The 144179-nt window shown below is 44.7% G+C and overlaps 1 protein-coding gene and 1 long non-coding RNA gene across 7 annotated transcripts; one reads left to right on the top strand and one right to left on the bottom strand.

Moving 5' to 3' along the window:
* Positions 1-57798: 57798 nt before the first annotated feature.
* On the bottom strand, positions 57799-66988 carry LOC140649738 (uncharacterized). Of its 5 annotated transcripts, none has more exons than XR_012041737.1 (6): positions 66570-66744; positions 65519-65606; positions 65192-65301; positions 64778-64984; positions 63714-63784; positions 57799-58992 (listed from the first exon to the last, which is right to left on the bottom strand). It is a non-coding gene; the product is annotated as an uncharacterized lncRNA (long non-coding RNA). The 5 variants fall into 5 exon arrangements; XR_012041738.1 differs by lacking the exon at positions 57799-58992 and adding an exon at positions 63262-63504; XR_012041735.1 differs by lacking the exons at positions 57799-58992; positions 63714-63784; positions 66570-66744 and adding an exon at positions 66792-66988 and having other exon boundaries at positions 63801-64984.
* SPRED2 (sprouty related EVH1 domain containing 2) lies at positions 66031-134380 on the top strand. 2 transcript variants are annotated; one of them, XM_072857371.1, is made up of 6 exons: positions 66031-66577; positions 104073-104250; positions 105587-105755; positions 108633-108697; positions 131283-131432; positions 131846-134380. In XM_072857371.1, exons 1-6 carry the CDS (start codon positions 66531-66533, stop codon positions 132494-132496), a joined length of 1260 nt encoding a protein of 419 aa, XP_072713472.1. In that variant the 5' UTR covers positions 66031-66530; the 3' UTR covers positions 132497-134380. The 2 variants fall into 2 exon arrangements, with proteins under 2 accessions (XP_072713472.1, XP_072713473.1); XM_072857372.1 differs by lacking the exon at positions 66031-66577 and adding an exon at positions 94140-94407.
* Positions 134381-144179: the final 9799 nt, after the last annotated feature.

Raw genomic sequence — 144179 nt, 5'->3', positions numbered from 1 at the left:
CCTCTGGAAGCCTTTCATTCTTTGACTGTTCTACTTATCAAAGGACCAACATTAATCGATTAAATTCACCCTGCCATGGACAGGAAATCCCAATAAAAGGCAGCTGCCCAAGAAGGATGAGGGCTAGTTAGAGGTTGGAATTGAAGTTCTGGAGATCAGCATTTATTTCCTCATACTGCACAGATTTCCTGTGCAGTCTTGGGCCAGTCACTTGATCTCTCTGTGACCTGGGTCTTTGTCTGTTACAGTCAGGTCCCCATTGCTACATTCTTCCACTTGAGATTGCTGGGGGTGGGGAGGGCAGGGATCAGCAGGTTTTTCATGACAGCACAACCCAGCAGAAACTCTACCAGTTTGCAGCAAGCACCCTCCTCCAGAGCTGGCTGTGCCATCTGGGGACACTCTCATCACCCAGTGTCTGTTACTCACTTGTTGGAAGTGAGTCCCACCTCTATACATCCACTGGCAAAAAGGCTCATCTCCCCAAATCTGTGTCCAGCAAGGTCAAATTGCTCAGCTCAAATCATCTTACTGTTTAAGCTAGCGTTTTTCATTTTGGCTTCCAGTAACTACCAGTGACCGTGCTTGAGCCTTGCCTTCCTGTTCCATTGTGAGCTTGAAACAACTATACCCATCTCTATTCTCCTTCTCTCTTTCCCTAATATAATACGCAATTTCTCATATCTGCTGCCAAACGCACCTTGCCTCCAAACCCTGCCCCCAGTATTAGCACACAAACACATACACATTCAGCCTCCCCTACTCACCAGCTATCTCAATTCAGCAGCACTCCAAGCCTGAAAACACCTTGGCGAGGCAAGCTTCAAAAATTCACCTCGCTAGCCCTTTGCCATCCAAGGAGTTCCTGGGCAGAAACAGCCATTAAACTCTCCTGGGCACAAAAGGAGGAAAGACATTAACTGCAAACTGCCTCCTTCCCCAGGGTATTTTCTGTGTGTCCTCAAGGGGTGACATCACCTTGCCTGAAAGTGGCTCACTCACACACTTTCAGAGAAGTTTGATTTATTTTCAACCGTCATTTGCAAACCCAATAATCAATAAACTCGTCATTGGTTAACAACCCTGGTTTAAACCAACTCATCTGGCTTTACCTTTAATGGATTAGGGACAATGCATACGATCCCTTTCGCAGGCAGAGTTGTAACACTGGGAAAAAACATCTGGATTGTTTTCAGCTCTCACAGCTGCTTGCAAAGCCTTGGACATGACAGCAGCAGTATTAAGTGAGCAACACTCACACTACAAGGGCTAGAGTTGGGCCTTTTGCAATAAGCAATCATTTTTACCTATGAATGGGTTTCCAGGCCTTAACATCTGAATCAGATGTTCCTCTCTTACCTAAGAACTGAAAAGAAGCAAAGCCACACCAGAGCAGACCTGTTCGGAGGAACACCTACAGAAGTACCTGAAAGCAATAAGGCTTTAGGACAGTTTTTACATCTTTTTCTTTATACTTCCTACTTATCATAAGAGCCTACAAAAAGGAATATGCCCTTATGAATAAGTCTAACTGAAGACATTTTTTGCCCGGCTTTTTAAACATCCAACACAAGGATAATCGTAACTTTTTTCCAAAGCCTTTTTTTTGCCCTCAGTGGAATCTTCTCTCTCTACCTCCTCACACTTCTACATGTCTAAGACAAATACCAGCTGCATTGCCAGCTATGCTGCCAGGATTGTGTGCAAGAACAAAAGTCTGGGGATTTCTAGCACATGCATTTGGTGTGTCAGACACTTCATGGAGTGCTGCAAACCTCCAGTGAAGGCTTTGGATTTGTGTATATTTGCTATAAGCAAACACATTTCTTCTGGATTCCTCCGTGCTCTCAGGGGCCTTGTGCCGCTCACTTCTCCATGTGAGCTGACCAAACTGGCTTTCATGCACATGCTACACCAAGTTATATCTCTGCTGAAAGTCACCCCAAGGTAAAATAAATGAGTAGATATCACAGTTCTTTCTCTCCTTTTTTCCTAAGACCAGATACATTTGGGACACAGAATAAGCAGAAAAAAAGACCTAAAAAACACCCAGTATGTTAATTTGCACTGAGAGTTGTTGGCAGAATTGCTGCAAATGATTGTCCTGGGATTCAGAGAGGAAAAAAGCCCACTGCCACAACTAACAGGTAAGGATTTCTATTTCTGCACCTTCAGTAGAGCAATTTGTAGCTGACAGGATCTGACAAGCATCCCACTAGAAAAAAATTACTTCCACAGATGAGCTTCAAACCCATGGGATCATCAAGGCAGAGGATGAGGAGAAGTATGTGGGGGTAGGGGGGCAGCAGGAAGTTCTCTGCTCATTGAAGTGCAGTCAGATGCAATAAATATCATCAGCAACTGTGCACTGACCAACCATCCTGCCAAGGTCAGCAGCTAAGACAAAACAAGGGTTAAAGTATGTTCTTAATTCAGCATATTCTTAATTTCTGCAAGAGCATTGTGGACTGTCCTGTTCCATTGCTGATGTACCCTGCGCATACAGCAGTGCTACCAGATCCTTCCATTGGTGCAAACTGAGATCTGGTGTAAAACTGAGATCCTGATCTCCCTCTAACAGGAAGAAAAAAGCCTTTCTCAAATCAAAAAGATCCTGACTTAGTTCTGGACAGGTAACTTTCCAGTATTTCCCCAAGATCTTTTTCTTCTGTGTCTGCTCCTGTGTGGGAACCAAAGCTTAGGAAGGTGAGGTCCTCATAGCCAAGGGCTAGGAAAATGGTCATTCAATAGGAAGGAAGGCAAAACACAAAGGACAATTGGGAAACTATGGTGGATACACACTAATGAAAGGTCCCCAAGAACCCTGTGGCTGAGATGATTTATTGCTGGCTCATACAAGGATCACAAAACTATCCATAGCACTACAAAACTACCCATAATGCGGAGGGAACTGCTTGTACCATCTTGGACTACAGCAGAGATGCATCTCCCTGAGCACTCCTGTGGATCCAGGCAAATTCACATTGGCTTTCCCCACTCCAGCCTCTGTAGTAAATTGAAGCTACCAAAAAATCTAAAGTGCATGGCATATAACTAACATCTCTGAGATGCCCAGTCTTCAGACAAACTTTCTTGCCAAGACCTAAGTGAAAGACAAACAAGGCTGAAGTCTCAGTTTAAGAGATGGAACTCAGTACCTAAGCAAATTGTTCAGTAAACTAACTTCATTGCAAATTAAAAGGGCCAGTAGCCCAGATTCAGCTATAAAATGGACCCAATGGGTTGTGCCACTGTCTGAAAAGGAAGATGCTATATCTGCCTGTAAAGTGATAGCTTCTTTGTTGGGTTTATGGGTCTGCAAGGCAGAAGGGAGGCAGGACCCTGTTCCTCTATTGCATGGCAGGAAACAGCCTTCCATATTCAGTTCAGGAGCAATTTTTTAGCTGTAGAGTATTTGTGGGATGAGCTTTCCCTGAGGAGACACAGAGATAAGAAGCCAAGCACCAAGCACAGGAGAAACAGAATCGGATCTTCACAGAAAATCCTGTTATGCATTGCTGTCAGAAAAGGCTTCAGACAAAGAGCTGACCTTTTGGGTAGCCTATGTCAGTACTCGGGCTTGATGAACCATTTAGTCACTACTACTATTCACTCAGTCACTATTAAATTTCACTACATCCAATTCAACAACGAAGCGCTAAAACATTACATAGCACATCCAAAGTCAAATACCCTCAAGCTACCTCGGAGAGAGACAACAGCAAAGAAAAAAGATGTTTATGAATTCCATTTTCCAAAGCTGTAGGGCGAACCCATCTTTCTCCTGTGCCCACCCTTTCTGGCTGTATATCACACATGAACTCTGTCTTTTGGAACAGAGGCCACAGAAAAGGACTCCTGGTATTGTCTCCTTCAGAGGCTTGGTGGGAAATGTAATCCAGAGTATCACAGCAGAGAATGAAGGAGACAAATGGGCACAAGCAAAATAGCGCTTAAGGAGTGAGGAGAAAAATGCAAGGAAAAATCTTTCTGTCCTTCAGTTACAAGTAAGAAGCAGCGCAACTTAAATGCTCCTCTATGGCTACATTTACATAGATACTTTCAAGGCAGATACGGAAATATCAACAAAAAGGTGCCTCAGAGGTGCACTACCTCTTTTTAAATGGTTCCTTAATAGACAGTGGATGTGTAAGAGAGGAGTTGGCTCAGCTGCCTACAGTAGAAATGTTAATGGTTTTGCAACACAGTAAAACACACATGGAGCTGAAAGTAAGTTGGAAGACAGAAACCTAATTTTGGGTCAGAAAATAAAAGGGCCTCTGTACCTGGCAGGAAGAAGGAAGCATTAAGATCAGCCAGGAGCTTGGAAACACCACGAGAGAGCCCACGCTAGAAACAGGCTGTTTTGCTGGTGAAATTCTGTCAGTTGTGAGTCTACCTGCCGACTCTGCAAATGCATTAATAAAAGCAGACCAAGACAATTTAATAAGCTCACTCCTGCTGCCAATTCCTTTTCCTCCTTTAAAAGAAATAACCCATTCCTCTGGTTCCAGTCTGCTAACCATCTGGCATAAAGCCCAAGTGGGGCTCGGCTCTCCAGCCCTGAAAGGCAAGAGGTGAAATCCAGTCCTCGCTTAATACCAACAGTGTAAAGCCAATTTAAAAGTCTTTAAAAATCTATCTTTGATCGAAAGGAAGATGTTGTTTAATTGAAAAGTCTCCTTTTCTGGAACAGCTGGATTTTCCTCAAGCTGCAGCCACTTCAAAAGGATTCCCAGTAATGTCAGAGCTTCTTAGGTTTAAACTGTCAGCATCGGAAGGGCTGCTACAGGCTTTTGTCTCCTGCAGGTTCCTAAAGACCTCTAGTGTATAAAGATCCATTTTAAATAATATAAATGCTTTAAAAATACAGAAGGGAGGGAAAAGGCTAAGAAAAAAATTCCCTCCAAATATAAAATTATCATAGTTTCTGCTGAGGACTGATTTCTGCACCAGTTGGGTATTTTTTCAATAGTAATACTTTCGCTTCTTGTTCCTTAATTTGCATAACATGTAAACAGTAATGAGGTACCCATTGCTGTATATACACAAAAACATGTTTTGGAATTGCTGCTTTACTTCAAATGCATTGCATTTAAATGCAGAAGGAAAATGCACTTAGGCAGGCATTATTATTCAATAAAGTGTGCCCTGTCAGGTCTCATCATGCTTGACTAAAACTTTGTAACTCTGGCATAGCTGGCATAAAAACAGGGATGTGCCAGTATCTGGATGGAGACATAACATTCTCCTCCAGGGAGAGCAGACAGCAGCTTAACAAAATTGATGTCATACCCAAACTCCACTGAGCCCTCAAAATAAGATAGACTGGCTTTTTTAAAATTTCAGAACTGTCCTCTGCACCTTAACTTTCATGACCCATGTGACGATTTACCATTTTTGTATATATAGTTTTAAATTCCTGGCACACACTGTCTTTATAGATCAGCAAAAACCATAGGCAACTGGCTTTAAAAACAATTCCTCCACACAGACAATGCTGAGGTCTGTTCAAAATTAAAGTACCTGAACAGAGACTCACCTGTATTCTCAAATCCATGGGCTGTTCAGGTTTAAGGACAAAAGATTTGAGACCATTTCACTGTTGGACTGGGGAAAGCTGTGCTCTAGAGTCTGCAAAGCATCAGGCAGGATCAGTCCCCCTGTTCCCTCAGCTCTTTGCCCGGATTCACACAGACCATATTCAGCTGACCTGGATTCTACTATATCTCCATGCCTTGCTTTTCCTGCACATGGGCGCTAAGAGACTTTCCATCCAGCAGCTCATGTAAGTTTTGGGACTTTCCCTCCCTGGACTTACATCTTTAGGGTGAGGTCCTCTGTGAATCTCATCCTCCTGTTTCTTCGTGCTTAAATTCCTCACTTGCACAATAAGAACCACAGGACTTCAAAGGGTATTTGTGAGGGCAAACAGGGCTGCTCAGAGGCTGTAGGAATGGAAGTCATAAAGTGGGACACTGCAAAACATGTGATGGGAAAGTCTTCTAAAACATATGCACATATTTAATAACAACTGATTTTTGGGTTTCCCATGCATGAGGACCTGTAAGGAATCTTCTGTCATGTCACATTGTATTAGCCATAGTCATACCATTGTATTCCCTTTACAGCAACTGGGGTGGCAGGTTTTCTGAATAGTCGTGTTTGCTATCAGTGTGGGAGTGAGGGACAAGGAGTTAGATTAGGTCAATTAAAAGCTTATTCCGCTACCAATTACTTACATTGCTATGCTACCCCATGCTATCCCTGGTGTAATTCTATTAAGTTTTTGGAGTTGCAACAGGGACAAATTTGGATCAATGTGCTTAAATATTTTTTTGTATTCGATACTAGTGGCTGTATTTATATCCAAAGCAATATGTCTCTTATTACAAACATAAGTCTTTGTAATGGCATAAGCCCTGAACGCATAGGACATTTAGCCCATAAAAATAACCAAGGTTTGATCCAGTCTCCATTGAAATAATCTACAAAACTCCCATAATTTCTAATGGGAACAGAATCAGGCCCCAGCTTTTCTGCCCTGAGAGGGGAGAGTTGCATTTAGAGTTAGTGGTAATATCCCCATATTGATGAGTCACTCACTTTGCAGTACATAACATTTTATGAAGTAGAGAATCACTTTCCCTAAGCAATTACAATTTTGAGACAGGATCTCAGACATTGGCAAGTTCCTTTGTTTCACAGCCCGCTCTTGTGTGGTGCTACAGCCATTCTTAACATGCCTGCCTGGTTATTTGCTAGGGTAAATAATTTGTAAAATGTGGTTTCTGTGATAAGAAGAGATGCCAGCTGGATATGAAAGTGTGGGTTAAGATTTCAATGAGTGAGCGTTTCCCTTAAACTTCTCACCCCATTTCTTCAGCTTCTTGATTAGGGGCCTGTCAGTAAGAACAAGAATGTCCACCTCTGAAGCATATTAGCCCTACTGAAAGGAGTCCCCTTTAACCCTTGTCCAGTATTGAGTGTGAACAACAGAAGTTTATCACATGTGTAATAACATGAGCAAGCACAACTACTACAGAAATCTTTAAAAACCTATGCATGTTACCTCAGCACTGACAGAAATGTAGACATGTCTTCTACCACGTTTTGGGCAATATTGCAGACCACTAGCAAAATCCTCATATCTCTCCAGCAAGACCTCTAAGATCTAATGTGAGCTCTGCCCAAAGGAACAATGGGCTGTACTAAGAGCATTGCAACAACTGAAATTTACTGCTCCATCAGAGGGAAAGTATGTATTGGTATCAATTGCTCAGCTTTGATCGGTGAAATAGGAAGATTTAATTATTTGGGATGAAGCCTCCAAGCCACACCTCTGTATTAAGAAAGAGAAAAGATGTAAAAATGGACAGGGCATCAAACGGCTTTTGATAGACTGGGCCGGGGGGGTGGCTGTATTCTTTTCAACTCAGAAACATCTTACGTACTTAAGCAAAGCATTACGTTGGGCACTTGCTCTCTCTAGTGGCCAGTGTGGAGAATAACCTAAGCTTTCAACAGCATGTACAAGGTTTCAAATGTTTCTAAAGGAGACGCACTTTTAGAAAAGAAAAGACAAACTACAAGCTTTAAACGGAGATCATTAAACACTTGGTCTGCCACTCAGAGCTTTGCCACCTCACCATCACGCTGGGGAGAATGTAGGAAACAGGACTGAAGTATCTGATTTTCCTCTAACAAACCTCCTTGAGCTGCTAACTGAACTCCCTGCTTCAGTTTTCGACGTGGTCAAAGTGTCCTTGAGGCACACTGCTAATGCACAGAATGACTTCAGATGGGGGAGAGGTATGATTCTAACAGTGAAGATCCCAGTTCCGGTTAGCTTTTACATGGTATGTTATAACATGGAATTGAATCTGCTCAAAGTCCAAGAGCAGCAAACATGATTCTCCTAGAAATTATTTTGCTATGGACTCTCCAAAAATATCAAATTCTTTTTTGAAAGATAAATGCAATTACTATAACCCAACACAATTTTATCAGCCAGGCTTTCTGAACCAAAGTATCTGCTTCCTCTTCCGCAGCACTGTAAATCCACTTCTAACATTTCCCAAGGAAGGGTTGTGGACCTTTGAATTATGTTCTACTAGAACTGGAGAAGAAGACTTTTAAAACATAAAGAAGAAATAGAAGTTATAGATGAGAGTCTAAAACAAGTGGAAAATAGATGTAAATTAAACAAGGACTTACTGCATAATGGCAATGGAAAAGACAGTGCCAAGGCTTTGGTTTTAAATAGAATACTTTAATTCCAGGTAGTTTTTTTAATCCAGAGATTGAAGTTACAAGGCACTACCTCAGTCTATTGTTTAATGACATTTATAACTCTATAATAGTATTTTGCAAAAATTACTGCTCAGGCTTAACATTTCTGATTATGGAATAGACAATACAGTGATGTCATGAATGCAAAGTTAGTAAATTATAATCTGTCATTTGGCTTTAAATAAGTGTATTTCTTCAGACAATAGGCATGATGAATATAAGCGCAAATGAACCATGAATCTCTTCAATTATTCTTATTTAGATTCATTTTCCTATGAATTTTCATTTAATTCCAACCACAATCTCTTTACCATAAATCAAAGGCAGCCCTGTCTTGCGGCAACATGTCTACTTAATATAATGAAGAACCACCTACAGCCATTAAAAATAGCATTTCCGTGATCCAAGGTTCTTTTAGAGCAGTACAGTCTTGTGTTTGAGGCTATATTCTGGAGTTTGCAATATTGTCCCTTCTTCTCCAGCATCAGATTGTTACTATCAACCACAGCAATTACATGGAAACTACATTAAAGCCTTTTACCTTTAACCCTAAACCCAGGTAACCTGTGGTGAATAAGGATATGATTCTCCTAGTGCTAGAACCTCAGCTCATCTACCCATCACCATTCACCTCTTGCCCTGACAGCATGGAAATGAACTGGTATTATCAAAATAGCCCATGTTGCCTCACTTGGACTCAAGCCCAAGGCCTGAGAGATTCCAGATCCAGCTTTTCAGTTCAGGCAGATCCTCAGGGGGACAACGTGGGCCTTAATTGCATCAGTACTAATAAAGATGCTTAGCTTTAGCTGTCCCACTAAAGTCCACAGCCCCTTTGAACATGGCAAGCAGCTGGTCCAAAGCTTCCCAGCCAGAATCCTTGTGCTCCATCTGGCTCATGCTGCCTTTTGAGTTGCAAACCACACATCTGCAATGGGATTCCCATGCTGCTCGTGACACCCTGAAACGCTCCTGGGTGTCATGGTCTCAGCCGAGGTCATGACCCCTTGTCAGAGTAAGCAAATGCATCCTAACTCTCCAAGAGGCTCCAAAAGACTCCTGCCATGCCCTCTGTTGGGAACCACTGATTTAAAGCCCCACACAAAGCCCCAGGGTCATAGGGTATAAAAGCTGCGCCACAATTCCTTTATGTTGCTTCTCCCTCACCTGTTTGCCTCCTAGTACCATATCAGGTTTTAATCTTCTGTTTTCCTAACCTCTGTGGCATATAGTTGATCAACTTCAGCCCACTTCCCAAGGTGATCTTGTTCACCCGTGGAGCCTCCTGCTCCTCTCTCCTGACACTCTCCTATTGTAAGCTAGCAGAATAGGCAGAAGGCAAGGAGATAATCAGGCAGCCGATGTGGTCTGAATACAAGTCTCGTTATCTCTTTATGCATTCTCTCCTCAAATTGTATGACCTGCATTTCAGGCACCCTTGGGCTTGGGATTTACATTTTTAATATTGGGGGCTTGTGACGCCGTCCTCTTGTTGGTTAATTGGTATCAGAGAGCAAGTGTTTTCCCTTCCACTGAAATAAATCTCCCCTAAAGCTGCAATTGCTCATTCTTTTGTTCCATCCTCATTTGAGATGGGTTCTGCAAAGCCTCCACACCATGCTAAATAATCTTCAACTCTCACTTTTTAAAATCTGTTGGTTTATGCCTTAATGGCTTTGATGGGCTTTGCTATTCAGTCTTGTTACTTAAACCACTTTCCTCATATTCCTAAACTCTGTGTTTTCATTCATCCTTACCACAGTGGACTCTTTGAAGCTGAAAGGATTTATTTATTATCCAGAATACTTTTCCCCCCTGATTTTGGAAACATACCTTTTTAAAAGACAGTGTGACACAGTTCAGAGTATTTTCTTGGTCTAGAATATTGAGCCTAAACCAAACGCATTTTGTGTTCCGATTTGCTGAAAAAACCATCTGTACCTCGCAGGGAATCATTTTTCCAGTGGATCTGTGTCAGCTCCAAACAATAGAAATGTTGCACTCATCATCAGTTTAATGTGATCTGAAATAACATTCAGTTTGAATTCAGTTGTTAGTAGTGTTAATAAAAGCTAATCAGTACCAATGGTGAATTTCTGGAAGATTACTGCATATGAGCTGTAATTCTCTGTCTTCAATATGCATTGCAATTTTAAATTAAATTAATTTGGACACACATAGGAAATGCCAGTCTGGGTAACGCTGTGTAAACAGACTGAAGTATCACAGAGGAGGATCAGGAACAAATAAAATTGTCTGTGTGACTTTATTCTTAAATCAATGTTGACACTTTTGCTGCTCCTACAACGATAATGTAACTTTCAGCTCTTTCTTCATGTGCTGTCCTTATTGTGCAACCATGGAAATACTGAAAAGTGTAATCATCATTTTGTCAGTCATTTATTTTAATATTGTTCTCCAAATATTTGAAAATATCTAAAAACAAGGGCAGAATTTCCAAAGCTCATCTATCAGTTGGAGGCAGTCAGCCCTCTTTCCAACCTGCACACAGCTTCTTCGAAAACTGGAAAGATGTCCACGTATTTGAAACATCGCCAGTTGCTTCCAGGCCAGGCAGCTGATATGCCCAGACTCCTCCATTCTCCGGGGGGGGGGGAAATGCCACCAGAATCAGGAACCTAAGTTGTTTTGTTTTCTCTTATATTTTTACACTGATTCCACAAAGAGATGGTGTCACCAAAACACTTCAGTCAAAGAGAGTTTTTCTAATGACTGAAGCTGTGATTCAGCCCCAAAAGACATGGACCTTGAGCCAACCTGAAGCCAGAGATTTCACTTCATCTGACTTCTACGGGAAAAGAACTGAATCCGCACCAAGCCCAAATTTCTGGGCTGATATGGAATAGCATTTGCCTAATTAGAGTCCAGCTGGAGGCTTACTCTATAGCAGGATACAGTGGGCTTTCACTTCTTCAAAGCAGTTAGTCATGCACACAGGCTTGGCTAGAGACCTTTGCTTTCTGTGACCTAACCAGGACACGATGGTATTTAATGGGACTGTGACTCTTTGTATTCCAAAATGGCCCCTGCAGAGCTTTGACTTTCCCTGCAGTCATGGTCTCTCACCTGCAGTACTTATATACTCCAAGCTGCAGGCTGAAATACCAGGTTTAAGGGTGTGGTCAAATACAGAGGCAGGAGCCAAGGTGTGTATCTGCATTGGGTGGCCTGGGGTTAACCCACTTAACTACATTAAGGTCATCTTCTTAGTTTTAAGTTGAGAAAAATACCACCTGTTTTAGTATCTCACAACAGGAGGGGCACTACCAGGATGCTTGCAAAGTGCTCTTGAGGTTGTAAAGAATTTTAACTGCTATTTTGTAAAGTTGTGTGCAGAACATGACAACACAGGCCACTTCTTACCAGGTCTGTTGGTCAAGACAGATTTCTCCAGCATCAGATTTCCAAGTGATACAGTTCCCTTCTCGTATTGTGGCTTAGGTTTCACCAGAGAAGAATATGGAGGGATCCTGCTCTTGGGAAAATGGGAAAACTGAAATCCCATGACAGAAAATCTTCCAGCAGCCCTTCCAGATTAGAAACAGGTTTCTGCATTACTGGATAGGCTGGGGGAGGGTAGTCACCAGGACTCTTGTCTCCTTGCACAGTGAAGTGTTCAACAAGGACGAGAAGAAATATACCCTTGCTCTGCAAAATGCACCATGGACTAGATGTCACCCATGGCCACAGTTCCCCATGCTTGCAGGACAGCAAATGGAACTTCAAAGGGATGTAGCGTGCTATCTCCATACTCCAGTGATACCAACCAGTATCCATTAGGACTGAGGCCTGCTACTAAGGACAGCAAAAAGACAGCTTGCCTGCCACAGATTTTTCCCAATGTTTGTATGATGAGAGAGTCTCAGGCATCAGACACGCTTTCAAGACATTGAGCATCAGCTGAGCTGTGGTAATTGCCCATGCACGGACACAGAGTCTAAGGGAGGATTTTGACTCATCTGAATTAGCTTAACTTTCAACAACAGAAATTAGCTATGTTCAAAGTGCGTTACCAGCTCAGGGACTAAGTGCTTGTGCATGCATATTTATCACAGGTCAGACAACATGATTAAATATATTATTCCCAAAACTGGGTGACACTCTGTCCTGATTTAATTATTTTAGATGTGGTATTTATTTCATAAACTAACAAAAGTGAATCCATACACACCCTTAATGCTGACACTTTTATAGAAGAGCAATGGTATAACTTCTACTACTTTCATATATTCTTTTCTGATCACAGAGGACCTACCTCCATCACTGCCCACCTTTCCACCTCTGCTAGAAGACAGTAAGAGTGGGCAGGTCATGCAACAGTTAAGTTCTGGCCTAAACAAGTCAGGCTAAAGAAACCAGCAGCAAGTCCTAGTAAAAATGACCCAAGTTAAAAGGGCAAGGCTTGTTAACAATCGCTTAACTGAACAGTGAAGACTAGTTAACTTAAGTGGGCTTGTTCGGACTTACACCAGTTCAGGCAGTGACCACACATACAGTTCCAACAGCAGATGGAAAGGGAAGGAATGGAATTAGACCCCTATCATTCAGCCCACATGTATTAAATTGATGGGAAGCTAAGAGGGGAGACTGCTTCAGCCAGCATAACTACCTACCTTGGAAAGGGACATCTGGGATAGCACCCTTCTTAACTGAGAGTAGCAGTGGCTCTACCTGGAATCTTCACAGGTCACGCACTCCTTGCCCCACAACTCCTGCAGCCACCTCCCTGCAGTGTTTAGAGGCCAAGTATGGGTAACTGGCTCCTGCCCTGTGCTACTTCAGCTGCTGTCTCTGGTTTTGCTTGCATGCCTCTTCTGTCCTGGCAGTATCAGCCCAGAATTTGATTCAGGAAGTCTGAACCCAGAAACAAAACAAGCCTGTACCACCTAAGAGAGACAACATCTCTCTCCCTTTGCTCACTGATTAGTACTTTTTAGCTGCTTCTACTCCCCCTTAAAACTTACAGTTCAGGAAGTGGAGAAAAATAACTCTTCTCATTAGCAATAACAGTCATGTGAAAAAAATACTTGTCTCACTAATTACGGGCATTGTGTTCGCAGTCCATTTGCTCTTGATCACCACTTCTTTTCAGTTACTCCTTGTACTGCTGCTTGATCTTGCTCAGTGAGTAGGACAGCAGCACAAGGGGATCCAGTACCTCTTACTGCTCAGCTACTTTTTTTGCATAACCTTAGTGAGGCCTTTTCACCTCCCTCCCAGAGGATAATTAGGTATAGCGAGGGATAATACTACAAATCCAGTGATGGCAAGTCCTGTGTAACACTACTCTCTACAGACGTAGCATATCCTAAAACAGGTGAGCCTGCAGTATTTTTCTGTGGAGCTTTCTCTGGCCCAAGGAAAAAAGAAAGAAACCAATAAGCTAAATCTAGTGAGCCACTTAAACTGATACTATTTCCCTGGTCATCCAAAGGAGTGAGTGAGGACAAGATACTTCTGTGCTTAAGAAATTAAGTTAGAATAAGAGATGAGCTCAGCATCCCAAACTGGAAAGAAAAAAAAAATTGACAATTCCAAACTGCTTTCTGTTCATCTCGTTTGCAACCAGACAAACCTCATTAGAGCTGAATTTCTGCAGAGCATCATAGTGACATTCAATGGACCACTTGCAAAGTATGCATTTCCTTCAAGTGTCCAGAACAAACTATCTGGACCTGGAGCTGGGGCCAGCTGTTTGTTAGAAAGCCAAGCTTTGGGCAAAACAACCTTCCAAGCTTCCACATTTGCTCCAATTTGCCAATTAAACATACAAGGCAAATAATGGGGAAGGAGAAGAAGGAGAGGGGGGATCACAGTGTTGCTTTGCCAGAAAATGTCAAAATAAGCCAGAGATAGGAGCCAGTAGAGCTACTTACACCACATTATAATATGCAGAGCATTGCCTGCCTCCTGATCCTGATAGTAATTTGTCATTATACTGAAGGCTCATTGCGTTTGTTTCCTGTAAGGGAGCCAGAAGTCTCATACGCCACCCCCCATCTTTGAGTGAATGTGGTCAGGCTGCCTATCAAGACATTTCAAGGGAAGGCCAAGATCTGTGCCTTGGAAACCCAACAGTTTCTCTGTCTGTGCGGAAACCTAATGGACACAACATAGTGTGGAACAGTCTGTCCCAGCAAAGGGCTGAACTACTAATCTCTGGTACTGGCTAAAAGCAGCAAATGCTCCTCCTCTGGAAGCAGAGTGAGGTATAGCTCTCCTCAGCCAACTCACGCAAGCAGTCAGTGCTGCAAAGGAGGCCTTGGGATACCTCTTCAAGTTTCATTACCTGCCTTCTACTTGCACCCAGAGGCAGGTAGCCACACACCAGGCAGACTAAAGACAGGCTTGTGTAAGACCTTCTATATTAGACTCATCTTGACCTCCAATTTTGTTTGTGCAACAAGAACACAGCAACTGGACACCAATTAAAAAAGAACAACGCTGAAATCCTCTCATTTTATCCATCTCTCTGGCACTCTGAGGGATGTTTCTGGCTGGGAACTGTGAATTAGACAGGTTGGGTGTCAAAGGATACTCGCTATGATAGCTCAGGTCACTGTGCCAGCTAATCTAAGGTGAAGGAGAAGCCAGCTCGGTATTTCAGCCAGAGGTGGCCTGAAACAAGGTTGCCCTCCCACACTCTCACTCCCCCCTCCTGCTTCTAAACCATAACCTACCTATCTTGAGCCAAGACCCAGCAATGTGTGGGTTGTCTCTCTACCATATGACTTCAATTCCCCATGCCTTTACATGCAGAACTCCACTCTATTTGCAACCCTGTCCTTCCTTTTCTAAGTTCTCTCCCTTCTCAAGTATCTAAGCCTGAGGGTAGATTTCCACAGTAGCTCAAGCTCAAGCCTGTTTTGATCCCATCTTCATCTCTGTAACGCAAGTCACATAATCCAGCCTCCTTCGTTGCACTGTTATTGGTGGTAATACATGTGGACCAGTTTAAGGAGCCAGCACAGCTGAAAATAACCCACACCAAACAAGAGAAAAAAGAAGGGATTAAGTTTCAGACAGATCAGTCTCTTGAACAGAGTCACTGCCCATGAATAGAAAAGGAGGGAAACATTTTTCCATGGGAAAGATGTAACAAAGCAGTACGGACCTAGTACAAGTAGAACTGTCCCCACAGGCAGTGGCTAGGGGAGAAGTGAACCTGATACTTGCTAAACCCAGGAAGTATGCCTGCGTCAGCTGATGGGTTGTAACTTAACAAGATGAGGGCAGATGGACAGAAGGAAAGGAGGAGAGTCCTAGGGTGGCTCGAGCAAGCTGTGTGTACCTAAGGCCAGCTCTGAGCTCTGCACTACACTGTAGCTCTGCAGTACAGACATACATATTCATTGATCTCAGAGATGGCAAGCAAAACCATCAGCAGTGACTCTGATTCATCTGTAATTTCCCTTTCTACCTCCAAATGTGCCCTGTGAAACTGTTCAAGAGTCTTTCTTTGTATGAATTAGGAAATGCACATACTTTGCTTCATTCATATATTTATTTAATTACCAGGTGCCCATCTTGTAGTTAAGAAAGCTTCTGATTGCCCTTGAGATATAGTTCATATCCACCCTTTACTATAAGAAAAGCAGCAATCCTTACAAAGGACAGATTATTCCAACCCACCAACCTGTTTTAGACTATAGCAATGAAAAAATGTCATTGGTAATCTGGACTATTGTTGAATATGCCAATAGGTTTGTTTTGTATTCTAAAAGGGAAATCAGATAATTGCTTTGGCAAGACTGCACATTGCTTATTGTACATGGCTATTGCAAAACCTTCAGCAAAGATATATTTAACAAAGAAAAAGTTGTCAGAGACTCTTAAGCCTATTCTCTTGCCCCCAGCATCCTCTTTTTTCCCACCCCAAAATCTCACAGCTTTACTTTATCCCTAACTGCAAAATCAGCATAAAAAGTGAAACCTAACAGGAATTGGGAGAGCAGTTTTTAAGTAAAGGCGAAACAAATCTTAAAAGGATTTTGGTCATTTTTAAATATTTAAAGATTGCGACCACAAAATCAAAGTTTTGTGTTTCGGATACTTTTATGTACTAGTCTAACCGAAAACAGCTTTGTATAAAAATACAGTTTTGCAAGTCAGCCCACTTCCATAAAGAGAACTATCCCCTTAAGCTACTGCTAAAAGGTCATTTGGCCTGCAGGGACTTGCCCTCTTCTCTCATACACTCCCGTTAGCAGAATGGGAATGACCCAGCATCCCATAAACCTCTAAGCCCTTGAAATACCAGAGGCACCCAATTCAAAGAGTAAGAAAAGCCATTAATTTGGTGTTCATTTCCCTTTTTAGATGCTTGGCGTGAGCCATTTCTGGACCTGGATCCTGCAAAGGCTCAAACACAAGTTTAGCTTTACACACTGCACGGGGTTCCATTTACTTCAACAATTGCAAACACTGGGAGGCCCAGGGACTTACAGACAAACTGGAAATCAGGCTCCGCTATCTCTTTAAAAAGGATCCCATCTATCTGGAAAGCCCATTTGCATCTGGGGGGGTTGGGGTCGTTAACCTATTACAGTTACATTACACCATGATTAATCCAACTGAAAGAAAACAGCAGGAAGAAAAAAAAAAAAAGCTCCTACTTCCTCTCCACTCCCAAGTTAGTTTATTATGTGTATTTGATGGCCCTTCACGAAGAGGCAGTAAGACCCTGAACCTGCAATGACCCCTGTTTCCACACAGAACATATGGACTTCAGTGCAGGGGTTTGCCTGGACAGGGCTCATTGTCAACTGAGACTCAAACATCCCTGAGCAAGCAGAAAAACAAAAACATATTTTACTATTCCCCTTAAAAAAAAAAAGAAGTCTAGCAGATTTTGAATATTCTGTTTCTATGAGACACTTCCTATCCTGTTGTTTTACAACTGGACACATCCCTGTAGGTGCTGGATGCTCTGCGGGGTCTGCACTATTTATGTGTAAGGCACCATTCTGCAGCATCTTGAGCTGTGTTACTCAGTGCCTTCAACTCTTTCTGAACCCTGCTAGAGTTGAGGACACTCAGCCCCTCTCCGGATGGGACACAAACCTAGTTTACTTTGATCTTGAATGCTGGAATTGTTTGTGATTAAAGCCAATTTCATCAAATCCTCAAATTTAACCATTCCCTTAACATTTGCAACTTCACTGAAAACAATACATGTAGAAATCACTAGCATCACACATCCTACTGAAGATGAAGTTAATTTACAGAATCTAGCCTTTAAAATACAAGGATTTCACAACAAATCTGTTGCTATAGCAACAGAGTAAGCTTACGTGAACTTCAGGCATTCATATTCATAGAAACTCCTGAAGCAAGACTGACTGTTGGCCATAACATCCCTACTCTTGCCAAGTTTCAAATAGTGCATGAATTATGCCAAAAATAAATGGGTGTGACTAATACAAGCACACAGAACACCGAAGGAAAAAGAAACACCCAAGCTTTTGCCTCTAAGGCAACATTTGTTGATAGAAAAGATGGGCATTTGGAGAGCATGCCTTTTCCTTCCCTCTATCTTTTTGCTTTACTTGCACTTCATAAAAGCCCCACATGCACATTTGCCTCCCATAAATTGTACGACTGCTAGTAATCGCACATCTTTGCAGTCTATAGAACAAATCTTTTTTTAAAGACTTGCTCCCTTTGTACTCCCCTGGTATTTAAGGAGCACGTGTGTGCTGGAGGAGGAAAGTCAATCTGTTTTAACTCATACCCTTCTCTCTCACAGAGCTGCGAGCAATTCTTTCTGCAGCCTCTGAAAAAAGCATGCCCAGCCTTAGCCTGTGACAAGCTCTGCAACATCAAATCCATCTCTCTCACATCCTCTCCTGCCCATCTCATCTCTGCACCCCAGCCCAGCCTGCCCACTCTCATTTACTAAGGTCAGACTTTTCTAAGGGCCAGCCTGCATTTAACGTGCTGTATCCAGATCCAGAAACTTCCTGCTAATTACTGTGGTCACACTTCCTAATCCAACAAGCATCAAACTGCACAGTAGTCTCTCAAGTGGAATAGGTCACCTAGCTATCTGCTGCAGGTCATTCAGCTGGCAGATTTTTCTTGATGAAAGATAGTTCTGCAAGGTAGCTGTTCCAACATGAACAGCAATCTAGACTAATTACATGTGATACACCCACTCTGACTCATGAGATGGCACAGAAGGAAAGGGAGGGAGGAAGGGGAAGAAGATGAAGAGAAACAGGAAGAGTAAGCACAGTACGTCCTTAACTCATCTAAGGAACAGAGGAAAGTTTCACAGTTTCCACTTTTCCCTATGGAATAGAAAGGTTCTGAAAAATTTGGATTGCAATAATTTAGTCGAATCAAGATGTCACCCCTCTTCCTCTACCTGCCCCAGCTCCTTTTCCTAGCTGGTACAGCAGCTCCATTTCCCATTACAATTCAACCAAAACCAACATTTCCTTCTCAGAACTCAGTAACTGCTTTTGGGTCTGATGAACTCTATAAAGGCTGAACAACACATTATTCAAAACAAACATGAAGGCAGTGGAAGCATCTCTCTGGCTGTCATTTCACAAATCATCACTCACAGATGATTTTACAGTCTTTCACTCTGCCCAAATCCTGATTTTTGCTTAATGATGGAATTAGCCCAAACACATGTTGAGAGAAGAATGTGAAGACATGGGAGGGCTCAGGAGACCAAGGTAGACCACCATAGAGCACAGGTTTTGCAGTAGGAAAACGTAAGGCCCATAGGATTAACTTTACAACTGATCTTGAAATTCAGTGTGGGGATATGGAAGAAGGATTTCTTCTTTGCGTGCATTGCCTCAACATTCAGTCCACCTTCTCAGATCAAGCGTTAGGCCCTGAACCTGTGATCTTTCACTGTGTGTTTTGGACAGAATGGTGGCCTCCGACATGACTTCTGTCAGGCATTATGTCAACGTGCCTTCCCTCCTTTCAAGAGCGATAACATCCACAAAACTTCAGCTCAGCAACTAAGTGTGGACAAAATTTTATCCAGGCCTTGAGATGACCACCTCACATCCCCCATGAGTTTATTAGCATAGTTATTTTTCATTTATCTTGACAGTAAATTGATTTCAAGTGACTTGAATAGTGTTCATTCCAGAGTCTGAAGAGAAACTGTTCGATAAAAGTCAGCCAGGTCAACAACTGAATGCAAAAACATGCCATCTCCTCAGAACAAAAGAGTTGGCCCAATGGGATAGATTAAGAAAGGCACAACTTGTTGCAAGATGGTCGCTTCAGGAATGATGCCACTTGGCTGAATTTCCTTGCATGTGTTCTGTTCTTGGTGGAGGTTGTATTGATCTAGACACTAGGTTGCATTTACTGTTTGCTGCTGCACCGAAAAAAAGGAAGCCACCTATGTGTTGCTTGCTAAGTATAGTATCTTCTGTTAGGATGGCTACAAACGTTCAAGAATGAACAGCTGTGAAATACAGTAGGTCCTTATGATTAAGGAGGATGAGAACACAACTTGCTGATCCATTTTGACAGTCCATTGACAAGTCCACTTGTGGATGATAGAGAAGGCTGTTTCCAGTTTCCAGGAGCTAGGCCTGGAAGGTGGGAGATCTTGTGTGAAGTATGAAAACAACAGAAAAATAAGGGGGAGGGGAAGAAGGTGAGAAATCTCAAAAGCTAGTCATGGTCCATGGATTATTTAGGAACACTTGTGTTACCTGAACACTTGACCTTGTTTTGCCCTGGATAATTCATAATGCTGGCATCAAGTCACCACTTGCCAGGAAAATTGTATTGGGTTACTCACCATCACATGAGACGGGCCTGCCTCCAAACAGTGCAGATTCAACCGGTGCTGAAAATTGCGCATATTCATAAGCCTTTGCCAATTTACTACCTATTTCCCAGCCATAAGGGTTTTGGTAGTTTGCCCTCCAGCCTTGCTGCTAACAGCACTCGACTGAACATAACAACATCTCTTCTGAGCATGCTGGGGCACTAGCAGACACTACAAAGCCAGGTATGCCCCTGAGGGTTTGCTCAGAGCTCTTAGAAAGGCTTACCTTAGCTAACATAGGCCTTGGGTCAAACTCCACTCCCTCAAATCATGCTACAACAGCCAGCAGTGGGGCGAGGAACCAAGATGTGGACTCACCCACTAGATTTTATATCGATCACACTGATCACAGTTGGTTTACCCTTAATTTATGTCTGAGGTCACTACAATCTAACTGAGCCCTGTCATCTCATTCTGAAATGTTGGCTATGAATTTTGTCTTGTTTCACAATCACATTTTAGTCTCGATTCATGGGTTCTTGAACTCTCATGGAGCGCTTTCACTCCCGTCTGGTCACAGCGTAGCACTGTACCACATGAATAAATTCTCCTCTCAGAGTTTTAGTAAAGGGCTTCTGCAGGATGCAGACCTGCACTGCCTCAGGCTTTAAACCATCCATTCTTTCAGCACTATAATGCCAGCACCCTGGGGGCAACATGGACAGTCCCTGGAAAGGACTAGCAAGAGGATCTGGAACTTGCTTTCATTTCTACCTGTTACACATTTTTGGTGCCCTCTACCCTCTGGCAGAAATACTAGAACTACTGGAAAGCAGAAGCAAATTCCTATAGCTTCATTCTAATAGTAGCCAAGGCTGTGTTGGCAGGCCAAGTAGTAGAGCCCATTGCCTTTAAATGGATGAATTCTGCTGTTTGGAGAAGCATACAGGTGAGTCTTGGCAGAACAGGAGTTAAGATTTCAGAGTGGTTGTCCTCTAATAGTAGTTTAGCTTAAAGAATTACAGGTGTTCCAGATGTGGGCCACCATGTTCAAACTGGTATTCTTAATACCAGTTCCCAGAACTACTCAGGACTTGTAGCTCTGCCTTTCATCAAGAGTTGTGATTAGTTGACTTAACTGGAAACCTAAGCTTTTGTCCCAGTCAAGCTCCCTTTTCCATTTCTTCCCTCTAGAACAGATAAATTTATTTCTACCTATTTTAACCTATTTTACTTCTTACTCTTTTCTCACAGAAAAATGTTGGCTGTTTCTAGCCTGCAGTTTTTTGCAGGAAGAGAAACATTAGTTTCAGGCCAAAAAAAGCATGTAAGTCAGTTTGTAGCTGTTATAGCCAGGAAGCCATTGTTCTTCTGTGAACAATGACAGGGCAGTCTCTGCAAAAGTGCAGGATGTTCTGGACACTGACACCAAACTGCCCATCATCTACACAGCTGTATCAGAGGCAGCCTATCTAAGCAAGCGCAGTAGTCTTGGCCAGGTGCACCAGCAGACCTAACTACCCTAGAGGAGATAGGTTTGGTCTTGACTGCCTCAAGGCTGCTCTTTGCTTGCAATACAGGCAATATCCAAAGGTTCTTGGATACTTTGCTCCCAAGTAAGTGCCCAAGTACTTCTGGCAATTGAGGAGTCCTCTGCAAATTTGCAATGTCAGAAGTACGCGTGACGAAGGACGTGCTATTGCTCAGGGCTTCCCATTTTCTGGCTCACAGGATCCAAAAGGCCATGTACTTTCAGTAGAGACCACACTGACCTCACCATGAACTACTTGGGGCCAATGGAAAAGACTCCCACAAATATTCACGGATGTGAAACAGAGCCGCTATAAGTGTTTGTAGATGAGTCCTATTACTCGCACTAAAGGAGCTTAGCTGCTTCTAAAAGAGAGGAAAGAAACTACATTCCTAAGTGTTATTTTAAAAAACTCCAGTGCTTTAAATAAGTGCACTAAATATCTATTGAAGTGTCAGATTCAGAATGACTCTGCTCTTGGTACATGAAGGCTTCAGTTTTCCTGGTAGCAAGATGGAGATCTGGTGCATAGAGATGAAAAACATTTCTCTCATTAATTTCAATGGGTCTGCCTGGAGACCCAAATCTTAAGCACATGCTTATGTACTTGATTGAACACAGAAAGGACTTAAGCACATGTTTAAGTGTTTTGATGAGTGTTGCCATATGAATTTCAACATGGATTTACAGATCTATGGCTTGACTGACAGACTCAACCCTTTCAAACATATATTATCTAATTAGTGCCTGAAGGGAAAGGCCTAGATATAGAACATTTGTCTTTTAGCACACAACTCACACAGCATTTCATGATGTCTTGGCACTTGTTAATTGCATTCAGTTTGAATATAAACACTGTCACATGATCCTTAATCGAGAATTGGCTGAAATACCATAAACAAAGGATTACAAGCAGAGAGTGGGGAGGATGTGTCTCAGGGGATGCCACGGGGAATTTTGGTTGTGTCCAGTCTTGTCCTCATACAATAAGGAAAACAGAATTAAAAACAGGCCAGAGTTTGTAGATGGTAGAAAACAGACATGAGAGGAGCTAGAAAAACAGAGTACCTAGAAATCTTTGAAACTTGGTGGACAGAAAGAAAGGAAGAGTTACAATGGAAAGGAAGAAAGACATTTCTATCTTCTTCCTCTCAGCTGGAACAGAGACAATATTCTCGACACCTTCTGTCCAAAGAGTTAAAAAAACCCGCAGATGATCCAAAATATGCACAGAGCAATAGCAGAGACAATATCACAGTATCATACAGAGCAGTATGAGCGGGATACTGTCTCCAGGAAGAAAGGCAGAGGTAGAAGGTTTCTGTAAAACTACCACATCTTCTAAAAAAACCCTAGCAGCAGGAATGGCACCAGTATAAATCCCCTTCCTGCCTCCCCTCTATCTGCCAACCTTCTTCCCTGAGGCTGTTCCAGCTTTGCCATCTCCAGGTCTACGGACTATGGACTTCAGTCATCCCAACTCCTGTTACAGGCTGGGACTTGTGACAGAGGCAAGATAAACTACTTTTCCTAGCTTTGTCATGACATCTGGGAAACTCCTTCCTTGCTCAAGCAATCAGACCCTGGGACCAGCATGTGACTGCCACCAACAGGCAATGGAAGAAGTGGATGACACAGAATCACTCCTGGGTTTTAGAGTCTCCTACAGGCATGTATGACTTTGCATGTGTTCACAAGAGCATGGAAGCTCCTATGGGATTGCAGGACAAGAGCCTAAACTTGCATTGCAAACTAAGAGGAGGACTGCAAACTCTGGTACCCTCTTTCTGGATGGAATACGCTCTACCCTTCAGCTAAGAGCAAGCAAAATGCTGGAGCCTGCATTCTGTATTTGTAGAGCTGCAAGAAGTTAGCCCAAAGACATTTTTTCACATTAGTTTGGCATTTGCTAAAAGCCACTACAGTTGCATTTATAGCATATCATTTTTCAGATGACCGGAAGACTTATTTTCATCTGCCTGTCAATTAATTCATTTATCATTCGGACCTTTCCTTTAAGTAAATGTGTTCTCTCATAACTTTCATACCATTGTAAATTTTTACCATGTGGGGGAATCAAGTAAAATTCATCAGAGCTTTCAATCAATGTGAGATATATATAGACATAGAGAGAGATATATGAAGAAAGTACAGCAACGGTATTAAATTTCAGAGCAAAATCATTTATTCTGCCTAACAATGAAGCTGCTATCTAGAAACAAGGCTGATTATTCATAATACTACCCACTGCTATTACCAGAACTCTTTACAGCCCCCAACAAGCTTTTATCCAACATGTTTAACATGTCAATTTGCCTTCCCATGTATATTTCATAAGGTTACTTAAGTATACAACCAGACACCCAAGTATTAAAAAGAGTATACATTTGTTTGTATTTATTCAATATTGCCCTAGCTCTTGACAACTTTAAAGAACACACATCTTAGAAATAACTGAGGTTTCTTTAGGAGAAGATCTGCCATGAAAAGTTATGTTTTTTCTAAGCAGCTTAATGGTAGAGGGTTACTATTTTAAAGTAGGAAGAAAGATTTTATAGTTACATATTGCAATATACAGTATAATTTACATAGCTAGAGTAACAAAGGATGAGGATATCTCCCCTAACAAACACCCAGCAACGGCAAACTACAGCTAACATGAGAAATAAGGGGTACACCAAGGAGCACACAGCAGACAAACTGACCACACAGATTCAGCTGAGATCCATAAGGCCTCCTGTCCCCTATAATGACACCAGTCCCAAGCCAGCTACTGGAATCATTGACAATGCACTGTGCAGGTGGGGCTGGAACAGCTCAAGCAAAGCGACAGTACATAGACATAGATCAGGTCCAGTACAGTCAATGCTGAATCAGACTTTTCAGCCCCACTGACACGGGGGCAGGCTGTCTCTGCCTGTGCTCCCACTTCTAGAGGCACCCAGATCTATCAGCTAACTGCTCAAGGGCTGTTTAACAGCAATGCCACCACTTCTGGCGTCACACTACTCCTGAAAGACATACAACTATTCTCACTTACTCCTGCATCTGAGCCAACACGCCCTATGTCTGCATAGAGCAAGCTCAGGTCGCCCCACATCCATAGCTGAGGTATAACCCACAGCCCAGACAGCCATTCACAGAACACTGACAACATCCCGCACATACTTTCATCTGCCCAAGCAGCACCACAGCTTCACCTAGAGCACCTGCGGGGATAACACCCACTGCTTCCTCCTCACAGCCCCCCTGCCCACCACCAAGCCCATCCTCATCAGCTCCCAGTATAGCCAGTGGAGTTAACAACAGATCATTCACCCTTCAGAGAGCAGCTTCTGCTGCCTGGTAACCTCAGGATCCTGCTGCACCTCCAACACAGGGCCCCATCTCCAGAACCCTCCCTCCCACAAGGGCATAGCTCTCCCACTCCACTCCAACTGAGTATCTTTTTATAGCCCAGCCTCCTCATGCTGCATAGGACGCCTAGGCTGACTGAGGGCCTTTTAATGCTCCTCAGCCTGGTGAGGGTGGGAATGTGCCTCCCCACACTGCTTTACAAATACTGAACAACTTCACATAGCCTCTGCAGGACAGAGAAATTGTCGTGTCCCCAATGGGGAAACTGAGGCAAGCAGCTTGAGCATCATCCCTGCTGACTGCCAGCAGCAAACCTGTGCCTTTCTTACATTAGCACAGTAAGTCAGGAGTAGCTGTGTAGGCCATAAGCAGATCAGCTCCTCACACACGAAAAGCCTGTCTGAAGTGCCTAGCACCGATGAGCTCTGAAGCTGATTTCCACACAGTACCAGCAGGGCTCCCTTTTGGATGAAACACCTTCACAGCCAAAAATGAAAGCCTGAGGAAAGATTATTATCCACAAAATGCAGACTTACCAAAAAAATACAAAAACCCTCGGCATTTTGAATTTAGCCTACCTTGGAGCATCCCTGCTAGTTTAATGGAAAGACACATAAGCATGCAAACACTGAAGTACAGGTTAAGAACAGCTAGCTGAAAACTAGGGCAGTTTTCTTCCTGTTCACATTTCTGAAATAAGCCCATTTGGGGCCAGGATGTTCCTCTGCTTTCGTATCACCAAAATCATGAGCAAAATCTGAGCTATTCCTGGTGAAATACTTCTGGAACATTCAGCTTTAAAATACATGTATTCCTTCTTCACACTGTACACTGCATGTACCTGATGGCACAAGGGAATGACAAAATGCAGTGTTTTGCTGTGTTCACTTGTGTTCTTCTGAATAAATACAGAAAAGTAGTGAAGATTTTCCCCTAAGTTACTTTGGAAAAGCTCCTGCAGTCATTCTTGCAGTCTACTGAGCAATTCCTCTAATAAATGCAACACCCAGAAAGATTTAGTTCATGTCACAGAGACATCCTTACAGCTGAGAATCATTTTCAGGCTTTGAATCCAGCTAAAAAGAGATGCATTAGCAAATGCGGACGATGCATTACTACTTCCTTTTGAAGGAGGTCTGACCCATACACATGATGAATTCTTAGACCCCTACAGGATATAAATAAATAGCCATGATTTTTTATTGTTATTATTATTATTATTTGGAGCATCAGGCAAGCTTTTTCAGTCTGAGATTTAAACGAGACCACACTTTTTCCCATTTATAGCGCATACCTTGGACAGCGCTGACAACAATTAAAATGGGGTAGAAAGGCTTCCCAAATACCTTGGCATTGCCTGGATGACCACTGAATTTTAATAACACTTTCAATTAATTAAGACAGGAAAATACCAGAATCATAACAACAGTGCTATTTTATTGGCAGGCTACTGGGAAGAAAAAGAGGATTCATCTGTTGGCCAGCAATAAAAATCAAAATAACTGCAAGTGGCCTCAGGGCTAGATTCTGCTCTTATTTACACCATCCAGGTAATTCCACTTATTGCAGTGGGATTACTCCAGGCAGATATTGTGGTCATGCAGCTGTTGAACACCTCGTGCAGAATAGAGAATAGAGAATTTGGCTCTGTGCATTTACGCTTTCTATCAGGCACATACCCCTAAGGGGCTATAATGAAATGTTAAATAAATAAAGTAAAAATAGGGACTTCTAGCTCAGGTTTTAACTCTGCCCTCCTGCACAAGGTTCCAACTGATTTACCAAGTTAGTATTGTGCCTGGGAGGCACAGGAAAGTTATGAGGGGTAAAGAGCTCATTTCTCCATTACTAATTCCTATTATTGTTAGCTGGAGTCAAGAATAAGGTGATTCAGAGTGAAGATGTCAGAAAAAAAGATCAAATAACTTGAACAGGCAATAACAGCACATTGACTAGCTATAGCAGCTGGATTACAGGTGGTAGTCCTTCCTCCCAAAGAATGGCTGGCATAGGAAACAATTTTCAGGGACACTGCTCAGGAGAATAAGAGAAGATACAGTCTTTGAATGAATTCTCCATTGCAGCAACCCTAACTTAAGATATCCTCCTAGGAGGAGGAAGATAGACTTTATATTTTCACATGCCTTTATGTTTCCTTATGCTCCCTTATGTTTCTCAGTCACAGTGGAAGAAGTGTCAGCTGAGGATGAAGGTATTGCTGGAAGGTGAGTGACTGATATGGCTGGGGATCTATCCCCTCCAAAGGGTCTTTCTTCAGGCTACACATGAAGATGATGGCTTTGGTTGAGGCCAGTGCACCAGCAAATGTTTGTGCACACCAGTAGTTCAAAACGGTGTGACCAAGAATAACTATAGAAATTCACTCACTGCCACTAGCTGGGGCAGCAGAGTCTTCATCTAGGTGGCTGTTTTTTCCTAATGTTTGTCAGTTGTGGCTCACTGGTGGAGCATTGTGGGATAATAGCTGGAGGTGACTTAGAAATTAAACTTATATTCACACTTTTAGGTAAGGTACAGCATTGAAGAAGATTCCCGGGTGGAATGCAGCTGACATGCAAGGCCATTCCATGGAAGTTCCCTAGGTCTGTAACCTTAGACATCGGTGGCGCCAGGGGAGCTTGGTGTACTGACTCTAAGAAGGTACTGTTCGGAGGGTGGAGCGGTGTGGAGACGCCGTGGCCAGGCTCTGCAATTAAATGGGAACTCAAAGGTATTGTGTGTGACCACTAAGCTGCACATTTGCTACCCTGGGCCAACAGTCTGTCATGTTTCTGACAAAATGCTGTCCTTTGATGAACTTTTCTCATTATAACATCATTATAATACCAAAACACACCTCCATCCCAAAAGCTACCTGCCTCCAAGGTGCGACCACTCCTCACTGAGCTTGCGCTTTGAATTTTTCCTAGCCTATACCTTTAAAAGCGAAGCGAGAAAACTTTACACCAATCCTAAACAAAGATGTATGACTAGAGTCACTCAAGCTCCACCCGAAAGGTGAAAGATAGTATAAAATGGCTTAAGAGAAAGCGAATGTTAGGGAAGACACCATCGCGTACCACTCCGACCTCTGGGATCAGTCGACGGGCTGAGCCTCTCTTCCCCCCCATCGGGACACCTTTGGGTAAGAGTCGAACACTTGGTTATTCCAAGTGCCTCCCCGGGAAACTTAGAAATCTCTCTAGAGTTGCTTTATCATCTTTAACGCATTTAAAGCTGGCAGTGTCACTCATACTCTTGGTATTTGTATGTGCTTTGCAGACAGTAAATTTATCACCGGTAATCCAAAGAATCTGTGTATCTGTTGCTCTAATAAACTGCACTCTTTATTAATGTGGCCGTGATAGTTCATGCAACACGACTAGACCGGGGGGGTGCAGCGCGTTTAAATTAACGCTGTCGCCTTTATTCTGATGAATGGCTGCATATACAGTCCTTAGAAAATAACCGTTGACCAAGTCTGAGACTAGGACTGGACTTAGCCGCCCCTAGACTCCTCTCTGAGAAGGAGTTTAGAAAGGAAGGGGGTCCTGTCTGAACCTCGTGACTCAACAGGAGGGTTCCCCCCGCCAGCCACTCCTCAGACTCCTACATGACAGTAACTCTAACGCAACAAGCATATTAAAACAGATGTACTGCCTCCATCAGATCCCTTCAGCTCCTAAGTAGGTTCTTGTGACCTTGTCACAGTAACTATGAAACAAATGATCTGCAATATAAAATTACTTCCAACCAAACCAATTCAATTTCACAGGTCTTTAAGGACCAAATGCTTAAGGACATGGTTTCAAGAGAATGTATGCAGATGCTTTTAATTAGATGCAGAAAGGACTGCTTTGCTGAATCAGAAGCTAATGTACAGCTGTGAAAGAGAAAGGTTGGCTTGTTAAGTGTAAGATTTCTCACATACCTGGAATAATACACCTGCTTAAGTTTGAGAGCAATAGCTGTTTTGTACCTACACTTCCCACTGAAGGCCAGGCAACCAACTATGTCTTTTGTCTGCACTGAATTTGCAGAAAAGTCTCAGGCAAACAACTTAGCAGAGAGAAAACAGTGTGTTCCATTGCACAATATGGATGACATTTTTCTTTACAAAGCACTGCAGGTTGATGGCAGGGTATCGGCACAGAGAAGTTATCTATACTTGGTGACTAATTTACCTTTGGAAGATATTGTTCCTACAGCTGATAACAGACTCAGACAGGACTCCTGCCCCTGAAATTGTTTCACATCAATCTCAATCACTCTGAAAGGCTCAGCCACCAAAGGTTCCCAAGTCAGCTGGCACACAAATGTCCAGACCCTGCCAATATTTTGTGATGCACTTACTGTAAACACATACCTAATGAATGTTCATTCCCTTGATGATTCTTTTGGAAAGTGAAGACATGTCTAAGAGTGTTTAGGAGGTACGTAGCACTCCAAAAAATTGATAAATATTCTGATACATCTTAAAACAGAGGCACCAATGCCTTCAGCCAAATAAATAATGCTAATCTTGTATAAAGACATGAGTTATCTCAGGAGCCTCAATGTATTAATTTCATCATCACTGAACATTGCAGTTGTTAAATATTCTGACCCCATAGCTTGGGGAAGGACAGGAACAAGACTAATGCAGATGAAAATTGTTACTTGTTATGGAAACCTTTGCATAATTGTGATGGTGGTTTTGTGTCAGTCTGAGGATTTCATATTTCCACCATCATTGCTAACCCATAATGTCCACCTAGGAGGATCTGATACTGTGCAGCTCTTCCAGCAAAAAGGATGCCCCAACTCCAGGAGAAATGCTGACCTGCAAGTGAAAATGAGATGTGTCAGGGTTGCTTTCCACCTTCCCACTGAGCTAAGCTAGAACTCAGCAATGCGGTATCAATAGCCTACAGGAAGCCTTGAATCCTATTTGTCTTGATGCCCAGAGGGACTGCTCTTCTAAATAGCTGGGCACAAGATAAATTGTTGTATAAATGCACTTGTGCACACAGACATGCATACACTTAAACAGAAAGTTGAAAATTATGTTTTAACAATATTGTGCTGAGAACTGCCATGAAAAAAAAATTAATTTGACTTGAGTTTCTTTTCACTACAAATCCCTAAAGGCAGATGATGGGACCCTTTGAACACAGTAAGAATTTGGCAATATGAAGTAACTTGCAGATGGTGTGTCTGACACAGCACATCTCCTATAAGGCTGTATTCACTGACTGCCATCTTAGAAAGCTTCGAGGCATCAAGGAAGTTGAATGCAATCTGCCGGTCCTCTCAGTCCTTCCACAGAGAGTGTGTCTTCCAAGAAAGGGAAGAGGAAACCTGCCTCTGTGTGTGATCATGTTGCCATCTAGTGACCGCAACCTAGAGAATACTGAAGCCCTAAGACTCCTACACAAGCACAGACAATGCTGTGCGTGAAGCAAGAGGGTCTTGTATAACTGAGACCTCAGGGGAAGTCTAAGCTGTTGCCAAGATATACAGGATTGTTTCTCCTCAAGTTACAAGTCTCAAGCAGAAACAGCAAGTTCCTTGAGTAAGGTGATAAGGAACTGAAAGCTCATAAAGGTTGTAGATCTTGCAGTATAATTTTTGTGCTACCCTTCAGCTCTAGGGCCAACACAGCAGTTCTCTTTCCTGAATTCACATGGAGAGTTGGCAAGACCAACCACGACAGGAAGTCGTGGCCAGCTGGTGCCTGCCATTCCTGTGAGATTTGCTCAACTTTTCCTGTTAAGCACAAAGAAGAACAAAACATCCCAGCATAGGTACTGAACAGTGCAAGGCCTCCTCTACTGCTTGTTGCACCTGGATTCAATGGCAGATTTTCTGGGACAGGGGGAAAATGCAGTTATTTTCTACAGCCCCAAGGATGTAGGTACCTAGCACTCTTTTTTAAATGACCAAGATATGTTCGCAAAAAAAATATGGGGATTCCACACACAGGCTCTTCTGAAATCCAGCTCTCACTGCTCTTTAGGCATCTTTTATCAATCCTAGTCCAAGACACTCAATCTCCATCAAACTTGTTTGAGCGTTTTTTAAACTTATAATTATGGTGGCACACTTTTTTGGCAATTTGAAAAGGCAAACTTTCTTTCATAAACATGTATGTGCTCAGTCTATTTGTATGTAGGTAACTGTACATATGTGTGTGTGTGTGTGCACGTGCGTGTGTGTGTGTATAAATACATATATATATATATACAAACAGAGCATCCTCTCCAGGGTCCAATTTTCTTTTTCCTTTATATACATTGCTACAAAGTCAGTTGTAAACAACTGGCCAAAGATACAGAGATGCACTTATATGTGCCTTTCTGCAGTATCTCTTGAGAGTTTTTCACCCTGCCTAAGCACCAGACATTACCATCCCAAAGTCTCTGTATCCTGAAAATGACTTCTCCCCACAGTATCAGGTTTTGTGGAATTTGTCTTTGTTTTTCCCCTTGTTGTAGGAAGGCCTTCTGTTTCTGCCTTAACAGAGTCACGTCAATCTAGATCAGTATCATCTTGTTGGTTCTGTCTACAAACATACACAGACACACACAGAGTAACAAAAACAGCTCATGTGTTTTCTTCCTATTATTCTCTGTATTATCTCTTTCTTTTGTTTTGGGATCTGAAAAGCCACTGATTTGGTTTTACTAAAATATAAGTAAATTTTAGGCCATATATTCCCTGATCAAATACAGACAATGAAAGGTTAATTTCAGCATACTTTTCTCCTTAAACTGTTATAGAAGTCTCAGTGTGGTTTCCTGAGAGATACGATACACACAAGAATTGCTAGCAGATATAATTTACTGGCTCCAACTTATTAGAGATCAAACAATGGGGAAAATAGGCCTCAACTTTCTTGTTCTTTTTGGCAGTGGAACTTTTAGATCACTTAGAAAACCAAAAGGCAAGAGAAAAAGAAACAACAAGAGAATATACAATTGTACTGGGGAGAAAATCATGATCACACTGAAATACCTAAGGGACCTAAGGATGGCTTCCAAAAGCCTTCATAATAATTAAATGCGTAAACCAAGTCAGATGCAGATTACCAAGCACCATGGCCCTTATCCTCAACAGCCATAAATCAATCTTGGTGTAGCTACACTAGTGTGAAATAGCTGAAGCTCTTCCTCCACTGTGGTGATGCTCTAGGGTTTGAGATGGGATAGTTCAAGTGGAATATGGAGGAGAGCATGCAGCTACATACATCCCTGCCTGGGAAATAAGGGAATCACATTTCTTAAAACCTTTTCCGTCAAAATGCACTAGCTGATGAAGCTAACCTCTGCCACTCCTGCAAGATTTGCTCAACTTTTCCTGTTAAGCACAAAGAAGAAAAAAACATGAAGCAGAATGAAGGATGGCCATGTGCAAGATTGCTATTTTTTGCTCTATTATGCTATATATGATTATTCATGTAGTCAATTAATTTTCCCCAAAATAATTCACTAGCTGAGACTAGAGACTGAAGTTTTGTTCTGTTCTCTCCTATGGGAACTTATATTCCTCAGGCAATTCCTTAAAATCAGGTTTTCTTTTAGTCTTTAGCAAAGTGCTTCCTTTCCAGAGAGACCACCCAGAAGAAAATAGAAAGTTCCCTAGTTTCATATTCTTTGAGGAGTAGAATGCTGAGTTCAAGCCCCATACTTACCCAGCCACCAAGGAGTTAATGTGATGAGCAGCAACTACATGTTCTGCAGCTATGTATGTACTGATTAGCAGTGGTTAGAATAAAAGACTACAGCCCAAGGAAGGCGGAGCATTCTCAGAAACAGCAGTCTGGCAAGAAACTGTCAAGGGAATGGATCCAGAACCCCCAAGAAGAATGAGATGGACTGACTGGGAACAATTAGGGAAAATCATTCCATTCTCTATAAAGGGGAGAACAAGAGCATCTTTCTGAAGTTGTGGGGTCCCTGGAAATCCCCATTAACATAGGATACAGAAGGGACTAAAAGATCAACAGGCTGGACCATTCATAATCTCTTGGAGGATAACAGCAAAACCCCTCACAAGGGGAGTGGAAAGTCTTCCCCAGCATTATCTCCTGATCAAATGTGCTAATGACGGCAACAGTGCTTCTAGAGCAGATTTCACCCCAATGCAAACTCCTTGTTTTGGGGTCATTCACAGTAGTTGTCTATTACTGCCTAGTTATGCAAAATTTCAAAGAGCAAAGCAAAATGCTCCAATGCTCTAATGCCAGTCTCTCCACTCAACCCTTATCTGATCAGAAGCTGCACTATGCTGCTAGAGAAAGCTATCCAAAAGGCAAAAGGTAAGAGTCCATCCCCAAGCCCATCAATTCTTTGATTACTCTATTGACAGTGCTAATGATTAACAATTACTGTTGAGAGATGTATGATTGAACTGGCTGATTGACTGATGTTTCCAGCTCCTTTTATGCAGACACCTGAACAATCCCCAGTCCCACCTAGGAACTTTCTTACTGAATCTTACCCAATTCTGGCTCAGAAAGCAGACAGCAGTAGTAATTTCGGAGAAAGATACAGGATGCTAGAGATCAACAATAATCTGTTCGCCATCCTTATATACTTCACCTTGATTCCATCAGGCTTTGTATCTTTTTCAAAACACATTTTAGCATAAACTATTATGAAACTGGTTATCTTAATTAGGCAGACAAAGAGGATTTCTTCTCTGTCTCTTGCTGAGTTTTGGTCCCAATGTAATCTAGCAGCAATGAGTTCCGCAGACTAATTCCACATGATGTGAAGGTGCATTCCCACAGGGCAGCTGTGATCCTTTCTAGGAATCATCAGCTTTGAAGTTTTTCTGTTACAGTGAGCATGCCTCTGTGGCCATCTCTACTTCTTTCTTTCTTCTGTGGGACCTCAGAGGACAAGGGCTTGTTCCTGGCTGGACCTGTGTCACAGGATGACAATCACAATACAAAAATAGCCCCCCTGCAAATCAGTTTACTAAAACTATTAAATTATCAGCAAGGAGCAGGTCTCCTTAAAGACCAGAGACCCAAGTGGACCCACATCTCAAGCTGGAGTGAGGGCAGGTTACAGATCAGGCTAATCAGCACTCTCTCTCACAAAACAGGAGTGAATGGGGGACTGAGTCACGAAAGTGTGAGACAGAGATATATGAAAGGAGGGCGCAATGTGCAGGGACTCAAAGATAGGAGTCCCATTGCTATTGCAGAGGATGTGCCAGCAAGTTATATTCCACAGATGATGGAACAAGGAGAAAATTCCTGACATCATTCCTACACTATTCCTTATTTGGGGAACTTTATCACATCCATCTCCTTGATCCTTCTAAGGCTTCTAAATTAATTTAGAACAGATTCTAAATGAATCTGTTCTATGGCAGTGACTTCCTTCTGGTACATGGGGATTAGACAAGTGGAATGCACTGCATGACCTCAGCACTTGTGTCAAGTACTTTTGTGCCTATATGCCTCTTTTGGGGACAAAGACAGGAGCAAAGCTTGTGACTTGCATCCTGTCAGTCAACAGGGATTCTCAAATTCCCCTGAGCGTAACATGCCTGGGTAGAGCAAAAAGATAATCCTGTTTTCCCAGACTAATATTCTCAGCCCTGGTGTGGAAAAGCCAAGCAAATCCACGGCCTGACTTTCAGAGGTGACACAGAATCACGTAATGGTTGAGGTTGGAAGAGATCTATGGAGGTCACCTTGTCCAAAACCCATTCTCAAGTAAGGTCACCTAGAGCAGGCTGCCCAGGACCATCAGCCTTGCTTCTATTGTTTTCAGTGGGAAGTACTGGTGCTTACAGCACCTGTGCAGGACAGATCTCTCTCCTTAGGCATGCATTTTATTATATACCAATATATAGATCAGGAAAGCAAGTGATAATATTTCACAGGAAGTGGTGCTACTTGGAATGGAGATGGACCCTGATATAAAAGACCGTTTCCAAAGCAGCTATTTCCACATACACAAAAAAAAGCAGAAATACTTAAAATATTTATGTGCAGGATTAATTCATAGCCTGTAAAACTCTGACTGCAATCTTGTATCAGAATGAGCCATCTGCTTATTTATCCATCTTAGTAAACCAAAAATATATAGAATAGCAAAACCGCACAAACCGCCCCCTCCCCTGAAAGAAAATACATGTTGCTATCTCAACACTGAAACAAAAAGAAAAGCCATCATCTTTGAAAATTAATTAATTTATTGAAATTGTTAAAGAACCAATCAGAAACGGTTGTTAAAAAAATACGGCTTCTTAGGCTGTGAAACAATTCAGTAATGAGAAATTCTATTATTCTATTTGAAAGGTCTTGAAGTGCTTTGTAAGGGACAGCTATTAACTTTACAGATGGGAAACCAAGGCCTTACAAGGTGATATGATTTATCCAAGGTTCTTTCACCACTCAGTAATGGAAAGAGGAATATAAACAAGGTTTCCTAATCCCCTGTCCACCGCCAGCTTCCCTTAGCCTTACCTCTATCACAAGTAGGACTAGAACGGCAGTTGATAACTAATGTTTACTCATGGGCCCTCACATTGTGGTTTCATCAGAATCCATGTGGAAACCTGGTGGGATGTAACAACACTGGAGGACACTCTGCCACAAATCATTCTTTCTTACACAACTAAAGACACTAAGATGCAAAAGGGACCCACTTCTGCATGAAGAAAAGCTAGTGCAATTTCATACTAGACTTGAGTGAAATGACTGTGTGTAGGAAATGCTGGGGAAAGGCTTTGAACATCTTGCCCCCAGTCGAGTAAGTTCAGAGCACTGCTTCTCCCTCCCTAACAGGAACCTCACTGCAGTCACTCATTAATTTGCCACCTCTTTGTCTCCCACTGCATCACAAGTTGAAAGAGAACATGTCAGCGCTCCCACTCTTGAGGGTGTAGTTCTGCATACCCATGCTGCTGTGCCAACCCCTGCCAGATTCCCACTCCTATTCCCTTTACAGGTACCTCTGTCTTCAGAAACATTAAACCGTGTGGCAGGCCCAGCACAAGCCACAGCAACACATGCCAGCTGCCTGGGCCTCTCCAGCAGGCCGGAGCAGAAGGCCTCAGCTGAAGCACAGCCACCCTCCAGGTAAGGATGACCCGGCTGAGGAAATCATTTCCACCAGCAGCTCAGAATTACCTCTTCCAGCCGAGCAGAGCGGGCAGCCACCGCAGAAAACCCTTCAAGAAGAGGCAGCGGCGTTGGCATGATGGACAACGACGGGAGTTAGGGTGACAGACCCCTTCAGCCGTCAACGCTTGCCGTGAGGAGCCCCATTGAAACGCTGCCCCGACGGCCGCGCCACACGCCTCCGCGCGCCTCGCCACAAGATGTCGCCCTCCCCTCAGGCAGGGCCGGGGCCGGCGGGGCGGCCGGGGGACCTCAGGGGCCCGGCCCCTCAGGGGACCCCCGCAGGGCCGGCCCCTCCGCCGCTCCAGCGGGAAGGTGGGGGTCGGCGGCGGGGTGGTGGATCACCGGAGCCGCCGGAGACCTGCGGCCTCCACCTGGCATGGGCAGCGCCTGGCTGGCGCGGAAATGCGCCGCTGGGCGAGCGGCCGCCATGTCGCGGAGCCGCTCGACGGCCGCCCCGCCGGCCCCCCGCGTCCTGGCAAGGCCGAGGGGGAGACGGCTTTCGGGTCCCGTTGGCGGCCCGCCCTCTGCCCGCAGATTTGCTGCCTCTTTCCTGGCGTACCCCGCGCAGATCCAAGACCTCAGTCCCACTCGCTGAAAAAGGGAGAGTTTAGGCACTTGGTTTGGGGACTAAAAGGGCCTCCTGGGGCGCAGGCTGCCTCCCCTCCGCAGTGGTGTGTCCTCCTGCAAAGCCGCTGAGCACTGGCTTCAAACCAGTTGCCCTCTTTGCACACAGAGCATGGGAGGCTCCAGCTCTGGGAGGCTGTTCAGAGACCTCACTCCTCTACAAAACTCTTCCTTTCCATGGCCAGTTCGTTCTGCTCTGCTCCTGTAACACCACTGTCCTTTAGCCCAACTTATTTTTCACTGTGTCTTCTGAGCAGTGAAAAACCCCCAAATCCAGCAGTCTAAGAGGATGCCTGCTATTTCCTGTTGCTAGGAGCATGCAGCAGCATCTTATGGTGACTTGGTGTTAAGGTAAAGCTACTGCCTTTACTAAATCCCCCCATCTGGACCAAGCATCCCTCTAAAACGACTAAATGCAACAACTTGATCCTAAAATGGGTCTCTTGCAAGGCTCAGCAGCCTCCGCTCCTGTTCAATTGACTCCTGGAAGGCAGTTACAAGTTAGAACTAAAACACCTGGCTGGGATGCAAACAGCTGCTCTGCTGAAGATGTATCCACCTCCCGCTTACTTGTCAGCTCCTGCCTGCTAGAGGGTTACCACCTTCCTGACTCTGTAGGTGGGATCACCTTATCTAAGTGCTGCCTAATCCAATTCAGGCACAATCAGACAGGCTGGCTCAAACAGCCTGAATTGGTGGGCTGAGCTCAGCCAGCAGATTTTCCTTGAAGCCCGTAGTGGATGCTAGATGAACAACTCCATCAAAGTGACAGCAGTATTATCTTTCCGTAGGTCCAAGCGGATGGAGAAGATAATGAGTGTCCTTCTGGGCTGTCACTCTCCAATGGCTTCCCAAGCTGAATGACCCTTTTCAAGTGTACCACTAACTGAAGATGTTTTGGTGATCCTGGAGGAGGCCTCCTACCCTTGCCATACATAACATCTAGATCCAGCCCAGACCACATGCGTTAGTACTCCAGTTCTGAGTCCGAGAGGCTCACACATGTGACTATAAGTGTGGGGGAGATGGGAAGAAAGAGGTCACCCACAGCAGCCTCTGAGCAATCCTGTAACGATGGCGTGTACGTAAATGACGTAGGAGTGTTCGGAACAGGAATCTGCTCTCAGAAAATATTTGCCCTCTGTGACACGAGGAGCCCTGCTGATGTCAATGAAACAGGAGTGGCAAGCCCTGGTCCTCAGTAAGGAGTCAGATTTCCCTTTTTTTTGTATTCACAGAATTATTATGAACATCTGGTAAACAAATTCTTTCTTAATGATTGACAAGATTTTGACCATTTCCTTTCAGACAGCTGGCTTAGAGTAGTAAGACACAGACTCCAGGGTTTAGATTCACTCTTTTTTTCATACACAGCTTCTTCCACACAAGAACCAAGCAAAGTTTCTGCTTACGCATAATTGTATTCACCAGCAAACCGTAACTGCTGGGGGGAAAGTTTTCCCTAAGACTGTGTTTAAATCCAAGCATCCCCCTTCCTTTTCAAGACCGTGGTCATTATTACAAGACAGACACAATGGTACTAGCTTTGTATGTTTGGTACCTCTGGAAAAGAAGATTTAACAATCCTAAACTCTGTGCAGGAAGTTCAAGAGAAGAGTTACATAGCAATTCAATGGACAACAAGGAGATAATTAAACCTGGCACACAGGAGAATCCTATCTAATTGACTCCCGGGATCAGATTTTGCTGGCAACCATTGGAAGTGAAGATTAAAAGAGTTTAACAGCTTCCATTTTCAAAAAGTGATTTTTTAAGAGGAAAATATACTTCATTAAGAATTTCAGTGGAGCTTCCATGAATTATGTTCTAAACAAGACATCCTATCTTTGCTTACATTGTTTCTGTAGATTCAAGTGCATTCTAGGGGAGGTTATTTTTTGTTACCATGGTAAAAATTATTTTAACTGTATATGATCAGCATTGCCCCCTCTGTTTGCTCATAATCTCTTCTACTCCTCCACTTTCCCCTTCCAAATATATAAGCATCAAGATTTTTTCCTTCTTCCTTTCACTCACATAGGTAACAGAAAAACAATCTCTCAAACATATCCAGCGATGACACCTGTTTATTAACTGGTCTGGATAAAAAACAGATCTCTTTGTATAGCTAAGTATTCAAGACAATCAAAAAATTTTAATAGCTAGAAGTTAAACCCTCTTTTTTTAGCCTGGCTTCCTAATGATATGAGGCTTATGTGATCCTGCTGTCTGTTTTTCTCTCCTTTCCCACCCTCCTCCCCCATTCAAATGCTTTTAAACCTGTTGGCCAATTCCAGATAAATTTGGCAGAGAGGTAGGAAAATAATATCTTTGCAACCTCACCGAGCTTAATGAAAATCAGCACTGGGCTGAGAAGAGATACCAAAATGAATGCCCTTGTTTTAGGAAAGACCATGTAGCTCCACAGTCATCCATTCGGCTCGTGGGGTGACCCAGCAGCATGCACACACCAGCCAGCCTATACACTGGTCACTTCAGCTTTCCCACCGCAAGCGTCTGCTGCTTGGCTAGCTGTCGCTGTGGTATAGAAAAGCAGGTGGGACTTACATGATGGGGGAAACTGGAAGTGGTGCAGGGCTGTGCAAGTCATTGGATGATGCTGTAGTTATAGGGTTGTGTATACAGAGGCATGGGATAAAGACTCATGGGAAGCAGCTTTCACTGCATCAGCTGCTCCCAGAACAACTACTCACAGTGACTGATACTACCCACTTGGTAATAGCCACCTTCAAATAGCACAGTAACCCAAACCGGCACGATTCTTTCCCCATGATACATTTTGCTGTTCTACATAAGCAATTTGGGTAGGACACGTACAAGAAGATTTCCTCTACAAAATACTGAACAGGAATATTCCTTATCTTCCATAGCCACTGCTTCCAGACAACCTATATTATGCCGTTTGCATCCTGGGTGGGAGCCAGGACTGCTAGAGTGATGAATCAATAACATCCATAAGGAAAATGAAATGGAGGAGGCTCTTATTCAGTACATTTCTCTTTTGTTAATTGTTGCTATATTTCATTCCAGCCCCCCATCCTTCCAAACGGCTGGGACTGTGACTCAGCTTCAGCAGCTTACATGCTCAGAAGAGAGAGGAGTCACCCTCCTGGGGCTGATTTCACTATCACTTCATAAGCTCCATTGCTTGGCAGGCTTGTCCATCACCACGGATCCTTTTGCAGGTCTCACCCATCCCACATCTCAGATCCCTGTCTTGTCCCAGGCAGCCGACCACAATGGACAAGGACAAGGACAGCTACAGCATCAGGGGCCAGCAAGATAATCCTGCTAGCAGGACAGCTGCATAGGGAAATGCTGGCTTTGCTCACTGGGTATCATTGTCCTATCCTCATCAGACGCATAATCTAAACGACAGAGCATGAACTGGGCCTAAAGACAGAGAGAAACAAGACCCACTCTCCAACCCTGCTGCAGAAATGCCAGCACCTGATGGACAGGCAATACAGACTAAGAAGGGCAATTATTTCTTTGGCTGTAGCACTTTTAAATCCAGTAGATTTGGTTTGTCAGTCATGAGTCAGCTCTGAAGCAAGCTTGTGCCTTCAAGGTATGGTATAGATGCTTCACAGCTGACACCTAATAAGTCACTCTATATGTATGGAAAGCTTAACATTGCTGTTCCTAGGTAGCAATTACGCTAGATGGCAGGTTGGAAGGAGGGGTTCGCGTAACTGGTAACCAGAAAGAAGGAACCAAAATAAAGTTAATGAGATTTCTTTTTAAGATAACTGCTGTGTCCTCCTCAAAATAGATCAAGGCCCCTTAGGTGAAAACTGAGGGAAAAGTGTAGTGAAAGCAAAACAAAAAAGCAATGAATAGCAACAGGAAAATAAACTGGAAACATATGTAAAACAAAGACAGAGGCAAAACAGACAGGCCTTTCCAAGCCTCACCCTTTAAGCCCCAGCTCCTGGAGCCAGGAGATTGCATACAGTCCCCAGTGTCATTAAAGAAAGTTATTTTCTCCTTCTTGCTATCCTCTGCAAAGAAGACTTCGAAAACATAACATAGATGTGCTTTAAAGAAAAGCCAAAAAAGGCACCCAGATTTGGCTAGCAAACACTGGGTCTTTAAAACCAGAGCAACCTGGTAATTCTTTGAGATTTGCCCCAGAACTTTTGAACAGTGAGAAAGTGTTCAAAATGCAATAATACTGCACGGGTTGGATGAATTAATAGTTTGGGCCCTGGAAACACTATACAGCTATGCTGCTTTCTGGACATAATGAGACTATTTTCATAAAAAAGGTGTTTATGTGCAAATATGTAGCTTTCAGGTCAAAGAGAAACCTGGTATCAGAAAGTAAACAATGAAGGCAGAGATGGCTAGAGACATGCTGAAGCCTGTGAGCTGTGTATTACAAGGCTAATGTTTCCAACTGCATCCGGAGACGGTACATTTATATTGCTGAAAGACCCAGCTCACACCACAATGACAAAGGGACACTATAATGATATTGGTGGGACACTATAATGATATTGGCAGCTGACTGCAAGTCTTCTACTGCTAATGTTTTAGAATAGGTCAGACACCACAACCCGTATTTAGAGCATGCTTTTCAGAGACACTGGCCACCCGCAATTCCTACAGGGCTGGGCACAGACATCAAGCCAACAGCTGTAAAGCTCTTATTTCCAATGTTGTGTTTCCAGCCAACACACAAAGCTTAGGTAGGGAACATATTGTCAGGAATGTCTTCTGGGTTTGTCTTTTTCTTTTTTTCAGCCTGTTTCCCAGCTAGTCTTACTGAGGAACAAGAAAATCAAATGACTTGCATGGAGGTCACAGAGTGAGTCATCAGCTCAGCCCAGTGACGGTCAAATAATGCTTATTTGTAAAACTATAATTTTATAGTGCTCTACTGCATAGCTTTAAAAATGAATGTATGGGAAAAATACACCCACATATGACAAACGTACTTATACTCTCTCTGCTTTGGGTGGACGTTCTGTTAGTCACAGGGAAGCATCTGTGTAAAGCTTTTTTTGTTGCTGCTTTTTGCTTCTCTAGACATTTCATCAAATGGTCCCTGAGTCAGAAGAAGTGGGTTTTGCTATTAAAGTCTGTGTGGAGGCTGCATTCCAAAGCTGTTGGAGGATTCAAAGATAAATATTCCTACTTTGGGGAAAAAGAAAAAAACCCCAAACATCTTTGATTTAAAAAACAACAACAATAACAATCCAAACTGAATGTAATGTTTACAAAGACAGCAAATAACTAATGATCCTGCCTGGTAGTTGCTTTGGAACTGAAACCCAAGAGGAGTTTCATTAAAGCACAAGTTCCTTTAAAATTGCTTTCAATTGTATAGCGTATGCGCCTACCACGCTAAAAAAAAATGGTATTGATTCATATTGAAACTAATTCCAACAGCAACAAAATATTAGCCAGCAACCTCATACAGCCACTGTGTGATGAACAAAGCTCTTTGGAGCAGGAGCCATCTCTGTTCTGTGATTTGTATTTTGTGTGGTAAGGGTGGAATGCAAGCCTGTAATAATCTGTCTCAAGAAAATATTTGGGGGTGAGCGTTATAGGCTACGGCTCCTTTGGCTTGCTACTTTGGAAGCCTCATGTATCCTCTCAGATACATGGCTTGCACCAACAAAATGAGGGAGAGCTGTGCAGTGGAAGATGGTAGAATCACCCCATCCGGTGAAAGCATTTCTCATATACGTATAAAACCAGCAGCTGCAGAATACACTGGAGGTGTAATACAAGGAGGTCGGACTTCAACTTAAATCTAGGTACGTTGCTCAAAGTAGCATCCCTGCCTTAGTTCAGGACAGCCACTGAGCAGCATCTTCAAACCCACAGTTCTCCCTGCTGTGGTCTGCCACAGATAGCAGACATGACAAAGAAAGTCTATGCTCTCCCTACGTAGTATCTGTCATCATCTTTTCCATGGGGGTACCTAAGCCTTGATGGGCTTGGAAGGATTTTGCTCTCCCGCATGAGGCAGAAAGAGTGTTTTTTCCCTTTTGCCCTGGGTGTGCTGACATGCAGGATGGAGGGACTGACTTGTTCAAGGACAGGGAAGCCCACAGCAAAGCTGGGCCCAAAGGTTGAGTGCAAAGTTGATTTCTTACCCCATCCCACTTTGCCCATGTCCAGCAATATCCCATGGCTGGGATGATCTACTTCATACTAAAAGAGTGCCCTGGATGAGGGGAGAGAGTTTAAGAAATTCATCTGGCCTCCCTCACTCCTGTAGCTTTGACTCTTCTTGCCTGGCTTAGCAGTGAACAGCTGAAGAGCTCTGCCTCACCAGCCATTCAAGGCGGAGCTGGACACAAGGGGAGGCGATGAGCCTCTAAAAGTGGAGCTTTGCGGAAGGAAAGCTGTTGAGCCAGACTGAACAGGAAAAGGGGACAATTTTGTTTGAGCTGGCCTGGTCCCAGCCTCACATTGCCATTGTGATCACAACCTAGGGAAAAACAGTCCTCAAGCAACATTGATGAGCCTGGTGCACCTCATCTCTGATAGCCAGATCACCAAGGCAATTATAGCTCATGTCCAAGAAAAGCTAAGAAGATGAATTAATAAAAATGTTGAAATATTAGATCATCAGTAGAACAATGAAAACCCCAAACAGATACAAACAATGTTATTGCCTTTTTTCTCTCTTTTTTTTTTTAACTTCAAGCTGAAAACCTGTTTGGGCCAGAATTCTTTGGAATCATGCTACTGAATGTGCCTATAGTTAGGAGATAAAAAAAGAGGTGTTAAAGCTGCTAGGAGATGTGATCATCACAATGAGGGACTGGTTGCAGCCTGCAGGAACCTGAAAAGAAACTGGTGAGTGCAGGAGTTAGAAGGCATTGCTATGACAACAAAGCAAACCACCCCTGAAGAGAATAGAAAATATGTACAGCCATGCCAAGATCATAAGCAAAGAAATGTATATTCTAAGAGGAGGCAAATGAAACATTGACTTGGAAAACAAAATTACGCCTTTAGCATGATTTCTTCTTTATACATGGCACCTCTTCAGGAAAAGCATGCATTTAGCAGAGGGAAAGAAACTTTCATCAAAGCACCTCTTTGCCCAGTCCTTACGCTTTGAGAAGGTAGCAGAAAGATCTGTGCTCTATGTTTGCACTCTCAGATTTCGGTTAGCCGTGGTTGTTTAAGCTGTCCATAAGGTGGTCTCTATGCTTTTTTCCAACCAACACTTACTGTACTTGTGAACAAATCTAATGCTAACTTTCTTACATTTTCCCTCCTAATAAAATTAATCTCATTTACCAGAAGATGCCTTTTTATTCACATTCAAAGCCTCAGATACTCCATGGAGGGTTAAACCTAGAAACTCCTCTAGCATTCTGGCAGAGAAGGTTTCCATGTTCTTCTACAGCTGCACGTAAGTCATTAACAAGATCAGTCCAAGCAGTTGTCTGGACCATACCTAGCAGAAAGCTCCCTGGTGACACTGATGCTTGATGACAGTCAACTCTTGAAATCAGAGCCAGCATGGATGTTGACATAACGGTCCACACTTCGTGTGCTCAGCCAGGAGGGGGAAAATCCTCTGGTTCCCAAAGTGAGGGAGCAAATGAGCAGGCTGGAGTAATACACTATAACAAGAGCGTGCTGAAGAGGTGGTGAGCAGCATCTAGGGTTTGTTGCAGGGAGCAGAGCTGGGCAGCCTTGTGCCACAGGATTGTTCTGTGTAGGGGATGTCTTTCTTCCACAGGGAGAATTGCGTGGATACTGCTGGAGACAGAGCAGTATCAGTCCCTACCTGGACAGTCTTATGGTAGCTTTTGAGATTTATCTTCTAATTTATCTCTGGAATGGTAGGAGAGAGGGTGTCATATACACAGACTCGAGTGGGTCATCCTCTGTCTCTACAAGGTCCTCATGATGCAGCAGACCTGCCTCCCTCCAGCAGACCTGAGCAGTTCTGCATCACTTTCTGGTATAAATACTTTCCTGCTTCAGCCTCAGAGATTTTGTTCCCCTGCAGCACTCCTTAGCCAGAGACTGAAACACAGAGCTCAACTGTTACCAAACATACGCTGTACCTCGTAATACATCTGGAACATCAGCAAACTAACATCAGCAAACTAATGCATGAAAAACATTGTTCCAGGCTAGGAGATATCTTGCAGTAACAACAACAAAAAAAGTGTAATTGTCCTTGCCTGTCCTGTGAAAGCTACTGCTGTGGAGCGGCATGGGTTGAACCCCCTAGCAGAGACACGGCCTGTGCCACCAAAGGGAATTTCAGCCTACGGCAATGCCACCTACGTACCCAGACACGCTAAACTGTCAGAAACACTCATCTGTCAGCATAGTTCTGTCTACACCAGCGCCTTGCCAGCAGTGGGGGAGTTGATTTCTTTCCACACCCTAGAATTACACTGGCAAACTCTGTAGGTTACACTAAGCCACAGAGTGCAGGCCACGTGTGCATACACTTTATTGGCCTTCATTTGATCCTGTGCATTAAAGGCAGCTGGGCTTCCTCTCTTTCCAACTAAATAATAATTACACCTATTGTTCCCAGTGGGCAAAGAGACCCTGTTCACACATATCCAGAAAGACAAGGCATATAATTAACACCTTGCTGGGATAGAGAGCTTTTGTTCAGGTTAGTTATTACATGTCTTGCAGCCTGAAAACAGTGCTTCTTACATTCGTTTCAGCTCATTTCCTCCCTGCCTCAGAGCTTAACTCCCTGCTTCTTCCCAGGTCTTTGTGCACAAATGTGTCCAGCAGCAGTGCTCGGTAAACTGAGGCCAACAGCTTAATCCGGATGTCTGGAGCAGGGGGTCCCGAACCGTTGTGTGCATCCTGTGTTCCTGCACACTGTGGCTGTCGTTGCTGCTGCCAGACCCATTTGCAAACAAATGGCAAAGGTCTCTACCAAAGATGCAAGGCAGAGGACAGGTCTCTCACCTTGAGACTTGGGCTACAGGAAGAAGGTGAAGTTCCACCAAGTGGCTGGGCTTAAATAACAGCTCATTGCTCTCCTCTTCCTCCTTCCTTTCTCTTTTCTTCCTTATCCCATTTCCATCCTCACTGCAGCTCTCATTTTCACTCTGTGTTCTGTCCCTTCCCTTCCCCTGTGCTGGACTCCACCCTCTGCTGACCAGTGTGGTCAAAAAATCTCATTTTTGTGTGTGTGTGGATGTAGGTTTTTACTTTTTCACTTTAGGTTTCATTTTTCAAGCCTCTGGTTCAGTGTATTCAACTGAAGGATCCCAAACAGGCTGAAGACAGGCACAAAGGGGGAAGCAGAATAGCCACGGTTAAGGGCGGAAAGGGGGTGGACAGGGAAAGGGGGGATATGCTCCCCTCTTCTAGCACCAATCTGCCATTAGATCAGCTCAAGCTCTCTTCTATAACTTCGCCATTTGTTTTACCAACACGACGATTTGGATTACAGTGCTATGAGGAGGTAGGGAAGGTTGAACTACATCATTTTGTCAGTAATAATGTTGCTTAGGTACAATTATAGCAGCAAAGTATCACTTCATTTCAGGGCCAAAATCCCATAGGCAAAAGCAATGTATTGCCAGAGTAAGGTCTGTCTTTATGACATGAGCTTCCCAGGAAGACAATCTTAAAAACCCTTTTGGACATGGTGCTCCCCAGCACACTGAAAGACCCCGGGACCCATCCAGGCAGAGCAGGGAAATCCTCCCCACTCCTATGGCCCCGTATTGCAGCCTCTGTACATGAACTGCTGACAAGACTGCCGCTTGCACCGATAGGCACCAGCACTCGGGAATACAAGGCAGAGAGCAGGAGCTGAAGAGCAGAAGCTACACGCAAGACATGAGGAACTGGAGCAAGAGCAGAAACCAAATGGTCTGGCACAATCAATACAGGTTTTGGCCATCGACGGACAAAGGAGCAGCTGCGGCTACTGCCTTACAGCAATAGGTCCTGGCAAGCAGTGGGGTTACCAATGCCCAGCCAACAGGCATTTACATAGCCAACATTTCATCACTTCGCTCCAAGCTCGGTCCAGCTGGTACTACCTGATTTGGCAAGGTCTCTGCAACCCCAGGGCAGTGGTTTGCCCACTGACAGCTTTATCTATAAATATCCAAAGCATCACACCAATATAACCTGAGTGAGAAGGAGCACTTACATCAGCTTAAAGACACCTAAGTACCAAGTTCCTTTGATGGGACCACTCTCCGCTGCCTGTCATCAACGTGAAGCTAGAGGTCAGCTCTGTATCAGAGCACTCCCGAATCAGCTGGATTAACTTAAAACCCCTTTGTCAGCTCCATAAACTAACATGCTGCACAGCTGGGTTGGTAGCATATAACATTTTCACTGCCTCAATACAGATAAAGCAGCACCAATGCTTTGAGGAGAAAGGGTCTAAAAAAGACTATTTCACATCGGTACTAACTTAATAAAAACAATAATAGCTGTGGTTTGTAAATGGAAAGTGCAGCCATGTTGATGCAATCCTGGCAGACTAAAAACTCCTGTAGCGCACAGTTCTGTCTTCTTTTGCAGCCTCTGAATGCAATGGCATCTGGTGCCTTGGGGTTTCAGCCCTTCCAATTAACTAACAAGCTTTATCTCCCACTGGTGCAACTGAAAGGTGATTCTGTGATCTCAGGAAACACTAATTGCTCTTTTTTTTCCCCTGTTCTAATTTAAATAACATCCAGTCCCACCCTACCAAATAGCCACTGTAAGGAGCTTTAAAAAGGTATGTACTTAGCACAACGAGATTGCAGCAGACAGGTAAGCAATTAGGCAAAATAAGCAGCAAGTTCTCCTAATGCAACAGCTGTGCAAAGGTACTGTTCTTTTCCTGTGACAAGTACTGTATCTAAATAATGTAGGATGTTTAAATAGATTTGACACATAACATTTTGCTGATCTCTGGTTTCAGACCTCAGTGTTATGAAGTAGTGTGAAGGTCCCTTATGTACGCAGCCCACCAAAATTGGTAGGACCTAGACAAGCATCTAAAACCACCATGATAACAATGTCCCTAAAACACATATTGGACTATGATTTGAAATGTTATTGTTAGAATTAGCAGCTTAAAGCCTGATGTAGCAAAAAACCCAACCCAAAAGAAACCAAACCAAAACAAAAAAACTCAGCCCCAGCTTCAGTTCTCCTTGTTTTCCAATTCTATGCTCAACAATATTTTAGCAGTTGCCTCTGGAGAGGCTAAAATATCCCTGCAAGAGTCAGGCACTGCCAGGAGAAGGACACAGACTGCTGGAGATGGCCACTACTTCCCCCGTCCCATGAAGATAACCCAGGGCAGCAGCCAAAGGACTGTTATTTCAGACCCTTTTGTAACAGCAAGTCAGGAGAGTTCAGCAGTGCCCAACAGGCCAGGCAAAGGGATTTGCCCCAACTGCCCAGGACACTCCTTTTCTACTTTCTGTAGGAGGTCTCTAATCTGCTTTTGCTGCTGGTGGCTGGAGATAATAGTAGCTGTACTGCCTTAGGCATTTTTCTCCAGGATCTCATCCGGTCATCTGAATGGGGACAGTAGATGTACTTCCCTAGGTTCCAGTCCATTCCCTGGATGAAAAGTTATATACCATCCCAGTTATCTCAAAAGGGTGGCTCTGGGAAGCGTGGCTTAGCCCTGAAAAAGGCCCTGTTGTGCGGAGGCAGGGGAAGTAAGATTAAAGAGAAAAGCAGCAGCAAAGCTGGACCACAGCATCTGATTGAAATCTCAGGTTTTACTCACAGTTTACTGAAACTCCCCCCCACTTCCAAATTTTCTCATGACAGAATGAATTGCTCCATCAACAAGCGTAAAAGGAAATGATTAATTTACCCCTCCCATCCAAACTGATTACCAAGACTTCCATATCTTCAGGACCTGAGTAATGAATGAGCTTCCTGTGATTATAGCCAGGCGCACCAAGAGGGCTCTGGTGTTAGCATTCACGCCTCTGGGTCAACAGCTGTAAGGACCACACAGCGTATCTGTGCTCATCAGAGACAGCAGCAACGTTTTAGCGTGGCAAACAGTAACTCCTGTAGTCTTTGACCTTGTGCACAGTAGTAATCTTGTTTAAAAAAAAAATCTCCGTTTCATGCTGCATGACATGGCACATAGAGCACTAGGCTAATGGGAAAATGCTGGAGTCCTGGTTTCCCTACCATGCAGACCAGAGCAAGAGTAGCATGCCAGCTTGGACTTTCTTTCTGAAATGTGAGGCTCAGCTTGCTGGGAGAAACACAAGAGGAATCGGAAGCTCCTATCTCACAGGAAGATAAAATGCTGCCAACAATTAATGGATGCTATCGTGCTTCCTTACATGACAAGCCTCACTCCTGGTGAGACGGGAATTCAGCGTGAGCTGGAAGCTGCAATTTCTTACAGCTCCTTCTCTTGTGGTGGCAAGGTTCCCAGTTGCTGATCTTACCATGTGCCAGGCAAAAATCTGTCCTCCTGCTATCTTTGGCCTCCATGCTATCAAAAGCTGACCCTGATTCAGAGCTGCGCTGGTCTGAGTTAAATGGCATAGCAGCGAGACAGCAGGGCTTCTCTGCACTAATGCACTCCCCGTTGCTAACAGCAATGGGAAAACCAGACTGGAGATCCAAGTGGGGACATGATGGTCACCCTCCTCCACTCTGTCCTTCAGATCAGATGTTCAGCCAAAGCCTCTTCTCCAGCTGCTTTCAAGGTAGAAATTACAAACTGTCACCATCATTCTCAAAAAGAATAAAAAAATGAACCTCAGCCTTAGCGCACAGGCCAGCATCCTCCCTTCCCCCCGGAGGAAAATGGTTTCTGTGTTAAACTTTCACAACTAAACCTGAAACCCAGTGATGTTTGTTTTAGGTTTTGTTACAAACCTAGAACACAGGCCAAGTTTGCAAAAAAAAAAAAAAAAAAAAAAAACCCCGGGCAAAGTTTCAAGTAAATCAAGACCGATTTATGGTTTTGAGTGGAAACCATACTCAATTCACTGCTTTCACAGGGGCTTGATCTGAAACCAGGCACAATCTGGCAGTCTCAAGCTGACTTTTGCTTCAGGTTAAATTGAAAGCCAAACCCAGCACATCTCCCATGTATCCAGGTCTATGAGGTCCTTGCAGGAAGGAAGGATTCACAATCACAGATGCTCTAGAGATCCCATAATTGCACAGCAGTACCGACACACCAGTGTAAGTCACTCCAGTCTCACATGGGCAACAGATCTGCCTTCAGGACAGTACTGTAATATAACGCTTAGAGCTTTCAGTATAAAATACATCATATAATTCAAATTCTAACCTGTAATTTTTCATTTGTTGGGGGTTTTTTTCCCCATTTCCTTTAACTGTTTGTTTTGCTTTTAATCTCTTTGCTGCTTTGGTACAGTTGGCTTTTTATCAGATTGCAGACAAAAATTCTGGTGGTCTTGTATCAAAGGCCGTAAGTTGTTGCAGTAATTGAGAATGCTGTTGCAGCACTGATAGTAATTCACCAATTTTACTGAGAGATAAGGCGCATGCCTTACTATGTGCATATACTGCATTATCTCCGAGCTTTCTCTCTGCCTAACACTGATACTTGTGTACGTTTTAGGCCTGCTTTCGAAATATTAAACAAAAGCGTCCATTTGAAAAAAGTGATGGCAACTGTGCCATTGCTAGACAGACAGCACAGGAGTCAGCATTTCACAGAGGCTGAAGGAAGGCTGAAGTAAATAATGGACAACCAAAGCCATTAGTTAATGATCCTGTGCCTGGCTTCTACCATTATTTCACATCGTTAAATGTAACGCCTTGCCTTTCCCTGCCAGCCCTCCATCTCCCAAGTCCTACTTAATACCTTGTAGATCCAGACAGTGAGGGTTTATGCATCCCTGAGTCTGATGAGACACTCCAGACACGCAAACATTCACAACGCAACAGCCCTAAATCAGCACATCAGTATTAGGGCCATGCAGTCCGTGCCTTATACAGATGTACGTGTCTGCTTGACTATATGCTGGGAGTAGACTTTCATGGGATTAGCCACCGGGAACATTAAGTGCATGCTTAAGTTTTTGTGGGACTGGCAGGCCTATCTATTAACAAAAGAAACAGATACATAAATACTACTTTGCACGTATCCAGTCCCCCATCCTAATTCTTTCTATTTTAATCAGATTAAACTTTGCAGAAACATATTATTTCATGACAAAAATGCACCAAGGAATGATCCTTTGTATAGGATATCAAAGAACTGTCTTGCGACATGGCTCCAGTCGAGTTGGCACGGAAGAGGTAAAGCATCCCCAGCCACAAATCCTCCCCAAGCCGGCAGGAAGCCACAGGGAAGTTTGCTTGCTGGAGCCAGGCTCCTGGAAATGTGCTGCTCTCTGTAGTGGTTTCAACAACAACAACAACAACAAAAAATCCGATAGGAAGTATGATGGGCTTAACATATGAGCCATTCCCCATGCAGCCCGCTTGATGCGCTTCAATGGGTGCAGGGGAATCGTTTGTCACCACCTATTTCCTCAGGTCCCTGCTGAGATGGGCTTTGCCTCCCAGGCGGTCCTTTCCCAGCGGAAGGATGCACATGGAGATGCACGTCCTCCTCCGGCTGCAGCTGTGCTGGCTGAGTCAATCCCACCGCCACTGTCCCCGCAGGTCCCTCCAAGCCACTCCCTCTTCAAGCCACTTATCAGGCTCCTTTTCACCTGGCTGTGACAAGCAACTGGAGACAGGCTGTGAGCAGCAACCATCCGCCTGCACCTTCACAGGCACATCTCCCGCAGGCCAGTGGAGACCTGCTGGATGCTTTGGCTTCCTTCTCCACGATGCCTTGAGCCCCAGCAAGCCATGACAGCCACCTCCGGGCACTCCTCCCAGCCAGGGACCAGCCAGCGGGTTTTGCCCGCAGTTCTTCACCTCTACGTGGACTTTGCAGGTTTTAAACCAAAGTAGTGAATAGCTCAGCACTGCCAAGAAACCTGAGTAACCCTAGTCCTTGCCAGACAGAAGCCAGTTTGGGTTGGTATTGCTTTACTTATCCTTCCCAAATTTACCAGGCTACGTGATCTTTTCAAGTGTAAATCACCTGAGGTGACTAAGGTTAGGAATGAATTTCTAGATATTAATAACAACTGCCAATGATGCCACCGTTCAGCTTGTGCACAGAGCTGCCAAGTAGCAGACCAAATTCCTCCCTAATGTAATCCCAATGAAAGGAAGGTTATTCCAGCAAGGGTAATTCTTCCTTCTTCATGCTAGACACACGCCACTTCTTAAATCCAGTGTTCTATTTACATTTTAAGTATCCTCCTTGGAAGATAAGTGAATTAGGCAGCCGTGCTGTCTACTAAGGCTGACTGAAAAAATGAAAAGAGAAAACTAGTACAGCTGAAGCACAGCTGGACAACTTTTCTTGTTCTTATTATTTGATGCCCTTCAGGATATAAAGAAAGTCCGTGCTCCATTGTTCCAGTGACAGAATAAGGCCTGCTGAGACCCTACCACTTCATTACAAAACATCGCATGCTAGAGCAACCACAGAAGGCCACAGCTGGCCAGCTCTGGGAAAATCAGAATAAGAGTTTGCTAACTTAAAATGGCTTGAATTCAGAATTTCTGTCCCCTGCTAGTCAGAGCACACAGCATTATTTGTTGGTCTGGAAGGAAATGCCCATCACCTAAGCTGCCAGTTACCATATGTCTGGTGTTAAAGGGCTACGGCCTTCACATTAGATGTTACGGCTGGAAGGAGAAGCTCTAGGACTTGACTGTCCGCTGGACATCGTTGTGCAGCCATGGTCCCCCCGGACCAGCTCCCGCCTGCCCATGCCCGAGAGTGCCAACAAGTCGGGCAAACACTCGAGCTGCAAACCACATTTCTGCTTCAGTCAGTTGCTTGGGATGTTTCTCTCACGCCTATCAGCATCACCTCTCTTATCTGGAGTGAGCACAAGGCATTTTGCTCCTCCATACGTCCCTAGCCTGCCTGCTGGTGAGCAAGCAAGACCCCAGCTCGAGCAGGGAGGTAGCTCCGAGTGCACCTCTGCACCTCTCCGAGTGCACCCCTAACCCTAACAGGGCAAACCCACTGAAGGAGAGAGCCCTGCAAAGCCCCACAGGGGATGGGGTGCATACTAATAAAACTAGCCCCCAACACCTTTCGCATGACCCTACACATCTACCTCTATACGACCTGCCAGCAAACTGAGAAAACCTGGAGTTTACTCGGATGAAAGGCTGGTGCCGGTGGTCTGGTTGTTAGAAAACCAACCATCCAACAGCACAGCCACTTAAAACCAAGCACCATAAAGCTGCACGCATCCATCCCCTGTTGCCTCAACTCTTTCCTCAGTGCTGCTTCTTCAATATCTCTGCCAGGAAATAAGAGGGCACTGGTAATGCTCTTGCCTTCAGCCATCGCCTGGGCTCTACCCCAGGTGCTGTTGTGAGCTTCATCCTGTGCCCTGAAGACACAACCAGGAGTTGCAAGCACTCCCAGGGCCTTTTGCTAATATGAGCTGTGACCCTCCATTCCCCAGGTTACATGCCTCCCTTTTCTTGTTTCTGCAGAAGCAATTGCTCAGCAGGAATTGAATGAGGCCAAAAAAAACCCCAAAAATGTCTAGGGAAAAAAAGACAAACCCCAAACATGCAATTTTGGAGCTTCCAAAATGAATGAAACATGGCAAACATTTTAACTGTACCCAAAATATAGGGGGAAAGGACATACATATCTACGTTTCTTGAAAGAAACAGTTTGTTTTGAAAATGCCACAGCATTTTATTTCAATGCCTTTTAAACACAACCCTTTGATTTGCTATTTTGAAGTGGCATTTTCCACTCAAAAGAGACCTGAAATAAAAGAAAGTGTGAGAAGCAAGGGGGGTAACTAACCTCAAAACAAAACATTACATTCAAAATGTGATTCGGGTTGACCCAAAATAACACGTTGGGTTTTTTCTAATTTCCCCCGAACACAAAAAAAAAGGAAAAATGGCCATTTCTTTCACTTCAACCCAATCCAGTTCTTTTTCTCTCCATTTTCCAGCTCAGCCCCTGAACTGAGGCAGCTATCATTTTCCCAGGTCTTTCCAGAGGGCATATTCTCTGCTTTGTGCCTCCCTGCCATGCAGTCCGTGGGCACACACAGAGCGAGCAACAAAGCTCTGCTCCTTTGGGGCAAACCAAACCCTCAGGTGCCTTGTTTTTACTCAATCTTAACTTCTACATAAGAAGTGAGTCGGTGTTATCCAGGCTGTCTGCCTCATGAATTTCAGCAGCATCTAAAACACTCAATGCAGATACAGTCTTTGCATAAGTGCGTGAAGCAGGCAAGGTAAGGGAATCTGTTCATATTTAATCTTCTTTCTAACTCTGTCACACTTACTGCGCAGCTTTGGCAAGTCGATTTGCTCCCATGGCTCAGTTTCCCCGACTCCAGAGCAGAAACAAGGTTTATCAGCACAGCAAGCTGCTGTGCCTGCTCATGGGTCCACTCTCTTGAAAACAGCACGTTAACCATGGCACTCTTGAGCAGCAAAGTTTCTTTCCCTCTATTTCAGCATCTCCAGAATACGGAAAGGTTGTAATGGTCTAAACCTGCCTAATGCGTGCGTCTCTTTTGGGATATTACTCTGCTTGCAAGGGCAGCCAAGCTTTAAGAAAAACAGCTTCTTCCCTCCGCGGGTTTCCGGCGGTTCCTTACAGCCCCACAACAGACAGCTGTGCTCACTGTACCTGCGTGTGCGTCTGACTTTTCCTCCCCAGGAGATTTGTCTAGAAGATAAGCACAAGCTTGCGGAAATCCTGTGACACTGACCTTAGGGCAGCTCTTTGTAGCAGGGATCCCGGTGACATTTTGTCCTTCTGGAGGTCCCGCTGACGGACACATCCATGCATTTTGCACGCCCTGAAAATCTGAAGTAAAGCTTTGGGCGCCTTACACCATCTCCCCAAACACATGAGGCTCCACCGCTGCTCTGTGGTTTTGCTGTGGCCAAGCTTACTTTCATTTTCACGTGGTGGGGGGAATGTGGTGTCTGGGTTTCAGCCAGGGAATCCTGCATCGAGGTCCTGCGTGCTGCACCCTAAAGACACTGCACACACAAGAAGGATCCCTCTGTGTGGGATCGACAGGGAATTTATCCCTCGAGATCTGGGAGAGCAGGGGTATAAACGCACCGAAGTTATGAGGTGCTTAGTTGCATGACAACTCTGAAGGGAGAAAGGAGCAGTGAAGGGAGGAAGAGTTGGGGAGGGTGGTGAGATGGGTCGGGCATGTGTCTCCTGCACGGCAGAATCCTATCTTCTTGGCATGGAATAAGGACAGTTCATTGCGTATTAAGAAGGGCTTGCGGGGAGAAAAAACATACCCAGAAAAGAAAATCGGGACAAAACAGTATCCCAAAGATGCTTGTTAGGATGCCGGGACAGACCCAAGCCTTGGGCATCTGGTTGCCCTGAGTCAGAAGGACACAGGGTGCAGAGCCCCCGCGGTTTGCCTGAGGTTATAGAGGAGTTCAGGGGCACCCGAGGGCAGGCAGCCAGATTTCAGCCTTTCCAAAGGAGCCACCTTAGTGCCTGAGACAGCCGCCTTCTCCTCAACATCACGACAAAACTTCCCAAGGCAGACCCTACAATATTTGTCACAAAGACCCGCAAATACACATAAAAAGACAAAGCCAGGCTCTCCTTTCCCTGAAGCTGGCACTGTGTACGACACAGCAGACTTTTCCAGTTCCACTCCAACCAAAGGGGTATATGCGTGCATTTTTTTTCCTAGTTTAGAAAAGCAAAAAATATTTCTTGGGCTTTTGTTTCAAAAATCACTACGCTGTGACATTTTTCAGCAAAATATTTCAATTAGGGTTTTATTGTTCTTTTTTTTTTTCAGTAAGACAGATTTAGTATCTGGCTCCACGGACTCAACAAGAGAGTAAATCAGAATTGATAGGAAACTGGGAAGCCCCAGGTGGGCCTACCCGGGTACAGAGCAAAGATTTAAGATTTATTTGAGGACATGGAAGTCAAAAGAACAACAACATTTCCTTTGGGAGGAGCAGCTCTTGTGTTCATGGCTTCCAGTTTAAACAGAAATGTCTTCCCTCAGCGATTTCGCATCGCAGGGAACTTGGGAGATGTAGCGCAACTGGAAGAGGACAGGGAGGGGAATCCCTAGGACTTGATGACAACGTTAAGTAATTCCAGAGACTCTCCTACAGGAAACAAAAGTCAAAAGAGGAAAAGGAAAAAGGTCAACAACACCTTCCAGTTCAAAACTCTCTGCAAGCCATTGTTTTGCAGATGAAAATGTCAAGGGAGGCAATGTCTTCTGGTGGTGAATATTCCCATATTTCCGCTTCCTTTTGAGCTTGGCTAGCACATTTGTGTCGAGCCCGGTAACCCCACAGGCAGCTGAATAACATTTACTGCAATGTCTAGACAGGGGAGAGCACTGCGGCTCCTAAATTAGCCCAGGATACTCTCCAACCGCGACGCTCTAGGAGAGGGATTGCCAATGTCTGATACTCGAAAGGAATTGCAGAATCTTTCCCCCCGACAGTGAGTTACGAGTAAAGACTGCTGTCGAATAGAGGCAGAAGAGGAAGTCTCACTCCGGCTGGAGTTTGGGGGGTCCCTCTGTAGAGGGATGACGGAGCCGATGGCTCTCTGAAGCTACCCATTTGGCTCCCGGGAGGCATGGAGGTGGAGAACGAATTTGGCATCAATCCCATACGAAGCCAGAAAGGAGGACTCTGGTTCTACAGGGATGCACAGCCTGTTGCAAGGTTTCCATAGCTGCACACCTTCAGGGAGCTATGTTAAAGGCCAGCTGCTGGTCTCACCGTGGTGTATATATCCAAAATAAAGGCACCAGTGGTATTACTCCTGATCTATACCACCACACTGGAGAGGAAAAATTTTCTCCAATAGTCTTAATTACGAGAAAGACACCTAGAGATAAACAAATAATTCTTTACACTGGGCATGACCAGCCCTCCTCAGTCTGCAAACCACTAAGCAAAATCTTCACACCACGGGGAGCCACCAGACCCTGACCCCTGAGCCTGAAAACCATGTGGAGGAGGAGCTGGGAGGCAGAAAGGGAGAGCTACCCCATCCCTGAGCTCTGCAGTTCCCTGGGTCGTGCCGGGTGCCCGGCCACAAGGGTTCCTGCACAGGCTCACATCCTCCAGGCAGTTGGCCACCCCCGATTCAGCGCTGGGCTCAATTTTCGCAGTCGCATACGTCTCCAAACCAGTGGGAATTAGAAGCTTTATGATCTGACTTCCATGATTCAGAAGCCTGCAATTTTGCGGGATGTGGGTGCTTCCCTCGCGTGGGACATCTGAAAGGCCAAGCCTTGCTCATCTTCGAAATTACATATAGTGTTTGGAGATCTTTCATGTCGCAGTGCAATTTCCAGGATGAATGCATATGCTGCACCCCTTTATGGTAAGTGTGTTTTAATTTAGGCCTCTGTGATGTAAGACCCTGAAAAGTGCATTTAAAATTGAAAAGGCAGCTGGTCCTCAACACTAAAGGCACAAATATGATACCGCAAAACATTTTCTGAAGGGCGTGCCTTCTTCAAACACACCTTCATTAGAAAGATTAAAATTCAGAAGAGAGACGGCATATGTCTTAACAGTCATTATTAAAAAAAAAGTCGGGGGAAGCATTATAACTAAGAATCTAAGTTTTAGTCTTTATCCAAGTTACATGTTGGCACAAGTGCAAAGGAAAGGTCTCTTGTTTAGGCAGCAAAAAGTATTTGTAGGTGAAAACACTTCTTTGGAGGGTGAAAAATGTGTTTCATCTGTAGAGAGTTATTTTCAAACTTGGAAATCGGGGCGTAAAGAATTTTCCTAGGGTGGAAATGCACACTGGAGCACTTTTACTCAGGCCACACCGGGCAAATGATTACAACCATGTTCAGTTCGATGGGGCAGCTTCACAGCAGCATTTCATTTTAATCCATGCTGATATAAACTATGAGAAGGGAGTAAGCAGTGTGGTGTTTAGGCTTGAAGCATTTAACTTTACTCCAAAATTCTTGTAAGTTTGGAGTAATTCTGGTACGTCTCACAAACATGTTAGAATTTATTTCTGTCCTTTCTGATAGTAAATTACAGGGGAACAGAGGGGCTTAGGTGATTTAAATACCACTTGCAGCCAAGCAATTAGACACACGTAAATAAGCACGGGGAATTAAGCTCAAGTGGATGTTGTTTTCCTGTCCTGGATGACTCACAAGTGCTCCTGAGTCTGAGTTCTCCTCAAGACACCAAGACCTCGTGACTGAGGTCTCCTCCTGACACTTCAGGCTGTGATTTCTTCTGCTGTAAGGGAAGACCAACGCTATTCTCCGCCCTTACAAACGACTGTGAAAGATACTAATGAAAATGAGTATATAAGACCAGACATGATTACACAGATGCACTAACTATATCAAAAGTCACAATATATCATTTATTACCTGGGTGATTATCTTTTTTTCAAGATCTCATGTTCTTCAGTGATTATCTCCCCCCAGCTGGATTCATTGGAAAATTAATATGAGAAAATTCTGTATAATGAAATGCCATTGTTAAAAGGTCAAAGCCCCTTTTGGGGTAATTGTGAGCAGCAAAGTTATTGCAAAGCTTCCGCTGCTTTCTGGTACAGCAGATTTTATGGTCAAGTAAAGCTCTGGCTGTGATTCTGGTGCCAGTAGTGGCACAAAGTCCTTTCCACTTTTAGTATTCTTCAGAAAGCAGAAGGCAGCAGGCTCTGGTGCCCTTTCTCAAAGGGTGCCTTGCTCATCCTGTTACTAGCGGAGGTCAAGTCTATCTGCAGAGGGGATGGAGTTGACCTTGACTTGCTACAGCAAGGTGAAAATCACCTCTGCTTTGCACCCTCCCAGGATTTTAAAGCAAGACAGCTATCCATCTTTCTTTCAAGAAGACAAAGACTTATCATGGTTTACCTGTGACCCCGAGAGGGAAGAAGGCCCAAAATTCAGACCGCCAACTCCCAGGCCTTTGATCAAGTCTTGTAGGAGTGCTTTCACGTTTGTTACTTCCTTAGACTCAGAAACGTCAAAGACCCAAATCTCTTTAGAGCTGAGCAGGAACTGATTTATAAGCAGCTTTTCAATGTCACAGTTATCCAGAGAATTTTATGCGGTAATAAATGAAATACTGGTAGAGTGGCAATGGCTTTGGTACGAGGAGCAGCAGTTATATGCAAGGTAATGCATACGGGCCATGCGGTTAGGGTAATCCTGTCATCCCTTGATGAATTTTGGACTACATTGTATGGGAGGAACAGATCTGGTGGGAGACAAGAAGCAGAAAGTGAAAAATAAAGGAAGAGCCTAGACTCTGTGATAGGTCTGATGAAGACAAAACTGATGGCATTAAAAAAAAATATCATCAGTCACCAAAATGTCTTCTTCATAAGGTCTCTAGCTCCCTGTTTAAAAAATAAAAAGCAGTGATAAAACGCTTAAAATCCCAGACAGTGCTACCGAGTTGGGGATGTGTAAGAAGCTAGGTGTCTGGATACTGTTGAGGATCTTGTTCCTTATTCCCCCAGAAATTCAGGGCAATTGAAAACCCTTCTGAAGCAAGGCCCATAATTTTGCGGAGATTCACACCCACAGTGAGCATGTGTGACACTGAAGCCGCGCATGGTCCTAGCATACAGGTGTGTTCCCCATGTCGTCAATGGGACCTCTCCGATGTGTGAAATCAGAAGGCAGGAATTTGCCATAAGCCACTGAAGGTACATTATGGCTATTTAAAATATAAAGTCTCTTCTGATCCTGCTGCCACTGCCTTCAGTGGGGCCAAATCAGGCAGTTATCATCAGTGCCACGTAACTCCCTGTACAAACCACCCCTCCAGCCATACTTTGTAAAGCTGCAGTTAAACAATTATCCATGTTAAAAGTACATGCAGGAAGGGATGAAATTCTCTTCCTAAACACAGCTCTCAGCACATCCATTTAAGTGTAAGTGCTGGGGTTTATAGACTCAAAGAGAAAAACAGAATCAAAGGCAAATGTTTCCCTGCCATGGATCTAGGAGGTTTTCTTCACAGTCCCTGCAACATAAGTCAAGTTCTTCTGACTATGGAAACTAAGTTTATTTTCCAGAATGTCTTCCATTTGCTGTTTTCCAGCACTTTCTAAATAATTATTCTTCGTGACAATAAACCTTAAATTAACCCCTACTCCTCCCTCCTTGCAATTTTAGCACGATGGTATTAACTGTAGAACGAACAAAAAAAGCCCTTCACCTGCCACTTCAGTGCGCCCCATATCTTGGATTGCTTTTACTTTCAGCTTCTAAGGTCAGAACATGCAACCAGCAATAACCAGCCCTTTTTTTTTTCACTAAGAGACTGGAGAGGCTCCTATCTAAAACCAGGGAGTTTTGTCAGCAGGCTGCGAGCTCTGGGGAGGCAAGCCCATGCTTTTAGCTTTGCAGGCGTGAAGCTCTCATTACCTGGACTTGCATTTCTGGGCTTCATTAACCCTGGCAGCAAATGCTGGACTTGCATTTCTGAGCTTTGTTAACCCTGGCAGCAAACACTGCTGGAGATGTGGCTGGCAGTAAGCACGTGAAAGGCCCTGCACCCAGCTTCTGCAAATGGCAGCGTCTGTTAATAACCATGCACAGAGCAGAGCTGTGCATCTTCATTCCCTTGTAGACAGAGCTGGAATACATACCAGAGTATATGTACAGTCCCAAAAGATTTGTGTGGGGTGACTAATTACTCTTCTCCTTAGAAGTGGGCAGGGAAGCATAATATGTTTGTGATTACAAGGACATAAAAGGAGCATATGATTATTTTCCATGGGAATCCTCAGGAACAGCGATGCAAGCATCTTGGAGGATGGCTGTCTAAGGTGGTGCTCTCTGCAGAACCATTAAACTCTCCCAGCTTCTTCATCGTGTGCTGCAACTTATCCCTGGCAAAGCCATCCAATGGTGCATGGGGTTAACCATGAACTTTCTTTAGCTCCAACTCTCCACCTCTGAGTCCTTCCAGGACACTCATAAGCCACGTGCTGTATTTGCCTAGCTGGAGTTGTTATGAGGACGTTGACACACGGGAAAATATCTGCCTGGAGAAGGGGGTGGACTGCTACCCTTTGAAAATAAATATTGTTGAGCATCTGTAAAGGACTGTGTGGGTCAGTGTCACTGAGCAGCCCTGAAGCCGAGGGCTCAGTTAAGGAGGATATAGGCAGAGTACACACAATGCTCGTTCCACTCATTTCCCCTGCGTACCATACGCCACTAAATGTGTGACCCAGCCATGTCCTCATTTCCATATTTCAAAAGCTTGCTTTAACTCCAGAAGCCTTTCCTGGTCAATACCTGTGTGGAGGTTTCTGCCACAGCTGGGCCTGGACCGGGTAAACCCACAATTATAACTGCTCAGATACTGAACTAGGACCCTCTGCTCACAGCAAGATGCTAGGTGAGAAAAGCAGGTCAAGCCACGAAAACTGGTTTTGCCAAAGTAAGTAGTCAACAGTTCATCCTGTCACCTGCTGAGGCCAACCAAAGAACTTTGCAATAAAGGAGATAAGGGTGTTCAGAAGGGAGGGTCGCCCATTAGCTGAGCGAGAAAGGGAGGAACACTGGTTATCAAGTGAAGTTTGGGTATTGGAAGGCAACTTTCTTAAAATACACTTAAGGGTTCAAGCCTAATTCAAATAATCCCCAAGAAGGCGAGGAAAAGGTGTGCACAGCTCTAGTGTTTTTCCCAGATCCATCCACTTTGTGCTCCCTGAAGTAAAAACAGATTATTTGGCATCTGTTTGCTCAGCTCCCATAAGGCCCTGGAAACAGCTGTATCAAAAATGCAGAAACCTCTCAAGGGTGGAAAGGCATCTTGAGAGGAGAGCAGCCCTTCCCTCATGCCAAAAGTAGCCCAGCTTTAGGACTAATCCTGAGGTTTTCAGTGCGTCCTTGACACTGGCAGAGTTCATGCACGCTTATTTTTCATTCCAATGGGCCAGGGCACGCTCTGAGCTGGGAATGCACAGAAGCAAAGCACTGCTGGGGAACCGATGGTGATATGTGAAGGTTTTGTAGCAGTTTTGCCTTCCAAGCATTCAGCAAAAAAAGGTATGCAAGAAGTTCAAGAAGCAGCTGTGCACCCATCTCTCGTTGAGTCCATGCCGGGGACTCAGCTCTAGTGGGACTCCCAAAAAACGTTATTCTGCATCAGTACGTCTGAAGGAATCGCCCCCACCAATGTTGCTGTCTCACTGAACCTGCTAATGCCACCCTGTCACCAGGGTGAAATTTGGGGGGTGGGGGAGAAGCTGAAGTGCTGAACTCAGGATCAGAGCATTTTCCCGCTATCTGCACCACAAAGACAATGTGTCATGTGCTTGTGAGATTACAATTTGGGTTTGTTATCATCCCTTTAAATCAAAAGGAAGTTATGCACACAAAGGAAACACCAAACCATCATGTCAGGAGGGCTATAAATCACTTACTGCTGAATATTAAGAGGACATCAGAGCACCCAGTAGGACAGCAAGGGTTTTGAAAAGCCCTCTTTTCCTCACAATCCCTTCATGTCAATAAACCTTGCTTTTATTTTGGGAGAGGGTGAAGGAGAGCGCCTGGTTTCGTGGATACAGCTACGAATGAAACCAGGTTCGTCCCATACAGCTGACTCATGGCTGACTGCAAGCGCTGGTCAATGCCTTCCCGGCTGTCGGGATGTTGCTGTTGCCCAGGTGGATCCTGTGGTGTCCAGAAAGGGCTGACCTCCTGCTCTACCTCCACTTTCAGCTGAAAGCACTGAGCTGCTCCTCTAACCAGCCATTTATTTTATTTGAACTGGCAAGCACTGGGTTATTTTGGAGATCTCTACTCTCCTTTCCTATTCCTCCCTTCCCCTTCTTCCCTCCGGCCACCAGCACCAGCATCTCCAAGTAGTAGAGGCGCACGCATGCAGTAGTGAAGAGATCGCATAGGCTCTGTTGCCATTTTCCGTCTTAGTAAAACACATGGTTAGAAAAATCAAGATATGGAGAGAACAGTGAGATAGTTAGATCTTGGGCAAAGCAACCCATCTGGCAGCGAGGGTCCCTTTCTGCTTTCCTGCTCTAGTCTTCCCAAAGGACATCCTGGGAAGACTGCGAGGAGCCCTCCACCTCCTCTTCCCCTAGCAGGTGCTGGAAATCCTCCTGACAATTCTCCAAACAGCATGCTGAAATCCCACTCCTGCTGAAAAAAAGCTTTGTATTTCCAAACTCTGTGACCTCCCAAACTGTGTCAACTCTGAAAGCTTTCAAGCTGACTGCAAATGTTGCAGATCATTTCTGTAGCTCTTAAATTCTGAGTGATTATAATGGGGGAAAACACGGATGTAATCATTGCTTTTAAAATATGATTGCTGCTCAAAAGAATTATCGGGGAGGGGGGTAATTGTCTGGACGATGGTGTGATTCAGGACTGCTGCCTTCTACTCCTCACTCATTCAAAGTCACCATGTGAGTCAGTGGAAAAGTCATTGAAACTAGCACAGTCAACAAGGTACCAACATTCATATTTAGGTTCCTAAATCAACAATGTGGAAGATTTCAGCTCAAAGGTATGGGTTTTAAAAGCAAGAGTGGGTGAAGGGAGCAGGCTACGTTGCAAGCCTGCAGTAAATGCCACCCTAAACTCTGCCACTTCAAATTCCAGCACTTCTCACCCCAAAAAAGTGCCAGCTAAAGGTGTAACAGCACTTGGGGTAAGTCCATTTTCAGTCCGAGCAGAAACAAGGTCCATATACCAGGTTGTCTGCAACAACTAAAATATTACGCTGCAAAATAAACATTCCTTTTGAATATAAAACGCAGAATAGTCATAGCATGCAAATTGTTAGTATGCAGAAGCTGCTGTCTTGAAGCTCTGCCACCAATGGCTAATTAATTCTAGGTACCGTAACGATCGCATCACAGGGAAGCGCTATTCTGTGTGTAAGCAGAAGCTCTGTATACAAACAGTACAATGCACAAACAGAAATCGCACCTCTGAGAGCCTTTTCATTCAGAAAAGTCAGTCATCTTGAAAGTGCTACTCGCAAGAACTGGCACGGTAACCTGAATATTAGAAAAATAAAATTCAGTATTTATCAGTATGAAAGGCATATACACAATAGTAAGAGGGTTGTGCAGTGAGAGAAATCGTTTGGATAATAAATAGCTTAGCAGCCTCCAAATTAGCAGGACAGTGAAAGCAGAGATCAAATGTGAGATCTTGCAAATCCAGAGGAAATGACTCAAGAAACTAGATCGAGTAAAACTTCAGCTTCCAAGCCTCAGACACATTTGCTTCTCGCCATTGGGGCAAATATACGCATACACGATACGAGTACACAAAAATACATCCAGATCATACAGTCCAGCTCTGAAGCATAAACCAGACAGTGATTAATACTCAGTCCTCCTCAGTGGTATATGCGTTATAATGGCCTTTTAATTACATGATAGCACCCTGGCTTTTTCATGTGGCCATAACTCTCCCCTTATTTTGATTCCGTAGTAGCCAACTGCGAAATGCCATGCTCCCCACTTCATGGGCATCGATGCTCCTGCTGACCCACGGAGATTTTTGGCATGAAAGATTTTAAGGATGTTAGACGTCTGTGCAATCTCAGCATCGTTTAGGGGGAAAAAAAAGTCATAGGATGGGTGGAAGTGTGTCAAATCATTACATCTGGTCTTTTATGGTACAGCAGCTGAAGACGTTCCTGCCATTTCCTTGCCCCCAACCGCTTACTCCTGCCCTGACACTTCCTTTCGCTGCCAGCTCAGCCTTGCCAAGATATTTATCATGCCATTCTGCAAGCTGGATCCTTGAATAACTTTCCAAATTAAAGAGATATTGGGGGGTATTATTAGCTGGGACCATTTAACAGATCCAGCAGTGTAACTCCCCAACGGGGGGATTCATTAGCACAGCCAAGGGGGTGTCAAACTGTGCTTTGCAGAGGAATGAATGGGCGGGAAGGGGATGGGGAGAGAGGCAGCGTTGCCACCCGAATTAGCGCACCACAGGCTGCCAAGGGGAGGGCAGCGGGCTTGCACTCTCACACGTTATCTGGTGTTACGGCCACCAAAAGCTGTGGGTTCATCAATGCCACCAAAGCTGTGGGTTCTGGTCCCATCTCCAAAAGACAGGCTGCTTCTCCTCCCTGGAGGTAACCTCCCAGAAAGAAGACCTCAAAGCTTTCATCAGCTCTTGCCTCCATCGCATTACTAGCAGTCCACAGATTTTTCTCCAAGTTTCCACTTCTGTTCCTGAAAAGAAAATTTACAGCACTTAGAAACTGAAACCCAACAGAGCAGAAACACAGTTTCCACCCCAAAATCTGAAGGCCTCTTCAAGACTAAATCCCACAGACTAGACTTGAAAGATAAATCGGTAAGTGGCTTCCTTAGGAATCGCAGTCGTACAGGGTCTGAATATCCCTGCGCAGTGAGAGCAGAGATGGGACATGTTCCTACCCACAATTGGAAAGGGATGCTGCAGCCGAGTGGAGGCCAGAAGGGCAAGGTGATGTACTTGGGTGGGACAGACAGATTTCTTCTCCCAGGATTGCCCGGTGACAGACGACCTGATGGAGAAAGCAAAACCAAACCTCACTGCTAGTTATTCAACTTCACAGGCCAAACTTTCTTTTCAAAAGTTTTCTGTCACCCCCTCCTCTGTGGACCAAGCAAGTTTCCAGGGCAGGAGAAGACATCACGGTGTAGCTGTGGACATGCCACGAGTTGGGAAAACGTTTATGGTTACGGCACTGTTCATTGTAGCCAAAAAAAATTTAAACTGACCTACAAAAAAAGCTGTGCGATGCTACGGGCATGCCTGCGCTCACCCCATAGCGTTGCTGGGCACGGCTCCGAGGGTTGATTTGAGCTCCTGTAGAGGGCAAGATCGGGTGGGAAGAACGCAAGGGTGGTGAGAAACCGAGCTGAGATGGGCTAGATGGGGCTAAGCCGGGCCTTCCTAGGTCAGGCTGAACAGGACTGAGCGGGGCTGCCTGAGACTGAACCCAGCCGGCACAGGCTGAGGTGAGCCGAGAGCCGAGAGCCGAGCCGAGCCGGACCGAGCCGAGCCGGACCGAGCCGAGCCGAGCCGAGCCGGACCGAGCCGAGCCGGGCGGGGCGCGGGGGCTGCGGCGCGGGGGGCGGCGCCGGCGGGCGGAGGCGAGCGCGGCGGCGGCCGCACCCCGGGCGCTGCGCCGCGGGGGCTCAGTGGGCCGGGCCGGGGCGGGCCGCGCCGCCGCGGGGGAGGCGCCACTGCCAGGCGCGTCTCCTCCTTCCTCGCCGCCGCGGCGGCTCCCTCCCTCCCTCCCTCCCTCCCTCCCGGGTCCGGCGCTGCCCTGCCCGCTCCCGGCGGCCGCGGCCGCTCGGCAGCGCCGCTGCTTCCTGCCGGGGCTCCCCCCTCCCTCCCCGCTCCGCCGCCGCCACCCGCGGCGCCCCGCCATGGCGTGAGCGCGGCCATGGGGCTGGCCCGGCGCCGCCGCCTGCCCCCGGGCGCTGCGCCGCTCCCCCGGGCCCGGACCCCGCGCCGCCGCCGCCGCCGCCGCGCCCCGCCGCGCCCCCGCGGCGCGCTGACCGCCGCCTCTCCGCCGCCTCCTCCGCCCCCGGCCGCCGCTGCCCGGCGACGAGCGCGGCCGTAGTCCCCCGCCCCTCTCCACCCCTTCCCCCCCCGCCGCCGCCCGCGCTCCCGCGCCGTCGGGCCCGGCGCGGCCGCCAGCCCCGGCCCGCCGCGGCGCGGCCTCCCCCGCCATGTGAAGCGCAGGAAGATGCGGAGGCGCAGCCCGGCCGCCCGCGGCGAGGGATGAGCCTAGACGGGGAGAAGATGACCGAGGAAGCCTACCCTGACGAGTGAGCGGGGCCGGGGCCGGGCGGGGGCGGCGGGCGGGCGGGGGCCACCCTTTGTTGCCCCGGCGGGAGCCGGTGCGGGTCCCTCACCCCCCCACACACATACGCACAGACCGCGGGCGGACAGAGGGACACGGACACGCGCGTACGTGTGCGCGCTGCCCGCCCGCGCATCCGCCATTTCGCGCTCCCCCCCGGGCCGCGCTCATTTGCATACCGCCTTTTCATTCATAAAAACCCCCGGGAGGCGCGGGGACGCCGGGGTGCGGGGCGGGGGGGCCGCACCCCCGGACACCCTTCGCCGCCACCTCTCCCCGCCCCGCCCGGGGGGTCGGGGCGCCCGGCGGGGGCGGCCTGCGGCGGAAGCGGTGGGGAGGGGGGGTGGCGCGGCGGTGCGCTCCCCTTCCCCCGCCCCGCACCCCCGGGGTTGGGGGGGGGGGGGGCATCGGGAAGCGGGCGGGGGGGACGTCGCGGATCCCCGCCCCGGCCGCTGCCGCCGCCGTTTTGTGAATAGGAGGGCGGCCGCCGCCGCCGTCACATGACGCCGCATTCATAAACCCGGTCACCGGCGGCCTCCCCATTCACCGCCCCCCCCGCACCCACTCGGCCCCGGGGGCTGCGGGTGCTGGCTGCACCCACCCCCGCAAAGGTACCCCCGCTCGGGATCGCTCCCGCAACCTCCCCACAAATACACACACACCCCCCGAGGCCGCACCAAGGCTTTCAAAATGCCTGATGGTGCTCTTGACCCTTTTTAAAAATTTTTCTTCCCCAAAATAAAACTTGAAGATATTACAGCCACATTACAGGAAAGGCTTTTACGAGCCGTGCTGGCCCAAACGTTGTTCCTGGCTATCTCTTTCTGGCTTTTGACAGTCAAGAAAAATGACTCACTTGCGTGCAGGACTGGTTTCGTGCCAAGCACCATAGGATGTACCGTGCTTTAAAACGACTTCTCTCAGGGCTTATAAAGCAGCGTCAAAATTGTGCAACTTTTCGGCTCTTGGTTTTGGAGTCCGAAAAAATCATAATTGGCGGCATGTGCTGCACTTATACCTTCGTAACGTCAAACTTATTTGAAGGCGATTTACTGGAGAAACGTGAGCAGCGAAGGAAATGGCTTCTGCCTGCAACGCGTGTGTTAAGAGGAATTGTTATTTTGGCACTTCTTAATGAAGGGACTATAAATACGTGTTTATGTGTAGCTTCTGAAATTGTGGTTATTTTGAAGTTGGTATGGTTCTTCCAAAAAAAAAAAAAAGTTGAGTTTCTCTCTCGCGGATTGCCATGACCTAGCGGGCTGGAAAAATGTGGCCAACTCATTTCTAATAAAAACCCTGCCGGTTCTTGGTTTGGTTTTTTTGGTTTCATTTCTCAAATTGGACAAGAGGAGGAGAGGTGGGTCCCTATCCCTGGGCTCGAGAGTGCGGGGACAGTCCTAACCTGATTCAGTGGATGAAAGCTGGTGCTTGCCAACCTTCATCTTGCGGGAAGAAGTTGCTCCAAATGCGTTTTCCTGCAGGGCTCAGTGTGGAGGTGAGTGTTGGTGTAAAACAACGAGCGCTCGGCTCTGATGTTTTGGGTTGTTTTTTTTTTCCTTAATTGTAGGCTGCAGTTTGTGTTGGAGTAAATGCTTCCTGCATGTGCCGGTGTGCTGCCATGCCAAGGGAGGCTTTGGCTAATGGGTTTCGTGTGCGTCCTACCTGGGCTGGGGAGGGAGGCTCTTGGGTCACGCCACCTCTCCTGGGCTCACTGGTCAACCCACCAAAGTTGTGCTTGCTCCCTGGAAGATGGGGAGTGCTGGTGCCCTTGGGGAGCTGGTACCCAACCTGCTTCCTAGGCCAGCATTGGCTGTTTTCTTGGCGGCTGGACGTGTTGGCTTTGAGGGTAAACGATGCACCGTGGTCCTTACCCTGGTGCACATCCCGAGCAGTTGTTTTGGAGGCTGCAGTTGGGCTCGTCGCGGTATGATCCAGGCCTTCGCCTTGCAGGGCACAGTGAGGTGTTTTAGGTAAGCCATGGTTTCCTTCATAAGCTCTTCACTTCCAGCCTTGCATTGATTGATAGCATCGCTGAAGCTGGTGACTCATGAGTTGTTTTTCATTTTGGTGGTGGGTGAAGTGATTTTTTTTTTTTTTTTCAATATATATGGTGTTAAAAGAAATAAGGACAGGCTCTCCTGATAAGTTTTCTCAAGCTGTCAGAACAATGGTAGTATAGCATGCTATTTGCCCTAGATATCTGGCTTTAATTTGCATAGCTATTCTCATTTCAGTGAGTGCACTGTGAGCAAATGTTAACAGCCAGATTACAAAAAAAAGGACCGCTATCAGGATGCATTTTAAAATAACCCTCTTCAAGTAAACTGTGAGGGTTTTCCCCCCTGTTTTTGGCCTTTTTTTTAATTCCTTGAGAACAGCTCGATAAGATTTTGAGTTTTGAAACAATTTATAAAACCGAGGAGGGAAAAAATAGGGCTTAGGATGCTGGAGACTCATTGGTCCCTTCATGACTGCACCATTTCAGATCGATACTTAGAGGTCAGTTTGTCATTGCAAAGCGAGCACCTCTTTCTGCATCTCAGCCTTTAGTTCTGCTTCCCTCCTTCCCCCCCCATCACTGCCTCGCTTCTCCTTTTCATGTTGCGAGGGGGGGAGAACGAGGACACCCAGTAATAAATCGGAGGCACGAAGCTGTGGCGCTGAGCGTAAGTGGTGAGAGTGTTTTGGGCAGCGCTGCCTGCACCCAGGAGAGGGGCAGCTGCCCGCTGCGAGCAGTGACCCTCTCCGCAGCCGGCAGCTCCCGGGTGGGCTCCTGGCGTCTTTCCGCTTGTAAGTAGGAGGATGGAGCTGAACCCTTAAAGTGATTTGGTTACACCCGGAGGCTGCCGCCTGCTCGTTCCGATGCACAGTTCCAAGAAAGTCACAGGAAGTAATTAAATGGAAAAGGTCAGAGAACGAGGAAGTGTTGGTCCGCAGCCTTTCGCTGCTTGGGATGGAGCCGCGACGCCCTGCCCGAGCCAGGCGGCCGCTGCGTCCCCGGGGTGTCCCCGCCGCTCAGCAAACTCACGCTTGATTTATTCCAGCGAGCTTGGAGCGTGCGTGCCAAGTGTTTGCAAATGGGACTGGTCCCCCAGAGGTTTTTAACGAGCTGGGTTAAGTGGGACACGTCTCGGGCAGCGCAGGGGGTTGCTGCAGTGTCATATGGGACAGCAAAATGTGGCAAGAGATCGCACCGATGCTTTGGGGTGATGCATTTTTCCCATTCCAAGGAAAGAAAATTAAACTTGACTCAAGCTCGTTTGTCCTTTCACTGGTCCCAAAATCCCACTTCCCTCCATCGCTGAGCAGGGACCAGCGACGCTTGCTCTGAATACCGAGTCCATCAATATTGCAGTTTGCCCTTTACACTGAAAAAATAATTTATTTCTTTTTTTTTCTTAATTTTCACCATTTTGCCCAATACTGGTGATTTTTCTGTAGCTGTCATAGCGGCTCATTCAGCTAATTTTTTTTTTTTTTCCTGCAAGCTTAAGCTGGGGAGGAAGGCATGGGACACGCTGTGTGTCATGACATTATTGCTTGCAAGTAGGACAGGAAATGAAGGATTGCCAAAATACAACTGTTTATTTCTTGGCCTGAAAACATGCCTGTTTAAAATATGACATGTAAGTGGCTGCTTTGTTCGGTTACTGGGAGAAGTTGCTGTTTACAAGGGAATAATAGCTCTGTCGGCTGAAGGATGGAAAAAAGGAATTTACCCTTTCTACTTCTGTCTTGGAAATGACTTGGAAGGGAGCTGTAGGTGGAAGATGTGTGGACGGGGTGTTTGGTCAGACAACTGGAAGGGAGATCTGTGGGAAGAGCGTTGCCACTAGTGGGAGGGAGCCAGATTTGACTTTCTCAGCATGTTAGTCTACACTTTGGCCACAGGCAGCCCTTGGATAACCCCGATCCTGTATTGAAGAGGCAAAACATAAACAAACCCGCCTTTGGGCCAGAAAGCAAGGTTTTTCGGCGAGGCTCCCCTCGGCAAGAAGCGTGGTGGGACGGTGTTCGAGCGTGGTGCAGATGCTGCACCAGCAATGGGATCATCTTCAACCTGTTTTTGCAGCCTGTTTTTTATCTCGCTGGGGCGCACCCTCGAGCGTGGGTTAAAAGGTAGGCTTTATCTGCCTGTTTAATTAAATCCCGAGGCTGCAAACAAAAGTAGGTTGTGCGGCGAGGCTTGCTCTTAATGTGGACTCAGTTCGCTGGTAGCTGGATTTAAACCACCAAATTGTTTCCTGTTGGCCACCGAACCACAGGGAGATGATGGTAATTGTCCTTCTTCTTCTGGACCAGGCTGGAAAATAGGAGCTGAGGACTGAGAGACAACTTAACTGTTGGTTTCAATCCTTCCTTTTGCTTTCTTACACATTCTGGTATGCTTGAGGAATGGGTAAATTAAATTTCCTTCCCTCCAGCAGAATAAGAATAAATGATCCTCCAGAGGTATTAAACCTGGGAGGGATGTACTTCGAAAGTTTGGGTACCGAAAGGGTGCAGGCAGTCGGCCGCATCCCGACACGGGCAGGGTTGCACGTTGATCCAGCCCGTTGAGTGGCAGCGCCCCATTTCTGCAGAAGTTGAGATCTTGCAGCTCATCAGCAAAGGTGTACCTGTTGCTTTCTCTGCTGTTAGAACCAGCTTTGGCCATAGGAACTGCTCCCTTCAACAAATCCATTGAAAAATGTGTTTTGTTTTATTTTTCCTTTTTCCCCTCCCTTTTTTTAACAGTAGAAGGTAACCCTTCTTGCAAGAGACATGCAGGAGTGGAGAGGGCACAGAGATCAGTGAAACTAAAAGCACGCCTCTGGAGGCTGCGTTTTTGATATATGCCCTGTTTGCTAAGCGGAGCATTTGATTTTTGGAGGACTTAAACTTCTGAAGCAATGCAGAAATTTAAAAAGAAAGAAAATAAAAATTTCAATAGTCAATTTCAGTTGATTAAAAAAGGCACAAATAGACTGCGGAATTGATTGACAGCAGATGCGAGCCGCAGCGGTCCCCCATTTCTGTGGACCACAGAAAGCAAGTGAGAAGCTGTTGTCACATAAATCCCGGCACTGGTAAAAGAGGTCTTCTGCAAGCCTGCCAGCAAGCAGAGCGGTGCAGCATCTCCCAGCACCTCGCTTGCGCTGACCCTTTCTTCCCACCTTGGCCATGGGTCAGTTTAGCTGATGGTTTCTAATGTTCCTTTTTTTGTTTCTTTTCCACCCTATTGGTTTTCTTGCCAAGATGTTGTGAGTCTTCTTTTCCCTCCTTCCCTTTTCCCTACCCACGTCCACCCCCGTTCCTTGTCAGATTTCCTTTAATCATTTATTTTTCTGGTGCTTGCTCAGTAACTGAAAACCTGACCCTCTGAAGCTGTGGAGACTTGCAGCTGGGCTGCGCCAGCCACCTTCTTGATGCCTTCCCTTTGCGCCTAGCCCTCAACGTTGGTTTTGCATCAGCTTTTTGGAGCAAAGGTTGGGTTTGCCCGCGTAGTTTCTCACGCTTCGTTTCCTCACACAGCGAGGCCGGCTGTCTGCTGGTCCCCTCTGCTCGGTGTCTCGAGGGTGGCAGGTTGCAGAAGCACAGCTGGGGCATGGGGGTGAGCCCTACTAATGCAGCGAGAATAACAAAGCAATGCCTGAATACTGCACTTCTGCCTGCTGGTGCAGCTGTTTTTAAGGCTTTTATCATAACAGCAGGACCATTGGTGTTGGTACCCGCAAATATCATAGCGGTGCTCCTCACCTCTTTTCCTAGTCCACCTCGATGTCAACCAAATGTTGTGTGGGCAGAGGGAGAGCATTGTCTTTAAGTCCAGGAAGATATCTTCACTCCGTCTTATTGCTGTCCCTCCTCTAGCAAAGTCGCCGGTGGTTCCTCCCTCCCCTGCCCTGCACCCATCGCACCCAGGGAAGCGGGCTTGCCCCGGTGCCCGCTGGCTGGCTCTCTGGTGCGGGAGATGCGGCTTTGCCTCCATCTGAGGCTGGACCAGCTCTCTGCGTGGAGCTGGAGACGAGGGGCTGTTCCCTCCTTCCGCTGGATTTCTGTGCTTTCCTGCCCGCTTTCTCCGTTTCGCTTCTTGTTTTGTGCTCTTTCGTTTCCTTTCCCCTGCGCTCTTGGGGGTTTTTTTTTTGTCTCTTGCTTGTTTTATTTCTATTCCTTCACGTGTCACTCTTGTCTGGAAGCAGGACTTCTGCCATCGCTGCAACGCCTGGTGCAAACCAAACCCTGCTGTCTCCACTGGCCGTATTTTCTCCCTAGCATCAGAGGAAGGTGGTCTCCTGTAACATACACCTGATGTAGCCATTGGAGCAAAACGTTGTCTGCTTCATGCAGTAGAAGTAGATGCTTCACCTTAAAAGTAAGCTGTGTTTTACCAAAAGCAGTATTACAAAGTGTGGTTTCAAGGCTGTTAAAAACCTTTCTGCCAACAGCAGGCAGGTTCTACCTGTTGCAATAGGTCTAACTGAGATTTAATCCAAATTACTGTTTTTGTCTCCAGTCTGCTTGTTCTTAGACTCTTTGAATAACTTTCTTCTTTGACTTTCTTCACTTGCAACTCACACTTCAAGGACAATGTTTTTGTTTTTGTTGTCGTATCCTCCCCCCCCCCCCCGCCTTTTTCTCAACTCCTATGTGTGCTGTAATCGGAGGAGAGATCTTGAGTCTATCAGCTGAGCCTGATAGCTGATGGCTATTCCAGCTAGGAAGGAAACTTCTTACTGGCAGGTGTGGGGAGGAGGGGTTATAGGGCTTTCTAACAAAATTACTTGATTTCCCCATCTATAGTGTTTTTAAAAGTGAGATTGTGGAGTTGCCCATCTCCACAAAGTGCTTGGACTTCGACAGTGGTGCCTAGCAAGGAGAAATGCATTTCATGGCCTGAAGACTACTGTGGTGGTGGAGCTCGTTCCTTGCTAGCTAGTGCTTTTTGTCTGAGGTGCTACAGAAACTAGGCAAAATGCAAGCCAAAAATAGTGTCTTTAGTGAACTACCTAAACAATTAAATGGATTTTTTTGTTTGCGCATGCATTAAATGGCCTTTCAAAAGTAACATTAGGACTTGTTACCTGTGTACATCTCTCTCTCTAGGAACAAAAGTGTTTGTCTCTTGTTGAGAGCAACCACTTCCCCCCCTTTTTTTAATAGGAAAGTTGAGTTGGTCGCTGTTACACCTCTGCTGTTGCTCTTTGTGAGACTTGCATTGATGGCGCTGGGAGACGTGTTGTAAAACTTGATAGTGTCTTTTGATCTAGCGTATGGGAAACATGTCTCTCTGCTTGTAAGGACCTGCGCCGCTGTGCAAGGACTGCACATGCACTCAAGTCGCAAGGAGATCTGGAAATGCTTAGATTTTTTTTTTTTTAATTGCATTATACATACGTCCTGTTTGGATAGTCCCATTACTTTTTTTTTGCTAGTTAAAAGTGGGTCTGAAGACTAGGCAGCTTCCCTCCCTCCGCTGTACATTAAAATGTTTAGCATTGCTTGCCTGTTCGGTGAGTGGTTGGGAGCAGGATTAGTTTCCTTTGCAATAGCTGAAATACGTGGAAGGTGTTTGCACAGCAGTCAGTTTCAAAACGCTGTGGGAAGTCATGAAGCTTCTTCCCTAAACACCGGAGCTTGTTGCAGCACCACGGTCTCGCCTACCAGCTCCTTCCTCGTCCTCCCCTCGCCTGCGGAAAGACAACATTTCTTAAATGATGTGGTTTTATAGGAATTAAGTCCATGCTTAGGATTAGGTGATGCCACTAGCAGCAATTAGCATCTGAGCTAAAGCGCATCTGTGTAATTTTTTTTTCTTTTTGAGTCTCTAGACCATTTATGCTTTTTATTTATTTATTAATTCACATACTGGTGGTGGAAAGCATTTGTCGGGGGCGGGGGGGAGGGGGAAACATGATGCAAAAGAAGGCTCTCCCATAGCCTTGTGTGTATCTGTTTCTAGGTGGGGGGTTCCTCCCTTTAATATGGGCAACACCCATTTTTCTGCAGCCGAAATGACTCCTCACCTGTAGCACCTTGAGCAGGACCCCACGGTGAGGGGGATGCTGCCCAAAAAGATACCTGTTGTGCTCACCCCTGTCCGTCGTGCGCTTGTGCTCGCTGAAAGCCGAGAGCTCAGCTCACCTCCGCTTGCTGCGTTTCTTCTGCTGACATGTCCAAACACTCCCGCCTGGGTTTTTAAGCGCTTGGAAGGCAAGCTGGCTGTTTACGTGGTTTTATGAGTGGAAAGGTATGCCCCCAAGCTGATATAGGGTTACTAATGCTTCAAGTTGCAGCATATAGGGAAGCGTGCGCTTTGCCTCGAGTTGGGACAAAATGAGGCAAGGCGGGGTGAATAGCTGGGTTCGTGCCCATGTAGCGAGTGATAGTTTGGGCGGCTTGTCACACGCATCCTTCCTCCCCTGCAGCCCATCACTCTGCCTCTGGGCTGGGGTGCCAGGAGGATACCACCGGGACAGTTGTCCATGGGGTCTTTACAAGATCTCTAAGGGATGAGAAAAGAAAAAATATCCAGGTGCTAATACTGGAGAGCTACGTTTTTGTTTTCCAGAAATCAAAGGGATGCCATAACGAGTTGCTGGAAAGCATCAGCGGAGCTGGCGAGTAAACTCGGCCGCTGCTGCAGGCTTCTGGGTCTGGGGTTGCAGGTTATTTACAAACAGTCTGGTTCTTCAAAATTACATAGAGATCAGAAGGTATCACCCAGGCTAATTCAAAGCATGCTCGGAGCTTTTTCAGCTGTTTAACTTAGTTTTTGTTCAATAGCATGATTCCTTTAACACTTGGACCTTTGCATCTCTCCATCCTTTGTCCGTACTGCATGGGTTGGGGTGCAAGTCAAGCAGCACAATGGGGAGCCAAGCACCTAATTTTACCTTAGATGCCCAGTGCAGTGGGTCCTCGTGATGCCAGCAAGCTGAGAAATTCACCCTCCTGCTGCCAGCTTGGCCGTTGAAGAGCTGCATGGGAGAGCACGTTGCTGAAAGTGGGGGCTAGGCCTGCCTTCTGCCATCTTCTCCGCGGTTTTGGCAATGCAGCTGCCTTATTTGATCATGTTTCCTAAAACCCAAGGTGCCTGATTCCTTAACACTGATTTTTTTTTTTTTTTTTTGGTAGTTCTTATTTTTTAACTTTTATTAAAACCCCCACTGCCTTGGTGGGGATGGAGAGCCAGGGTACGGCCACCCCTGTTAGACCGCAGCGTAAATCCCTGTATTTCAGAGCTTGTTACTCTCCGTGTATTTAAAGTGTGTGTATAAATTACAGAAAAGCCACTGATACTTCAGTGGAGCACGCTTGTGCTTTTTTTTAAATACTGGTGAAATTACAGCAAAAACTTTATCGCTGGAGATTTATAGTGCTGCCAACATAATTCATCCTTGACTGAAACTTGGCATGGGAGGTGTTAAGCTGGTTGCAGCCCGTCATTGCTTTACATGTTGTTACTGGATATATGCAGTTTGGTGGCTGTAAAAATAGAAAGGTTAGGAAATGGTAGAGAGTTTTGTAAAATAGTAATTCCAATACTTGCGTTGCTTGAATGACCTTGTGTTTTTAAAAAGGCATCTGATGTTTTGTCGAGCTAGAGGAAAAACTTAGTGCAGAGCTTGTTTTCTGTGTTTAAAAACAAGAATAAAAAGCTGCAGTACAATTAAAGCACTAGAGCTGCTTAAGAGAAAAATTTCCTGTTTTTTTTTCTCTGCAAGTATTTAGCATTTTGGTATTGTAATACTGCGTGAGAGCCCAAATGTTGAATGGCTGGAAAGTTATTAAGCAATGCTGGAGATGAGCTGCTGCTTGTTGTCCAAAGGAAGTGAAGTGTAGAGAGTTAGCTAGCTTGGTTAAAAACAATAAATAAAATAAAAAATTAAAGGGGGATTGATAGGAGAGGGGGAGAAAGGGGACTAAATGCATTTTAAAGATGCAGTTAAAAACCCAAACAGCATTATGTGTTACATAGACACGGATAACTTGCAGATTTTTCTAGGAAAAAAACAAATCAAGAACAACTGTAATTTTCCTGTATCTTGTCCACCTTAGTGACTTGGAGCTCGGTCCTGCTGAACCATGGGACTTCTCGTGAAGCATCTACAGCCTCTGCACTTCTAAGGCACTGGATATAAATATTGCGGACAGGCAGGCTGGTGTGGAGAGGAGCTGGAGGCGTATGGAGAGCATGCCTCACAAATGCAGTCAGGAAGTTCTAGAAATACCCTTTATAAACACTGCATCCTACAGGAAGAACCTTAAAGCCCAAATAAACCATTTCCCCCTATGCCTATGTATACATAAACTCTACTGGTCTGGAAGTTCTTATCAGGTCAGTGATGTGACTTTTTACAGTAGTTCCTAAAACAAGTTATATGGTAAACATCAACTTTTTTTTTTGAGCTGTTCATCAGGTCTGTCTGTGCTTTTATTAGTTATTAAAAAGTCTGTGTCTCCTTCACCCTTACCCAGAAGTCATAAACCTTCCCAGGCCAGTTCATCTGGATAAGTGACCATTTTTTGTTAAAATCCTTCCAAGCGCAGAGTTGCACGGCTTGGTGCAGATGGGCAGAGGCAGAAGGAGGGTGGGTGATTTTATATGTTCAACTTGATGTGTACGGGGGGGGGGGGGGGTTGGGTCTTCCCTCACCTAAAAGTTGTGCTTATATGTATGTGGTATGTGTAGAAATGATTAACAGATGGCAGATAAAGGGGAGGCAGAAACAGGCTTATTCTGATGCATTGGACTGAACTCCAAAAGAGTTTGTTGGTCCTAGGATTGCTGTGGGCACCTTGCATGATGCTGAGCTGGACGACGTTAAAATATGTGTGCTTGCAGTATGGTCATGTTTTTACCCAACTTCTCTCCTGTGTTTACACATTAAAAATCTTCTTGCTTCTCTCCCAGTTTTATTATTAGGTCCCAGAAATGCTTGTGTACCCAGAAGCCAAGATCTAGCTGGGGTCTCCCAGTTTTTGGGTGTGGAGCTAGCAGTTGGTGCGCCTATTGACCTCAGCCGTGCTGATCCTCCCCCAATGAGCGGTAAAGAAGCCCTTCGAAATCACAGTCTATGAATGAAAAAAATTACGGCTTAACAAAGTCTGCCGCCAACCACTCATTTGGTTTGGTTTTGCATGCACACCTTTAAACAAGGTCCCTGAAATAAATTTCCAGGGCGTGCAGAAAAGCTCCCCCTCCACCCCAAACCCCCGTAAGCAACAAAAAAGTCTGTTCCCTAAAGTTAGCAGCTGCATGGATTATTTTAGAAATAGTGATCGTGAAGATCTATAAATTGAAACACAAAAAGCCCCGTCTGAGGCATTTTTATCTTGGGTGTGAGAGTTTGGCTATGGAGCACTGAAATTCTGCTGTGGTTAGTGCCTCTGCACCCGTGTACCTCTGTATTTTCCTGTTCAGGAAAGTTCTAGGTGAATTGTAAACTGGGTTAATTTGATGATATAATTTGCCTTTTTGTACAAAAGTAATTAAAAAATATTTCTAGCAGCTTTGTTGCTGGTGGGGGTGTTTAGGTGGGTTTTTTTTTCCTCCTTCCCTTTACTATATCTCTAAGGAAGTGTGGGCTACCTTTATCAGAGTATTGGTGGAATAGCTTCCCCAACCTTTCATAAGGTTGAATAAAAAAACAAACACTCCTCCTTATGGGAAGGAAGGGATGGGGAAAGAAGGGTGTTTGTGTGCACTTTTCCATTCATGTTGTAAAAAGAAAATATATAAACTTCTGGAGTCGGTGCTGCGTAACTCATGCGATTATAGGAGTTGAGAGTCGGAAGCTTAATTTGCTTTCTCAGCGCTGACTTAAAGAAACAAAACCAAAGGGGAATAGCAGTGAGCAGGAGACCACTTGCTGCTTTGGTTTTGCCTCTGCTGGACAAAATGCACTCCCAAGTTCTGCAGTGATTTAAGCGATAAAATCACTAGGTGCTTTTGCAAATCAGTTCTCTTTGGATTACGAATGTATCTAAGGTTTGTGTGTTCATTTGGGATAAGGTGATACAGAGGAAAATGTGTCCCTTGTTCCAGCACTTAAATTTTGAGATTTCAGTAAAATGCATACCTTTTGTGCAAACTTTGTATCAAGAAAAAACAGTTAAATATTACTAGACTATTTCCCTCTTCTACTTCCTCTCTGCTGCAGGAATAGGAGGAATAGTTTTTCACAAGACCATTTACCAGGCTGTGGTTCTACACAAGTTTGGTACCCTTCTGAAAATACTTGACTGCAAGTAGTACTTCCCTATACGTGTTTTAAGATGGAAAAAGTTGCTCTGATTGCAAAAGTTGCTTGGGGTACGAATGGTAGAGGTGGGAATAGAAATGAGCATCTCCAGTTGGACCTCCAGGTGATCATCCCCCTTGGATCACTGGTGGTGAGCCCTGGCTATGGTATAGAAGTTTAAGGCAGCCAGGTGCCACGTTTGTCCAACCGTAAAGCAACCCCTGCCCTGTAAGCAAGCGTGGAAAAACCCAGCTGCTTTGCGAGGGGCTTCTGGATCTGTTGTCTCTGACCCGTTGTCTGTGGAACAGTTGGAGACAATATATAGCATACGCTGTTTGTTGCAATTAATGCTATAAAGGACTTATTCAATGGACTTCCAGGGATCTAGCTGAAAACTGCTGCTGGTGGTTGCAGGGAACATAGCTGTGCCTGGGAGAGGTTGTCTCTTCAGATGGTTGATGTTGGCTGGCCTTCAGCTATGAACCAAGTATCAAAGAGAGGTCCTTCACGTCCTCTCTCATCTTTTTATGAAAGTGACAGTCCAAATATTAGGATGCATTAAAAAATACTTGGTGATAGCTACCAACGTTGCTTTTGAGTATGGTCAGTACTGGATTTTTTTGCAGTGTATATGGAAGTAAACATCCCTGCATGTAATGGGAGCAGTGGGGAGAGAAGGGAAGGATGGGATGGCAGAGAAATTTGTTGACTTAATTGGTGACGGGTCAGCAGAAAAAGTACTAATGTTTTTTGTGCTGATTCATTCCAGTTTGTGGTTTTATAAACTTTCCACAAAGTGAACCTGGGCCAGCTGGGTCACCCCTTGCTACAAGGGGCACGGGAAGGTGGTTACTGTATTTTTCTTAGACCAGCAGAAGTGAACCTTCTCCGTGTCTGCAGACAGTATCTTCCAGCATCAGATGGTGTGCATCTTCCTTGGGTTATCATTCAGAGGCTTGTTTCTTATCAGGTACAGAGCACCTGGCTTTTTTCTTACCCATTAAGTGTAGTATCATGTCTTATTTTCTGGCTCCTGGCAGAGTGCAGATGCCCAGCAGCGTGGCAGGATAGTGGGGGACGTGCTGTTGGCTTCAACCCCAGCTGCTAGTTCAGGCTCATCCTCATCGCCTTGCACACTCGATGTCACCCAGATGTGCGATGCCAGTGCAGCTTCAGGCGACTCTGGTGGTACAATGACAGCAGTTTTATGCATCTGCTTGGCAGTGATTGCTAAAAAATTGCTGTAATGTTAGCAGTGGGGAGCACAAGGTCACGCTGAGCACCTATTTGCAAAATAGCCCAAGTGAGAGGCATGCTTTGGGTTTATCTAGTTCTTTAATTGAAAGAGGCTCCCAGTAACTAATAACCCAACCACTCTTTTAAGCTGTCATTTCCTTAGGTGGAAGGAATAAATACTCAGCCCCTTTCCTCTACTTCTGCATGTGACTTTTGTCGGCAATAAACTTCTGCTGCTCCCTGAACTTCTGAGCAAAATGAGCTCCTCAGGACAGAAGAGGGAAACTCCTTGAGAGCACTTTCCAGCACTGAAATGCACCGTATAAAAGCACGTTTGTACATTTTGTTACGCAAAGGAATTCCTGGCCATACCCAGCCTTAAGTAAATAGCCAGGGAGAGGCGATTGAAGCATGACGGATAGCTGTGGTTGGTGAGGAAAGGCGCGTGGCGTGGAAGTCCACGGTGCAAAGCAAACGATAAAGGGAACCGTGCCGTGTTTTACAGAAGCGGTGTTGTGTTAGGAGAAAACTGTCCAGTGCCTACAGCTATGCTCAAGGTCTCCTGCAACAAGTACAGAAAATGCAGAAAGGTTTTCTTCAATCCATAGGTGAATTTTCCTGTTACATCATGCATTTCAAGACACGTGAAAATGATAACTCTTCATCAATGAAAGGAAGTAATCCATTGGGTTGTTTTGCTGATTTGATGTTTAGCTTCAAATTCTGGACAGAAAAAAAACTCCGGAATTTTAAAATCCTTTTCTCCAGGATTTTAAGCTCCAGGAAAGTCCTACCTATAGATTGCCTGAGATGCCCTAGGTTGGTGAGATGGCAGAAAACCAAGCGGGGTTTTCCTTGGATGGCTCCAACAGGAATGTGCCTGGCTGAGCACCTGGCGCAGGCATGTCTTGCTGTATAATTCATAAAAGGGATTTAGAAACTCCCTTGACAGCAAAGGTAAATTTTTAAAACCCAGAGAAAACTCAAGACTGGAGAGAGGGGAAAATGTGGCTTCTTGGAAGGTACTGTGTTGCAGGGAACGTGAACGCTGCTGTGCAAGAGTTTATTTGCTTAATTGAATAAAAGAAGTTGAAAGGTTGTGCATGTTCACAGCTTGTACACATTCTTGCTATTTTATATTTAACTTCAGAAAGTCACAGACCTTAATATGGGGAAGGAAATACTTAAAGGCTAAAATCCAGTCTCTGTATATTCATTTTATTTTGGAACATCTTGGATACAGGAACTTTTTTTCCAGGAATATGCCTCTGTCATTCATGATCTAATTAAAATGGTAAATATACTAACCTCTTTTGTGCTGAAGGAAGATACTTGCTTCTGTATGTGGTAACTTCCCTCTGCAGGATAGCCTTAATTTTGTCAAGAGTGGCTTGTTGTAAAGGTCAGAAGGTGGTTACCGTCTTCCCTCCCATCAAATGTGTGCAGACATAGAAAAAGTCTCTCTGAGATTGGTCTTTGTGGTTTTTCATACAGAAACACACAACAACCTGGCACAGGGATATATAAGCTTGCAAGAAACGTTCTTATATAAGAAGGTATTTCCCATGTGTTTGGTGACCAGGAGGTGGCTTGCAGATACGGTCTCCTGCCCAAGCGCGGGTGGCAGCCTCTGTGAGGCCATGCCTTTGGTTGCGCCCCATGGTTGCGACAGTTTGAGAATAAGGTTTGTGACGGGCTCCCTCAGCCTGTTGGTGCAGACATGCATGGGAGCTGCACGGTTTTGGGAGCTGCAAGCATTGCGCAGGCTTTTTCTCCGCATTGTGTAGCACAGTGGTCTTGGCTTACGTTGTCTATGGCTGTAGCTCTGGTTTTGTGAATGCTTTTTGCCATTTAGCGCTCCTCTGTGTTATGGATCAGGCGTAACACAGTTAGTCTGCCCATGTCGTGGAGCAGGATTGTGGCAGAGTGGCTTTTTATTTTATTTTTATTTCTTTAGCTAGTCAATGTGCTGAATGTGTTCTTCCTTTTGGCTAAAATGAAACCTTCTCCCCGCCCCAAGCTGCTCTCTCACCCTTGGACTTCCACCATGTGAGGCCTGAGACATGCAGAGCACACCATAGGTTGGTGCAATGTTTCAATTAACCATTAAATTCTTTAGCCTGGGATATGACCTAATTAAGCTTGAAGAGCATGCTTGCCCCAGGCAAATAGAAAGCCTGCCTGAACAAGCACTGGGACACCAAGCAAAAATTACTCCATATCAAAAGAAAAGCTTAATTTTAGCCTTACAAATCTAACTGGGATGTACACCTTCAGCAGCCCGTGGATGTGGGTTATTGCATTGCCAGATGTTAGCAGATTAAAGTCAATAAAATCTGCTGTTGGGAAATGGCATGGGCGCCGCTGGGCTCGTAAGAGCCATCCGTGCCCATTTCACAGCAGGGTTTCAGGAAAGCAAGCGAGGAGCCACTTTGAGCTCGCAATGCAGCTTGCTTGGCAGAGGGTCACAAGGAAGTCCTGAGCACTGTCCAGGAGCGGGATTTTTTAAATAGTCCCCGTACCATCCTCCATACTGGCAACAGCTGGTCATCACAGGCATGATGGGCGTCTGGGGTCCCTGGCACCAGAGCCCAGCCTTCTCCGTTGCTACCTTGGCTGGCATGAGAGTCCACAGTCTGTAAGTGCCATGGAAATTTTTAAAGCTGCTTGGGTTTTTTATTATTATTTTTTATTTTATTTCTGATGTCATTGGCATGCATCTCTGACTTGCTGAAGTACCCATGGACCTCAGACGCTGGTTGATTTAATGGATAAGGCAAAAACGCCTCATGCAGCCAGAGCTGTGCAAAGCCAAGAAGCCATGAGGTGCCCCAGAAGAAGAGATGTTCGATGCTTTCAGCATCAGCTGGCTTACAGCTGTCCTTGTGCACTGCATGCTCCGTAACCAGGGCTGCCAAAGCTTGGAAGGCTGCTTCAGACAAGGCACCCATCATTTATTGTGCTTTTTTGTTATTTCATACTGTTTTTATATGCCTTGAAGAGCCAATCTATGACTCCTGCAAGTGTCTGTTGGGTATTGGCAGAGGATGGAGAAAAATAGACTGTTGTATTTTGCTGATTTGCTCACACTTGATGGCAGGAGTCAAAGTTTGGTGTTTTTGTGGAAGCGTGGTCCAGGCTTTTTTGGTAGCTCGTACCTTCATCTAGAGCAAAGAAGGGGTGAAGCCAGAATATCTGGGTGTCTTCTCAGGGTTGAAATTACATTTCTGGGTGACATTTCAGGGTGTGAAGCATGGGGAGCCTTGGCGAGCACAGTATACAGCAGCTTCTCACCACCACCTAAAATACTTAATTAGCCAGAGAGCGTGAACTTTAACAGCGCTCTTGATAGTGATTTCCTAGAAGCCGGTGCTCCAGGGCTCTGTCTGTGTCTGTTGTTGTTATTCCAATTTCTGTTTGTAATTGATGCGGGTTGTTTAATTACCAATACCATCAGTTAACGCAAGGAGCTACGAGGTGGTGTAAAACATTTCATTGCTCAAAACCCTGGTACGCTGACACATGTGGGAGACAAAAACAAAAATTAGAAAAGATTAACAGCTGGTCTACTTGGATGTGCAGCAATTCGGCAGGATTTTAACGTAAGTAATCGCTTGAAAAGGGAATGTGAATTGGCATCAGGCAGGTACCCACTAGCTAGCCTGGCTGGCTCAGGTGGGCTTTTGAGCATAGACCTCTGCTTATGCCTCGTCATTGGGGAGCATGTCAATGTTTTCTGTGCCACTGTAGCAACATTGGCATTTCTCTAGACAGGAATAATTTGTGTGAACTGAAATTTTAAATTGTTTCAGAGTCAGATCTTTGCTTCTCTGTTTTTACTGCAATTTAATTGACCATTCTTGTTGTTATAGTTGGTCGCTCTCCTAGTTGATACATACAAAACCAGAAAATACATGGCTTGGTTATTCTGCATCAGACAAATAGCAAATGCTTAATATTTGATATGTGTTTATACAAATGTTCCATGTAATAAGCATACAAATAGCATCTAGGTCTTCATTGCAGTTGTGGTAGAGGTCATATCCAAGTGGAAAGCTGGGTTGATAGTATTGCACTTGCTTTTTTTAATATGGATCATTTCCCCCCCATAGTTAACTAACATCTGCTAACTGACGTGGAAATTTAATTATATTTCCTAAGCGATGAATGCTCTCGTTCAAAGGGATCACTTCCAGTGGAAAAAAATAATTCAAGTATATATGGTACTAAAGAGCGAAGTGATGAGAACATATTAGAAGCATAAATATTTAAACCTTTTTTTCAGGTTAAGTTAAACCTAATTTCTGTACTGATGGCTTTCCACACTCTGGGAATTTTGCAGACAGATGTGAGCTTAATTCAGCTCTTAGGGTGGCATTTAGTACATGTGCGTAGCATTGGTTGCAATGGGAATGATCTAAATTTCTTGCAGGCTTTTGCAAGAAAGAGGTAGAGAAGTTGCTTCAAAGTTTCTGAATGAGGATAAATTGATGTGGTGTCCCCATCCCTACTTTCCCCACCTCTAATAGCAGAAGACCCCTGGTGGGCAGCACTGTGCCTCAGCCTGACTCACTTAAGTAAGGTAACTTATATATATGACATGACACGAGTCCAAGGGCTCCTTGTGATGCCACTGTGAGTTTGCATGAGACGTTTCTGAGATGGAAGAAAAGGTTAGTGCCTCTGGACAAAGCGGTGGTGTCTGTTCAGCTTCGGTGACTTGCAATGGTCTGAAAATAGTTGTGCCACCAAGTTGCTGCAGAAGCAGTGGTTGGCCTTGGCACATCCCCACTGCAGCCTTGGAGGGACTGTAATTCACGGCGGTGGTAGTTTTATTTTCATTTGAACAAAAACCAGGACAGGAGAGTCCAGAACAGCTTTTCTTGATAGTTTCTGTTTGTGGCAAACCCCTTCGTTTCCAGCAAGTACTACCTTAATATTGAGTATTACAGTAAATATACCAAAATATGAATCTAGAAGGAGCACCTTTGTTCTGTGGCTGTGGGGGAAATTGCAACAGCAAAATAAGTCGGTTTATTGGTATCACCTACGGAACATTGTCCACACAGTGACAGCCCTTTCAGTGGCTTGTAATGGCTTTAAATGAGGTGAAAACTGAATAACAGTGTTGGCTAGGGAGGCAGCTAATCCGTAATGTGCAGGATGGCCTCCTCAGACTGACAGCTTTGGGGACCTGGGTGAGGAAACTCTCTGCAGCTGCTTTTGTATAGAGAATAGTGTGACCTGCAGATGGAGGCTTTTGCTGGTATCTTAAGCTTCAAAAAAACAAATATCCCCTCAAAATAACATAAAAAAAACCAACCTTCCACTTCTTCCTGTTTTTATAGTTTGCTTATTTCCTCAGTGTCATGGTTTTGTCTCCAGTACTGTAGATTATTAATCTTCAGAGGATCAGGACCTTCATAGAAGTATTTCCTGTACATGTTTATCTGTCTCTCTAACAAATTAGTATCTACTTGTTCTCTTCTGAATTTTCCTGCAAATAATAGGAAACTCTCCCTCAGTAATAAGGCTTTTTGCTAGAAAAAATATCTAGATGAATCACTGCCAGGGGTTAAAGTACCTTTTGTATGACTTAGTCGATGGCATCCTTTAGGACATCTTCAAGTAGCCCCAAATTCCAGAGGTCACTGTCTTTGTGTTGGTTTTGGCGAAGCATTGTTTCAGCTAAACTTCATTTATTTGGTTGTAAGTGCATCTGGAAGTCTCCTGTGCAAGTGTTACCTAGACTCCTCGAAGAGGGATGCTGCTACGTCTAGAGCTTGTTTTGAGACTGCCACAGTTTTCCACCTAACTTATTAGCAGGAAGATGTATGCAAGGCGAGCGTTGGCTGTTAGTCAACAGAAGAGTGCCCGTTTTGCATGTCCAACCCTTGCATTGCCTTGTTATAAAGGGATGGAGGCAATATTTTCAGCCGCTACACTACTAACTTTTGTTACTTTTAGCTAATCTCAGCTCAGTTTTTAAATACATGCATTAAATATGTGCATTTAAAAATATTCCTCCTAAAACGTGCATGCATGCACGTGGTGGATGGGGACTCAACTCCCAGGTTCTCCATGGACTCGTTACAGCCCAGTCGCATCTGGACAGGCTGAAGCAAGGATGCGGTTTCTCCCTTCTACCTCAAAACTGATGCTGTGCATCATCCATGCATCTCCAAGGGAGAGCACTGGATTGGGACGAGTAGCTGGCTTTCCATCTCGGCTTTCTATTTCAGATGGAGCTGTCATCATCTGACTCCATCACTGAATCTGCTGAAGCTGGGTCTGTTAACACTGCCCATAACTCAATGCTACTGCTGGCACCACCTCGTTTCCATGGCACACGCTGGATTGCATTGATATCCGCAGCATCTTCACAGCATTGGCGTGGTGGCTCCTCCAGGGCTGTCCCCACGGTGGAGGAAACATGGGTTGAGCACCTGCCTCATCATGGGGTTTAACATTAACAAAAAGGCATCCCTGGACAAAGCAGCAGTTTGCAGGTCCTTCAAGGCATAACCTTTTGAATTGCCCCTTGCCCCACCTTGCAAATTAATATTGGAAGTAGCACTTGATCAGACTCAGAAAGGCTTGGGGGGGATATGTTGGTCTTTTTGAGATTTTGGGGGGGGTTTTGTTGCAGACGACAACTTGTGATTTTCCATCACGGTGCAAATTGTTTAGCAAAGCTCGCATTCAACTTGCTTTTGGGCAGTATGTGCGTATTTCTCTCCCTTAGCATGCTGAAACACCGTTGCTGTTTTCTCTGAATATTAATTTCTAGTGGACAACAAGGCCTTGCAGGGCAGTCTTGGCACGTTGTGCTTCCACCACCATCTTGTCTGGGAGCCGAGCTGGAGTGCTGGGTGTAGAGCTGACCTTCCTTTGCACGAATGCAGCGGAGACCCATCTTCAGACCAAGGCTGCTCTTTTCTAAAATTTCTCCTGCTCCAAGGTACTAGTGGACATAGCGGCAGAGGCAGGTAAATCCTAAGCAAGGAAGCCAGAGACTCATAATATAACTGGATGAAACTGCCTTAAGGGAAAAGAAAACCAAGTTAGTAGAAGTGCACGCTTATCCTTCGACGTCCCATCCTGTCAATTTTGCATCCTTGATAAACAGGAATTAAAACCCTAGTTAAATCTGAGTTTAAGGGGAGGAAAAAAAAGAAGCTGTTTTGGATTGAGATAAATGCTTGTGGTTCCATTATCATCTGCTGAACGTGCGTAGAGTGGTTGTAACACAGCTTGAGACAGTGAAGAACAAGCGGGAAGTTGGAAAAAAAATCAGGGTATATCTTCTTCCTCCCTTCTAGACATTACCTTAATTTATTGGGGGTGGGCAAGTTATAGATGGGGCTTTGCCCAAAGATAAAGGGTAAATATTTTCTTCTTGCAGATCTTCAGCAAGAAGATAATGTTGCCTTTCTTCAGTATTCGGTTTTTGATGTTTTTAAACAGAGTGCTTAAACAGGGTGTTGTGGCCTGTTAAATGAATAGACTTGCATAAGCTATTACTAGATATTTTCTAAGCTTAGCAGTTTTTTTGGTCTTGTGTGGGGCATTGATGTTCTGGTATTCCGTGATTAAATCCAGAAGATTTGAGATTGCAGCTCCCAGCTGATACTGACTGCCCCAAAAACCCTGACGGGAACAGAATGAGAAGCTCCTTCACCATCTACGCTGCTCAAAGGAAAGACCATGGGAGGCTTCAGTCACCTTCAGATATGCCAGAGGACACCAACATGCCTAAACTTACGTAAAACTTAACCTAGACCAGACATACCTAAAGCAGACATACCTAAAACTTAACCTTTTTGAAAGGAATTGGCATGAAAACACGAATGTGCAGCACCTCGAACAACTCATCCTTACCCGTCAGAATGAGAATATGGGATGACCCTGAGTGATCTCCACTGATTGACTTCTCTGCCGTATGTGAACAAAATTGCTCTTGCCAGTGATATATTCAGTGGGCACTTCACACCACCGTATCTTCTAGCATTTAAAAGATCTTCCTATTAAAACAGAGCACAGGAAATATAAGCCGTTAAATGCAAGTGACACTTGTGACCGGGCAAAGGATGGTGGTAGGAAGAGAGGCACACAACTGCCTGCAGCTTGAGGAAACGCTTGTTTGTTTGTGCTTTTTCCAAAGCCCTTCTGCTTTGCAAGGGAAGCGGCGGCAGAGATGTAAACAGGAAAGCTGGCTGCAGCGAGAACAAAGGAGAGGTTGGGAGATGCGCACAGTTGGCTGCAGGAAACCAAAGGTATTGGTGAGAAATCTCTGGTCACTATAGGATTTAAATAGTAACATCAGAAAGCTGTGCGATAGTTAATGGCAGGCATCCAGATACAGGGCAGGCATACTCTATGCAGGAGGAGAAACCTGCCCTGTAGCATTTCTGTGCTCCAAAAGAGGCAGACTGCAAGGATCGGTACCCTAAATTAACAATAAAATAATTCCCACACTACTAAAAATCAAGGCAGAGTCATAAGCGTTAAACATCTTCCTTTAAGGCTATAAAATAGCAGCTTGTTCCCAAGAGCAGTGGGAAGAGCTGGACAAGGTACGTTTTAAGGGCAAGATAATGTTTTACTAACACTTAGAGGAGACGCAGAGCAATCTTGAAAATTTAAGCTGGTCAGATTAAGTAAGTCAGTCCCCAGCAAAACAGGGAGATGCAGTCAACATCAGCTCGAATGTATGAGCTTGGAGCTGGTCCACACTGTTTTATGAAAGTTTTCAGTGGATTTAGAAACGTAGGTGGATAAAGGTTATCGTATCATGGCACTTGCCTTGTGGTCTGCTGTATCTTGCTGCCTTTGCAGGTGCTTTTAGCATGAAGTATTGAGTCCTGGCATGAGGGCTTTGTGAAAGATAGCGCCAACCCTCAGAAAGAGCAGCAAGAGTGATTTGAAATCTAGAAAGGAGAAATTGGAGAAGACCAGAAACTGGATATACATGGTCTGGGGTACACATAATTAGTCTGGGAGTACTTGCACAGGAAAAATTTTTCTCCTACAGAAAGCAAAAGCAAAGATGCAATGGTTAGAAGTTAAAAGATTCACACTTTAAAAAAAAAAAAGTTGTTTTCTTTTTTTAGGAATGTTGTGGATTTTTCATCAGTTGAGATGTGTTGCAGATAAACTGGAGTGAAGCATCTGTTAGATTAGACAGTCTAGATTAAAGCTGAGATGAAACAAAAGCTTGATTTAGGAACAATCGGCCAAGTCAAGATCTTCAACCTGTGTTAGGAGCGATCAGTTTTCTCAAGGGGTCAGAGGTATGAATCCATCCACAGCAGTGATTGATCTTGCTTGCAGAGGCAAGGAGCTCTTTGGGTGGTTGAGCTCTGCCATCTGGCCGATCTAGGAGATACCAATAGTGGTTCAAGAAAAATGCAAATTCAGCTGCAAACTGTGGACAGGCAGGACATCAAAAGCACCTCTCCTTTCAACTAAGTATTAAAGCACAAAAAAACAGAAAGGAGGAAGGTCTTGGGGTTTTACTAGCTTTTTTTTTATACCAGCTTTTTTTTTTATACCAGTTTTTTTAATCAAGAAAATCAAAATTTGCAGCCTGCCCTGTGACGATAGAGTCCATGTTACATGAGTGCAAAGTACAGGGTTGGATTTCCTGGAGTGTACTACAGCTGTTTGTCCAGGTATCAATTAGGAGCTATGGAGGAAGGGTTTAATTAGAAGAAAAGCAAACGAGGCTTTTCCGGCATGGAGGAGCTCGGTGCATGTCATTTGTGTAACCTCTCTTCTGGTCATGGATGTTTATTTGGAGTAGAGTAAGACGCTCTCAGTGGCTTTCCTTTGATGTGTCTGCAGGAAGATTAAATCCACATGGCCTCCACCCAGAACCTTTCTGCATCCTGGATGGAAATGCCCATCTATACTGGGATCGTTTTTTATTGTCATCCATATGTGCATAGGTCCATTCATCTATGACAATGACATGTCTGTCCAAGGCCTAAGCTTTAAAACACCCAGAAAAGAAAAATGGTTGTTGCAAGCTGTCAGATGGACTTTTTAAACCGATATATCAAGAGTTGCCTTGGTTTGCACAGTTTCTAATGGCAAAGAAATGCTGCCTCCAACTTGCCACGCTCATTTAGCATCTCTGTAATTTATAAATAGGTTGTGCCTTCGCTAGGACCAGGGATTGTACTATATGTAGTGATCGGGTGCCAAAAGGACACCTGCACTAGTCCAGCTGGGATGATGGCCTCCTGGCCTGGGCCCTGACCTGCAAAGCAATTGCTGCCAGGCGTTAATGGCAAGATGCTCGTACCGTGCTAGTGGCTTGCAGCTTGCCGGAGCCAACAGCAAAAAGAAGAAGGGATGGATCCTCTCTTGTTTCGGATCAGATGATGTCTACAAGAGATTAAATACTGCAGCTTTCCTTTTTTCTTAGTTTTACTGGAGTACCTGGGGTGCATTTGTGTTAGGAAAGCATCATGCTCAGTGATGCTCGACATCTGGGTGAAGACTATATTGAGAAATGCATAAGCAGAATCGAGCTGTGCCATGACCAGAACTGCTTCCACACAGGCTTTTAGGGACCATCTGTCTCCCATCATAAAAAGTTTGAAGTCATTCCTAAGGATCAGCATTTCTGCCCTTTTTCCAATTTCTGCTATACTTCCAGCTCTTCCCTACAACGTGACTTGAATGAACGCTGTATTCAAGAAAACTTTGTGGTCAGGATGGACAGCATGAATGAAATGGGTATCTCTGAAATGCTGGGCAAAAAGCTGCACTGACCATGTCTATGAAGTGTTTCGTTTGGTTGTTTGTTTGTGGTTTTGTTGTTTGGTTGGTTTTGTGTGGGTTTTTGGTGGTTGTTTTTTTTTTCTTTAATTAAAGCAAAAATAGAGAAAAACAACCTTCTTTACCCCTCACAGGGCACAGTAAGCAATGTTTAGGCGATATTGCTATAGCAAATCTTGAATACTACACCTAAGGTAGGTTGCCTGGTGTTCCCAGATGATGAGACATAACGAGTTTTCAGAGTGTCCTATATGGACTTGGGGCTGCAGATACCCGGAAGCGTACGCTGCACCAAAATTGTGCTGAAACATCTTTTTTGCCTTGTTCACAAGCTGTCAGGGCTTGGTCCTGTGCGCTGTGTTAATGTTGTGCTGCAGAAGTTCAACCCATTAATACAACTGGCATTAACAAGGTGACTGAATTTCATTCTCTTCATCACAAATACTCCAGCAGCTGCTGTGAAAACGGGCTCCTCTTGCTCCAACCACAGTCTCGGCTCTTTGAACCGTGCTTATAGTTGGCCAGCAGGCAGCGGAAAGCAGATCCACCGCCTTGTTGGCTCTCCAGTTGCAATGTTTACTTTAGATTTTTAATAGCAAAAACCCTGTAGCAGCGTGCACCCCGCTGGAAACTGGGGAAAATGTTCATGTATTAGAGCAGCCACTCACCAGTCCAAGCTAGGAAATGAACAAAAGCTTTGGAGGATATTTCACTGTAGCACCAAGCTAGTAGGGATGGGTGTGCTAAGGTGTACTGGACAGGGCAATATTTAAGGGGAATAATAATAACAATAATAAAAAGTGCAGCAGCATTGCTAACCCTGGAGTTGAGGTTTGTTAGCTTAGCCTTAAGTTTAAAGAACATTTGCAAAAGCAAGAGCCCAACCAGTGATTCATTTGATGCTCACAGCTATCCAGTGACTTGATATCCACTTCCCTTTGGAGAAGACCCTTGGGAGCAGGGCTTGAAGCCAGCTGAATTAGGTGGTGGTGGTTCTTCTTGACTGATGCAACAGCTTCTTAGCATAGATGGAGAGTCAGGGCATGACTTGCTTCAGTTGCATACATATGGATGGAGCACGCTGTAATGTTTGTAACAGAGAGCTTTTCTGTCTCTTGTATTTTCACATGCAGAACATTTCTCCCTACATGCCCCTGATCCCAGCACACCAGCAAACAGGTGACTTTGCAGAAAATACCCAAGTCATGGCTCAACCCAGCCACATGAGCCGAGGACTACCCTGCAGCAGCTACAAAATTTTGTTAGCTTTATGGTGGGATGGCTTGTCTGTGTAAACCCATCTTTTGATTTGTAATGCTGGAATCATGTTTGTTAATGCTGTTCCTCCGTAAGCCGCCTTACGTCAGTGCTCAGCCCTGAGTCTCACTGTGTGCTGTGCTTTGAGTTTCTAAGAGGACCGATGGGCTGCTCTGTGGAGCGGTGGGAAGGCAAGAAAACAGGGAAGCTTTGGGGAGATGTAACTGCTCGAGCTCTTGTTTCGAAAACATGATTACAACACAGCTTATTCAAAGATAGTTTTGTCTTACACTGGGAGGCTAATTTCATCTTCCTCCATCCCTCAGGAGAAAAACTTTAGAAACCGGACTTGCAGCAAAAAGGGACAGAAATCTTTCTTTAATTTTTCTGGCTGACGTTGCTTTGGACTTGTGTGCTGATTTCTTGCTGGAGATAGCTGGGACAGAGCTGGTGGGTGCTGTGTTAAGCATTTGAGGGTAAAAGCAGTGCTGCTGCAGAGCTTGAAGAGGAAAGCAAGGCAGCAAAGCCTGGCGTGTCTGGGTAGGACGAGTTGTGGACTGGGGATATGCAATTAATATTAAAAAAAAAAAAAACAAACAAAACCACCTTTTTTTTTTTTATTACTTGGATAGCACGATGCTCTGACTGGCTAATGAGTTACTCACTGGCCGCAAATGCACTTCTGCCAAAACGGAGTACCCTTTGCCCATTAAATTAAGGACCTTTTTATGTTGTGTATTGAAATAGGGTAAACGCAGCTGTCACTTGATCCCACTATGACAAACTTAAAATGCTGCCTGTTGCCTTCAGCGTGGCTTTGGACGGTAGCTTGATTCCATTGTCGTGACAAAATCCAGTCAAGCTGCAAATAGGTGCCTGCAGCTACACCCGCACACGGGGCTCGCTGGATGCTGGAGAGAAGCAGCAAACAAATGCTTCTGTCGCGGCGACTCGGGATGTCCTCATCATCCTCCGTGCAGCCTGCTGTCTACGTGCTGAAACTGGGTTCAAGCCTCGCTGGTCTCAAGCTCGGTGTTTCCGTGGTCCAAGCTTGAAGTTTGTAAGAGCGTGTGTCATTTTAGGTTATTAGATGCAGCTTTCCTAAAGGATGCTTTCAGGCAGCATCACCTCGGCCACTGTTCGCCGTCCTGGGAAAAAGGGATTTTTGCCCCAAACTGAGGTTAAAACAGTTTGGATTTAAGGAAGGCAGAAGCAGCTGAGCCTGGGAACACTTAAATTAGCTTTCTTCCCCCCTCCTGCCTAATCATCAGCATAGATTAGTTCAGAAAGCGGTCAAGTATTTTTAGAAGCTGCTTTCAGAGCCCCAGTGTCACAATTTTTATTCTTGTTGGTGCCGAAGCAGTTCTTGAGCAACATTTCTGCTTTAAAAACATGAGAGGGCATTTAGGGGTGAACATATAACTTTGCGGGGGGGACACATTGGCTGAGTGAGGAGTTAAAACGGTTATGAAAGTTCTTGAGCAGCAAGGGAACGCTTGAGACCAACTGCCCGAAACGAAGTTCTTGCGTAGGGATGTTGCTGTGTTAGCACTTCAGCTCCGTGGGCTGCCTGCAAAGGTATGGCATACAACGACCTATAGCTGATATCTGTAAATACCAACTTGTTGCAAACTGGAAATATTTAAAATCCTGTTAAAAGCTATAATGGAGACAGGCATGTCAGGAGGGTGAATGCTTCCCCCAAGCCTGTTGAGTTGTTTGGACCCTTGGTCCCAGTGCTGCGTTAGCAGCTTTTGGGGAATAAAGTGCAGCCGGGGTTACCGGAGGAGATGACGCCCGCTTTCAACTTTGGACCTGTTTGCAGTCCTGGGTGAGCGGATGACGTGCCCGCTGGTCTGGTGCAACCTCTCAGCAGCGCGTTTGCTCCGTCAGCCGCTGCTAAACACCCCCGTTATTAGTTTATGGTGGTTGTATTGTAATTATTTTATTTTTTTTCCAGCCTATAACCGGGGTGGGGAAGCAAGGATCTTTGGTGGGTGCGTGTGGTTGTGCTCTCCGAGCTGGGAGGATGTTGCGAATGAGTAATGGTCCGGCCAGGGCTGTAATACGCAGAATACCTCTGGGATGACTCACCCGGTACAATGCAGCACATCCCTCAAGGAGACTGAATCACGCATGAGGGGAAGCCGCTTGCTTGGCAGCAGCCAGCTGGGACGCGGGGCGGCCAACGCCAATCCGTTTTATCAGGAGGCTGGCAGTGGCAATGATGGTAAAACAGAGCAATCGGGGTGTAAAATGTAGAGGAAATGGCAGCCCCGAGCAGGTATGTGTGTGTGCTCTTGCTGTGTATAATTTCTTTTTTTTTTAACTTTTTTTTTTCTGCTGCCGCCCCCCCATCTGCCCCCACAGCCCTTCTGAATCTTTTCTAAATTATCATATAATTTATCAGTGAATATGTATGACTACTTCTGGGAAACACAGGCTTTCTTTTATGATTACATACAAATTTGTTTCAGAAGTAATGGTTTAACGTGCACCCTCTCTCAAGTACCGAGAGGAAAATAGGTGCTACCTGGGAAGCTGCTTCCCTTGATGTCCCTCTCCACGGATGCTTGTTGGGGTTGGGGGGGGATAAAGAGAGGTGGAAGGCAAACTCTGTGGGCATGCTGGCTTTGATGTAGATAAGAATGTGTTATTTTTTTTAAGTGCATTTACCTGGCAAAAGATAAAAACGCTTTATATTTAAGACCACAGTTATCCTGCTTATTCCCTTCCCCCCCCTCCTCTGAAATAAATTCAGCTGGAATTGAGTCACAGAATTTTTTTATATATATATTTGCAAAATATTGGCTAGCCTTTGTAGTTGTATCGTACGTGTCAGGGAGGATGTTTACGGAGGGATAAATATAGTTGTATTCTTCACTCATCAAAATGGAGGAGAGTGGGGGCAAAACGCAAATTGCTTAGGGTGAGCAATTTCTGGTTTTCTTCTTTTCTTTGTAAACTTTGAATATTTCAGAAATACTATGCATATGTGTGTGTGCATACATAATCATTTTTGTGTTCCGGAGTATCATTGATTCTGTAGCTGAAGATAAGCACACCTTGCATTATTTTCCCTCATGCTTTAATACAACTGCGTTAGGACGGGTAGCACTTAATCTGCAAAATGTGATATTATACGGGTGTAACCGGATACCTTGTCTGGCCAGCGCGTTTGGTGGCATCATGGGCATCACGGCTGTCTACGGCGTGACAGCAGAAACTCATGGATGGGGAAGAGGGTCATGTGGAAATCCCGTCGTCTTGTGAATTGAATAGATTTCTCCATTACATTCCTCCGTAATTTTTGGCAAGTGGTATCAAATCTCTAGTGTCATTTTACAAAATAAGGAGGGCGATAAAACTTCTAAAGCTGGAATACAGTTGCTGTGCTTGTTAGTTTTATTTCTTATTTTTGCTAATTCTCACCATTCATTGGCTAACATAGGATAACAGTAACGGAGTGTTTATGGTCAGCGTATGTTAGAAAAAAATTAGGAACTTGGTTGTGGCTTTTTTTCAGGGGGAGAGGGGAGAAAATCAATTCAGGATGCAGATCTCATGCAACTACCTGTTTGGCTGGCTAAGCTCTTATGCGCTTTTTGCTTATCTTGCATGTGACATAAAACAAATACCATCTGTCATGCAATAACAACTTCCGTTCTCATTACAGTAAATGATAATACTAATTAGCTTTCCTTGAAATCTGTTAGTACCGTGTTTGTACCCTTGCACGAAAATAGGACGACTTGAGTGTGTAGCTCTTGCCTGTACTGCATGCCGGCTTCATGAGCTGCAGGGTAAATTATTCAAACGCATTATCTTATTAAACTGATCTTTTTGTTGTTTTGCTGCTCCTTACAACTTTCCAAGACATACCATCATGTGCAGCTATAATGATTTATTGATCCATTAAACAGAATCCATTAAACAAATTTGAAAAAAAAAGTTTTTTGTGTTTTTTTTAATAAACCCCAAACCTGTAATTTGCAATCACTGAGAAAGCAGCCACCATGCAAAGCTGCAAGGAGGCTGGCCTGGAGGTAACTCAATTTCCATTGAGATGGAGGCTTGCTGTGATTTTTGTTTAAGAGGTTTCATTAAATGATTGCTCATTAAAAGTTTTGTCGTTAGTGTGCATCCCAGTGGTGTCATGGCTGTCTTTTAGAGAAAAAGACACAAAACTTTTTGATTATTTTTGTAGCAAGATTTGCTGTGGATTTCGATAGCTCTAACACAATTTCAACAATATGTTACATAGATGCTTCAGTATGGCCACAAGTAGTAAATTAATCTGCCCCTGATGCAGTTAGAGTTTTATTTTAATTCACTATTGTGTGTGTAGTAAGCTACTTTCTGGGGAGACCCCTGAAAATCCATGCGTGTGAGCTGCATCAGTGGGTGGATCTTCGCTTGCCCGTCAGAATGTTTGCAAGCCTGCTTTTTCCCCTGAAAAGCTGCTTGCCAGTTCGTTTGGGGTTTTGCCCACATGTGCAGTGCTTTGTAGGGATCGCTGGGCAAGCTGGGCGCAGGAGGAGAGGCTATGGTGGCCAAAAAAATGGGTTTAGCCAATCCTGCAGCTGTTTGAATATCAGTTGTGTTACCCTGCCTGCACCAAACCCTGCTGGTTTTTAACATCAGATCCATAAGGAGCGAGGGCCAAGGGCCCCGTCTGCAGCAGAAAACTGCTCTTGTCCCCTAGTTTGGTGCATCCCGTTTAGTTGGGACATTTCATAGTAAAAATGCGCCACGAGAGTTACTCTTGTGGCAGAAGGTGATGCTTTTGCATGTGTAATTTAAAAAAAAAAAATTAAAAACATTTTTATATAAAAGAAATTAATATCTATAAAAGAAAAATTTCATCTCTACATTATATATATATTATGTATGTGTGTTTTATATATATAAATATTTAAAAAATGAGTTTTCCATGTACTTCCTGGAAGGATCTGAAATAATTATGGGATTATGAAATCCCATTTGAGCAAGTTAGGATAGAGCTGTTTGTTGTAAACTCAATAAAATCAGCCTTAAATGTTTAACAAACGTTTTGGTGAAAGGGTTCCTTTGTTCGTCCTTGCCTCGGTGTTTAAGGGAGATGTGGAGGCGGGTGGCTGGATTGTTGCAGGTGTCTTGGTTTTTTGAGAAGTCCTTTTCCTTCTGAGAAAACAAACAAACAAAACTGCTATTAATCTTTTTTATGGAGGCTTTTTGGATGGACTGCAGGGCTGGGAGCCAACCCAGGCTTGCTGGGGAAGGGGCATAGCCCAGCCACGGAGGACCTGGCCCTTCTTTATTCTGCCTTTGGGGCTGCTGTAGAGCCAGAAAGGCATCAAGGAATGAAAAATAAAATCAAAAGGTACTACTTTGGGTTTGCCCCAGCCTCCCGGAGCTGTGCTGCTTACGTGAGGCCATGTGTCCTATAAGAAGACAAGCTTTTGAGGGTTGAAGGCGCTGAAGCCTTCGAGCATCCCTGCCGCATGCCGGCCCCTCACAGTCCATCGCAGTGATCACCCTGCCGGGTTGGGGGTTTTTTGCTGTACGCAACAAGATTTTGGGCAGCGCTCAGCCAGCAGGAAAACCCCCAGCAGTGAATAACCTTTCGTGCAAAACTACTCCTCTGGGGCACTTCATGGGATGTGCAGGTAGGACTCTGTGTGTCTTATAACTTACCAGCGGTGATTTCCAAATCCTACACAAGTGCTTCCTTCAGGGCAGGTTTTTCCTCTTCCACCTTCTGCGTTGGTGCAGCTAACGGTGTTCTTGGAGTTAATATAATATTTTTTTCCTTTTTTTCATGAAATGGTCAGTGTAGAAGCTGAACACATGCTGCCGAGCTCAGTTCAGCAGCCAGGTGTGAACTGGGGAGTTGGAAGATAAAACTCCTTTCCATTTTCAGAGGGAGGCTGGGAGCAAATGCTAAATGCCAACAAAGTTTTCTCGTTTTGTCAAGAGAGAGAGAAATGTCCTGAAACTGAGCTTATAAGGTTCATATTGGTTTAAGGTGAGGTGCCCCAGGACAGCCGTACTGCAGAATTCAGCCAGCAGCGCTGAGCAAGGCATGTGGAGATTGAACTGTCTTGTATTTACTCTGACCAGGCAAAAAGCAAAATTTCTCAGAACACCTTTTTATTCTGGCAGTATTGGATTTGAAAGAGAGAAAAATATAGGTTGCAAATTTGCTGTACTAGAGATGGGTTACAGATAGGGTGGTTCTTTGTTCCTGGTGTGATGCAGAGGTGAGAGCAAGGAAAACTTTTGGGAGGTTTTCCATGGTTTTATACAGGCTCCGTTTTAATGTTGGGTCTGACCAGAGTGGTGCAGATGGCATTTTCATGCTGGTATTTAATGAAAAAGTTTCAAATCTGCTGGAAATCTAGGTGGTATCGAAATACCAACTTTATTTTGCTGTGAGTCCGTGCACTCAGAAGTTTTCTTTCTGACAAAGTGATAAGCTAGGGTTTTGAAGAAGAAAATGCTAGTTATAATCTGCAGATATTTCACCTTTGCTAGAAGGTTCATGAACCAAGCACCAGATCAAGAAAGCAGGACTCCAGAAATAGCAGTTTTTCATGACTTCCATCAAAATGCTACTGCTTTCCGGCTGCAGGATGAACTCCAGAGAGGAGCCTTGCAATATGATTTCCAGTTATCACCAGGGCAGAGCTGGATGGCTTTAACTCCAGCTATCAGTTGCTGGGCATGGAGGGCAAAGTAAGAGCACCGTGAAATACATCCCACTTAGCCAAAGACAGGTTATGTCCCAGTAATCATGAAGTTAAATTTGCATGGATCCAAATGATTTAAATTGTGTTTAAGCACTCGGTGTCGGCGGTTCAGTTCAGCTGAACAGCCCGACCTCTGCTGCTGTTGCATTAGCAGCCTCCTGCTGTTATTTTGGCTCTTCCCTGAATTCTGGGATCTGGGAATGCTGATGCATTAAAGACAGCAGTCCATGTTTTTGAAACCCATTATATGCAATTACCTTTCTCTCCGAGACCTGAATCTCTCCTGGCCTTGCAAGCTGGAAAGTTGAGAAGGACGGAAAATACTGAAGTGCCATATGGCAGCACTTGTGTGGAAGTTTATTATAAGTTTATATTTTGGTCAACTAGCCTGGCTAGAGGAAAAATATTATTGAATTACGGAAGGTGTCTGGGAAGTGTTTTAGATGCTAAATGTGGCTCAAAGGAAAGTAGTAAATGTGGTGGGTTGGACTTTTTTTTTTCCTTTTTTTTTTTTTTTCTTTTTCCACTCGGGATTTTTAGCTGCAAGACATCTCAGTCATGGTATTTGCAGTTGCTGCGTTTTGAAGCAAAGTGGAAAAGAAGAGCGGCTGGTGGAAGGGACCTGTGGACTTCAGCTGCGACCCTCCTTTTACAAAGACACTGGCAAAACTAAAGCCTTACCTAACGAAAGAATTATTTGCTGTTTAGTCCTGGATGTGGGATTGCAGCGTTAAGCCCACGCCAGGCGTACAACAAGGCTCAGGGCTTTGTCCCCTATTGGTTTCGCTGCGGTGCAGTTGCTGTAAGTGATGTGGCTCATGTCGGAGAGCGCTGGATGGTGTCAGCTGCGTTTTACAATGTGGTTTGTGCATGCTGGAGGAAAGCACTTTTTTATCCGCCTTAAACGTCGCCTGTCTCTTAGACGCAAATGCTTTGTAAAAGTTAGGCTATAGGTAATGCAACCGTGGTTCAGTTATCGCAAAGGTAATCAGTCACTTCTTGTTTAGGAAAATTCTCAATATCCTTCTGAGTAGCAATTATACATGCACTCTTTTTAATATATTTATATGTATATATATGCACACCCACGAGCTATAATTTTTAAAGCTCTTTTCCTTCCAATAAAAACAGCACGTGGTTTTCTGCGCTACCTTTACTCCCCAAGTTCATTATGGTTTTTTGCTCTGGGTGGGGCAGACGAACAACCTGAAGCAGCCCAGGAACACACTGGCCGGCTGCCATGCAGCTGGGTAATCCCTGCAGATACTTTATTCCCAAGCTTTTAAGGCTGTTGAAGACAAATCTGTAGGGTTAAGATAGCAAAGTATTCCGTTTAAGAGCGTAATTAAGAATAGTTTGCATGAAACGCATAGCACGTAGGCAATAAACCCGACAATTAGAGCCGTCTTAAAGTTTAAGAAGCCAAGGGGAACTAAGGCTGCTGTGGGGTTTTTTTAGCTGTTTCATTTTTAACTATATGAAAGGCTTGTGTTGTCTAATCTCAGAGGCAACTGGTATCTCATTAATGGTAACGGACCAAATATTTTCACATACCTCATTACCCATTTCTCCTGGAATAGTCAAATTGCACAGTTGCTGTGATAAAAGTGCAGGTGGATGACTTGAACGTGGTTGTTTCGCTGCTTCAGTGCACCAGGGTTTCAGCAGTGACTTGCACATGGGATTTGCAGGTCGCTCCTTCACTCTGGAGGATTTTGAGCACTTGCAGCAAGCCAGAGCCTCAGTGCAGTCACGTAAAATTAAATAGCAAAGAAAATAAACAGCTTTTACACTAAGGAAGCAAGGTCCTTATATGGACCTGAAATATTTAAGTACCCTACAAGTATTTATCAACACTGACATGAGGGAAAGAAGCATTGCCTATTCTAGGCTTGCGGATGGAAACAGCAGGCAAGATTTTGACATACAAAACTGAAGGACGCGGTGCGTAGCCTTGGAAATTCAACGTGCAGCTTTTGAGTCCTAGTCCAGTGACTAAACCAAGATGTCAAGCCCTAAGAAGCCTTAAACACCTTTTTGTCTTTCCTTCTTTATTTTTTTCCTAAGTCCCTTGGTGTAGGTTGCGTGTTGGGGAACGTGCGCCTGTGGCTGGCGTCTCGTGGGAGCGGGGATGGGGACGTCACTGGTGACTTTTGATCGTGCAGGAAAGTGTGCCAAGGGATTACGTTAACAGAGCCAGAGCTCTGCTTACCTTGCCAAAGGTGAACCCTTCTGCTGGACAAGGTCCTTTTCTAATAGAGGAGCAGAGGTCTCCTTGGTAGGGGGATGGAAACTAGGTTTTCTGGCTTGATATATTTAAGGAGGTAGCTCTTCAAGATGGGGGAAATGCAGTTTATATGGTGTTCTCTTGGCACGTGGGTGAAATCAGTGGCCTTGGTGGCAGGGGTTGTAAGAGCCATAGGTCATGGTATCAGTGTGGATATGAAGATGAAAACCATATGGCTCTGTGCCCCACTAGATTGTGATTATAATGGGCAGGGATAGTAGTCAAGGGAGCTAAATTTAATGTGTAGGCATCCGCTAGCATTCAAATGTAATTACGAGCCTAGAGAAATCACCAAGAGGTGATGGAAACATGCAAATAATTGGTAGAAATCACAAAGTACTGAGTAGCTGCTGCTTTCTTAATTTTAAGTGGATGATTCCTGCAGCAGAGTAACTGAAGACGACATTACTTTTGGGACAGCCAAAGGGTCCGGCTGCTGCCGTAAAAGTGAATGGTAAATCCGGCAGGAAGCTGTATTGCTGGTGGCAATTTTCAAGTGTGGAAGGAGAAGCAGTATGTGTGGATGACTTTTGCGGGAGGATGGGAAGGAAGGTTGTATTGAGCGGCTCCGATTTCAGAAGAGAGCTTGAAATTTAATGGGAGTTCCCCAGAAGTGAGAAGAGTTAAAAATAAGTCCAGAAAGGATCCTTGGGGAACAGGAGAACTGTATAGAAACATATAGTTGGCTTTCTTTTTTCTTTATCTGTTAATTGCTAATCCTTATAGACCGTATGGGAAAGGTACAGAGAAGAAAGCAAAAATTGGATGGAAGCAGCTCAATTTTTGCCCAGTAGGAAATTAGCTGAAGTATTTTGCTTAATTCTGAGTATCAGGAAGCCAAGAGATGAAAGTTGCCACTGAAATGGGCAACTTTCTAGAAATGGGTTTTCATTAGAAAATAGAAAGGTAACTGGGTCTGTTTATAGACACACTTGCCCTCTTTCCTGTACCAGGATACTGTTTTAAGGACTCAAGAGCAAAAATATTCTTAAAAATTTTGTTTCTCAGTTCTGTGAATGCCTTGTGTAGTCAGCTGCGGTACAGGCCGTGTATCTGAGTATGCTGAAAAACTTTTTATGAGCCAGTGCAAAGTTCTCAGAGCAGTAGGGGATGAACCTTAAGCATCTGTGTACTGCCTTCATCATGTAGGTCCAGTGAGAAAGTTGGTGTATTCATAAAATAAAGCCAGCAAAGGGAAAATTGCAGCATGTGTTTTGTGAGATCTGTCTAGCGGCAGAAGAGATTAGCTAGTCCCAAAAGCCTCTGCCCAGAAGGTGCTTGGTGCCTCCCTTGGTCTGTCCTCAAAACTGCCTTCAAGTAGGATCCGTGTGGCTGCTTGCTTAGGTATTAAATAAAATCTGGTCATATTGGAGAAAGGGGGACTCAGACATCAAGTATTAGCACTTGGATTACAGAAGTGATGCAAAAATAATGTCTGAAAACAAGAGGCAGTTTTACCTGGTGCAGGATGAAGAAAGCTACCGCTGCTTCTAATTTTGGATAGAAAGGACCCGTTCTCTTGTCATGTTGTACAGGATGCTGGGAAAATGTCCAGATACAGAGCTTTCCTCAAGGAGGAATTTCTTGCCCTAAAGCATGATACCTGTTGTTTTGAAAGACCTCCTCTTAGAGCCCTCTATGGGTGAGCTTCCTCCTCCTGGTGAGCTCACCTGGTGACCTGGAGATGGACAATTCCTGGGCAATTCTCTTTGCACGTCCTTTTTCTTAGCCCCCGTTGATGTTCCCAGTTTTGCCCAGGTTTGAGTGCCCTGCGGCACCTTTGCCCTTGCGGCACTGGTGGGTGTCTCGGCAGCTCTCCAGCCAACAGTGCCGTGGTGGTGCGTGGTTGACTTCTAACGATGCTGTGGTGACCTCCCTGTGAGGGTGTCACAGCTGTCAGCACTGTTGCTGAGCAGTCACTGGATTAATCGATGTCTTAAACACATGATGGGTTGCACCGAGCCAGGACTCAGTGGCAGCGTGAGGACAGAAAAGCTAATTTGGGTATTTCCCAGCAGCTCTGGGATGGGGACAACCCGTTTTAGCTTGGAGTCTGTTGCGTGTCCCACACAAGGTGCACAGCTTTTGCTTACGTCCTGTAGTGGCCTTTGTGCTCCCAAATGACACCATCCTTGGTGATGTCCCCAGCAGATGCTGGCGCAGCTGCTCTGTGGAAAGGGTACGGGAGGAGGTACGGGAGGAGGCCTGGGGGAGCGGAGCCTCCTGCTGTGGGGGCTCTTTGGACCCCTTGCGATGGGCATCTGGATTATCCCCAAATCTCTCGGCTGCTTCCACTTGTGAGGTTATGACGTGCCACCTTTGAAATGCTGGTGGAGCTGTTTTAGGGACATGATGTGGTCCTGATGACCTGAGCTGAGATGGTTCCCATCTCCTTTCATCTGAGGTACCAGCTGGAGCCACATTTGTGGTTTTTTTTCCCATAAGGCTGTCCCAGTTGTGGAGGAATTTGAGCGTCATCTTCCAAAGCACACTTCACTAATTTGATCACAAAAACCTTAAAACACTTTGTTCATGGATTATTTGAGCTCCATGTGTTCTTCCAACACTTTGGAGACGTGATGCTCCAATGCATCCCCTGTGGGCTTTGAGGTGCTGCCTGGCTCACCCCCCTCTCTTGGTCCCTGTCCCCAGCTGCATGAGGGAAAGAGTGTCTGGGACCATGGGTTGTTTGATCTGTATGTTGACATCTGGAAACTCAGTGGGTTTGTTCCTTGCTGTTTGATGGGTCTCTTTCCTATGATGGCTTGAGTGGTCAAGGCCATCCGTCACGGAGGTGGACTTCCATCCTGGACAGAAACTCTGTGCTGGGACCAGACCAGTGCTGTCTAAATACCGTCCTCAAGAAGAACGCTCTGATGAGACTGTATGATGCTCACAAAAGGTTTTGTTTTTGTTTTGTTACCATTGCAGTGACAGCTATATTGTACGAGTCAAAGCTGTGGTTATGACCCGAGATGACTCCAGTGGGGGATGGTTGCCGCAAGAAGGAGGCGGTCTCAGTAGAGTTGGCGTCTGCAAGGTCACGTACCCAGAGGGCAATGGAAGAAGTGGATTTCTAATCCATGGTGAAAGGCAGAAAGACAAACTGGTAATAGACCCTAATTCAACTTTTTTCTGTTCTTATAATGAGAATTATCCCAAATCTATTGCTATTGTATTCTTGTGCAAGTTTTTTTTAAAACATAAAAAACAGGCATGTGCAAATAGTACCAGATTGGATAAAACAAACCCATCCTCATCTAGAATTGCCATCTTCTGCTATCTAGGTTGGCGTGCCGCCACCTGGAAGCAGCAGGTAAATTTTCGACATCCATGTGCAAAGACCCCCTTTGATGATTGAAAAAGGGCCTGTGTTTTTTTTCCTGAGACCTAGCAGGGGTAAGTGAGAAGTGAATTGAAGTGTAAAGAACCCATGAAGCCAGTCACATTGCACTGAGTAATGCAGTGCAAGCCTTTAAAATGGCCATGAATTATTTATGCTGCGTGCCGTTCAAGGATTGAATGAGCAGAGTGAGAATATGAAGACAAGTTGTCTCTTATGAATTGACGCACTCAGTTTCTCCTGGTAGCTGTTTATCTAAAAAGGAGCTCTCTTCTTTACCCGCACAAATCAAATTAGTAAAGCCTTTTCCCTATTTCCAGGGTCCGTTTTAGATGTTACAGTTTGTTATCTCGTTTCTATATAGTTGATTTTTCTGAAATTCCCTCCTGTGAAGAGATGGACTAGCTTAAAAATATGCTCCCTGCACAGGCTCTGCGAACTCAGTGTTTGGGCAAAGAAAATGCATTATTTGAGTCGGAAGTGATCTTGCTTTCAGAAAGACTGGCGTTTTAAAGCTTTTTGAAGTACAGTTTGTCTTTTGCAATACTATTTTGCATAGCATGCTTTTTCTGACACTATTTTGGAGCCATGCTTATGGTTTTGGGGGATGGGGTGAGACTTACAAGCCATTCCTGTTCTCCCTGGGCATCACCCTAGAGATGGTTTTTGGCACAGCAGAGCTCAAGATGAGTGCCTGGCTGGGGGTGAGGGAGGAAAAAAATGATGAGGGGAGTGTTACAGCACCTCCTAAATCTGCTGGCAAATAACATTTCTGTTGAGCAAAATTATTGAGGGAAGAGGGTCTCCCTCCACCTGAGCCCCCACCAGCTGTAACGTGTGCCGCGCTGGGTCTGGGTCCAAAATAGACTCCTGGGGTAGGGAGCAAGCACCTACTCAAAGCACAAGCAAAAGATGAATGTGCAATGGTTATGAGAAAATTACAGTGTCTGATGTTTATTAGTCATCATTTGGTAGGGAAGGATGTTCCCCTACGTGAGGCATGACTTGGCTTGCTTTTGGGTCTGGGCTGAGATGGTGCCGGCTGTCTCCTTGGGGTGGGAAAAGTGATTTTGCTCCTCTTTTGGGGCTCGCGCCCTCCCAGGTGGTGCTGGAGTGCTTTGTGAAGAAGGACTTGGTGTACACAAAGGCGAACCCCACCTTCCACCACTGGAAAGTCGACAACAGAAAGTTCGGGCTCACTTTTCAAAGTCCCGCCGATGCTCGAGCCTTCGACAGAGGAGTGAGGAAAGCCATCGAGGACCTCATTGAAGGTACCACAGCAGCAGCCACTTCGACCCTTGGAAGAGTGGGGAAGGGGGTTTGAGTCATGGAGCTGGGAAGAGGGATGGGTTTAAAGTCAGTTCTTGGGCTTGGATGTCTCTTGTGCACAAGTCCGAGTGTAGCTGGGCACTTACCCTGCGTTGAGCAAGCCCCAGCATACTTTTAAGAACTGAGTTTTGTCATCCCTTAAGGAGAGAAGGGATTTCAGTCCAAGTATTTTCCAATCCTATCTGGCCTGGTCTGTCCAGACTTCCCCCCTTAATTATCATCAAGTCTGTTACTACTACTTTTTTTGGTAGGCTTGGGTTTCACGCTAGCGATGGCAAGTCGAACAGTCCAGGCTCTTCTTTATATGCAGCTGAATCTCATCTTACTGAGTCTTTGTTAAATCATAGTACGAATTCCTGCCTGGAGTTGAATAAAACTTCATTTTGTTTTTGTTTTTTTGCAGTAATTAGTTTTGTCTGTGTCCTCTTAGTTGAATGGTAGTTCTTGAAGACTTTGTTGTGTTTTTGGTTTTATTTTAATTCTGAAAAAAATGCGTTTGAATTGCCTGTGCTTTGAAGTTGTCATAAATTTTTCCTTTTCACATTTCATTGCAATCAGGCAATCATAATACAGCTATAATTCAATAGTGCTTAATTTTAATGAAATTTGATGCTTCACGGGTTTTTTTTGCTTGTGTTTTTTTGTTGTCTTGTGGTGGTTTTGTTGTGTTTTTTTTTTTACCATGCCACTTTATGTAGGGTCTTAGTGGTCCAAAGCCTTTCTCCTTCTCACCCGGTCTGACAGGGATATTTTTATATGCAGATGGTATTATTTTTTGAGGATACTAGCTCAAATATATATACAGATGTGTATTCTTTTTGAGGACATTAGCTCCATAAGACAGTTTAACATTTTGGGTGCCCTGTCCTTGCTTTAACATGGAAATGGTAGATATTGGGAGAGAATTAATCCCCCAGGGCTCTTTCCTGGTAAATACCTCATCAGTTAGAGGAAGGGTCTTCCCAACTAGTTACTCGTTTGCTTTTTCCTGTGCCATTAACATGAAGAAGTTACAGCTAGGCCTTCCGCTTTCTTCTTCTTGCTTGCTAAAACTGGGAAGCATTTTGAGTCATAAAAGTGGTGTTTTATGTAAGTGGCACAGGACTGTACAAAGTTTCAAGGAGATAACTCAGCTGTATTGAGTAGTATTTTGGAGATGCTGGTATGTGGCAACTCCTGTTCTGCTCTTTCTGATCCATTTTACAGTGGAGGTATTTAAAATCAAGTTCTGCTGTATCTCAGATACTTCAAAATCAGCAAATCTATATTTGTCCCATTAACAGCACAGACTGATCCTCATGAATGTGTTCCTCCTTAACTTCCAAATAAGGCTTTCTGAATGAAAAACAGTAACTGGCTCGTGTACACACAGCATTGGGCAGTGGATTTCATTTATGGTTCATTCTTTGTTCACGTGGTTGATCAAATTTAGCAGGTAATATTAAGCACAACAAACTATGTGCATTCAAAACTTCCCTCTATGAAATCGCTGCTTTGTTATTAATATCTAACTGATAATTTGTTCCCTGTAGCATCAGAAGTATAGAAGTTTTGTGCACAAGTACAGGAATCCTGTGCAGCTCTGTAGAGCATCTGGATTTTTTTCTTTTAAAGCTAATGTAGCAAATGGCACAGATGTTTTCATGTGTGAAAACACTTAGTGTTTAGAGCTCGCTTAGTGTTTTAAGTGGGCTTTCGCACTTAGCTCTGCACATCTTCATGATGATGCAACTGAGAGCGGCCAAGGCTGGTGCGGATAGCATTATGTAAAGCACATTATTTTTAAAAATTTCCAGAATGAAGATGGTACAAACCGTTCAACTGTTTTAGTTAGGGATGTGATGTGGCCCTAATTCAGTATAACAGTGGGCTTACAGCAAAAAAAAAAAAAAGCCTTTGACTTGTGGTTTTTCCCCCCATCAGAACATCTTGCTGCACCCACCTTCCTTGGCAGCCTCATGGGGGGTGAAGCCAGCTGGGAAGGGGGTCCAGGATCCTTGGCCAGGGGTAGGGAGAGGGGTCACCCCCCTTTTGGCATAAATTTACTGCCAAGTCTAGCAATGGCGTGTGCTACTGTCCCCACTGCCCTTCTGTGATGTGGGTGCTGACCAGGCTCTCAAGCGGCTCTGGAGTGAGACACCCGCGGGGTGGGGAAGGAGGTTGGAGGAAGGTTTTTTTAATATGATTTCCCACTTTTCCAGATGATTGCCATGTAATTAATGAGAACTGCACCGCAGTATTTTGCTCTTCTCTATGGTTTTACACATTTCAATTCCTTTCAAATACTTTGCTTATGTGGTGCAAGGTGGTTCTGTGTGAAATAGCTGATAACGGAGAAGACCTTTACAATATATAACAACTTCCGAAATTAGAAGAAGAAAAAAAACCCAGTCTAACTCTTCATTGTCAAAGTGAGGTTTATTTTTTATTAAATAAAAAGTCATATTCCCCCCAGATTTAGGGAATACATGAAGAATAACTCGTATATGGTTTCTTGACAGCTGAGGATCTAGTCTCAAGCACTGATTAGTATGTAGCTTTACCATTCTTCAGAAACTAGTCTTCTGTAATTGGAAATGGTAAGTGCTATTTTTAACATAGTGAATTAGGATTGGCAGCCATGCAGTTGCCTGTCAGATTTTACCTTTCCAACCCAGCTACCAGTAGATGGGTTTTTCTTCCTTAATTTGGGCTGCTCTTTTACACATCTACAACATACAAACTTGTGAGAATCCAAATGTTTACCAGCCTAATAAAAAAAGTTGCATAGAAATGTCATGTGTTTAACTAGCTGGTTTGTTTGGGTTTTTTTCCCCTAGGGTCTACAACTTCCTCATCAACACTTCACAATGAGGCTGAGGTTGGCGATGATGATGTCTTCACTGTAAGTATATCTCACCCGAGGTCGTTCTCCTTTACACTCCGGTTTACATGGTCAGGTTGGAAATGGTTTTTCTTTTTATGCCTCGGGGTTGGCTTCCAGACGTCATCATGTTTGGCCAGTGGGTGTGTTTTGTTTGATGGAAGTATATCCTCTACAGAAGGTAGAGCCTTGGGTTTCTGTTGGCCTCCCATCGCCAGGTGGAAAGCATGGCAGAGCAGATGTTGTCAGGGCTAGAAGTGAGCGAATAATAACTCTCAAATTTCCTATGGCTTGGTCTGAGTGGTGCAGAAACCTCTTAATACCTCTCTCTGTCCTTAAGAAGCTTCCTGCAAGCTAGAGTAGATGGCTGCTACTCAGGTGCATACTCAAGGAAATGAGATGTTGCATTGCAATTGTTAACAAAAGCCAACTTTAAGGGTGTTTCGCCTATGCGTGAAATGTAGAAGGTTCAAATGAGTGTTTTTCAGTGGGAGGAAGGCACAGGAGCATGCCATCTACCTAACCAGCGGTGACTTAATTAGGAGTGAGTTGCTCGTATTTAATTTGTGGTAACATCTAAAATGTTTTGGAGCTTTTCTGAAACAGAAGCAGCTACTGTCCCTGCTACACTTGCACACTTTAAAAGAGAAAAAAAAAGTTATGTCAGATTAAATTGTAATCTGATCATAGATATTCCATGGGCTGAAAACAAGACTCTCACAACGAATACTTTGTCTATTAAATTTATTTGCTCAGCTCCGATCGCGAACCCCCATGCACACGCATACATGCCTTAGTTATATTATAAATGCTCTCCTTGTCCTGCGGCACAGGTGGGGACTGGGTGGCGGGAGGGTGGAAGGTGGGATGTCCTCAGCGCAGCAGCAGCAAACTCAATTAAAGTCGTCTTTGGGATGCTTCCCTGCATCTTTAGGGTGAATGAGGGAAAACTGAGGACTGGCATCAGGCAGTTTGAAAACAGGCACTGGGAAGCACCCAAAGGCGAAAGGTGTTTTTGAGGGTGCTGATTCGCCAGTATGGGACCAGGGCAGGTTCCCTGCCGTGTTTTGACCAGATCCTCTGGACGGCTGGCATGTTGTCCGCATCTGTCCTTTTGTCACGGCTCTGGGAGACAAACAACAGCAGGCAGGGTTAAAAGGTGACTTCCTGCGCTCCGCAGCAAAACTATCATTAGCAGCTGCTTCCCAGCTACCTGCCAGAAGTGATTTATAGGCGCTGGGATGGGACGGGACGGGGGGGCACTGCTGGAGCCAGAGTGGTTTACCAATTTGTGCTCTTTTGTCCCCAAATTTGCCGGGTGAGCTGCGCTCTGCTGGGTCTGGATGTCGCACTGGACTTGCGTGCGGCTCTTCTGTGCTCGTCGGAAAGGGGACGACCATCGAAATGTGCCTTGGGCAGGGGTGTGCCAGCTCCTGCTGGGTTAGATGTGGAAACATTCAGCGTTAAGGCAGTGAAAAGTAGCCTGTGGAAATAGGAAGGGATATTTTTGCTAAAATCCAACCGGCTGACATTTAGGGACCTGGGAGTGCTCCTGTATTTCTCCACAAGCTCAATCTTGTGGTTGAGTATTGATTTTTAAACTCATAGGGTGCTTTCTACCAGGAGAAAGAAGTTGTTGCCTTTACGTAGGTGTTGTTTTACATTGGGAAAGTTAGATGAATGGTGCTCCAGCTGCATCACAGTCACTCAAACTCCTGCATTCAAACTGAAGAGCCAAAACTGGGAGAGATTTTCCCCCCTACTTGACCCTGGGGAGGTGATGGATAACCCCCCGCCGTGCAGATATGTATGGGTAGGGTGCTTGGCGGAGAAGGAGGAGCAAGCTACTCAGTAGTAGCAAGCTACTCAATAGTAGCAAGGAGGGAGACCTCAGCTGCGGTTGGCACCTTGTTGGGATCCGGGGGGACATTCGCACTGGGGTTGTGCCCTGCCTGGCAGCTCTCTGCATGTTGCATGATCTCCAGAGTAGCAAGAGGGACCACACCAATGGTGGTAGCTCGTGTGGTGCCGTTGGTCAAGCTGTCGCATCGGGGCAGGTGCGGTGTTGTACTCCAAAAATCAGGCTTTAGGAGCATCTTTTCCCCGAATATTTCTTTTGCTTTCCCGGGATGAACTCTCTCCTTTTCCTGCAGTCCTTAAGCTCTTTGAAGCTCTCAACTTCCCATTTATCTGATAGGTGATGGTGGAGTATGAAGTCTGCATGAGCCAGAAATAATAGACTGAAGCGTTGGAGGGGTTTTAGACTGGAAGAAATTGATAGGGCTGTGATATGTTTTATTTTTACCCTTCTGTTTCATTCTTTCTTTGCACCCTTTTTGACTTGTGTATCATAGTCCATTTGGTCATCCTTGCACACAACACTTCTTTACAACTTTCCTGTAAACTCTTTTCCCCAGCCACAGCAGTGGGTTTTTTGGGTTTGGGGTTTTTTTGCTGTTTTAAAGAGAAAGTACATTTGTTCTTTTTTATTTCCTAAGGTAGTTATTAAAATCTTCACAGTCCTCCCCCTCTCCCACACATGCATGAATAAACTTAACTGCGTGTGGCAGAATTTTCAAAAGCATCTGCATGATTGAGTCATTTAATCAGTCATTTACCCATCTCTGAAAATCCCAGCCGTCACTGCTGCGCTGCTGCCTCAAATATTTGGCCCGAGGTCCTGCCCCTCCTTGAAGATGTTTCAATCTGTTCAACCACAGCAGTCCAAAACTTCACATTTCTTACACTGCTTTACAGACGACCGCCTCAGCTTTATCTTGCATGTCAGCACTGATGTTTGCACCAATGTAATGGTACCGGCTTTAAAACAAGCACCCTCATTACATACAAGCACTGACCCCGATACGGCTGTTGGATATCGATTGACATAGGGCTTTTATGCTGTCCCTGATCCTGTTAGCTTCAATACAGCTCTGTGGGATGACGACTTTGTGCATGTTTTTGTGCATGCAACTCGTGCATCATCCATTTTATTTATTTGTCAGCCAGCAGGCAACCCTTCCGGGCATCCAGCAAGTTATTTTCATGGGGAAGAGAAGGTTTGCCCCAGAGGTAGAGCTCTCCCTCAGGCTATGATCTTGTGTGGCTTAATGGAGGATTGTTTTCTTGTACCAGAAGGTGTGTTTTTTGTTTTTATGGGGGTGAATTATCTGCAGCTATGGCTGCATGAGCATTTGCTTGGGAAGCATCACTGGTGTCAGTAGCCTTATCTCCTCCCATCACTGTAACTTGCAGTGCCAAGATAATTTGGGCAGCAGTACCTTGCCCCATCCCTACGGCATATGCTCCCCATCCATTGTTCTAAAGCACGGGTTATATCTTTAAAAACAGGACTTTGCCATCTAATAATTTTCCTGTGGATTAGACCTAAAGCAACTAGATGAATCGATACAAACCCCTGTTCTGAAATTCATGCCTGACAGGGCAGAAAGCAAAAGTATATAGAAATAAATGTCACTGAGTTGAGGGGAAAAACACTTATTTCTAAAATGAAATCTCCATTTAGAAGTTTTAACAATATGTAGTTGTGTTTCTTTAATTCCAGATCCTCAGTAGAGCCCATAAATGTTTTCCATATGTTAGCAAATAAATTTCTCCTGTCTTGTACATTATAAATCGTCCTCTCAAGAGATGCAATCTGAGTAAGACTAGCCATCCGTTCCGTCTCCGTTGGGGGAAACATTGTCATTGCAACGGTCTGAGATTGTTCTGTTTGTCTTCATCCATCCAGCCTGCATCTTCAGCCTTCTTTAATTAACATTCAGTTCAGAAATAACATTTAATAAGGACTGAATATATTCTGTAGTTCCTCAGCCACAGAATTTGCCATATAATTGAGTTCTTGTGCAAAACTTTTTCCTTAATCTACACTTTTACTTTCAATTACAGATAATAATCCCACATGATCATGAAGTGAAAAATGTGAATTGGGTCCAAGGAAAGAAAGGTCAATGTCTTCCAGAGTCTGCAGAGTGCCTGAAATGGTCTCTTTTAGCAACCCATCCGAAAAAGCAGAGGTGTTTGTTCCAAAACCTTATGACCAGTTCAGCTGAAACGCCGCTCGTGTTTTTCAGATAAATCTGCAGCCTTGTGCCTGCTTTAGTGCTAAGGAAAAGACACCCACTGGCAGGAGGAGCAACAGCTCCCATGTCAGTTCTGATTTGTGAACCTAAAAAATGACTGCAGTCCCTTCTGGGTTAGCGGGAACGTAAGGGAGAAAACAACAAAACTCAACCTTACTAAGTTTGATATGCATGTTACAATCACAGCTGTTTCATGTAATCAATAATAATTTTTTAAAAAATCCTAGGTTTTGTTCAAAATGAGACTTGCACAATTTTGCAGGTAGAGCAGGCATGATCTAGAGGTGCATGGCTGAGCTACAGGGTTGCGTTTCGAGACACCTAGACTCAATCCATTGCTTCTCTTGCTGACTCCTAGCTGAACACTTGTTTACCTTGGTTTCCCCAACTACAAGGCGGGGAAAATACTCTCCTGCTTCACCAAGGTGGTGTGGACAGATCTTGCTGCCACCACCACCACTTTCCTTCTCAGGCTTCCAGCAGAAGTCTTCAGACTCACGTTTTCACCACGAAGTTGCGTGTTTGGAGCGATCCTGTGCCCCTCGTGCCTTTTTCTCAGCATGGATGTGTACTCCTGTGCTCGGGAATGTTTGAGTTAGGAAGTTTGTCCTGTGGCTTGGATGCTGCTGACAGTCGTTTGAGATGGACACAATTACCCATTCTCCGCCGTAGCGGTGCAGATTGTGGCAGATGTTAACGTTACAGTCCTCCTTACATCTCTTCTGGTTTCCTAATTAAAAAAACAGATTTCTCCCTGCTGCCTTTCCATGAAACCTTTTCCCTACTTTCATCTCCCATGTGGGCCTCAAGCGTGCTACAGCCTCACTATTAAAATTTCTAAGATTTATGTTAGTTAGATAAACACCAAATCTAATTTTTCTTGCTGGCTTGGTTGTTTCACATTCAGATGGTTCTTTTAAGGAACCACTGTAGCTCTTTTTCTTTAAAGTAGACATGTAGAAACCCAGTCCAATTACTTTGGAATATATTTGTAAGTTCTGTGTGATGCTGGAGCATCTCTCATCCCACCCCTCCATGGAAAACAATGTTGCCGAGAGTAGAGAGGCACCGAGTTGCAAGATTTATTTCTTTCACAAGTTGCACTTGGGGATTGAGGAGGTGCAAGAGCCCGCAATTTCCTTTTTCTTAAGGCTAAACTGGAGGAACATAAAGGAAAAATGTCTTTTGGAGGAGCAGAGCTCTGTACGGGGGTGGTGGGGTGCGGTGCTTAGGTTGTCACCACGAGCAAATCCACCTTGTTTGCTCTGCGAGGCTGAGCAAAGCGATTAGGGGATTGTCACCGCGATAGGACTAGATGGCCTTACCTCTGTTATTCTTCCTGCTCAGCAGCCAGCTGTGCTGTGCGTGTACGGCCGAAGGGTTCATTGCTGCTAGCCACATCCTCTGATGTCTGGATTTTGGGCTTGCATTGCAAACCACAGCTATTCTAATTCAGATTTTAAAAGAAAAAAAAAAAAAAGTACTTGCCAAGAAGAGAGTAATTCATACACAGAAACCAGCAGGCTCAAATCCCTCCCTCAAAAAAAAAAAAAAAAAAAAAAGCCTTTCCTGGCTTTGAGCAATGAACTGTACTAAGATTTATTCATATTTTTTATAGTTGGGTCCCTTAAGTTCTACACAGTGCTCTGGGCATCCCTGTCCTACACTTGAAGAGTCAGTGCAACTTAGCGATCACTCATCATGTCTGAACACTGCTTTCACTCTTCGCACTTCAGTGCTGTGAAATCTGCCTTGATTTGTTCCAGCAGACTGACTACCAAGGTAGTCCCAGACTGTGAAGTAATTGGTTTATCTGTAGTTTAATTGGTTTTGGTTTTGTTTTTTTTTCCTCCCATTAGTACCAGGGTATATCAGCTTCTCAGTGGAATTCTTCCTGCTTTTATGCCAGGGGTCAGGAGAGATGCCACTAGAACAGTGAAAAGGTCTTGAATATCCAGCTATTTTAAGGCTAGCTTATTTTTATTCCTTTTTTTTCTGCCTCTCTTCAGGTTAACTTTGCCCACAACAAATTCATGTCACTCAATGGGAATGGATAGTGATGCTCAAACAGATTTTTTCAGTAGGGAAAGTAAAGTAGAAAGTTTTTCTCTGGCTGTCAGGTTTTTTAATAGTGTTGTGTTTCTCCCTTTCCTTCAGGACCTCCTGTTTCTTTTAAGTGATGCTGGAAATTAACCCATTTATTTTCCTACTCTTTCTACCACTACAAGCAAGCTATACTCACTCTGATAATTTAATAAGATTGTCGCTGAGACAGAGGTATCGCTGCTGTGATCTGGGGTGGGCAGCTGCTCTTTTCTTTAAGTCCTTCAAAACTGTAGGGGCAATTACTGTCTAATTCAGCCTGTAGATCGTCCTTGCTCACTCGCAGCCTGTCATCTGGACAGAAGGAAATACAAAAATTACTGTGGTGTGGAGGTTCGCAGTACATAAAATCTGTTTATTCTTATGTATATAACAGATTCGTGAGATGTAAATCAAGTGAAGAGCTAAGGAGAACTGATAGGAGAGAGAACTGTGGAGTGGATTTGAAGCTTTATTTGCTTGCTTTAAAAGAAAGGAGGGGGAAGTAAAGGTCTTGCACAATTTACGTATTACTTTATTGTATTTATCATATTATTTTTTTGCTTTCGGGTTCAATCTCTGGTGGGCAAAGCAGGCTTTTTACTGAACTACACTGAACTTCAGTTTCTTTCACACTATTTCAGTCTAAGGCTTTAAACGAATAAACCCTTCTCTTTTTTTTTTTTTTCCTTTTTAAAGAAAACTTTATCAATCTGCTTATTTTACCACATGCAATCTCCAAACTTCTGAGTCCCTGGCAAGGACGGGATCACCCAACCAGTACTGGAGCACTTGCTGAGGGTCCGACAGTCACTGCCGTGCCAGTGGGGAGGTGATGGAAGCGCAGTCGGAAATTCAGTCGGTCATGGGCACCCATGTGCACTTTGTGGAGGAGGCAGAAAAGTGTTCACTGTCACAAAACCAGAGCCAAAAGAAAGGATGGGATTCCCCCCCCCCCCCCCCCCAATAGCAGCCCAAATACGGGAAGCGGTCCTTTCCTGCAAATATCAGCCTGCTGAGAGCTTGGGGTGTTTGGGGTGTCTGTGTGAAGCCAAGGCGAGGAGCATCTCTTGTTCAGTAACAAATTATTAAGCAGCAGATATCTAGATTGCTATCAGATATTCCAAGTCTCGCTGTCGTGTAGTTTTTATGTAGCTAATTATAGCAGTGACTTGGATGTGTGGAGTTATTTTGCTGAGGGTAAGCAATTTTTCTTGTCACAATTCTTCCTCTCAAGACCATTTTTGTAGTGTATTTTCTGGCTCTGTACCGTTCCCACATACAAACACAGTTGGTCCTGCGCTGGGATTGGGATATATCCTGCAGGAAACTGAAATTTGATCTTCTGCTGTGATGGAAGTTTCCTTATAGCTGTATCTTGCCAGAACTTGTAAGTGTTGTAATTTGTGCACCAGTTAAGTATTGGCTTTTGTTCAGTTTGCCCCAGCAGTTCAAAGGAGATTTTTGTCATATTTTTTTGTTTCTTCCCCTTTCCTTGTGCTTAAATGATGATATGGCAGCATATTTTGGTGTCCAGTTTTATACTCTATTTAATTATTTTGTTAGGTATAACCAGACTTGCATTCATTTAAGTAATCTTCAGACTACCAAAAGCCTGTTTTCCTGTAATATGCAGTCACCTGAGGCTTCGGGATGAGAAGGGTCACAAGCAAATCTGCCCGTAGGATTCCTTGTCCAAAGGTGAATTGACTGGTGCCTCCCTAGCCGTAGTTTCTAGCTGATGAATTTGAGATCTGCGTGCGTTGTAGCACCATTTCACACTTGCAATCAGCTAGCTGCATGTTTGTCTTCTGAAAAAATAATTTGGCTGTGTAGTAATGTACTTAAACTATGTGATGAGTTAAAGTGTGAAGCTGTTGATGAGCATGTTCCCTTTTAATTCATTTGGAGCTGAATGCTTTAGTGCATTTGTGTGCTTAAGGCACAAATGTGTCAGAAACAAAACAGAGCCCAGATGAAATCGCCCTTTCTTAACATACAGCAAAATTGGAGGGGGAAGAGATATTTTTCTTTTTTTCCTTTTTTTAAAGGATTATTTTTTAACCTGGATCAGCTTACTAGTTGGACATGGCGCATGGCCCCACAGGCAACAAGAGCAGCCCAGATAAAGGGGGGGTGCAAGGGGGTGAGCATCCCATGCTGGAGCCCCAATTGCTGGCTGCCAACACAGCCATCCCTGGGACCCCTTGCTGAAGGTGGGCTTTGCTGTTCCTCCCTAAAGCAGCCACCGTAGCCCTTGCTATTTCCCTTGCATAGCTCTGATCCCTCGCCCTCAGCCGGGAGGAGCTTTTGCAAGTACATCTCGTCTTTTCTGTGTTTGCAGCACGGTGGTTTTGCCTACCTCGGCTTGTCAATGGAGCTTCGCAGGCTGGGTTTGTGGCCTTCTCATTTTGGCCTTGCTTTTGTTCAGCTGTGGTTCCCCAGGCATTTCTTCAGGATTATGTAAGGTGGACCTGATTTGAGGCAAGATGCCTGTGAAAAGCAAGTTATTTTCCAGCCAGCTCAGTTCCCCCCACTGTTCTTTTGCAGCCCAGCCATGCCAAGAGCGGAGCCGGCGTAGGGGGGAGCAGGAATAAGGTTGCAGGGGTTATTTTAGCGCCATATGTGAAACTGCAGCCAAGGGATGCAACTTGACTGATGCATCCTCAGCCTCTGCGCTGCTGAGAGCCAGCAGAGTGGAGCAGGGCTCCTGCTGTCCCCCTTTTACCAGCACAGCTGACCCCACGCTGAGCCAGCCCAGGGAAGCAAACCAAAAACTAGCCCTATAAAAGAAAGGAATACTTTTCCGGTGGTTTTGCTCCTCGAGCCAGCTCGCTGTAGGACCAGAGAAGCAAGAAGTGCTGGCTCAAAGGAAACTGTAAGAGTGATCGGCTAAGCGGGCAGCAAAAAACCTCTGCGACCCTGCTAATACTCACCGTGCCACCTGAAATTCATCGCATACCCCCCGGCCGTGGATACACCGCCTTCTGCAAGACAGCTTCACTGCAGACCTTTGCTATGCTTGTGCCAGTGATACAAGTAAGGTGGTTCTTGCACATGTGGCTGAGCCTGGCTCAGTATTTATAGCATTTTCCACCTTCATGTTGCCACTGCCAAATTCATCCTTTGATTGAGACAAGAAGGAGATGACAGGATAGCTGAGGTGGGTATGGATGGGGGTGTGTTATGGCCAAATGTTATGCTCTTACCTTGAAAATACACAGTTGATATTACTATAGTTTTCCATTAGGTTATTTCTTTAATCCAGGCTATGCAGTTAGCCTTTGAAGTGTATAGTCCTTTTTTGGCCGTGGAGTGCTTGAAAATTGTGCAAAGACAGAAGACGGCCTTTTCTATTATTTGAATATGCAACCTAAGGAAGTCGCTTTCAGCAAGCAGCTATATTTGTAAGCTGCAATCTCTCCTGCTTCTGTGTTAGAACAAAACACTTTGTCCCGGGGCGCTCATGGTAGGAGGCACTGGGGATGCCAGCTGGATTTGGGGTGTCTCGCCCAGCCCCGGGCGCTGCCTCTGAAGGTGACAGGCGGAGCAGACCCTGCGCAGGGTGTAAGCGTAGTCGGAAAGAGGCAGCCTTGGCCGAGGGACAGAACGATGATTGACAACTTCCCGCACCGCAGCAGAAAGGATTAGGGAATCGCCGCCCGGCACATAACCCAGCGGCACGGGTGGGGCCGGAGGGATGCAGGTCTGGAGCGAGCGGGCAAAGCCGTGCTCGGCCCCGGCATCCCAGCCTCTCTGCGTAATTTAGAGGGGGGAAAGCATTTGGCTCCTGGTGCCAAGCTGGAGCATCCGTCTTGGCGGTGATATGAAGGGGGCTGAGTCAGAACCGCAGGGCAAATGACTATGTTGCCCTGCTCTTCGTGAGGGAGCCTATAATTTCCACGTGCTGTTTAAACACTGGCAAATCTGGTTTGAATCTGTTGTCTCATGTAAAAGGTAGAAAAGAAAAGAAAAGAAAAGAAAAAAAAAAACAAAACACAGAGAGTTCAGGCCACTTGGAGTGCATGCCGGAGTTTTGCTAGTCTAACCATAATTTGGTTGTATCCTCTCAAATGGCTTTTTTCTGTTTAGGGTTTCTTTTTTTGGAGAGTTTGGAAAGGAAAAGGAGGAGTTTGGTAAAGCTAAACAATGAAATGTGCTTTTACGTGAGGCTTCAAGAATGATTTTCCTTTAAAGTCGTAGGCTCCCCCTTTCACCCCTTTAAAGAAAAAAAAACCACAAACCTCTGACTGACAAAATACTGCAGGATGGTACTCTCCTGCCGCGCCCAGGCACGTGTTTGGTAGTAACTGAGGACAAACAACAGAATACGTGAGTCCAGGGAACTCAAAATGGACCTCTGCCCAGTACAGAAATGCATTATAAACAACTGCATCTAAATAGCCCTGTTTTCTTCCCTCACCTGCCTAATGTGTTTTGCCAAGGCTCTGCTCTCCCTGTATCTCATAAATATTTTACGAAAATTAAATCAGAAGTGATTATAGGGAGCAGTTCATCTGTCTCTGGTTCTGTCTGCAAAAGAAGAAGGAAAGGCAGAAGTAAATAAGTACCATTGCATTTTTAAGTGGAGCCTGACATATTTGCAGTGCATGTGAAGAGGGTATTTTAAAAGTTTGCATCAGCTGTTGGATTCTATTTTGGTGATGAATTCCAGCTAAAATAACGTGGATGCTCATAACTGTGTGAATAAATGACCCCTAAGTGACTTCTTAAAATATCATATCAGTCTGCTGTGGGAAGTTTGCATTTAACTGGTTTTTTTCCCCTCCATTTGTAACCTGGTGTATTATATAGGAGGAGCACGCTGCTGAATTTAGAGGCTGAAGTGTTGAATTTGTACATAGCAAAGACGTTAATGATGGATTAGGTGCACCAATTCTTTTAGCTTAGCTAATCTAATTTTCATTAGCATCCCCCCCCGGTCTTATTTTCTTCCTTTCCCCCTCCCTGCCCTTGGAAATTTCTGTATAGAAGAGCTGAGATTCAGTGGTGGGTTATGTGGAGCCATCTGTTCCCGGCTGCGCTCCGCGGCAGCGCAGGCTCTTGCCATCCCCTGTGCACGTCCAGTGTTTAACACCCCCCCGGCTGAGCTTTGCTCCTTTCTTTCCTAGCATCCCTACCCCTCTTCCGAAAGGAAAGCTTTTCAACAGCATTGGATGTGCTAAGTTCCCTCTTAGCACCTTAAAATTAGGAGCTAGCGCTTTCCAAATTAATTGCAGCTATGCTGATGACAAGCGGGTCAAAGATGGAAGACTTTAAAGAGGAGCTGGCACCCACCTCCCTCTCCAGATTGCCCCGTCTCTGCCCCCTGCTTCGCCTGGAGACCATCCTGTGCCATCAGGGCACAAGCCTCTACGGGTGGTCAGCTGGGGTCAGGGAGCTGATATGAAAATAATTTTGGGCTGGATTCCTGTGGTTTTCCACCCAAGCATGCACACAGAGCAGGTGATGGGACTGTCACCTCCCCACGGCAGTACGGACCTCGGTGGCTGTCTCTCATGGCCTTAGCAGAGGACAGCTGTGGTAACGTGGCTAATATTACTTGTTAGAGGAGGGAGGCTTTGCTAATCTTCGCGGAGCTGTACGAACACAAATATTGGGCAGCTGATCATCCTGACAATGCTGTAGTCATGCACTGAGATGTCATTTCCGAGGCATAAACAGATTAACGGAGGCCTTTATGCAAAAAGGAAAAGCCTGCCTCTGTCCCTAGATGGTTTTAAGCAATTGGTTGGTTTAAACAGTTCCCAGGTTTAGGTAAAAAGATCCCGCTGAAGCGATGTAGCTCATCTCAGCATGGAGAAATCCAATCAGGCCACAGCAAGGAGTTACAGGAATGAAGAAGGAAATGTAGGAGTCCTGGTAAGGAGAGGCTCTCCAGATTGACGAGGACACGAGCGCCTCGTGGGTAGGCAGAGCCATCCCACTCTCGCCACTGTACCATGGGATTGCTGTGCTGCCTGGGGAGCAGCCCCAGTAACTGGGGCTTGTGGTTTGGGGTTTTTTCCCCTTATAACGTTCTGGGTTTCCTGATGCACAGACATTTCCTTCCATTGAAGCAGTGCTCTAGCCCAGTGGTGCAGGAAGGGCAAGGCAAGGAGTATCGTATGGGAAGGAAATGTTGTGTGGACCCGCTCGCAGCCTCTGGTCCTGGGCTGAGTCTGAGCAAAATGGGGTACTGTCTTACTTCAGTCCTTCTCTGACTTCCACAGGCATTTCTCTTTGTATCTGTTCAAATGCCTGCTTTTGCAGGGATGTGTCTGATGCCTTGTATCACTGGCAAGTAGTAAAACAGGAAAATCTCACTGACGTTTCCCCCCTACCACATCTGAGTGCTTGCCATATCATTTAACCGTGTCTGATTCTCATATATTCTTTTTACTCCTCAAAGTGAGCCATTAAGCCACATCTGTGGTCCATGCAGAACTGACCGATGATGCCAGAATCGGGTTTAGCATTAGCTTAATGGAGATGATCTTGTGCACCGAATCCATGTATATGTTCCTTAAGTTTTGCTGACTTAAGACAGCACAGCCACCAGCTTCTTTCTGGCACTAAAAGCTATAACCACAAAACTTAAAAATGAAAATAAAAAAGGTAGCAGTGAAACTAGCTAGCTTTTTGCACTTTATATTGGTATTTGTGTAAGTGGTGACTAGGAAGCAGTCCAAACATTTAAGAAATTATAGTCCTGTTCTGGTTTTATAAAAATCTGAAGCCATGCTTATTGTAATGGTTGTGTACAGCCAATTTGTCTTTGAACTGTACTGGAATATGATCTAACATGAAGCTTTTCCTTCAGACTCTTTGCTGGGGAATAGAACTAGATTCAGCTCCAGTGGTCCTCAGTGGACGAGTGTGTCAAAACATTTCAAAAATGTATGGAAGCTATTTTCTTCAATTTCTGTCTTGTCTTCAGTGATAGGAAACAAACAGAAATTTGACAAAAGCATTTTCTTCGGTGGCTTTGTCTTGCCATGACAAATTAAAAGCTTGTGCTCAGGAGACAGGAATCTCAAAGCTTAAAAGATTTTTCACACTGAACCTTTTTCTTAATACTTAGATAATCTAAGCCCCCTTTAAAGTGGGCTGTCCTGAGTATATTGGGCACACTTAGAGGTGGATGGAAAATGTCAACTGTTTCCTTTTCTGATTTTCTTGAATAGAGAGAAAAAGGTGTTTTGAGACAAAAATTGGGATTTTTGCTGTTCCCCTCTCTATGAAATTCAAAAGTGCTCTTTAGGCTTTAAAAGAAAAAAAGCTGGAGGGGAAAGGAAGGACTTGTTCTGGCAAGATTAAGCTGAGGGAGTTCTGGGAGGCTATATTTTATCTTAATTTCTTTGGAAAGGTGGAAGTTTTTGCCATGCGTCCGAAATAACTCTCAGACTTCCTCTTTCTGAAGTTCATAAACAGCGGAGGCTCTGCAGATAAACTTCAGATTGGCGCTTAGCTCAGTATTGCTCGCTTGCTGTACCATTTCACCAGCTTTGTAGTTTTTCCTTTCCGTACTGATAGCACAGCTGTGTTTTCCCTTATTCCAGCGAATGAAAAGGGCTAAGCAAAGAAGAACTGGCTTGTGCTGGGACTCCCAAGGGATCGCACCTGGGCAGAGCACACAAACAAAGGGCTCCGGCTGCCTGCGGCAAGCTCATCGCGCGGGTCTCAGCCGGAGGTGGTGAGGCTGCAGCTGGGGGGAGGATGCAGCTTGCTGGCTGTCATTTTTCCAGGCTCATCCTCAAGCCATGAATTGGTGAGGGAGCTGGGTTTCTTGTCCTGTGGACGGCAGGGGTGTCTTTTCAGATGACAAGGTGGCGATGGGCTTCTCTTTAACGTGTCTGGGCTTCTCTTTAACATGTCCAGGCTTCCCGAAGCGAACACAGGAGCTGCTGCGAGGAGGTTTGGCTGTTGCTGAAGGCTGCCTTGGTGAAGATGAGACCTTGAGCCCCCACCAAGTTTTGCATTTCCGTGCTGTGTGTTGACAGTCCCCCTCAGATGTGGGTGATGCAGTGAGTGACCTTGCACGACAGTGGGAGATGAGCAAAGCAGAGCGTGGCAATAGAGAGCAGGCTGGCTTGCAGAGGGCTTGTGCTTTGCAAAGGCCAGACTGGCAGGAGTTTTTGCTTCCTTTAGGACCATTACTTGCAAAACTACTTGTTCAACATCATGATATTTCTATTCCCCCTTGTCCTCTACACCTCATGTAACCATTAAAATCCTAGAGAGAAAAAAACCCTTCTTGTCTTGCTTGACCCACAGTTATTTTTGACAGCAAACTTGCAAGTGCTGTAGCTGGCTGAGAGCACTTCTGGAAGTTAGAATCATAGAATCGTTTAGGTTGGAAAAGACCTTTAAGATCATCAAGTCCAACCATTAACCTAGCACTGCCAAGTCCACCACTAAACCAAGTCCCTAAGCACCACATCTACATGTCTTTTAAATACCTCCAGGGATGGTGACTCAACCACTTCCCTGGGCAGCCTGTTCCAATGCTGGACAACCCTTTCAGTGAAGAAATTTTTCTTAATATCCAATCTAAACCTCCCCTGACGCAACTTGAGGCCATTTCCTCTTGTCCTATCGCTTGTTACCTGGGAGAAGAGACCGACCCCCACCTCTCTACAACCTCCTTTCAGGTAGTTGTAGAGAGCGATAAGGTCTCCCCTCAGCCTCCTTTTCTGCAGGCTGAACAACCCCAGTTCCCTCAGCCACTCCTCATAGGACTTATGCTCTAGACCCTTCACCAGCTTCGTTGCCCTTCTTTGGACATGCTCCAGCACCTCAATGTCTCTCTTGTAGTGAGGGGCCCAAAACTGAACACAGTATTCGAGGTGCGGCCTCACCAGTGCTGAGTACAGGGGGATGATCACTTCCCTGGTCCTGCTGGCCACGCTATTTTTGATACAAGCCAGGATGCCATTGGCCTTCTTGGCCACCTGGGCACACTGCCAGCTCATATTCAGCTGGCTGTCAGCCAACACTCCCAGGTCCTTCTCTGCCAGGCAGCTTTCCAGCCACTCTTATCCAAGCCTGTAGCGTTGCATGGGGTTGTTGTGACCCAAGTGCAGGACCTTGCGCTTAGCCTTGTTGAACCTCATGCAATTGGCCTCAGCCCATTGATCCAGCCTGTCCAGGTCCCTCTGTAGAGCCTTCCTCCCCTCAAGCAGATCAACACTCCCGCACAACTTGGTGTCATCTGCAAACTTACTGAGGGTGCACTCGATGCCTTCGTCCAGATCATTGCTAAAGACATTAAACAGAACTGGCCCCAACACAGAGCCCTGGGGGACACCACTTGTGCCCAGCCGCCAACTGGATTCAACTCTATTCACCACCACTGTTTGGGCCCGGCCATCCAGCCAGGTCTTCACCCAGCGAAGAGAATGCCTGTCCAAGCCATGAGCAGCCAGTTTCTCCAAGAGAATGCTGTGGGAAACAGTGTCAAAGGCTTTACTGAAGTCTAGGTAGACAACATCCACAGCCTTTCCCTCATCCACTGGGCAGGTCACCTTGTTGTTGTCGAAGGAGATCAGGTTGGTCAAGCAGGACCTGTCTTTCCTAAACCCATGCTGGCTGGGCCTGATCACATGGTTGTCCTGTACATGCTGCATGATGGCACTCAAGATGATCTGCTCCATAACCTTCCCTGGCACCAAGGGCAGGCTGACAGGCCTGTAGTTCCCTGGATCTTCCTTCCGGCCCTTCTTGTAGATGAGTGTCACATTCGCTAATCTCCAGTCAACTGAGACCTCCCCAGTTAGCCAGGACTGCTGGTAAATGATGGAAAGCGGCTTGGTGAGCACTTCTGCCAGTTCCTTCAGTACCCTTGGGTGGATCTCATCAGGCCCCATAGACTTGTGAATGTCTAAGTGGTGTAGCAAGTCACTAACCATTTCCCCCTGGATTATGGGGGCTTCATTCTGGTCCCCGTCCCTATATTCCAACTCCGGGGGCTGGGTACCCAGAGAACAATTGGTCTCACTATGAAAGACTGAGGCGAAGAAGGTGTTAAGTACCTCAGCCTTTTCCTCATCCTTTGTCACTATGTTTCCCCCCACATCCAATAAAGCATGGAGATTCTCCTTAGCCCTCTTTTTGTTGCTAATGTATTTATAGAAACATTTTTAATTGTCTTTTACGGCAGTAGCCAGATTAGGTTCTAGATGGGCTTTGGCCCTTCTAATTTTCTCCTGCATAACCTCACGACATCCTTGTAGTCCTCCTGAGTTGCCTGCCCCTTCTTCCAAAGGTCATAAACTCTCCTTTTTTTTCCTGAGTTCCAGCAAAGCTCTCTGTTCAGCCAGCCCGGTCTTCTTCCCCGCTGGCTCATCTTTTGGCACATGGGGATGGCCTGCTCCTGCGCCTTTAAGATTTCCTTTTTGAAGAATGTCCAGCCTTCCTGGATTCCGTTGCCCTTCAGGACTGCTTCCCAAGGGACTCTGTCAACCAGTCTCCTAAGGCAGCAGGAGGACTCCCTCCAGAAGTCCAGGGTAGCAGTTCTGCTGACCCCCTTCCTTACTTCTCCAAGAATCAAAAACTATCATTTTGTGATCATTATGCCCAAGGCAGTCTCCAGCCATCACATCACCCACAAGTCCTTCTCTGTTCGCAAACAACAGGTCCAACGGGTTGCCTTCCCTAGTTGGCTCCCTCACCAGCTGTGTCAGGCAGTTATATCTGCTACACACTCCAGGAACCTCCTAGACTGTTTCCTCTCTGCTGTATTGTATTGCTAGCAGACATCTGGTAAGTTGAAGTCCCCCACAAGAACAAGGGCTAGCGATCGTGATGCTTCTCCCAGCTGCTTATAGACTATTTCGTCTGCCTCAGCATCCTGGTTGGGTGGTCTCTAACAGACTCCCACCATGATATCTGCCTTGTTGGCCTTCCCCCTGATTCTTGCCCATAGACACTCAACCCTATCATCACCATCATTAAGCTCTGAACTATCCAAACACTCCCTAACAGACAGGGCTACCCCACCGCCTCTCCTGCCTTGCCTATCCCTCTTGAAGAGTTTATAGCCATCCATTGCCGCACTCCAGTTGTGCAAGTCATCCCACCATGTTTCCGTGATGGCAACTATAGCATAGTTTTCCTGCTGTACAATGGCTTCCAGCTCCTCCTGTTTGTTGCCCATGCGTGCTTTGGTGTAGATGCACTTCAGTTGGGCTATTGATCCTGTCACCTTTTTGGGGGGAGAAGCCCTAATTCCTACGTGACCATTCTCAGGTGCTTCTGTGGTTTCTGACACATCCATAACCCTTTTGTCTTTGCTGCTACATGGATCTTCATCCCCTACCTCCACTGAGACGACAGACTGAAGGACCTCGCTAGCACACCGTCCTTCAAACAAGTTACAAGTGAGAGCGCTCCATAATTTCCCTCTGGCAACCGATTTCTGACAAGCTGCCGCAGATTGTATTGCTTCATAATTTTGAGATGAATCTTTCTTCTTTTTCGTAGTCACCCTTGGATGTTGCATCATGCGGGGTGAAACTGTTCTGTAAAGCCATTAGAGGCAAGGTGATCAGTCCAGTTCAGGAGCAGGAGAAGGCTTCTTTTTCTCAGTGGTTTTTATGATAGATGCTTATCTCAGAATATTACTTAGGTACCTGATTAGCCGACCGTTCTTGTGTAACAAATCCATTTCAATGAGAAGTAAACAGCAGTAAATGATTAACATAATCTTCTTTACTAATGACTAGGGTTTTTTAATTTAATGAGTCACTTCTGAAAGTCTGAGGGGAAAACAGGGACACTTTTTTTTTTTTTTTTTAATGATCACAGTACAATCATTTGCATGTAGAAGCCCAGTGTTGTTTCTCAAAGCAGCCATATCAAACATGCGGTACGTGTGCTTGCGCAGATACGTACAGCTCACTTGCAAAAGGAAATGTGTTGCACAGGTTTTGTAAAATTACTATTATGGTCATGATTAATGATTTTGTTATCCAAGCAGTGAAACCACAAGACTTCGCGACCGCCATAGCAATCACAAAGCTCTAGTACATGCAGCACAAATTTCTCTAATTGAGCGTTTGAGAGCGTGTTGAAACAGAGTTTCTTACCGGACTCCCTGTTCCAACAACTTTAGTTTTGGGTTCATTTCTCTTATGTGGCTACTGGGCATGTTTTCAGTAGTTTCCCCTCAAAAACAAATACTGGAACTGGATTGGTTTCAACAGGCTTTAGAGGAAGACAGTGTTTCTCTGATAGATGGGTGGCTCGATGTTTTGGGATGTGTTTTTCCATCGGTGAAATAGCCTGGCTCTGGAGACCACATCCTTTCTAGATCTATTCTGTAGGCGAGTGTGTTGTATTTGGGTGACCTGCAACAAAACTCTCATGTCTCCCCCTTCCACCATCCTCCCCAAAATTTTCACTGCTACACTGGTGGTAGAAAATCCCAGCCACGACCCAGTCTTGTCATGGGGGATGGAAGTTGTTCCCTGCTTCCGTCACTAATAAAGTCTTGCCATCGTTTGTTCATAGTGACATTTGGCTGAAGGTGAGAGTGCCTTTTCTTTGAGAACATACCTGATTTCCGCCAGTCACCAAGTCCAGGTTCAGTCCCAGTGGAGTGGTACTGAGAGAACAGTATGCTTTTGAAGGCCTGAGCATCATCATGCCTTTAGTCCTTGGTCGCTTACTTTCTTCTGAGGGTTTCCGTATGGATTCTTGAACCACTTTTTAACTATGGGCTCTGTCAGAAGTACCTCGTCCTGTTGAACCTTATCTGAGCCTGTTGCAGTGAATGCCTCGTGATCTTCTCTTCTGAAGGATACCAGAAGAATAATCTCTTCCTACTCGCATTCCAATGGGACTCACAATTCAGTAGACCCTGTCTTCCTGTCTTCATGGTCCCTTCCATCATCTCTTTTTCAGGCTGGAGAGACCCAGGCTATTTAGTTAACTGTTGTTGAGAAGCCGTCCTGTGTCCTTGATTGTCCTGACCGTAGCTCTGTGAGCTTGCCATGGTGGAAATACCCTTATTGACATGGAGTGGAGAGGGGGCCAGAACTGCAGACAGATTGGGGAAGCACAGCAGATACATGCAATGCCTTGATTATCATCTTTGTTGCTGCTTTTTTTCTTTTTTTCATCTGTTGCTGAGCCACCAAGCTGAGACTGTCACAGGGCTGTCTGTTTTAACCCCAAGACCTCTTTCCTGAGTGGCAATAGCTGGCTCAGAGCGCATCATTGTACATGTCAGGTCAAGGTGTTTCAGTCACTTTGCACTTTAGGGGTAATTTTGTTTTTTCTTTTTAACATCCAGTCTCTCAGCATTATGAGATTCTTAAGCAAGTTTTCAGGGTCAGCTTTCATTTTTACTCCCTTGAATAACTTAAGTTTCATCAGAAAACTGTGTCATCTTGTTCACCTCTCTCTTCAGATCATTGACGAGTATGCTCACCAGCACAGGTGAGGAGCCTATGGGGTTCATTGGTGACCTTCTGCTTGGGAGGGGGGTATTTTCTACCTTTTTTCCCCAGTCTTCAAACCATTCATTCCTATGTGTAGAGAGCCTTCTCTCTTCTACAGAAGTTTGGCGCTTTGATGGGGGACCTTGTTGGAAAGTAACAGTGCTTATCCCAGCCGATGGTCAGCAAGGTAACCCTGCACAGGCACCGCGTTTGTCGATCAGTTGCCTTTAGCGTCACCAACTTTTTTACGGACAAGTGAGCAGAGACCTAGTCTCGGATAGCTTGCTTTCTCCCTTTCTGGGCGCTTAGAGTAAGTGTTTGTGTTGGCAAACTGCCCCTCTAATCTGAGGACATTGAACATGGAAATGCAGCAATTTTTAATAAGGTGAAAGCGGAGGCCAGAGCCACAGCCTCTGTGGTATGCTGCAAACAGGTTTTGTAGCCATGTCAACACATGTGGAGGAGAGGCTTGGTTGCCCTGCCGGGTCTGAAGGAGAGTAAGGTGTGGAGAAAAGCAAGGGTAGATACGAATCGGGCAAGATAAAAATCACTACAGCCTCTTTTCCAATTGCCTATTGCAGAAGTACTGCCTTCCCTGAGAGGCAGCAAATAGCACGCTGCTTGGAGGGCTGGTTATAGCTCCCACCTGCCCTGCTGAGATTATCTAGCAGTTATATCCAGTTTGGGATTTTTATTTTCATCTAGGAGGGTGAGGGGGCTGCAGGCCAGTATGGGCAACCTCCTCCAGTTGGGTAATTTTCCCAGGCTTCATTATTTTGACCATGAGCACCCACAATGTTTTCGGAGCGTATCCACAAAACGCTTGTCCCAGCAAGGCTCGGCTGCAGTTCCAGTGAAGGTGAAGGGTCCTGCTGGCTGGCGCGGCACCGTGTTAAGGCCCTGCCTCCTTTTTGGTTCATGCCAGTCAAAGTTTAACTTTGAGGGCACGCTGCAAGCTGAGGCTGCCCAGACTATGGGGTGTGTGCCTTTCTGTTGTTGTTCTGAGAAGTTTAAATTACAGCTCGGCATCTGGGTCTGCAGTGTATACAGCGCTGCAGAAAGGTACTCGTATGAGGCAGCTGTTGCCATTAAATCCTAACTCTTCTCAGGTTTTCCAAATAGGTTGGAAGCTTAATGTTGTAATGAAGTACTTGCTTGTAGAAGCTGCTCATTCTGTCTTGAAATGTCCCCAAAATTTGCTAGATATTGTAGGACCTAAAGTTACAGGCACAAGAATTAGCTTTGAAAGGTTTAAACCCCATATTTGAAGTGCTGTTGTCTAATAAGCTATGAAGACTGGGCTGATGAAACCACTTTTTAAAAAGAGCCTGAATATCAGTGCAGTTACATTTTAGAGGTGTTGTTAACTATCTTAAGAGTTGTTCTGCTTCTAGGTACTTGTTTAAAAAAAACCAACCAAAACAAACACATGCATTAAAAGTGTGTTCGTAATGGGTGGGTCAGCCATTCAAAACTCATCCTGCTTGTTGTACTTCTCAGATAACCCAGCCTGGCTTTACATCACACTGCAAACAGATCTGTATATTTGCTTTCAACAAAGTAAGTTGGGAGTTCAGTGCTTTTAAGTGCTATACTGGTTAAAGAGGATCAACATCTATTTTGTGTTGTAATGCTTTAAGGTGTGCTCACCTTTGGACAGTCTTGCAGAGTGTTGTTTTCATAATAACAAATACCCACAATGAGTGTTCTTGTATTCTGGGACTAAGAGGCATGTCTAGTATGATTCATTAGAAAATAATATTTAGAGAGTGCATTCTTGACAAAGGAGAGAAGGTTTTTCCGGCAAAACCAGTCTTCTCCCACTACGACACGACTTTTCTCTGCTCTTGAGGTTGTGTCTCTAGCTAACTGTTGTGGCAAATGGAAACCTTTCCCTTGGACTTGCTGTAGGTGTAGCACAGCTTGTTAGTTGGAGGGGGATGGAGATTTTTCTGGGTTCAGAGCACCAATATTTTAGGCACATGCAATGTTACAGCTCTTCTGATTGCTGTGCATGGAGGCTCTTTTTCCTGCTCCTGATCTGTTAGTGCATTTGACAGCTGTCCTCTGATATTCATGGTAATATGAAAAAGCCCAACCAATCTATGAAAAGAATTAATGGGCAAAATCCTGAATGTCTAGATATTGTATGGAAACTATTGTAACCAAGGAAGGGCTATGGAGAGAGGATGGCTAAGACTGGTACCCCATTGTGATTAAGAAGCTGCAGGTATTGGCATGTTATTGCGTGATATTTCACCCTTTCATGATCGTTGTTGTGTAATGATGTTACTAATTCACCTAAAGAAAGTGCTCACCGTGAGCCAGGAATGTATAAAAACACAAGTAACATTCATTGCACATTAGAGATTAGTGACAACATGAGAAAAAAAAACGCTGAAGTTTTTAAAGGAAAGGTGATCATTCAAGTAGCCTGTGATGAACTGGAATTCGGTGAGTGGAGAAGAACATGTAAAGGAGTTTTTGGCTTAATGGGATGCCTGCAGGTTAACAAAATTGCCAGTATTTTTGTAGCCTGGGTAACTAGTGGGATACAGCCTGGGCACACAGATGCTCTGTCTGATTCTGCCCGCAGGACTTACACGATTGCATCATTTGACGTAGTTTGACTTTGCTCTTCAGAGGTAGCTTCTAGCATGAATGCTCATCATCCCGCAATGCCCAGTATAACAAATAACATGCCAAGCGAATACAAGTGGTGTTGGTGAATATGTCATGGGTAGGCTATGGCGTATTATTTTTCCATGTGTGTGGCGACAGCTTTTATGGCCTGGCAACACATCTGCCTCTTTCAGGTATTTTATGTGAAACTTTATGAAGCTGCCTGCTGTCAGGTGTTGCCAGTATTGCAGGTGTGCGTGAAGTCAGTGAGTGGCAAAACATCTCTTTTCATATCGCGTGCAGTAACAGCTGAATGTGTGATGATTTTTTTCAACCCCTTTCCATTTAAAACAGAATGCTACAGATAGCTCCTCTAACTCCTCTCAAAAAAGGGAACAGCCTGTGCGAACTCTGGCTTCTCCTGCATCCTGCGAACATCGAAGAATTTGCACTCGTGGACACCTTCACGACCATTATAGCTCTGACCACTACCATCTAGAACAAGTAAGGTTTCTTCACAGTGTTGCCACCTAAAGGGCTATGTCTGCCATAGCTAAGACTGGTGTTTGATTTTCCCCCCACATCCCTGAAAGACCCCCCCTTCCTTTCTCCCCCTTTCCTTCTCAGTTAGCTTTAAATGGCTTCCAATTATAAAAAAAGAAAAAGGGTTTACATTGTGACTTAATATGTTATGTTGTACCATGTGCACACAGACCGTTGTAGGTCTGTGACAGTTTTACTCCTTCCTGAGCCAAAGACTGAAACTCTGTGATGGGTCACAGTGAAGGGCATACAAAGAAGGAAAGACAAAATTGTTAAATATTGGCTTTTCACTGAGCAAGGAGACGGTGATTACTGATAGCAAAGTGAGCTTATTTATCTTTTCTCCCCCTTTATCTCCATCCCTACTTCCACAGTCAGTACCGCGATCCTACCGGCACGTCAACTTTCCAGACGATGATGAGGAGATAGTGCGCATCAATCCTCGGGAAAAGATTTGGATGACTGGATACGAGGACTATCGCCATGCCCCAGCACGAGGAAAGAACTTTGATCCTGATGACATGGACTCCTACGTACGTTTTGCCAAAAGCGAGGCCTCAAAACACGAATATACTTATCCTTACGTAGACAACTCGGACTTTGACCTGGGTGAAGATATCAAGGGTGCTGTGATAAAGACTCAACCTGTCAAATTCAAGCCCAGGCGTAAGGAAGATGGTGAGAGGTCGCGGTGCGTGTACTGCAGGGACATGTTCAACCATGAGGAGAACAAACGGGGTCAATGCCAGGATGCTCCAGACCGCGTCAAGACTTGCATCCATCGAGTGAGCTGTATGTGGTGCGCAGACACTATGCTCTATCACTGTATGTCCGATCCAGAAGGAGACTATACAGATCCTTGCTCGTGCGACACCAGTGATGAAATGTTTTGCCTCCGGTGGATGGCCCTTATCGCCTTGTCTTTCATTGCTCCATGTATGTGCTGTTACTTGCCGCTTCGGGCTTGTTACCACTGTGGGGTCATGTGCAGGTGCTGTGGTGGAAAACACAAAGCTGCTGGATGACTACAGATGCATTCAAAGTGTTACGTTTTTCCTGTAGTTCAAGGAACATGTTGGTTTTGGAGCATTGAGATCACTCATTCTGATGCAGCCACTGTGCCCGACAGCATCCAGAAACCACCAGTTCGGATCACTTTACATTTGGTTGTCTGGGGCTCACACTGCATTGATTTGCTCATCAAGTGTTCTAACTAACTAACCTACAGCATAGACTTTTGTATTATTAATCTGTAATCAAAACAGACTGTCTTGTACATGTTGGGTTGGGTTTTTTTGTTGTTTTTTTTTTTTTAGTTAAAATGAGTTTGAGAAAAGAACTGCTTTAAATGGTGGTGGATTGTAGAACATCTCCAGGTTGTGTCCATCTTGCCTCCGCTTGTGCGGTACCATCAGTGTGTTAGCGAGCTTTGGCATTTCTAGAAACGGGGTGGTGTAGTGAATGAAATCTCACTTGGAAGATATTTTAACTTGCCGTCAAGTTATTGTGTGTGTATAGAAGGTGTGCTAGTAACAAACTTGTACCACAACACAGTATTTCTGTCACTGGTTTTCTTTGGGGTTTTTGTTCTGTTTTCCAAAGCCAAAATAGCCATCTAAGCTGCAGTTTCTCTTCTAGTGTCCATCGTCATTTCCTTCAGCAAACATCTTAAGTTATTTCTCTGTTCGTAAAGCTCTGTGAACAGAAAGCAAGGCTCAGTTACCATAGTCACATAACCATTGAGAATCTGGTAGTTCTCCTTACCTGTAATCATTTCAGACCACTACTTGAAAGGGAAAGTTAAATTTTAGGGTTTTCTTTTTTCCCTAAATAACATTGGAAAAATAAAACTGTGTTTTCAGAGTTCTGCCCAAAAGAAAGGGAACTTCTCCATTAGCCAGCCATGTAATGATCTGTGAATAAAACACTAAGGTTCCAGATGAGGAAAATTGTTGTTATGCAAAGAATTACTAACAATGCAAAGTCAAAAGCACTATTATGGCAATTCTGGGGAAATGCTGCATTAAGTGGTGGATTATAAGGAAAATCGTATTTGTTTGTTTGTTTTCTGTATAATACATGAGCACGAGAACATACGCGTCCACAGTAGAAACTACATTTAGCAGTCTAAACAGGTATTTAAAATCAAAAGCCAGGATGTTAACCACCACTTCCATTTCCTGACCTGCGGTCCCAATCCTCCAGATGCTTACACATCTTGACGTATTGCGCGTGCAACCGGCGTTTCTGTGAGTCTGTGTGTAGGATTAAGCATGTGAGTCTTTGCAGGAGCCAGACCGAAGCGTCTCCCTGGCTTTCCCCTCCCCAGTTCACCACTTATCAAGTGGATGCATAAGGTGCATACAGCAGGATAAGATTACTTTAATATTTTTTTTTTCTTTTAATGTCATGTTGTCTTGTGTACAAGGCTTGTAATTAGCTTGGAAAAAGAGTATTTTTCTAATATATTACAAGGAATAGCCAAATAATTTTTATTAAAAAAAAAATGATTTAGCGCAGTGAGCTCTATCTAGCATAGTACAATCTGAATACTTTGAGGCAGCTAGGGATTGGCTTGTCAAAGCTGGCACTGCTGTTCCTGCCATAATTTCTTTCTGCAGTAAATTGCCAGTGGGTGCATGTCCTTTCCCTCCCTCTATTGCACATTGACATCAGTCTTAAAAGAGAGGATTTTTTTTTTTTTTTAATTAATTTGCCAAATAAATGTAAAAGGAACGCTTGCCATTCTTTCTTGGTGGAATGTCCCAACGGTTCCTCTGAGAGTTAATCACAGCTTTTTAGTAAACCATGAATTAAGTATGCAATGTGCTTATACACTATAGAGTTTGGTAGGCTTAATTCGTAGCAGTTGCTGGGGATTTTTTCGGTTGGGAAAAAAAAAAAAAGAATGATAGTGGAAAAGGGATGGAGTGTTACACTCTGGGTGATGTGTCTGGGTTTGCTGAATGAAATATAAATATTTTGTGCCTAATAGCAGTTGACAAATCTCTCAATGGTGTCTAGTAAACATCAAGCCAGCCTCAAAAAAAAAATAAATTAATGGAACAACCTTTTTCCTTTTATTTCTGTTCTTAAAGTTGTTTCATGTAAACAAACATCTGTAAGATCTTCTCTCTATAAAGCACAACACTACAAAAAGATCTTACAGCTTTTTGTCTGGTCTTGAAGTGCCCCTATTTATTTAAGTAAAGTAGACATACTCCAAGCCTTTCTGTATGTCTGGAAATAAAAGTTTAAAAAAAAAAATCCCTCTTTTTTTTTATTATTTTTTTCTTTCCCTCCTCCTCCCTCCCTCTTCTCTTGGGTTTTTGTAATACTTGTAGATTTTGCTGCGTGTGTTATTTGGTTTGTGAAGGCAGTGGTATAAGGGCACAATGATAGAAATGGGTGTTTTTTTGTAAATATTTCTCCTTAATTTCCACACTGCTGCTGAACAGTGTGTAGCGTTCTCCCAGTCAGCTTTGCAATACTGACATCAATCATTTGAGAGAAATTATTCAGATTTTATTTTTGTATCTGTGGTAACAAAACATTAACCAATTTTTTTTTTCTGTTGTGGAAAGGGTTTTTTTGTTTTTTTTTTCCAAGCTGTTGCTCACGTTAACAAATTAAAGTGCCTGAAGCCTCATCATTATTGTATCTATATACTAAAAGTTAAAACCCTGTTGTATTGATTTTTATAAGCCTTTTTACCTCTGTGTAAAAAAAAAATATATATACAAGTGTATGATGTACATTTTAGTTCTTAACTTCTTTTTTTATTGTTTCTAATATGTATGATCAGTGTAGCTATTGCTTTAAAATGTACCATGTAAATATAAATACATCATATCAAAATGACACCGTTTATTGTTATTCGGCTGGCTGGAAAATGAGGGGAGAGCGATATGGTGCCGGGAAACATGGGGCCATTGCCGGAGCCACCTCCCCAAGACCTCAGGGTTTCTGAGGAAAAAAAAGGATTTATTTTAAGTTTTTCGGTGGCGAATGCTACTAGCCTTGGGCACGGGCCGTACCTGCCCAAACACAGCGGGCAGCATGGGGGCAGGTGTTTTTTCAAGTGTGTTTTAGGTGTTTTTCAGGTGTTTTTGCACGTTTTGGGGGAAGGACGCCACTGGGGTGGCCTGGCCTGCTGGTGCTGCGCCCCAGGAGGCCCCGGTGGCCATGACAGCGGCCAAGATTCCCCTCCTGCTCTCCCTTCTCTTCTCCCCAGGCCTTATCCCATGCGCTGCTTTGGGCTGGGCTAAATACACCACGGGGACATTTTTATTTTATTTTGTTTCACCCAAGCAGAGCAGCCCCCAAAGAAAAGGGGAAAGCAGAGAGAAAGGCCGGCAGACATGGCTGCCGAGCGAGGGCCACCTTGCTTTTTGAGGGCGCGCAGTGGGAGTTTGCAGGGCTGGCCGGATGCCACTGTCACTGCTGAGGAGAAGCACCTGGGGTGGCTGGCACTGCCATCCCTGCTCAGAGAGGTTTAACGTGGAAGATGGAAGAGGAATAACCCGGTTAAAATGGACACCAGGCTGGAGCCAATCGACTGAGGAAACCAGAGGAAAGCCAGTGAGTATATCTGAATTTTTACAGTTATTTCCAATGGGAGCTAGTCAAGCCAACACCACGCACTTCTGAAAAGCACAGTTTTATTTTTCTGTAGGTAAGCGATAACACAACCAAGGTGATAACACAACCAAGCCGTTGCTCCTTTTTTCCTATGTGCTGCTGCTTGTTTTGCCACTGAATAACGAAGCTGCCTCCAGTGGCATGTAAGAGGGGAGGCAAAGAGCACACGTGCCAAACTATACGTGTCCTTCTCAGATAAAAGGTTTGCTCCCTGCAATGGCGGTGCTTTGTGTCATCTGCACCCACCCAGCACACGGGGTGGTGTGCCAGTTGCATAAATAATGTCGATGGTTTAATTTGTCACAGCTTTGCTGAGATCCTGAGTCCACGTTTGCTTTTTATTGGATTTGTGTTTGTATTCATGTATTTCTAGAAATATTAGATGCTCATATAAACATAGATTTCTGTTTACTTTTGTGATACAAGTGTATATTGGTTGCAAATTTAAAAAAAAAAAGTCTTTGCAGGCCTCATGAGAAGCACATGCACTGTGGGTCAGGTGTTGTGTTCAGGAGGACTCTTGTCACACGCAAAATCCTTCGGTCTGCGTTGGTGTTCGCTCCATCCACAGCTAAGCTGAGGGCAAAGGGACTTCGACGGCCTGTTGCTTACAGTTAATCATACTCTCTTGACTAATTATGGCAGGAAGACTTCAGCGCTGTTCCCTAGCCATTCAAATTCAGCTTGTCCCACAGAAGGCCTGGCTAAGCCATGTATCTTCTTGCAGCCTGCAATGTTGCTCTTGCTTTTGTCTGTGAATCAAAGGGGTTGCTTATGCCTGGAGATTTCTAAACTGAACCAGTAAATGGTACATTTGGACCCTGGATCCATGGAAAATGCAAGTACGACCAAGATACAAGGCACCATGAAAGGCGATCAACCTTCTGCAGCCTAATCGATGCGGAGGTTCTGGGCTTACTCCTGCTGATCATCTGCGACAGGTACTGTCCTCTTGGCAAGATGCAATCAAGGAGATTGAGTTTGGGGAGGACACAGATATTGTAAGCTTGCAACCATATGACACAAGGTTGAATATTTTATGGCTTTAAAAAAATCTATTCTACTAGTAAATGTAATACAAATTGCATTTTAGAATAATGTCCTTTCACCCAGACTGAGCTTTAGGCACTGACAAATGCAGCTTGGCATTTTATAGCAAAGAGACTTGACACCAAATGTGCTGCTACTGTTGCCTGGGTCAGAATGGCTCTCCCGGCCTCTCCTTTCCCTGCTTTGGCAGCAGGAGCAGTGCTGACCCAGTTCACCCCCAGGCCTTTCTCCTGGGGAGGCATCCTTGGGTTCAGACAAATGTTATCACAGCAGTCCCACCTATGTGAACTTTTCTCCTTGTAGCCTGTGAAACTGAAGTGACAGAGGGCAAGGAGAGGATTTTCTTGGCTGTGCTCACTCAGGAAACCTGCAAATAGTTCCAACAAACCTCTTGTCATAAAAGCAGTATCAGGTCAGGAATTGCAGGGGGAATGGAGGGCAACTGCGAGGGATAACCAGTTGTAGCTCTCCAGCTACAACAGCTGTTTTCCTGCAAGGCACCACGATAACAGCGTCAAGCATTTCTCAGGAGTGACTGCAGCTGCCCAGCGTTACCTTCAGGGGCAGAATTTTTGCACGAGGAGTGTTCACCCGGCCTCCTTTAATCGCTCAGTAATAAGTTTTTCTCACTCTGCTCCGAGAGCTGCAATTTAAATAGGCAAAACTGACTTATCCCTGTTGTGAAAATGAGAAGTCCAAGAGAGTTTGAATGACTTATGTAATGTCACATGGGGAATCTGTGGCACAAGTATCCCGAGCACAAGTCCACCACCATCTTCATCCAAAGGTCGTCTCTCCTGTCACTCTGAAGATTAACTGGGAGGTTTGGGCTTCTAAGGAGCCTCACTGTACGGAGCACAAACCAAACCAATCAGCCCAGTCAGCAAGGAATGTGTAAATCTTCTTTCTCTGCTATTCCACTTACAAATGCAAATTGGAAGTAGCTGTCGGGACACCTGGAACCAAGAGGTATAATTGTATGTGTTCCCAATGCTTATCACAGGCAGAACTTGGCTTCTCATACAGAGCAAATGCAGCCTTTTTCACAAATCATTTGAGAGTGAGCTTGCAGCACTAGCAACCGGAAACCCTTTCCTTTCTTCAGCACACAATGCTAGATGAGTTAACATCCTCCTAGCACCTTGTCCTTTTCCAGGATGTTCAGCCTTCTGTTATTTTCTTAACATTTTGAATTAGGCAATTAAATTCCGTAGTATCTTGGTGGCATACGTGGAAATAAACAGAAAAATGTTTGGCTTCCAGCCAGAGACAAGATATTTAAATGGTGGAAAGTATGTGTGTATTTTTGGGGTGGTGCACTTAGATCTCTACAAATATTTTTAGTTGCTTCCCTGCACTCATGCGCAACCATCCCATGCCATTCATCTCATTCCCCCATTCCCTACTTGTAAATTCATTTAGGAAGAGTTGACAGACTTTGGTTTGGCTTCTGCTAGATTTCAAGCCTGCTGCCTAATGTCGTGTGAGACAGGATGTCACAGCAGTGCTCTGGGTGGTTGTAAAGAGAAAGGTTTCCGAGGACTGTAACACACCCCAGCTCTCTGCATGCACAATCACAGCTCTGTGCACTGATGTGTACTCTGAGGTGGCAAGGAAAGTACAAAGTCATTTCCAGACTTAATATAATTCATATAATGACCTAAGGAGTCACTTAAGAATACATATCGTTGCATGGGAGAGCTAGAATTAATGCATACTTTGGGATGGCTAAGACATTACGAAGACATACACAGCCTTAAACTTAATTCTTATCTAAAATTCTTAATTTTTCTTAATTATATAGAGTGTAATATGAACTGACATTTCTTTTTCTGCATTTTCTAAGGTTACGTCACGATGAGCTGCAGAATTGGCCAATATCTGTTTTAAGGGAACTGACAGGACTAGTATCAGGCTTACCACTTTGAGCAAGCATTTTTCTGATTTTCACACTCTTAATTTCCCTGTTTCAGTGTTGTGCCAATGTTAGCTTATTAACTGTTTAAGCTCTTGATGTGAGATTTCAATCTTATGAAAAAAGAACAGGGATAGGGAACTTGTCAGTGCAAACAGTGAGATCCTTGATGTTGAAGTATCAAGTCTGATATGTTCCCAAATGTACCCTATTTTCTGATCTGAGATTTCCGGTATTCAGACTATATTTAGCTCCAACCTGATTCAGAAACTAAAAGCTCCGACACTTCTAAAATTTGAAGCATTAACATCCTTGTGCACTGGAGAGCCATTTCCAACCTTAAAAGCCCAATTCCAGAACTACTAAACTCAAGTGATTTCACTTTAAAAGTGCTTACTCTTTACAACTTCCTGAGAACAATGATAAAAGTCAGGTTAGAAAGTGTAACTTTCAACCACATTTTGCAAAAGTGCTGGCCACAACTTAAAACAGAGAGCATTTTGATGTGCGCAGCCAAAAGAAGCAGCACTCTGCTGGTTTTGTTCATGAGTCTGAACATTGCAAAATTCAAATCCAAATAAATTAACTTCAGAAAACTGTGAGCAGCTAAAAAAGGCAGAGTAGAAGCTAGGACTGAATGCAGATGCAGGATTTATGGTTCATCCCAAATATGAAACATAAGTAGAAATACAGTCCTTTATTTTTTTTTCTTTTGAGGGGTACCTAAAATGAGGCTCCCAGTGTCACAGTAATGTATTGGTACGGGGCCTGATGTTCAAGCTAAAGTACCCCCAGCAGTTTCCATGTATTCCTGCTGGGAAGGGCAGGTGGTCTGTGCCTCTGAGAGGAGCATTCAGACCAACACTGCAGCTCAGGCTGCCAAGCAGGAAATGTATATACACATATATATGCACGTGTGTGTGCGCACGTATCCTTTTGGAGCAGAAATCTGAAATTACCAACATGAGCTAAAAACCCAAGTGATAGTTACCCTTTAAATAAATAAATAAACAGGTAAAACTCCAGCTGTGTGGCTGACCCTGGTGGCTTGGCAACAATGAATGGGGTTTTCTGTGCAGTGGCCCCAAGTATTGGGTATCGCTGCAGGATTTCTCTGTTCACCTAGTGAATAGACCTCAGTGAACGTCCTCATCTTGGGGAAAACCCCAGAACCCCATTAAGTGGTTGAGCCAGCCACAGAAATGGGAAGGCTTCCAAAGTAGAAAGCAAAATAGCAATAGAATGAAGCAGAGAGATGTCTTCTGCTCAGAGGAGTTAGCTGCTTTGCTGTGACTTGAGGGTCAGTGCTGAATGGTCAGTGGCCCTGTTCCTCTGGGGCCAGTGACTGGGCTGTGGGGAAACCATGGGCATTTTGGCAAGTAAGAAAGCCTGTGCATTCATTCATCTGCCTGAAATGGAGGGGTTTGGTGGAAACCATTTGGCCAGAGCAAGGCAGCCTTTGCAATGATGCCAGTACCACAGTTTAGATATGGTTTCTGCCGTCTGCCGCAGGACTGAGACATAGTTGTACTTCCACATGTGGCCAGAAGTGCCACAGGCCTGGAGCAGGCTGCCGGGTGAGCAAAGTCCTCATGCTTACCCCTGTCTTTGCAGAGAGATTCGAAAGGCTGTAATGTGTCAGAGAGGTAGCAAGAAATACCATATACATTTAATTTCAAAACTCTAGCACCTATCACAGATGAAATGCTATTTGCTGCATTTGTGCTTCCCCAGACTTTAAACAAATGGACTCCTTCCAGCATCAGGTAGACCAGAAGACTGGAGAAGAACAGACCATTCAATGGCAGGAGATTGCATTCCCCAGTTCCCTGGGGTCAAATCCTGACTCCACTTAAGTCAGTGGCAAAAATCCCATACACTTAAGTGAAGCCAGGATTTGTCTCCTGGGATCTGCAGGATTTCGATGCCAGTATCTCAAGGTTTGGCACCCAAAGTAGCCCCTCCACTGGCAACTCCCTGAGGTGAACCTTCCATGGTCTCCTCCCTCCCCGACTCTCCTAAGGGATACAGGTAGAATGACAGCCTAAGTCCATAAAAAGGGATTTATTATCCTACACAGTGCACCAGCTCCCCAATTCTGTCTTTAATGGGGTGTGTGTGAAATGGGAGCCACTTTCTGCTCCTGCAGAGTTACAAGTGGGTGAGTGAGGAGCGAGAGCATCCTGCTGACAGCTGAGGAAGGGCTTTGTGGGACCCTAGGATCACTGGTTTTAACCTTAGCACCTTAGCTCGTCACCTTTTTCCTGTGCCCAATTGCCAGGTCATTTCATTCACTTGGACCTTCACAAACCAGCTTGGAAAAGAAAACAAAAATGTATCTAGGAGTAAGCAGTTTTGACTTAAAAAGTGACAAACTGGCAGGGACATTCCCTCAGCCACCTTTCACTCATTTTTGACAGTTTGCAGGGTTTCAAGCTGGCAGCAATTCTTTCCAATATTAGGTTGAATTTCTGTTAAATTTCAGTTAAAATGCTGAATTTCAGTTAAAATGCTGAAAGGGTGCCTATGTACTGTTATGTATGTTAATACATGAGAAAAAGGTCCTGCAACAAAGCAGCACCCCTGAAAGGACTGTTTTCAAACGCACTCGCATACATAACGTTTTAAGAGCTGTCACCATCAGAGCACATTTTATGGCCAGTTCCTGAAGGAAGTGGTTGTAAAGATGTGGCACGAAGAGCAGAAAATCCAGGTGCTGAGCAGAGAGCTTTTGAACTTACAGCAAATGCGTGATACTTTTTTCTAACCAGAACAACTGCTGTTTGTGACCATCTGAACTTTGAGCTACAAGAAAATGTCTTTGGGGTTCATCAGGCTGATATCCTGTCTCTAACCACAGCCTGTACCAGATACTTCAAAGGGAGAGAATACAAGAAACTCTGTATTGGAATCATCTGCTAGCAGAGGAAATTTCTTCCCAACATCAGACAATTTGTCATTGATTTATCCCCTCAAACAGGAAAGTTTATGTGCCTCTTAAAAAAAAATCCAATTGAATGTAACAGTGATGTGAGTTTATTCATTAAGCCTAACAAATTTTTATTTGAAATGTATTTGATTTCTCTGAAATACCATAACAACCCTTCTACCGTTTTCTCTGGAGATTTTTCTAGTGCTGAAGTGAGAGTTTGAGGTTTTTTCCCAGCCAGTTTTTTATACAGATAGCCCTGCAAATGTGATGATGTTCAGGACCTGTGGCCCTATAGCAGCCATTTTGCAAATGCCAGTGTCTCCTCCTCCAAATCCTTCTCTTGGCAAGTGTTTTTAATCCCCTTTTACAGATCCTTTAACTTTAATTTTCTTATTGTTGGGATGATATTGTGTTATTGTTGTGCAAGTTTCTCTGAAGCCTCCTATGTGTCAAAAGACACAAAACAGATTGAGGACATGAGGGGGGTAGTGAAAAGATGGCAAATTTATTGTTTTGTTTATTTGTCAGATTGCTGACATCAAGCTGCATTTATAATATTTCTTTTGTGGGACTCAGATACTTTCAAAGACGGCTGTGCTGTAGCTGTGAATATAAACTAGGATGAACTGGGTGTCTGAGATGAAGGTGTAAAGTCCATATTTAGGCTCTTAAGTACAAGTGGCTTTGCTCTGAGAGGTGTTGAATGTCTTAATTTCTTCCTGAAACCCATAATCTTCCTAGCTGGGTAGGTGTAAAACATTGGCCCCACTGAGGTCAATGGCAAACTTCCCACTGGCTTCAGTAATATATAATCACCCCCAAAATACAGAGTTAGGAGACTAATTATTGGCAGCTATTTTTCTAAGAGCCTGGCTAATACATAGAACAGTACTGAAATGCCTCTTCATGTTTATTTCTTTGTGCAAAGCTCCTCTATGCATTTTCCAATCCCCTGTAAAGAAACACAGAAAAATTCTGCAGCCTCAGTTGCCGTCACAATGTATTTAGGGGTCATCTATTTGGCCTTAGTCACAAGCAACACAAGTGAAAGACCTGCTTTGCTTAAAACAAAGCCTGGCCAGGTGAGCAATTCAGCCAAATAGTAGAAACTTAGCAGTTCTGATGCAGAAACTCATTGGTTGATGCTTGGATCCTAATTTGAGACTTCTAATATGATTGTTTAGCAATTGTTGATTGCTTCAACATGAACTACAGATGATCAGCATCTCCGGAAATCAGGCCACAGATCACTGAAAATAGTAGGTATGGGGTTTTTTAAGATGTGGGTCCTAGGGCTCTGCGCCTCATTGAATTTAATCACAGCTTGGAGTAAAAAGACACACACAAATTCAGCTTTGGCTTGGTTTCTGACAGATTTGAATTTGCACCATTAATCTTCTGCTTGTCCTACTCCTGTAATGGTTCTTGAACCACACAGCCAGTGAAAGCCAAACTGAGGTCTTGAAGAAAGTAATTTCCTATGGGCTTCATAAAAATAGGCAGATGGATAAAATGGAGAGCTGTTAGTACTCTTGCTGAGGCAAAGCAAAGTGTGAGCTCATCACTGATTAGACACCAGGAAAACAATGTGGGAAAAGCCTTGTTATGAATGCCCTACCTGTGGATAAACTCTCAGCTGGCAGTCATGCCCAACTGGACACTAAACATCACACCACAAGAGCAACTTCACTTTCACACCATACCTCTCTCTTAAACAGCCAGTCATGCTCAGACACATCCTTTGGAAACTAAGCGCTGTTGTTTTCATCACTTGCGGAATACTTGTTTTAACATATACCAGTGATATCTAGGAGGGAAGTGACATGTTTTCCCAATCAGGGCAAAGAAATGTGTCAAGTAATGCCCTGGGTTTTTTCAGTCTGGCTGTAGCTGCTAAAGGGTCTGCTTCACAATTTGTTAATTCAGCTGAGAGTGTTGGCTGTATCTCTGAAGGGCTGTAGGTGGATGATTTGCTTTTTTTTTGTTGCCAGATTGAAGTCTGCTTTCACCTTTTTTTTCTCACTTGCTTGTGCATCAATATGAGTATCTTTCCATCTATGAAATAATTAAATTATTGTAGCTGGAAAGTCAATGATTCCAAGGGATTTCTTTGGGCTTCTACTTGCATAATGACAGAGATTCCTGGGTTCCAAAAGGCTTCAAATGTCTG

Source organism: Ciconia boyciana, chromosome 3, assembly GCF_034638445.1.
Source record: "Ciconia boyciana chromosome 3, ASM3463844v1, whole genome shotgun sequence".
In the NCBI taxonomy this organism is placed as follows: domain Eukaryota; kingdom Metazoa; phylum Chordata; class Aves; order Ciconiiformes; family Ciconiidae; genus Ciconia; species Ciconia boyciana.
The sequence above is the reverse complement of the archived record's forward strand: the minus strand, read 5'-3'. Positions and strand labels throughout refer to the sequence as shown.

Coding starts and splice junctions, on each gene's coding strand:
- SPRED2 (XM_072857371.1), top strand. CDS start 66,531: ATGAGCCTAGACGGGGAGAAGATGACCGAGGAAGCCTACCCTGACGA. Junction 66,578..104,072: donor GAGGAAGCCTACCCTGACGA/GTGAGCGGGGCC, acceptor TTACCATTGCAG/TGACAGCTATATTGTACGAG. Junction 108,698..131,282: donor GCGATGATGATGTCTTCACT/GTAAGTATATCT, acceptor CATTTAAAACAG/AATGCTACAGATAGCTCCTC.